This window comes from Felis catus, chromosome X, assembly GCF_018350175.1.
Source record: "Felis catus isolate Fca126 chromosome X, F.catus_Fca126_mat1.0, whole genome shotgun sequence".
In the NCBI taxonomy this organism is placed as follows: domain Eukaryota; kingdom Metazoa; phylum Chordata; class Mammalia; order Carnivora; family Felidae; genus Felis; species Felis catus.
The window spans coordinates 126,574,806-126,715,184 of record NC_058386.1 but is presented as its reverse complement, the minus strand read 5'-3'; the positions used below and the strand labels follow the sequence as shown (position 1 = coordinate 126,715,184).

Below are 140,379 nucleotides of genomic sequence, written 5' to 3'. Positions count from 1 at the left end.
AGGTGATCTATCCCTTGCTGTGAGTGGGTGTTGAAGTCTCCTACTATTACGGTATTACTATCAATGAGTTTCTTTATGTTTATGATTAATTGATTTATATTTTTGGGTGTTCCCACATTTGACACATAAATGTTTACAATTGTTAGGTCTTCTTGGTCTATAGGCCCCTTGATTAAGATATAATGTCCTTCTGCATCTCTTGATAATAGTCTTTAAAGTCTAGATTGTCTGATATAAGTATGGCTACTCTGGCTTTCTTTTGTTGACCATTAGCTTGATAGATGGTTCTCTATCCCCTTACTTTCAATCTGAAAGTGTCTTTAGGTCTAAAATGGGTCTCTTGTAAACAGCATATAGATGGATCTTGTTTTCTTATCCATTCTGTTACCATATGTCTTTTGATTGGAGAATTGAGTCCATTGACTCTTAGAGTAAGTACTGAAAGATATGAATTTATTGCCATTATGATGCTTGTAGTGTTGGAGTTTCTGGTGGTATTCTCTGGTCCTTTCTAATCATTGTTGCTTTTGGTTTTATAAGTATATACATATACATATATACATATATATGTATATGTATACATATGTATATGTATATGTATACATATGTATATATGTATATATATATGTATACATATGTATATATATGTATGTATATATATATATATATATATATATATATATATATTTAATCTTTTTTCCCCTCAGAGAGTCCCCCTTAAAATTTCTTGCAGGGCTGGTTTAGTGGTCACAAACTCCTTTAATTTTTGTTTGGGAAACTTATTTATTATGTCTCCTTCTATTTTGAATGACAGCCATGCTGGATAAAGAATTCTTGGCTGCACATTTTTCTGATTCAGCACATTGGATATATCCTACCATTCCTTTCTGGCCTGCCAAGTTTCTGTGGATAGGTCTGCTGCAAACCTGATCTGTCTTCCCTTGTAGGTTAGGGACTTTTTTTCCTTTGCTGCTTTCATGATTCTCTCCTTGCCTGAGAATTTGGTGAATTTGACTATGATATGCCTTGTTAATGGTCAGTTTTTGTTAAATCTAATGGGGGTCCTCTGTGCTTCCTGGATTTTGATGTCTGTGTCTTTCCCCAGGTTAGGAAAGTTTTCTGCTATGATTTTCTCACGTAACCCTTCTACCCCTATTTCTCTCTCTTCCTCTTATGGGACCCCTATGATTCTGATGTTGTTCCTTTTTAATGAGTCACTGATTTCACTAATTCTTGTATCCTGCTCTTTGGATTTAATCTCCCTCTTCTTTTCTGCCTCCTTATTCTCTATAAGTTTGTCCTCTATATCGCTGATTCTCTGTTCTGCCTCATCCCTCCTTGCCGCCACTGCATCCATCCATGATTGCAGCTCAGTTATAGCATTTTTAATTTCATTCTATTTTTTACTTCTTTTATCTCTGCAGGAAGGGATTCTAATCTATTTTCGACTCCAGCTAGTATTCTTATCATCCTGATTCTAAATTCTGGTTCAGACATCTTGCTTGTATCTGTGTTGGTTAAATCCCTGGCTGTCGTTTCTTCATGCTCTTTCTTTTGGGGTGAATTCCTTCCTTTTGTCATTTTGAAGGGAGAAAAGGAATTAATGAGGTAGAAAAATTTAAAAAATATTAAAATTAAAAAATTAAACACACACAAAAAATCGAATAAATGATGCTAGATCCTAGGTGTGTTTTGGTCTGGAGGTTGAAAGTGGTTTGACAGATTAGAGAAAAAATGGGTGGGGAAGGAAATCGTTTGAGAATTTGAAAAAATGAATACACTGAAGTAGACTAAAATGAGATGATGGGAATAAAATAGAATTTGAAAAAATTTACACAAAAGTAAAGAATATAGTAGAAAAAAATTAAAAATATTTTTAATAAAAATCAAAAGTAAAAATGAATTTTTTCTCTTTCTGTATTCAAGAAAAAGAAAAGAAACGAAAAAGAAAAAAAAGGAAATCGTTTGAAAATTTGAAAAACTGAATACACTGTAGTAGACTAAAATAAATGATAGAAGTAAAATAGAATTTGAAAAAGTTTACAGAAAAGCAAAAAATATAGTAAAAAAATTAAGAAAAATATTTTTAATGTAAATTGAAAGTAAAAATGAAGTTTTTCTCTTTCTGCATTCAAGAAAAGAAACGAAAAAAAAAGAAAAAAGGAAATTGAGAATTTGAAAAAATGAATACACTGAGATAGACTAAAATAAAATGATGGAAGTAAAATAGAATTTGAAAAAAATTAAATATAAGTAAAAAATATAGTAAAAAATGAAGAAAAATATTTTTAATAAAAATTGTAAATAAAAATGAATTTTTTTCTTTCTGTATTCAAAAAGAAAAGTGAAGAAAAAGGAAGAAAGAAAACTGAATAGATCGACCTGCTAACAGATTGAAATAGGACTGAAATTACTTTGTTTTGCCCTAGAAGTCAGACTATGTAGCACTTTACAGTCCATAAACTAAGTAAGCGGTGAGACTTGTGTTCTTGAAGAGCCAGGTTGGCCCAGTTGGGTGGGGCTCAGTGTAATGGCTCCCCTATCCACTAGATGGTGCTGCTAGCCTACTGGCGTGGAGTGTTGCGGCGCTGGTAGGTGCTTAAGCGCATGCGTGGGAGCGGTGAAAATGGCTTCACCCAGCTACCCGGTCTCTAGTGTCGGAGCTCTGTTCTCCTGGATCAGCAATCGTGCACCGGTCCTGTCTTCAGCTTTCGTCCACTCCCCGCTTTTTCACTCTCCGTGACCAAGCCCCAGGCAGTACCTCTCTCCCGAGTTTTGTCTCAGATGGGGCTGTTTTCCCCGGCCCCTTACTTTCAAAGGACTGCGGCTTTGACCCGTTCGGCCCCTCTGCTGGAGGGTCCCACCGAGCAATGGCCGAATGAGCAGTGGCTGAATGTCATCTGCACCCTGGAACGCCCGCTGGACCCTGCTGCTGCCAGTGCCCTGAGACTGGGGCCAGGTGTCAGCCCGCCCTAGAGAAAGTTCGTGAGATAGTGTAGCAGCAGCGTTTCAGGGATTATGGAAAATCACAACACACATCTGGCACCAGGCTTCGCCCTTAACGACCTTGCCCCAGCACCAGCGAATGTGGCCATTTTCTGGGGTCTGCTGGGACCAGGTGGCTTCAACAGTCTCCACCAAATGTCCTTCCAACAGTGGAACTGCTCTTCCCCGTGTGGCCCGAGAACCTCCCAGACCCCACTCTGTTCCTGGGGATGCGCCCTTCCCACCAGGGCACCGCCAGGTATTGAGCTGTGGAGTTGCAGCCTTTGTGCTCCCCTTGTTTGCAGTCTTAATGGAAATTAAACCCTCTCCTTTCTCCCTTTTTAATTTAGTCCCTGCAGTTATTTCCAAGTTTCCACTTTCTCTCCAGCTGCTTTTGAGGAGGGGTGCTTTTCCTGTATTCCCCCCCGCCCCGTCTCCATCCTCTCTCCGCCCGCAAAAGCACCTCCTTGCCTACCACCACTTCTCCCCAAGTTCACCTCTCTGTGCCGTATACCTGCTGAATTCTGTGGTTCAGGTTGTGCAGATTGTTGTGTTAATAATCAGATCAGTTTTCTAGGTGTGCAGGATGGTTTAGTGTTGGTCTGGCTGTATTTCATGGACGCGAGACACACAAAAAACTTCCATGCTGTTCCACCATCTTGGCTCCTCCTCCCATCAGATTCTTCTCTATAGTTAGGAGTTTGTTTCTTGGTTTGCCTCTTTCTTTTTTTCCTTTGTTCATTTGTTATGTTTCTTAAATTCCACATGTGAGGGAAATAATATGCTATTTGTCTTGTGACTGACTGACTTCGCTTAGCATAATACTCTCTAGCTCCATCCAAGTTATTACAAATGGCAAGATTTCATTCATTTTGATGGTTGAGTAATATTCCACTGTATGTGTATACCACATTTTCTTTATCCGTTCACCTATCAATGGACACTTGGGTTGCGTCCATATCTTTGCTAGTGTAAACAATGTTGCAATAAAGATAGGAGTGCATATATCTTTTTGAACTAGTGTTTCTGTATTCTTTGGGTAAATGCCCAGTAGTGGAATTACAGGATCATATGGTAGTTCTATTTTTCACTTTTTCGGGAACCTCCATACTGTTTTCCAGAGTGGTTGCACCAGTTTTCATTCCCACCAACAGTGCACGAGGGTTCCTTTTTCTCCACATCCTTGCCAACACTTGTTGTTTCTTGTGTTGTTGATTTTAGCCGTTCTAACAGGTGTGAGGTGATATCTCATTGCAGCTTTGATTTGCATTTCCCTGATGATGAGTGATGTTGAGCATCTTTTCGTGTGTCAGCCATCTGGATGTCTTCTTTAGAGAAATGTCTGTTATGTCTTCTGCCCATTTTTAAATTGGGTTATTTGTTTTTTGGGTGTTGAGTTGTATATGTTCTTTATATATTTTGGATACTAACCCTTTATTGGATATGCCATTTGCAAATACCTTCTCCTATTCCATAGGTTGCCTTTTAGTTTTGTTTCCTTTGCTGTGCAGAAGCTTTTTATTTGGATGTAGTCCCAATAGTTTATTTTTTCTTTTATTTCCCTTGCCTCAGGAGACATATCTAGAAAAATGTTGCTATGGTCAGTGTGAGAGGCATTACTGGCTGTTGATTAAGCCTAATTTATTGACTTTTTTCATTCAAGGATTGTTATCATGTCTAAGAACAATATAATTGCCTAACCTACCAGGTAATTAGGATTTTCATGTTTTCTTCTAAAAGTATTATGTTTTTAGGTTTTATATTATGGTCTATGATCCATGTTGAGGTATGAGGTATGAGATGGTGTTGACGATGATTTTTTACATACAGATATCCAAATGTTCCACTACCATTTGTTGACAGGATGATCTTTTCTTCATTGAATTGCCTTTGCACTTTTTTAAAACTTCGGTCAGGCATATTTTTGTAGTCTTTATATTCTATTCCATTGATTTACGTGCCTATCATTTTGTCTATACCACAGACTTGATTACAGAAGACTTGCAGTAACTCTTAAAATGGGAAGCATATTTTCTCCAATCTCATTCTTGCTTAAAAATCTTTTTTGTGGGGCGCCTGGGTGACTCAGTCAGTTGAGCGTGAGACTGTTGATTTCAGCTCAGGTCTTGATCCCAGGATTGTGGGATTGAGCCCCGAGGTGGGCTCTGCACTGAGCATGGAGCCTACTTAATATTCTCTCTCTCTCCCTCTGCCCCTCTCCCCTGCTTGCACTTGTGCACACACACTCTCTCTCTCTCTCAAAATAAGAAAAAAATAATAAAAAAGCCTTAAAATGTTTTGTGTTATTCTGCTCCCTTTGCCTTTCCATATAAATATTAGAATAAGCTTTTCTTTACCTAACAAAATATCCTTATGTGATTTTGATTAGAATTGTGTTAAATCTATGAATAAATTTGAGCAGAATTGACACCTATATTATACTCAGTCTTCTAATTCATGAATATGGCATATCTGCCCATTTATTCAGATTTTTAAATTTTCTTTCCTCAAAACTTTATAATTTTCACATGTAGATCTTACCATGTTTTATCAGATTTCTACCTAAGTATCTCAGTTCTTGGAGCTATTGCAAATGGCATTTTTGTAATTTCAGCTTCCAATTGTTCACTGGTGGTATACACAAATGTTGTTTTTGATGTGTTGGCCTGTGTCCTGTGACCTTGTTAAATTTACTTATCAAAAATAGGAGGTTTTAACTTTCTTTAGATTCCCTGGAGTTTTCTGTTTACATGATCATCTCATCTGTAAATACAGTGCTTTATTCCTTCCTTTCCAATCTGTAGGCTCTTTCATTGTTTTACTTGCTTGATCACTAGCCTACGATGTCAAGTACAATGTGGAATATGAGTGGTGAGATGAATCTCCTTGTCTCCATTTCAGGAGGAAATCATTCAGTCTCTCACTATTGAGTTTGATTTTAGCTGCGGGTATTTTATCGATGGTCTTTATTAGGTTAAGGAAGCTACTTTCTAAGTTTTCTAAGAGTTGTTTTTTTTTTATCATGAATGGATGCTGATATTCTCAAATGCTTTTCTACATTCATTGATGTGATCATTTAGTTTTCTTCTTTAGATTGTAAATATTGTGGACTACACTGATCTATTTTCGAATATTGAATCAGTCTGTATTCACAGAATAAATCCTATTTGCTCATGGTGTATTATTATTTTTATGTGTTGCTGGATTTGATTTGCTAACGTTTTGTTGAGGATTTTGTATCTATGTTTATGATAGATATTGATTTGCAGGTTTTTCATAGTGTCTTTGTCTTGTTTTGTTATCAAGGTAATGCTGTTTTCTGGAACAGATTGTGTAGAATTAGTGCTATTGATTCTTTAAGTTTTTTGATAAATTCATTAGTGAAACCATCTGGGTGGCTTCAATTTCTTTAATAGTTGTAGGACCATTAATATGATCTACATAATCTTGGATGAATTTTAGTTATTTGCCAGATGGTTTATATGTTTTACCTTTCACAGTTCGGTCTGCAATGAACTTGGAATTAACTTTCGTGTATGATTTGAGGTAGGAGTCAAGTTTCATTTTCCCCTGGTATGTTTCTCTAATTGATCTGGCACCATTATATTTAAAATTACTATAATTTACCACTATTCTGCAGCGCTGTCTTTGCCATAGATCAAGTATCCATATGTGTGTGGGTCTTTTCATGGACTCTCACTTCTGTTCCGTTGGTCTACATGTCTATCTTTGGAAATTACCACACTATGCTAGTTACTATAGCTTCATAAGTCTCCATATCTAGGAAAAGAAGTCCTCCTGCTTTGTTTACCTTCCTCAAGTTTTCTTTGGCTATTTTTGGCCCTTTCTATTCCCATGAAAATTTTAGAAACAACTCCTCAAATTCTACAAAAAATGAAATACCCTTCTTTGCAGGATGCGTGGTCAAAATGATTGAATCCAACATTTGAAATGGAACTACATTTCTTCTTTTCTTTTTTTTAATTTGGGAGAAGGAAGGCACAGAATACCAAAGGGTTCAGGAGTTGCCCGTGGCACCTACTTCCGGAAGTCAGGCTGAAGGGAAAGGAAAAGAAGGGGTAGTGGTCCAAAGTCCACCTAAGCAGCAGGTAAATCTCAAGATGCCCCTCCCTCACTGCATGGAGGTGGACCATTAGGACTTCCCATCTCTATAGGAAGGGTGACGTGTAGTCTCTAGAGAGAGTAAAACAAGGTTTCTCCGCACTGCGGGGACATTAGACGCATTTGACCAAGACCACTGTACTAAAAACAAGGTGATTAGCTAAATATGCATAGTGGATATGACCATCATTCCTAAACCTGTTCCCCAGCCCCTCTGTTCCACAGTATTGACAACCAGACCTTCATAGTTAAGTCCTAGATATTGGGAGACAGTTCTCTGGGCTGTTTGAGCAGCCCGAGGCAAGACCTAGGTCCTGACATAAGGGGTTCGCCAAGAAAACCATCCAGTAGGATCCCACTGCAGTGAAACCCAGTTGACAAGCACCACCCATGTACTTAAAGCTTCCAGTCAACTTCTGGGTCTTTCGCTCCTAAATATGAGCAGACCATCAGTGATTCCATCAGACATTTCAGGAAGGCTCTAGCATGAAGGCCAGAGACTAAAATGGATTGGAGGAAGCAAACTATGCCAGAAGGGGAAATGTTTTTTAAAAATCTATTATTGCCTTCTTTTTTAAAGTTTTAAATTTTAATTCCACTCAGTTAACATAGAGTGTTCTATTAGTATTGGGTGTGCAATATAGGGATTCAACACTTCCATACACCACCCACTGTTCATCACAAGTGCCCTCAATATTTTCTGAGAGATGAGCTATTACAACTGTAAATCAAAAGAATCTATTAGGTCAATCAGGAACATTAACATATGAAAGGAGAAACTGCTGTGATTAACTCATTAGATGCAGAACAGGTGTTTGGTAGAACCCAACCTCAATTCACATGCAGGAACTTGATCTGTGAACAGAAGTTGTGGTGGGAGAAAGGACAGCTCTCCAACTGGGTAAAAGCTACAGAAAAGGAGTGGGTTGTACCCCTGTTTCACCACCACATGTTAGAATCACCTCGAGCTGGATTCTTAAGTGTGAAGGGCAAAACTTTATAGTTCTAGAAGAAAATATGGGGAAACCCATTGTGACCTCAGCACAGGAAGGGTTCCTTAAAATACAAAAGAAGCCACTTGGGAAAAGAGTGATGTGTTACATTAAAAGTGGAAACTACTCGGGGCACCTGGGTGGCTCAGTCGGTTAAGTGTCCGACTTCGGCTCAGGTCATGATCTCGCAGTCTGAGGGTTTGAGCCCCTCGTTGGGCTCTGTGCTGACAGCTCAGAGCCTGGAGCCTGCTTTGGATTCTGTGTCTCCCTCTCTCTCTGCCCCTCCCCAACTCGCGCTCTGTCTCTGTCTCTCAAAAATAAATTTAAAAATGTTAAAAAAAAAAAAAGTAGGAACTACCCGTCCTTAAAAAAATTCCGTAAGAGGAAAGAAAGAACAACTATAGACTGATAGGCTATTTGTAATGCACATGACCTACAAATGATTACTCTCCAGGATCTAGGAGGAAGCATTGAGAAAAATTAGAAAAATGCAGGCACATCAATGAAAACATTAGCAAAACCAAAACAAACCTGAACAGACAATTCATGGAAGAGAAGAAAATAGATGACACTTAAACACATGAAAAAGTGTCCAGGGCACCTGGAGGGCTCAGTCGGTTTAGCATCTGACTCTTGATTTCAGCTCAGGTCATGATTTCACGGTTAATGGGTTGGAGCCCCGTGTTGGACCCTATGCTGACAGCTTGGATGGAGCCTGCTTGAGATCCTCTCTCTCCCTCTCTCTTTCTGCCTCTCCCTTAATCTCTCTCTCTATCTCTCAAAATAATCTTACAAAGTCTTAAGAAAAGAAAAGGTGGCCAATTCATTAATTATCAAGGGCATTGGAAATCAAACCATGGTAAGATACCATTTTCCCCAGATCAGGTCAGGTCAGGAATACAAAACGTCTGATATTGGGGCACCCGGCTGACTCGGTAAGGGGCATGCAACTCATGATCTCAGGGATGTGAATTCAGGCCCCACATTGGGTGTAAAGGTTACTTGGAAATCAAATCTTTTTTTTAAAGGACTCTGATATTACCAAGTATTGGCCAGGATGGAGTAGTAGTAGGTATGTGAGTTGGTATAACAAAATAGCCTGTTTGGAAAATAGTTTGGCAATAGTGAAGTTGAAGATGCCCACATCCTATAAGCCAGCAATTCTATTCCCAGGGACACATTCTAGAAACTCTTCCACAGTTACACAAGTGCTCGTGGCAGCATTGCTTGTAAGAGCCCCCAAACTGGAAGCAACTCCACTGTATGTTGGAGGCGGGGTGGTTAAATGAGTCATGCAATGATGGAATGATCTATCCAATGAGAAGGAAGGAAGGAAAGCTGGCGGGTGAGCATGCCTGGATGTGAAGTATGTAGTCTGGAGCAGACCCTGAAGTCACCAAACATACCTGCGATATGTTTCTACTGACAAAGGTTCAAAACAGGCAAAAGTACAGTGTGAGATTGAAGGATACTGACACACTCATGAAACCATATTTAAAGAGGAAGAGATGGTAAAAATTCAGTCTCGTGCCTGATGGCTCGTGGGGAGCGAAGTTGGTTCGAGAAGGGGAGCGCGTGCTTCTGATGCCCGGGAGTCCATGGGTGTGTGTCGCACACGTCACACCGTTTGCATCTGTATAAAGTGTCTTCAGATGCATCTGAAATGCCTTGACTAGACTTGAATAAGTGTGCTTGATCTTTTCTGGATTTAGTCTCTAAGGTATTGTGGGCTTGTCAGATCCTTAAAACAGACTCTTCTTGGGGGAGATTTGGGGCAACCCCTCCATGGTGAGTAAAGGTGTAGCTTCATGTGAAGGCTGAATTGGCCGTGTTGTATTTCAAATGGTAGCTCTCACTCAGACATGCAGGCGGCTCCATGCAGGTGTCCTCAGACCACCTTGTGGTCTGATGGCAAGTGCTCAAGTGGGGACAGGACTCGCCCCGCTTTCCTTGGGCAGCCCGGCTGGATACCCTTAACCTGAGTCCCATGATGTTGCTTTCCAGAATCGCAGGACGGCCAAGTCCCTAAGCAGTGGTGCTCTGACCTGGACAAAGAAATTCAGCCTGGACTATTTAGCACTGGACTTCAATTCTGCGTCACCAGCCCCTATACAGCAGGTAGGAAGGACTTGGTGTCTGAGGATTCCCAGGGGATTCCTTTTCTGTTTAGATTTTTCTGATGATTCAGCCATGCATGTTCTCTTTGGAAAGTCTTAAATGTACAGATGTGTGTGGGCATAGGAGGGGTCTGCTTAGGGTGGGAGTTAATAGCACGGTTTGGTTAGACTCTGGGGAGGGGTGACAAGAGCTGACAGTTGGAATCGGAGCCCCTCAGCATAGGCAGTTGGCACTCCTCTGGATAGTATTCTCGTCTGTAAAATGGGGATTGGAAGTACTAAACAGCTAAATATTTTTGAGCAAAGGACGGTCGTAATCTAAACCGTGCCTAACAACGTATGTTGTTTGAGGAGACAAGCAACTTGCCGAACCGCGTAGCCAGTGTGATTCCACTTTGTGTGTGTGTGCAGGGAAAAAAAGTTTGGAAGACTTCCTTTCCCTTTTGCCAAACGAACTCCCGCTTCTCCTTTACCTTGAATTTCATTCCCCAAACCTGAACTCCTATTCCAGAAAAACTGGTCAGAAGGGGGTGCCTCGGTCGGTTTTGGTAGGCCGTGCGATCAAGACAGTCAAGCCCCAGGTCTTAGTGGCCTTTCCTGCTGGTGCTCGTGGGACATCCTCCATCCGGGGCCCCACTGGGAGAAAGAGCCTCTGACTGACGCTCACTGGCCTCCTGGCAGAATCACAGGCTGCCTCTTGTCCCTTCGGGATTGGCACGCGTCACTTCCACTCGTAGGACGCTGGTCAAAGCGAGTCTGATAGCTGGGGTGAAGTAGGAGGGAGTGCAGGAAGAGCGATATTCGAGCATGTACCCAAAGTGTAAAGATTCTGCAGGGAATGACTTGGGAGGAAGGAGCAGCTGATATTTAACCCCGCAATCTACCACCAAAGGGCTGGCATTTTCCTGAATTTTTTGAATTTGATGTAATAAAAATCTGTTTGGTTCTTCCCTTTCAGAAACTCTTCCTTTCAGAAGAGCAAAGAGTGGACTATGTCCAAGTGGATGAACAGAAGACACAAGCCCTCCAGAGCACGAAGCAGGAGTGGACGGATGAGAGGCAATCGAAAGCGTGAGATACGTGCTTGGGCCATGTGTGGGGCAAGGAAGCCCGCGGCTTGCTCTGGGCGTCTTTTGCCAGGGTTGCAGTGATGGTCCATGCAGGCCAGGAATCAGAGAGAGTATGTCACTTCCGCGGACTCGGCCAGAACATCTACACCGAATGGGGAGAAGGAAGAAGTGGTCTCCTGGCCCCACCCCCACCCCACCCGTCTCGGCCGTGTCCCTCTCCTACCACATGAGCCCAGAGCCTCCCAGATGCTTAGAGTCGGCTCCCATACCCATAAGAGGCGGCCATGGACTGTCATGTAGAAAACTCCATTCAGGCATGGTAGGAACAAGAAAAGCAAGACTTGGGACAATATTTTTCCCAGAGCTTTTAAGAATCTCTCCAATGGAGCATTTGGAGTACAGATTCGAGCCAGTATTGCTACCAAACAGAATCATTTGACTCTAATGCTTGCAAATTCCGACCTTTCTTCTGTGTTTCCATTGAATCATAAATCATCCTGGCGGAGAGGCTCCTGGAGACCATCTTGTCCCAGGCCCTGCACACATGGTTGAGGAGATCAAACCCAGAGGTGGTGGCAGAGTTTGCATTCCTTACTGCAAAGGCCCCAACAGACGAATCATTTCTGTCCCTAGCGAAAGACAGGTCAAGTGAGAGGGGCAGTGAGTCCTGGGCTCTGTGGTGAGCGTGTCAGAGGACACTAGTGGCGCTAAGGGTGTCATGGCCGAACAGCTGCCTGCGGCTGGGTGTTCCATTGCTGCCAGCCTCTCAACACGTTTTCACATGCGTTGTCTCATGCCTTCTCAAAAACCTCCGAAGCGAGGCTTGGCAGAGAACGTTGCTCCCACCTGGAAGCAAATGACAGCCAGAGGAGGGAGCAGTGTGCCTGAGATCACTCGCAGAGCCAAGGCCCGGGGTGAGGTCCCCCACAGGCCCATTCCACCATCTTCCACTGCCTCTGAGGATTTTGATGAGATCTAGGAGTTTGGCCAACCTTGGGGACTTGAAAAACACATGCAGACACGAGATGAGTCATCATCCCCCCTCCCTTTCATAGGATTTTGAACAGGTGCCGTTCCTACTTGACAAGTATGCATGCCAAGCTGGCTTTTCTTTGTGTGGTGTTCCAATGGGAGGCCCTAACATAATCAGTGGTTACCCTGAGCAATACCTCCTGACCGTCACTGTGAAAGCCATTCTTGGATCATGTGGTCCCTTGCACGGTGTTTCCCGCAAACCGGCTGGGGGCGGCAGAAGAATTGTTTGCCACCTCAGGGAAGGCACAAATTGTCTTTGGCTGTCCTATGCTAGCCCTCAGCTTTTGAGTGATAGTTGTGACCAGAAAACAAACAAACGCAACAGAAAAAACTTTAAACAATGAATTCCATTCTCAAATTTCCTGGCGAATTTCTCCCTTCTTCTTTAGTGATGGCTAAGTCCTGAGAGCAAAGGGCACCACTGTGTAGTGAGGACATCATGTCACTCCCTCCTTTATGGGGCACTGGTGTTCAGGGGGGACAGGTGAAGGTCTCAGTCGGGTGTGGGGTTGTGTTTAATGGCCCTTCCCGATTCTTCCGAGAGCCTGTAGCCAGAAGACAGATGGGAACAAGCGGGAATGAAGCAGATACAGGTCCGCCATTCTGACTGGCATTGCGTCTCACGGAAGGAAGGCTTCAGGGGCAGGCCGGTCTGTGGCAGTCAGGCTCCGTCAGGGAAGTTGTAGGCTCTGCTGTGGGGTTTTAGGGCTCAAAATGCCCCAAAGGTAAGTAATGCCAGTCTGGGCGTTTCAGACCGTAGAAGTAATTCTGATGTTCAAAGCAACAGGATCTGGTGACCTCATTTTCTTCCTGGAGTAAGGTGGGGGGAAATGGTGGAATGCTTTCAATGACATAAGAATCCTCAGTGAGCCCAGATGGAGAAATGCGAGCCCTCCCCTCCCCCCCCCCCCCCGCCCCCTGCGGCCAGCTCCGTGTCACAACACACAGGCCAGAGCCTGTAAGGAGCCATCTTCTTCCCTCTGTGACTTGCAAAGAGTCACAGAGCCTCAGGCAAGAATCCAGGGTGCTGGACTGCCAGTTCTCATAGATGGTAACTTCCTTGTGTGTGGGGCCACCTGTCTTTAGATCCCGACAAAGGAGGCTGGTGCAGCAAAATTGTATGCGCAAGTGTCGAGAACCACACCAGACTTGGAACAGATCACAGATACAGTGGAAATTATGTCCGTAGTGAAATGTCATCCGATTGGCCACACACACAAAACCTCTTTCTACAAAGTATTTCCAGGGAAGTGTTGACTGCACGAAGCAACACACATGACTGGTGTGACTTGTTTGGAAGCCATTAGTGAGGCATTAACAAAAAAGACAACCTCACCCTCCTTTCCAGGATGTGTGTGATTATGTCCGGCTTCAATAAGACTGCTAATGGATGCTTGCCCCAAAGCACATGACCCGGGGACACAAAGTACAGGTAATTTTGAGCTGATAGCAGCACGTGCTCCTGAGAAAGCACCACGAATGAAAATGCTACTGGCCAAACCCTGTTCTCCTGCTGGGATAAACCGTGTGTAATGGGGCTGTGATTCTGACCAGGGTCTGAGGTTTCAGCGTTGTTTTGTTTTGTTTTGTTTTGTTTTGTTTTGTTTTGTTTTTAGTAGAAATGATTGCAGGTACCATTCCGAGTCAAGCACACATGGCATGTGCGTCCACTGTGCGGGGCACACCTTCCCAGGAGATAGCAAGACATTTGAGCCCACGTTGTTTTCTGCAGTTCCTTTTTGCCTGGTTTTTCTTCCATCTCATTTCTTTAGGAAATTCCTCCAGATCAGGGGTTGTGCAGTGCAGAAGTGGGGGAGGAGCCCCAAGGCCCAGGACACAGCTTGGCCTCAGAGGCACAGAGTCATCCTGTGCAGGCCAATGTCCTAGAGCAAGGACAGGCTGAACTGTGGCCTTTAGATCTGAGTCAAGACAGAAGGCTCCCCTCAGGCCTGGCTTTCTCCTCCCAAGGCCGTCTCCATCCCTGTCAATACCTTCCTTGTACCCACAGTCGTGTTGATCTTAAAACATTCATTATGTTTTTTACTGTTTCATTTCTGGCATTAATAAAAGTCTTATAAGGAAGAACCACACTCAAGTACTCTCTTACTTATTGAAAATGATGACATCCTATATAAATGCAGAACACATTTCGAAAGCTGCGAAGTATGTGAAGTATGTGAAGATAGCCTCCATTGCCATTTTCAACTACAACAAACTTGACCTAGCTCACAGGGAATCACCTACATCTGGGTTATTTTGTGACAAACACTTGAGCACAGGTGGTTGTAATGAGAACTCCTGCTCAGCCAAAGCACATCTTGACGTCTCTTTTCATCAGAAACCAGCTTCCAACATTAGCGGCAAAATCCGTGACCATCCTTGATAACACGCATAACATGATCTCCATCATCATTGACCTTATAAAGCAACAGCCCCTAGCACGCTGCTCCCCAGCAGAGGTCTCTTGCACCCCCACCCTCTCTTTCCCCGGGGCTGAGGCTCCCCGCCAGCCTGGGCACTGGCTCTGAGGCATCTTTAAGCCATGAAGTAAGGTGGGGACCACCAGAGCAGTGGGGCTCAGCTGCAGGGAAGCAGGCCAAGGGCAGAGAGGGGAGAAGAAGCCACATGAAATTCCTTGCCCCTGAGAAGTGTGAGGCCGACGTCATGAATGCTTCTTCCCAACACCCTCTCCAGCCTGAGCCCCTGACCCAGAGAACGGGTGGCCCACAGGGCTGACCTGGGAGGCAGGGGCCGAGAAACCGAAGGGGTGCTTTAACTCTAGGCTCCTTATGCTCTGGCCCCTGTACCAGACCCCTCCCCAAGCTTCCAGCTTTCGAATCCTCCTTTATCTTTCTTGATCTTCAGTTGCATTTGTTGTTATCATTTTCCTACTTTGATTATACCATTTGTTTTGTAAAATAATCTTTTCTTTTTTGCCACTGAGGGAGTGTGGCTTGGGTGCAGGCTGGGCCAGGGGGCCCAATGGGAGAGAGCAGAGCTGAGATGCGGGGCTCCCCCACCACATACATGGCACTTTGCTTATGCCCGAGGGATGCTACGGAGTCTCAGGATCATGAGGCCTTTCCGATCAAGGGTTCCAGGTCATTGGATGGAGACCCACGTGGGCAATAATCAACCCTGACCCCACTTTGCCATCATATACAAACCAATTCTAGGCAGACCTCAATGGGAAAGGCAGAACAGTGGATTTGAGGTGTTCCCTCTGCTGTGTCAGATCCATTATACATCTATCCATCACTGTTGCTTTGGTCTTTGTTTCATAGTCAAAACCTCTATTTTAAAGTGTTTTTTTTTTAAATGTTTTATTTCTTTTTGAGAGGTAGAGAGAGAGGGAGACAAAGGATCACAAGCAGGCTCTGCACTGGCAGCGCAGAGCCTGACACGGGGCTTGAACTCACAAACCGTGAGATCATGACCTGAGCTGATACCAAGAGTCGAATGCTCAACCGACTGAGCCACCCAGGTGATCCCCCAAGAGTTTCATTTCAACGAGAGTTTGTTTGCCTTCATGTAAAAGAACAACCTAATTATTTTACGTCTATCTTGAAATCCTAAATTATTTCAATTTTTTGTTCTTCAATCTGAGACTTAATTCATTTTCCTGTTCTATGGTGATAGAAGTCGGAATAGTGGCTACCTCTATTGGGGAGGTTATTATTGCTTGAAAAGGGGCAGAAGAGAACTTTCTGGAATGATGGAAATGTTCTGTATCTTAATTCAGGTGGTGGTTCTATGGATGTATACATAATGTAAAAACTTACCGCTCTGTGAATGTAATATCTGTACCTTTTACGGCATGTAAATTATACCTCAACAAGCCAGTTAGCATGAAGGAAAATACAGAAACTCCAAGAGAATTAAAAAGTTAATGTAAGGGGCGCCTGGGTGGCTCAGTCGGTTAAGCGGCCGACTTCGGCTCAGGTCATGATCTCGCAGTCCGTGAGTTCGGGCCCCGCGTCGGGCTCTGTGCTGACAGCTCGGAGCCTGGAGCCTGTTTCGGATTCTGTGTCTCCCTCTCTCTGACCCTCCCCCATTCATGCTCTGTCTCTCTCTGTCTCAAAAATAAATAAACGTTAAAAAAATTAAAAAAAAAAGTTAATGTAAGAAACACAATCGTAAAACATACTGGAAGCAACTACAGGAAAACCACATCTTGGGTGTGGAAGACCTTCAGAAGCAAGGCAAGACACAAGCGAAGGAAATACTTCTTTCTGTTGAAAATTCCATTTAATTCAGAACACATGTGGCCACGGGCTACAGAACAGGTGCTCTTAGATTTAATTTTTTTTAATGTTTTTATTTAGTTTTGAAGGAAGGAGAGAGACAGAGCATGAGCGGGGGAGGAGCAGAGAGGGAGACACAGAATCTGAAGCAGGCTCCAGGCTCTGAGCCGTCAGCACAGAGCCCGACGCAGGGCTGGAACACACACACTGTGAGATCATGACCTGAGCTGAAGCCGGATGCTCAATCAACGGAGCCACCCAGGCGCCCCGGAACAGGTGCTCTTGTAGGCGCTTCTGATACGTGGCAGCAAAACGGAGGTCCCGCTCCCTCAGGGGCTCACGTTCTGGCAGGATGTGGTGGGCTCTGTGGGTGCCCTGCCTCAATCCTCCAGGACCCCTTCCCTTTCTGGGGTGCCCCTCTCTGGCCACGATGCACTTCTGCTGCCAACAGCTGCCACCCGGGCCCCCGTCTCAGAGGAAACCCTGCAGGCAGTTACTGGGGCCAGTTCACGTGCAAGAGCAGAGAGCTGGCCACACCTCAGAACGGACTCTCCCCGCTCACCCCCGTGCAAAGGACAGCATTCCAAGTTGCCAGCTCCTTACCTCATGTGGGGACAAAGTCTAAGTCGAAATTACACTCCAGAGTTCCCCAGAGGGATCTGGCAGAACTTTCCCCCTCTGTGATCACCCCCTCTCTGGATTCTTCTCCTTCCCATGCCACTTTCCCAGCTACCCTGGTCTCAGGCTTTGGCGAACCCAGTTGGAGTACAATGAATTCTGAAACGTGGTCACACACTTGCAGAGACACCTCCCACCCACTTGCTCCTCCAGAACCTAGGCATTCCACATTAAGAGATGGAGTCGACGCTCCCCACCCCTAGAAGCTGGGGAGGAGTGGGCAATGGCTAACCACCTTGGCAAATAGAGCACAGCAGAGGAGGCGCCATGATGTCTGAGGCTGGGCCATACGACATGATTGAGCTTCTGCTTGGTGCTCTCTGGGGACGTGCACCCTTGGAACCCAGCCCATCGTGCTGTGAGGAGACACACCACATGGAAAACAACCAAGGCCTTTGGCCCTCAGAATGTGTGTGACTGAGGCCTCCTGGAAGCAGATTGCTGTAGCCCTAAATTTAGGAACCACCGCCGCTGTCCCACGGGGTACACATGAGCCTGACCCCCAGTGACTGCCCAGATAGGAGATGTGTGTGCAGAGTAAATTGTTGTTGGTTTGTCACTAAGTTTGCATGTGGTTGTTATGTAACAGTAGTTGCTAAACCACTAACCCAAGAGAGGTGAGACAGGAAATGATAACAATAAACTTGTATATTATAGTCTACCTTAGAAGGTAGTGAATGGTATGGAAAAGAAAAAGTGCAGTGTGAAAGCAGCTACTTGTGTGTGGGTCGGTGGGGGCCAGCTGCATGAGTAAGTAGGGTGAGAATGTGAGATTTGAGAAGACTTGGAGATGAGGGACTAAGCCGTGAGCTGCGTGTGGCAGAGTATTCAGGCAGGGAGAGCAGAGCCCTAATTCAGGAAACCTGGGATGTTGAAGACACAGCCAAGAAGCTTTTTGGCCAATGGTAAGACTTTTGGTTTATGTTCCTGGGGAGAATGGAGCCAGTGAAGGGAATTGAGCAGGTCAGGCATGCAATCGGACTTAAACTTTGAAAGCAAGGATCACTGTAGATTAACTCAGAGATGTTGATAATAGAGTATATAAGAGGGATAAGACGATAATCAGGGGGAGCAGGGGGCAGGTCATTACACTCAGAGACACAAAAAGCTAATCGCTTGGAGCAGGGTGGCATCAGTAGAAGGGGTGACATGTGATCATATTCTAAACAATTTGGATAGAAACAATCTGCTGAGGGACTCGATGGGAGCCAGAGAGGAAGAGGAGTCAAGAAGGATTCCTGGGTTTTTCACCTAAGCAACTTGAACAATGAGGTCAAGAAACCAAAACGAGGTTAGACTGGGTGGAAAAGTGTTATGAGGATCAGGAGGCAGAGACACAGACTTTCTCAGAAACACCCAGACCTCCCTTAGAAAATGAGAAACACTTTGGAGAAGCTCACGGACCTTTTTGGAGGGGGAGGCTTGGAGCTGAGGTACAATGGAATGCACATGGGGAGATCCACGTGTGTAGATTTGTGTGTCCACTTGGCAGCTGGATACAGGAGTCTGCAGTGTGGGCAATGTCTGCGATGAAGATACAAATCTGGGACCCAGGACACGGCCCAGAGAGCCCCGAGCCTGCACGAGCTCGCCATGGGCAGCCGAGAGCCGGTATAGGGGGACAAGTGGCCCACGCACTGAGCCCTGGGGTCCTGGGACACTGCGAGGTGGCAGAGCAGAGAGGGAGCCGGCAGCAGAGACTGAGGAGGGGAGGGAGGGACCCCAAGACTGCAGGGTGGCCTCCTGGAACAGGAGTCAGACGTGCGTGCCCGCACACACACCTACCCACCCACCCACACACACACCCACCCACCCACACACACACACACACACACACTGGGGGCAGGAAGGAGGTGGTCAGGAGGGAAGAGAGAATGATCCTCTCCCTGGGGTGCTGCTGATGGTCAAGAGCGATGAGGCCCTAGAATGCTCACTGTGTTTGACAGCGAGATCCTGGAGACCTGCAAAGACAGGGTCGGGTGTGGGGTGAGGGTCAGGAGGGGTCGAGGAAGTCAGGTGCAGGGTGGGAGTTGGGAGGGGGCAGGGAGATGGGATGTGAGGTGTGGTTCCGGAGGGGATGGGGAGACCAGGTGCGAGGTGGAGTCAGGAGGCGATGAGGAGATGGGGTACGGGGTGCAGGGTGGGGGTCAGGAGGAGACGGGAAGATTTGGCAAGGGGTGCGGGCTGGAGGTCTGGAGGGGATAAGGAACTCGGGTGCGGGGTGGGGGTGTGTGTCAGGAGGACACAGGAATGTCAGGTGCGGGGTGGCAGTCGGGAGGGGACCAGGAAGTTGGGTGGGGGGTAGGGGTCAGGAGGAGTCAGGGAGATCAGGTGCTCGGTAGGGTTGGGGGTCAGGAGTGGATGAGGAGGTCAGGGGAGGAGTAGGGGTCAGGACGGGACAGGGAGGTCGGGTATGGGATGAGGGTCAGGAGGGGATGGGAGGTTGGGTGCAGAGTGGGGGTCAGGTGGGAACTGGAGGTTGGGTGCAGATTCCGGATCGGGAGTGGATGGGGATTTGGGGTGTGGGGTGGGGGCCAGGTGGGGCATGGAGGTTGAGTGGGCAGTGGGGGTCAAGAGGATGGCGGAGGTTGGATGGGGGGTAGGGTGGGGGTCAGGAGGACACAGGAATATCAGGTGTGGAGTGGGAGTCACGAGTGTCCAGCAAGGTGGGTGGAGGGGTGGGTGTGAGGAGGAGTCATGGAGATCGGGTGCCAGGTAGGGGTGGGAATCAGGATTGGATGGGGAGGTGGGGTGTGGCGGGGGGGTCAGGGGGTGAGAGGGAGATCGGGTTCAGGGTAAGAGTCAGGAGGGGACGGGGAAATCAGGTGCAGGGTGGCGGTGGGGGACAAGAGAGAACGAAGTGATCGGGTGCTTGGCAGGAGTGGGGGTCAGGAGGGGACGCAGAGGTTGGGTGCAGATTCCAGGTCAGTAGCAGATGGGGAGATCAGGTGTGGGGTTGGGGTTCAGGAGGGGATGGGGCTTGGGTGCGGGGTGGGGTCAGGACGGACCGGGAAATTCGGGTGTCGGGTGGGGGTAAGGAAGGGACCAGGTGATCGGGTGCGGGGTGTCAGTGGGAGTCAGGAGGGGATGGCGAGACTGGGTGGAGGTTGGGGGTCAGGTGGGATCTGGAGGTTGGGTGCCGATTCCGGATCGGGAGTGGACGGGGATTTGGGGTGCGGGGTGGGGGTCAGCAGGGGACGTGGATGTTGGGTGCAAGGTGGGGTCAGGAGGGGCTGGGAAATTCGGGTGTCGGGTGGGGGTCAGGATGGGACAAGGTGATCGGGTGCGGGGTGCAGATGGGGGTCCGGAGGGGATGGCGACATTGGGTGTGGGGTGGGGTCAGGGGGGGACCTGGAGGTTGGGTCCAGATTCCGGATCAGGAGAGGATGGGGAATTGGGTGCGGGGTGGGGGTCAGGAGGGGACCTGGAGGTTGGGTCCAGATTCGGGATCAGGAGAGGATGGGGAATTGGGTGCGGGTTTGGGGTTCAGGAGGGGATGGGGAGATGGGGTGTGGGCCAGGAGGGGACGGGGCGTTTGGGGACAGCGGGTCCAAACCACTCCCGGGAAGGGCCGCACTGTGGCCGCCGAGCAGAGAAGGCGGTGGCTTCGGGGTGGCCAAGTCGCAGCGTGTGCAGAGGTGGGGGGCTGCAGCCCTTCCCACGTGCCGGGGACCCGCAGAGAGTGGGGTGCGTGGACGCAGGAGGGACAAAAGAGCTCAGGCAGGGGAGGACGGCTTGGCAAGGGAGGGAGCGGCCCCTCCTCGCCAGCCCGGCTCCGGGGGGGCCCTCCTCCCCCAGGTCCTCACCGCTCTGGACCGAGACGCCTCCTGTCGGAAGCCTAAGTTGGGGCAAAACCTGGAACAGACCATCAGCCTCTTGTCCGGCAACAGCTAAGGGTGGCGGAACCGGTGAGGAGGGGGCGTCCCAGGCCTGAGGTGACCTCGGGGCCGAGCCCTGGATCGGGTGGCACGGGGGCGGGGATGGGGTGGTCACCGGACTCTCGTGCCCTGCGCACACCCGGGCCCCCTTCATTAGTGCCTTTCTTTGGGCCCTGCGTGGGGGCGATGGTGACGGGACCAAGGGTCCTGACCTGGCAGCAGCAATATCCCCGCCCTCCCACCCTCGTGCCCCCGGGTCGTGCCAGCCCCTGCCCCCTCTTCCTGTTTATACCCCCAACCACCTATTTATTTAATTTATCTGCACCTCACCGTGTCCGTCTGTCACCACGTGCCCCTTCTCTGGGATGTGGACAACCTCACGCCCCTTCTGTCCTTGGGTCGTCCTGGCTCCCTGGTGGCACGGTCAGCCTCGGCCTCGCCTCTGGCACCTGCCCCTGGCCGTGGCCGGCCCCGCCGGGTCCGAGCAGGGGCCCCCGACACCAGCAGCACTTGATGGCGAGGAGGGGGGCGCCCAGGGTGATGCGGCGAAGCCGTCCCCAGACTGTGGCTGCGCCCAGGGGTCTCCCCGCGGCTGGGTCCCGGCATCCCCTCCGGACTTCTCGGGGGTCGGACCGTACCTTTCTCGGGCGCCCTGTCCCCAGCACCTGGGGAGCTATGAGCGGGTTCGTGCCAGGGCCCCACGTGGGCCTGGGGGCTCTGGAAGTCTCCTTCTCCAGGCCCGAGCGCCCAGCTTCCTCGGCGTGGTGCCCGCTCAGCCCGGACCCCTCACCCCCGCTGCCCTGTCCTGCGCCCGCCCCGAGTGGCCGAGGCGGCAGTGCCTTACCCCTCTGTTCCCTCTTCCCCCTCCGAGGAATCTGGCCCCGGCGCGTGGTCCCGGAAACCCAGCTGTCCCCTCTGTTTTGGCATGAGCTTCTTTGTCGTTGTTCCTGGAACCTTGTTTCTGAATTAAACGTCGGGAAAACGGTGGCAGTGTGTGGCAGGTGGGTGGTCGGCGAGCAGGGAGGCAGGTGGGGAGGCTGTTGGACTCTGGAGGAGCTGGGCTCCCTTTGTGGGAGGAAGGGTGACCCGTTGCACGGGTCCCGCGCATCTGAGGAGGTCCAGGGCCACGTCCGATCCGTGCCAGCAAACCCCGGTGGCTCTCCCGTCAAGATCCGGTCGGAACCCGTTCCCTTCTCCCCACCTCCACTGGCCGCAGCCTGGGGGTCTCTCGCCTGCGTGCCAGTCTCCCCACTTCTGTCCTGCCTGCCCTCGTCCCCTTCCCAGCGCAGCAGGCACCGGGAACCTGATAAGACGTAAGCTGCATCCCGTCCCGCTCCGTTCAAGACTCCCTAGGGTCATCGACAGCACCCAAGCTCCTTCGTGTCCCACGACGCTTTACTGCCGCACGTGCACCTCCATGCTGACGGGCCCACCTGCTTCTTACCCCCCGACACCTGTGAAAGTAATGCAGGTGGGGAGAGCGTGGGACGCAACCTTAAGGAGAGCGGCCAGGAATGCTATTTGAGTGGGCCAGATGGAACCCCGGGGGACGAGAGGTCCAGGCAGGGAAGAGGCAGTGCAAGGGTCCTGAGGCAGGCCTGGGCCTGGTGTGTTTCAGAGAAGGGAGGAGGCCAGTGTGGCTGGATCCGAGAGTGAGCAAGGTGGAGAGGGGAGGGAAGGAGGCCGTGGAAGATGCGGGCCGGATCACATCTGACGCGGCGGGCCGCGGGGCAGGGCTCTGGCTCGTCTCTGGGAGGGGAGCCCGGGGACGCGTTGGAATCGACTTGTTTTGTGACCTGACTGACGTGTTAAGGCCGCCCGGCGCCTTCAGCAGTCCGTCTGTGGGGCCAGGGCGGTGGCCTAACTCTGGGCTTTGCTGGGAGAGGGAGGGAGGCTCACACTAAGTTCCGGTCTCTTGACGATCTGGCCCCACAATTCCGGGCCAGTCTTGGGAGCCCTATCCGGAAAGGGTGGGTCCCAGTGCCCCTTCTCTTTGTCCCTTTCCTCCAGCTGCCCCTTGCAGTCCCTCCCCTCCCTCTCTGGACTCTTACCCACAGAAGACTCTACCACCATACGGCTTGAAGGCCTACCAGCTAGGAGCCAATGCCTTTGTAAACTTAAAGAGCCCAGTTTCTCCGTTAAAAGAAGGGAGAGCCACGTTCTCAGGTGAAGTGACAAGAAAACCTACGGTTCCTCGAGTCAATAAAGGACAAGACTTTTCTATTACAAGTGAAGACAGACAAAAAGAAAAGCAAAAAAAAGTATTCACGACGGGGGTGCCTGGGTGGCTCAGTCGGTTGAGGGTCTGACTTCGGCTCAGGTCACGATCTCACAGTTCGTGGGTTTGAGCCCTGCGTCGAGCTCTGTGCCGACAGCTCAGAGCCTGCAGTCTGCCTCAGATTCTGTGTCTCCCTCTCTGTCTCTCTGCCCCTTCCCCGCTCACGCTGTCTCTGTCTTGCTCTCAAACACTAAATAAAAGCATTCAAACAAAAGAGAAAGGGAAAGAAAGAAAGAAAGAAAGAAAGAAAGAAAGAAAGAAAGAAGAAAAAAAGGATTCATGTTGGCTTAACCAAAGGGAGAGTTTCTGGATGTGTGTAACTGAACGATCGTGGCGGGGGCGGGGGGCGGATAGTTCTGTCTTCAGGCGTGGCTGGATCCAGGATTTGGTTCTCTGCCATGTGCCTTCCTGCTCTTGCTTCCCATCTGTCCAGTGTCAGCCTGTTCCCTCCCCCCGCCCCCGTAGCCCCGGCAAGGCCGGAAAGGAAGGAACCAAAACCGTGTTTGCTTGCAGAGATCACGACCATGCATGTAGAAACTCCGAGGGAACCCTCGTGAGGCTAGCACTCCTGTTTAGCGAGGTTCCAAGACACAAGCTACTCAGAGGGAGCTAACCACCCCCCACCCCGCCCCCAAACCCGTAGCCACTTGTGGCACCACCCCCTTGCTCATCGGAAACAAGGCCAGTAAGCCCCAAAATTCCTATTCTAGTGTTTCCGTGCTTATTTCCCTGGTACAAAAGGAGTCTTCTACTTCGGTAGGAAGCCACCCTACTGGTTGGTGATGCGGGGAGACCAGACTTCTGGCGGCGGGGCGCCTTTTCTGGAGAGCACTTGTGTGCCGAGAAGCTATAGAACGCGGGAATTCTACCTCTTGGAAAGGATCTGAAGGAAGTAACTGTTCGCGCAAAGACTTCTGTTCAAGAATCCCATTGACTCACACGACCCATAATAGGGGCAAAGCTGAGAACGACCCGACTGCTCAACATTATGTAATAATACATTTGTGTGTCTCCTGGATAACAGTTTTTGAAGGGTTTTTAGGGAGTGGGAAAGCTAGTACGTTCAACGGGGAAAAACAAAAACAAAACAAAACGAAACAAAAAGGATCCGGAGAAAAGTTAACGCTAAACTGGAAAATGGATACATTATCCGTTGCTATCCATTCAACGGGTAAATACAACTAGGAACGTATTCCAAAACGTCAGCAGTATTTACCGCTGAATATAGGACCTGATTTTCCTCTCCCTGAGTCGTCTTCGATAAGCTTGGGCTGCTGGACTACGATTCCCAGAACCTCCCTTCCAACACCAGAACAAAGGTAAGAAAATGTGGAGGCGCAGGAACTGAGAAGAAACTCGGACACAAAAGAGTAGCTCAGTTTCATGTTGTGCAGTGACAAACACGTAAGCGCCCGTCCCTCCGGGCGCAGGGAAGGAACTGAAGTGGGCCAAGAGCCACCGAGGCCCGGACCTGCAGAACGTTAGACCCCCGATAGTAAAGTGGCGAGGACGCCAAGTGTCAACGCCCCGTGCCTTGCCCAGTGAGGGCTACCAGGTTAGGCCTCGGCCCCCTTTCCCGGACCTAGGCGCCGCGGAGGCCGGGACCCCAAGGCGCGAATGTTTCGTATCACCAGGGGAAGCCGGTCCAAGAAGGAGTTGACGGAAACTCGGAAGCAGATGGGGTCTTCAGTAGTCCATCTCCTAGAAGTGAGGGAAGAGGGAAATCCGGTTAAAGGGGAGACCTGCTGTGGAGGTGCAGGGCACCAGCCCCTTCCCCCACACAACCCCCCCCCCCCCCCCCCCCCCCCCCCCGCCTTCCACCTAACAGCGTGCGTCGGGGCCTCCACGACGGCACTGGAAGGCAGAGATGCGACCACGGCACCCGCCGCCACCGCCCACCCGTCCCGCGCATACTCTTGTTGGAGGACTCACACGGCCAGGGCGCTGCCCCTCACGCAAAGCTCCTTCTGAGCCAACCCTCGGTGGCGTTGGACGTGTGTAGTCAGGGCCCTGCGGGCCATCTCTGCCTCCAGGGGCGACCGGAAAGACACAGTGAGCCTGCTGGGAGGCACCCGGTTAAGGCACAACGGGCTCCTGGAGTTCCCATGGCCTGAAGCCTCCTGACCACTCAGAGGCCCGCCTCTACCCCCGGGACACTCGCGCTCCCTCCCGCCACCTCTGCCCACCCTGAGCCGCTTCCCCCACCCTGGGGGCCCGCCAGGCTGCCCACCCCCGCCCCCGTCCGTCCCTTCCCCGGGCTGCCGCCCTGCTCCCCAGCCACCCCGCCACGGCCCCTGCCCAGACAGGCTCCACGGAAAGGATACAACTCCAGCAGTCCTGAGGAGGTCACCGCCGCCGCCGCCGGCGCTGCGTCTCCACCGGGGGCCAGGGCCCTCGGGGCCCGTTCGGCCAGGGGAGGGGCGCAGGCCCCCTCGACCACTGCTCCCTTGCTGCCAGGGCCACCCTCGCCATCGTGGCGGCTGCAGTTGCCCTGGCAACCGGGACCTCGGGGGCTAAGCTGGGGGTCGTGGCCGTCCGTGCCTCCGTCGGAGGCCTGTGGGCCTGCCCCCGCGTCCTCCGCGCCACCCTCGGGAGCCCGCGTGACCGCCGCGCCGTCCGCGCCGTCATCGTCAGGGGCCTGCGTGACAGCCACTTCCTCCGCGCCGTCGTCCGGGGCCGGAGAGGCCGCTTCGTCGTCCGGGGCCCTCGTGGCCGCCGCACCGGCCTCCTCAGAGCCCACCGCTACGCTGCGCCCACTGTCGGCCGACCGCTGAGACCCCTGGCAGGCCTCGCGAAGCCCGGCCCCTCGGCGCGCAAGGCTGTCGGGGATGGCCAGGGCACCTGCGCAGACAGACCCCGCGGAGCTGGTTCCCACCGAGCCGGCAGAGCCTGGATCCGGTCGACGCTGACCCCGAGGAGATGGAGGCTGGTTCCGGACGCTGCGCCCCCCGACGCGTGACGTCACTGTCGGGCTCCTACGTCCCCGAGAGCATTCTGGTGAGGCCACTGGCACGTGACTGTTTCCGGCCCGGCCCGCCCCTCCCCCCAAGCCTGTGTCTGCGCAGGCGCCAGCCGGGCGCACTTGCCAGCAGCCAGCTGACCGCCGCCCGCCCGGTCCCGGGCATCGAGGCGTGGGCCGCGCTCAGGCGCTTCTGGGCAGCACCGTGCCTGTCCCTGTCTGTGGGCTCCCCGTATGGCTCGGGTCTGCGTGTCCCGGGGGCCCTGCGACCCGGGGGCCGGGGGGGGGGCCTACGCGGGAAGCGGAGCAGGGGCCACTCCCAGGCCCTGCCTGTCCTCAGGGAGCACACCCCGCACGGCCCCTAGGGGAGCTGGAAGGGATGGGCCTGGCTCCCTCACCATTTGTCGGTCCCGGGCGCCGTCAGTCCCCTAGTGCCTGCCAGCCTGGGGGAGGGTACACCGCCGAGGGCGCGACCGGCCTCCGGCCGGGGGCTCCCGGGCTCCTGCCTCCCACTGCAATGGCTGTGGGCTTGGGCCGGGGGCCCAGGGGGGCCCACCTGGACTTGAGGGCAGCGGCACGGGGGAGCACCGCCCCGGCGACAGCTCCCCGGTCGCTTTGCCCTCTGCTGCGGCAGCCCTGATGGGCTGTCCCCCCCTCCCCCCAGGAACAAAGTCTTTCGGCTCTCGGGGTGGGGGGGCTGGACGTGCCAGGGTCCCTCAACTGGGAGGTGACCCTGTGTCTGCAGGCCTGCTGGGTGCTGGCCTACTTCTGTGTCTGCAAGGGGGTCAAGTCAACAGGAAAGGTACAGCTGGAGGCCGGCGGGTCGGGGTGGGTGATGATGGCAGGGGTGGGGGCAGCATGGCCGGTGGGGAGAAGGGGTGTCTCTGCCGGGGGGGGGGCAGGGGCACCCTGCCATGCGAGGTGACCGGGCCAGGGCCTGAGGCGGGGGCAGGTCCTTGAACCCAGCCCGGTGGATTTCCCACGCGTGCCTGGGTAGTCCTCCGCAACCTCCACACTCCAGCCCAGCCGACTTCCGTCCTGAGGGGACAGGCCCAGGCGACCGCCAGCTGAACTTGCCTGTGTCGGGCATCCCCGCCACAGTTTCCCTCTCTTCCTCACTCACTACTTCCTCACTCTCTGCTTTGCGGCCAGCCTGGGGGGACCCGGCCCGTGGCCCTCCCTTGCCTACCTGTCCTGCTCTGCTGAGGGTGGGACGGAGGCAGAGGTCTTCGCGGTCACCTCGCTGTCGCCTCTGTCTCCGGCCGGCCCAGTCCACTCCGTCCTGCCCAGGACCCTGCCTCTGTGCAGAGAACCACAGGAGGCATGGGACCTGCCTCCAGGCCGATGTCCTGCTCCCCACCCGGGGAAGGTCCTGCCTCCGCCCTCCCTCTCTACAGCTGACCTGTCCTTGCGGGGGCGGCCGGTGGCCAGCTGAGCACCCCGCTTCCTTCGGGAGGAGCCCAGGCTCTGAGGAGTAGAAGGGGGGGCTGCAGGCTGGCCTCCCGCTTGACCTCGGAGCGGACCGTACCACAGTGGGGGGAGTGTGGCCCGCCTGCCCCCCTGCTGAGGCTGGGGACCCCTAAGTGGGGAGGCGGGGCCGCAGGGCCCCTTCTGAGCAGGTTACCCCCCCCGTCCCTCCCCCGCCCCATTCGTGTACTTCACGGCTACCTTCCCCTGCGTGGTCCTCGTCGTGCTGTTGGTGCGGGGAGTGCTGCTGCCCGGCGCCCTGGATGGCATCATCTGCTCTCTCAAGCCTGACTTGTGGAAGCACTCACTGGGTCGTGAGTGCCGCACCACGTGGGGCGTAGAGATCACGCACACAAGGATGTCAAAGAATTGAAAACACCAAAGGTCATGTAAAGTCATTGTGAACCTTTTGGGGGAGAAATGCACACAAAAGAAGTGGGGACCACCCTCAATCCCACCACACAGACATACGAGGTGTTTACACTTCAGGCTACCGTGGCAGGATTTCCGTGCACATATACAGTAGCTTCCTAAGTTGGGATTTTAGTGATTTCCCTTTTGCACTGTGGTTTTTCCCTATGCGACCGCATCCCTGTTCTCCGTGGCCACTAACTACTTTAGCTCCAGTCGCCATCCCTTCCCTCCTTGCCTGCTACTGGCAGGCTTGCCCCCCGACGGGAGCCCCTTCGTGACCTTCCCAGACCGCCGATCTGATCCGCACCTGTGCTCAGTCGCCCCCTCCAAAGGCCGCTTTGGTGTGTCCACCGGTACCGGGGAAGGGGACGGGGTGCGGGGCCGTGTCCGTCTTGGCTGTGGCCCATCTCCCTCCACGAACCGCTGCGAGGTCGTGGAGCCCCACGTGCTGGGGACACTGAGCCCAAGGAAGAGGCAGGGCCCTCTGGACAACAGGCCGTGGTGCCTGGCGGCCTCCCACGAGGTCTGGGGAGGGGCTAGGGGTGTGGGGAGGGGGTGGAGCTGAGGTGGGACTGGTTTGCGTGGGTGCAGTGGGGTCACGCGTCACAGCGCGTGGCGACGATTGGTGAGGGAGCAGCCGCTGGAGAGGCAGCAGCTGCTGGAGAGGCGGCCGAGGGCGGGGTTTATAGACGTGCACGTGTTGAAAGATCCTTGTTTTCCGGCTGCAGGTTCCTCCTGCCCGTGCCCGGAGATGAGAGCTGCCTGCCCCGTAGACAGTGACAAAGAACAGGGCAGACAGAGACAGTCCGAGGCTCAGGCTGAGGCGCTCTTTGGTGACACTGCTCATTGAAATGCTTCCACCAGCCACAGGCCGCTCTAGACACTGGCCACCTTCTTGCTGTGACACCTGCCTCCAGGACAAGGCAGCTGTGCCTTTACTTTCCTCACTTGTCCTGAGGACCTATTTGGAGACGCTCAGGTACAGATTCGTAACTATAGAGTCACGGCGTTCTCCACTGCTCAGTCTCTCTCTGCTGACACTGCTAATTCTCCCTCAGGCAAGGCTCTGTTCCTCCTCTCTCCGATTTAGAGACTCACCTCGTGCACCGGGGCGTCGCCCATTCCCCTCCTCAGCCACTCGGGTGCCTTGTACGTGGCCCCACTGTTGTGCTAAATAAGAGAGTCTTGGAGGGGAAGGCAAAGGGTAATGTACTTCATGTCCCCTCCCCACCTCAGGGAGACCTCTTCCCCTTTTTGTTTTCCTCCAGGACCCTTGTCAGGACTTCAGGGAAGCAAGCAGCAGCGTAATAAACTGGAAAAACACTTTGGGGAAGGATGATACAAGTGAGAGCCAACCACAAGGAGCTCTGAGAATTGTGGGTTCGGAACCTCAGGGAATGAGGCCTCTGATGACACGGGAGTATAGAATGGGCAGTGGGGCCGACCTAGCCAGCTGTCCCAGCGCTCTTCTGCACAGATCTGAATCAAGGCCGAGAAGCCACAAAGTCCTACTCTGCAGGTATTATACATGACTATGTACATGCTAGTATAAAACTAAAACAAAAGTTCTAACATGTTGACAGTAGTTAATGTCCTGAATAACAGGACATAATTTTTTTCTCCCGTCGCCTAACTTGTCTTCTTCAATTGCCTTCTAGTACTTGAGTATCTGAATGTCAGAATCTCTCCCCCTACCTGAGAACAAAGGCGAGAATAGGAGAAGGCGTAGATGCTTTAAAAATAAACCCAGACACAGAATAGTAGCAGTTACCATTTGATCACCAAAAAAAAAAAAAAAAAAAAAAAAAAAATGTGGATCTGAAGCACCCAAGGGCCAGTATAGGCAAAAGATGCGGCCTCAGTAAGAAAACGGCAGCTGCTGCAGGAATCACTGTCATGTGGGGGGGACACAGAGTTGGGTCCAGCCACCTTTTCACTGCTGCGGCTTTGTGAAAAAGGGGGGCATGATGATCTGCATGGCCCGTATCACTAGGGAAAGCTGGCCAAGACAGGAGGTGATGGACATTTGGAGCTGGCCAGGGTCATCGGCAGTCAAGCGGCTACGAGGTAGGAAAAAATAAGTCAAGTTAGAGGGCCGGTGGGGCACATTCCCCGCTCCGCCCCTTCACACAGCAACGATCCTAGAGCACCACACTCCTTCCTTCGACTCACTCCTTTCCTGTTTCCCTTGTCTCCGTTACAGCTCCTCCGGAATTGACCTTGTCCCTGGTCACCTGCCACCACCCTCTCCCTGGACCGTTCTAGAACTAACACAGTCAGGATGCTGCCGTTCACATGGAGCTCCTCCCGAACTGGCTCCTGGAGCTCCTCGTTTGGAGTCAGGAACCTGTGGGCAATCTCCGCATCCATGGCCGAGGGGAAAGGTATAGTGAGGGTGCTGGTGGAGACTGGGTTAAGGCACCATCCACAGTACTAATTTTGCCTGTGCCTCAGGCCTCCTCTTCAGTGAGGCCTGCCTTCCCCACCCCAGGCTGACCCTCAGGCTGTCCACAACCTCCCACCCTATACAGCCAGGCCACCCCGGATAGCATTGTCCCTACCGCTTCAGTCCCATCAGGCGGTCCACCCCACTCCCCATCCTCTGTCAGCACGGGCCAAACCCTAGCCGATACCCTCCAGGTGCCCGGAGCTCCCTCCTGCTCCCCTTTCAACTCCACTTCCCCAAGTCTCCCCCCCACACCCCACCCCGCCGCGCGCCAGACCACCTCCAGCCCATCCCCCTGCCGTCCAGCCCGCTGGGACTCCTTGAATAGGATACAACTGAAGCAGTCGGTTACCAGGACCTCTAGCGCCAGGCGCGGCATCTCCACCAGGACCTGGTGTGTAGGGTGCCCGCTCCATTTGGAGAGCGCCACCAGAGGCGGCACCTACCTCTCCCACAATGCTGGTTCTTTCCGGATCGCTCAGGCCTCCGGGGTTGCTGGGATGGCCAGGGTCACAGGCACCACCCGAACCACCAGGGACTCTGGGGCCACTGACACCACGAGGTCCACCTGGCACACACTGGCCACCACCTGCTGCGCCCACCACCACGCCCACGGCACCCGTGCCTTCGTCTGCTGCCCTCACGGGGCCTCCACCAGCCACCTGAGACCCAACTTTGAATCCGCCCACCCTCTCAAGGCATCACTGAAGGACAAAGCGCTCTCTCACAATGCTTCACCCCTTTACTCCACAATGCAATTCCGGATGCCCAGAGCAACTGTCCACACGGACCACTGGTAATGCCTCCTGACCTGTGATTGGTTCCCACCAAGCAGTCCCTTCTGTAGCCAATCAGTTCTCACCTATGAAGCTCCACCCCTTAGAGTGCCACGACACCCTAGGGCGTCTGCCCAAATGGGCACCCGCGTCGATGCGTCTGCCTGAACCAGCCGTGCCACGAGCCTTCGACGGCCCGCCAGCTGCGATATCCAGGAAGCCTCTGCCTGACACTACTCCCCACACGGTGGTGCGGCTCATGATCCCCACTGTCCATGCCCAAACAGACTGCCATGGCCCAACTCCTAAAGCCTCTGAGCACGTGACTGAGCTGTGTAGAACTCCGTGACTCTATAGTCACGAATCTGTACCTGAGCGTCTCCGAATAGGTCCTCAGGACAAGTGAGGAAAGTAAAGGCACAGCTGCCTTGTCCTGGAGGCAGGTGTCACAGCAAGAAGGTGGCCAGTGTCTAGAGCGGCCTGTGGCTGGTGGAAGCATTTCAATGAGCAGTGTCACCAAAGAGCGCCTCAGCCTGAGCCTCGGACTGTCTCTGTCTGCCCTGTTCTTTGTCACTGTCTACGGGGCAGGCAGCTCTCATCTCCGGGCACGGGCAGGAGGAACCTGCAGCCGGAAAACAAGGATCTTTCAACACATGCGTGTCTATAAACGAAGCACCGCATCGTTAGAATGAAAGATAAAAACCATATGATCATCTCCCTAGGTGCAGAAAACGCATTTGACAAAATAGAACATATTTCCATGATAAAAACCCTCCACGAATGGGGGCAGAGAAAAGTTGTATAGCTCAATACCACAAAGCCCACATACGACAAAACCCACAGCTGACATCATACGCAACAGTGAGAGGTTGAAAGCTTTCCCTCTAGAATCAAGAACAAGGCAAGGCTGGTCAGAGACGTACCGGGTTAAATTTCAATCCTTGACGTTGAAATGTGTTGAGAATTGGTCCGTGGCTCAGAAAATGCTTTATCTTGGCGAACATACTTGTACTTGAAAACAATGTGTAGTGGACACACATGTGAAATTCAGATCTCCTGTTTAGTGTTCTAAAGACATCGGTCAAGGTAGGTGATACCACTGATCGTATGTTCTATGTCGGGGGACAACAAACTTTTCACATAAAAGAGGCCCCGGGCTGGATTTGGCCAGGAGGCGGTAGTTTGCCAATCCCTGCTCTATTTCTTTTAACAGAGTGTGTTGTCTCTCTCTCTCGCTTGCTGAGAGAGGATGTTAAAAACTCCAACCGTGATTTTGGACTTGTCCCTTTCACCTGTTAATCTCAAAAATTCTTGCATCGCGCGTGTGTCTGCGTGCGTGCGTGCGTGTGTGTGTGCGTGTGTGTTAAGTTTATTTATTTTGAGAGAGGGGGAGAGAGAGAGCCAGTGGGGGAGGGGCAGAGACAGAGGGGGACAGAGGATCCAAAGCAGGCTCGGTGCCGACGGGCAGAGAGCCCGACGCTGGGCTGGAACTCACCAACGGTGACATCATGACCTGAGCCGAAGTCAGACGCTTACCGACTGAGTCACCCAGGCGCCCCGTGCATTTTGAAGGTGTGTCATTAGGCTCAGACATATTTATGATCATTTTCTCTTCCAGATGGATTCATTGCTGCTGTTACTAGTATGAAACGCATCCCTTCATCTTTGGTAACACAGTTTTCCTCGAAGTCTGATTTCTCTAATATCGATATAACCACATCAGGCTTCTTTGCTCACTATTTATTCGTAAGTCCTTTTCCATCCTCTTACTTCTAACCTATTGGTGTCTTTGTATCTTGAATGTGGCTCACGTAGACAGCGTGTAGTTTGGTCACTTAAAGAAAGCACCCTTCTAACGATGTCTGCTTTTAAATTGGACTGTTTGGCAAACTCACATTTAATACGATTACCGATATGGTCGGATGTAAGTCTGCCATTTTGCTATTCAGTTTTTGTTTGTCCCTTCTCTTTTTTTGTTTTTGCTCAGCTTATTTGAGGCAAAATGCACGTATGGGAAGTTGCACACATTTAAGCGTACGGTTTCATGAGTTACGACAAAGGTGTCCACAGCCAAAGCCGAGATACAGAACATTCCCATCGCTCTCACAGTCACCCTTGTGCCTCCGTGCAGACAATGTCCTCCTCTACAGTGTGCCCCCACACAGCAAATTCAGCTTAGATTTTGCCTTTTCTGGAATTTCCAGGAATCACACAGTATGTCCATCCTTCTTTGTTGCTGACCGGTATTCCATTGCGTGGATGTACCGTAACTTAGGCTTAACCACTCACCTGCTATTGGACGTTTGGCTTGTTTCCAAACTGCGGTTATTGTTAATCAAGTTGATACGAAGATTCACGTACAAGTCTTTGCACACACATATATTTTTAATTCCCTTGTGTAACTAGCAGAAGTGGGATTTCTGGGTCACATGGTAAGCGTAAGTGTGACTGTATAAGAAACGGAAGCACTGTTTTCCGATGTGATCATACCAATTTACAGTCCCACCAGTGACATGTGAACTTTCCATTGTGTCTGTATCCTCTTTTAGTCATCCTATGTCTCCCGACTTTATTCCTCTTTTGCAAGTTCGAGCTGCCTATTCCAGGTTCTTTGCATTTGGATATACACTTTGGAATCAGCTTGTCCATTTCTGCGTCATCACGATTTTTACTGGGTTTGCAATGAATTTCTAGAATGGTGTGGTGGGAGTGTACATCTTAAGAATACAGGGCCTTGGGGCACCTGGGTGGCTCAGTCGATTAAGCGTCTGACTCTTGATTACGGCTCAGGTCATGATCTCACGGTTTGTGAGACCGGGCCCAGAGTCGGGGTGTGCACTGACAGCTCCGAGCCTGCTTGGGATATTCTCTCTCTCTCTCTCTCTCTCTCTCTCTCCCTCCCTCCCTCTCTCGCTCCCTTTCTCTCTCTCTGCCCCTCCCCTGCTCATGCTCTCTCTGTCTCTTCCAAAATAAATAAATAAACGCTAAAAGAAAAAAGAATACAGGATCTTCCGCTCCACGCATAGGATGCGTTTCTCCATTTTTGTAAGCTTTCTTTCACTTATCAATAGGTTTTAGTGTTCACCGTAAAGGTTTTGCACATATGTTATTACATGTGTCCCCAAATACTTCATGTTTGGGGATGCTATTATAAATGGTAGTGATTTTTTAAAATGTCACTCTTCTTTTTTTTGTACATCACTTAGGGGTTTCTACGTAAACAAGCATGTCATCTCTGAATAAAGATAATCCCTTTTCTTTTTTTGCAATCTGTGTCACTACTTTTATTTCTCTTTCTTGCCTAGTGCACTGCCTAGGATTTCCAGGACAGTGTTGAATGGAAGTGGTGAACATCCATACCTTGTTTCTCAAACTTTGCGGGCGAGGGAGCGGGGGCGGTGATTCTATCTTTCACCATTAAGTATCATGTTAGCTGTAGGATTTTTGTAGGTTCCCTTTATCAGATTAAGAACGTTTCCCTCTAGTCTTAGTTTTCCGAGAGTTTTTGTCACGAGTGGTTGTTGGATATTGTCTGATGCTTTTTTTCTGTGTCTGTTGAAATGATCACATGTTTTTTCTCCTTCATTTTCTTATTATGACAGATGACACTGATTGACTTTTTTGTTTTTAATGAAAACCAATTCTTGGGATAAACCCCACTTGGCCATGATGGTATCATCCTCTTTGTATGTTGCTGGGTTGAATTTGCTAATATCGAATCAAGTTCTTTTGTGTGTGTGACTTCCTGAAGGATATTGCCCTGTGGTTTACTTTTCTTGCAATGTCTTCATCTGGTTTTGGGGTTGTGTAATGCTGGCCTCATAAGATGATTTGGGAAATGTTTCTCCTCCTTTGCTTCCTGAAAGCATTTGCGTAGGAGTGGTGATAGTTCTCCTTTAAGTATTTGGAGGTAGCCACTAGTAAACCCACGGGGGCCTGGAGTTTTTGGCTCCATTGCTTTCATAGATGTAGGGATATTCGGGTCTTCTATTTCTTCTTGAGTCAGTTTTGGTAAGTTGTGTCATTCAAGGAATTTGTCCATTTCATCTAAATTGGGAAACTTACCCACAAATATTGTTCCTAATATTCCCTGGTTACACTTTATTTTTCAAAATCAGCTTTATTGATATTTTTAGAAAAACATTTTTTTAACATGTATTTATTTTTGCGACAGAGACAGAGCATGAATGAACAGGGGAGGGTCAGAGAGAGGGAGACACAGAATCTGAAACAGGATCCAGGCTCTGAGCTGTCAGCACAGAGCCCGACGCGGGGCTCGAACTCACGGACCGCGAGATCATGACCTGAGCCGAAGTCGGTCGCTCAACCGACTGAGCCACCCAGGCGCCCCTGGTATGTTTTTTGTTTGTTTGTTTGTTTGTTTGTTTTAAAGAAGCTTTCAGGGACACCTGGGTGGCTCAGTCCGTTGAGCGTCCGACTTTGGCTCAGGTCACGATCTGGCAGTTGGTGAGTTCAGGCCCCACATGGGGCTCGCTGCTGTCAGCGCAGTTCACTTCAGATCCTCTGTCCCCCTCTCCCTGCCCCTCCCCCACATGCACTCTCTCAAAAATGAATAAAACCTTTAAAAAGTGGGGGAGAGGGCGCCTGAGTGGCTCAGTCGGTTAAAGGTCTGACTTCGGCTCAGGTCATGATCTCACGGTCCGTCCGTCGGTTCGAGCCCCGCATCGGACTCTGTGCTGCCGGCTCAGAGCCTGGAGCCTGGAGCCTGTTGCGGATTCTGTGTCCCCCCTCTCTCTTTGCTCCTCCCCCACTCGCTCCCTGTCTCTCTCTGTGTCAAAAATAAACATTAAAACAGAAAAGAAAGAAAGGAAAAAAAGGCTTTCCGCTTCATGGATTTTCCTCTATTGTTTGTCCATTTAACGTTTTATTCATATCTCCTCTTAGCTTCATTATTTCTTTCCTACTGTGTATTTAGGTTTTGATTTTATGTCTTCTTCACAAAGTGACCCCTCTATCGTTAGCAAACGTCCTCCACCCCATCGTATTCCTTGTCCTGAAGTCTGTTCTGCCTGCTCTTAATATAGCTACTCAAACTTTCTTATTAGAAGACTTGCATGGTGTATCTTTGCCCATCTTTTTACTTTTACCGTATCTGTGTCTTCATAGAGCACATTTCTTACGCGTAGCATATAGTTTTGCTTTGCCTTTTTATCCAGTCTGGCAATCTCCGTGTTTTAGTTGCCACGTTTAGACCATTTAGAATAAATGTAACGAGGGGTATCGTTGAGTTTCCATCTACCATCCTGCTATTTATTTTCTGTTTGCCCCATGTGTTCTGCGTTCCCCTCTCTGTCTTTTCGCGACTCCTTTCAGATTGAGTAATTTCTAGAAATTCACTTTATCTCCGCCAGAGAAGTGTACATATTAACCCTAGGGTTCTAGGGATCCTAATATGTGTTTTACCTCATTATAGACCACCTTCAAGTAATTTCAAATCACTTCGCACGTAACGTAAGAACATTACAGCAGTACCCTTCCAACCACCCACTGGTGTCCTTTGTGCTGTTGTTGTCATACCTTTTATTTCTATAGCAGTTACACACCCCACGCCGTGTTGTCAATAATTTTGCTTTAGATGGTTTGCGACGATTGAGAGACATTTTGAAGGGAGAAAAAAATGTTTACATTTACCCACATACTTTCCAGTTCTGGAACCCGCTTCATTACTTCATGTAGGTCCAAGTTCCCACGTGCTATCATCCTTGCTTGTGGAGAACAGCCTTTAACATTTGTTGTAGTGCAGGTTTTCCGCTGACAACGAGTTAATCTCAGCTTTTATATGTCTGAAAAAGTCTTTATTTTGCTTCCTTTTTTCATGGAGGTAAAATCGAGATAACATAAAATAAACCATCTGAGAGTGAACAGTCGAGTGGCATTTAGCACATTCCCATGTAAAAGGGTTGCCGAGCAGGGCTGGCACAATGAAGAGAGCAGCTGGGGAAATCGGACAAGCTAGCCTTGGATAGGAGGGCAGGGCTCTCTTCCACCGAGGCAGGGGATAGGCAAGGGCGTTTGCTGCTGTGGGCCAGTCCGAAGATGTGATATGGGGCACGGAGCTGACAGACTTCTTGCCCGATGGTCAGAGAGGAGAGGAGAGGAGAGGAGAGGAGAGGAGAGGAGAGGAGGGAGAGCGTATCACAGAGGGCCTGGTAGGTCGCCGGGGGGACTTTGGCTTTGACGCTGAGTGAGATGGGAGGCACTGAAAGGTTCAGAGCGGGAGGAGGAGGGACCTGACTAGTGTCCTATCACTGCTCCTGAGTTGGGGCTCTGCTGGGTTGGTGAGGGTGAAATAAGGGGACCACTGCAGGTAATTACGAGGTCTAGGGTCCTTATTCAGGTAGAAGCTTCTGAGGGACCGACTTTGATATCCTTGCAGGAGGTGCATGCACCGTGGCTTCAAGGTCTGTGCACCTTGTCTTGGTGTGGGGTTACCGATTCCATTCTACTGGCCTCTACCTTACCGCTGGCCTCCTGAACCTAGCCTCACTCCCCCAATTCTGAGTCTTATTTTCTTAAGCTTGAAACCTGTCTCTTTTTCTTGTTGTTGTTGTTGTCTCTGGACCTTCCCTCACCCCTGCTGCCTTGTGCAAATTGGAACTCCACACTTGGATCCTCATCTGACTCTGAGTTGGACTCTACAGGTGCAGGTTTCTGCGCATGGTTCCGGGCAGCTGGGGAATGAGACCCGAGTGTCGCTGTTCCTTCTGGAAGGGCTGGCCGACGCAGAGGAGTTGAGGCCCTTGCTCTTTGTGATCTTTCTGCTGGTCCACAGCGTGGCTGGGCATTGCCAGCCTTACTGTGATGGACTCCCGACTCCACACTCCCATGTACGACTTCTTAGTCAACCTCTCACTGCTGGACACTGCCTACATCTCCAGCACGGGGCCTCAGGTGCTGGAACACCTGCTGGCAGCAGTGCGGACCGTGCCCTATCGTGCTTGTCTTCCCCAGATCTTCTTTCTCCACTTCCTGGCTCCCTGGGAGTGCTTCCTGCTCACAGCCATGGCCTGTGACCGCTATGCAGCCATCGGCCGGCCACCGCACCACCTAGTCCTCTTGGGCCGTCGGACGGACCCGGGCAGGAATGGCTTCCACCTCCCGCCTGCTTGCCTTGGCCGATGCGTTCGCCCACACCGTCCTTGCAGCTCCACTGAGGTTCTGCGGGCCTCGCCTCATCACCCACTTCTCCTGTGGCCTCCCTCCACTGACCAGACTCTCTTGCTCAAGCACGTGGGCCAGCGAGCTTGCCATGTTCGTCTTCAGTTTCGTGGTGGCTCTTGCACCCCGTGCCCCGGTTGCGATCTCCTGTGTACGTGTTGTGGCTGCGATTCTCAGGATTCACTCCGCTGACGGCCGAAGAAAAGCCTTTTCCACCTGTGGTGCTCACACCACCGTGGTCTGCATTTTCTACATCGCTCCAGTCCTCTGCTACATCCTCCCCAGCTCTGCGTGCTCTGGCTTGCGGGACCGGGCGCTCCCTGTGCTGTACGTGGTCCTCACCCCCATGCTCAACCCCGTCATCTACAGCATGCGAAACAAGGAGGTGAAGAGGGCTTTGTTCAAGGCCCTCGGGAAAGAAAGTGCCTCCTAGGCACTGGTCACATCAAATCAACGAGGAGTGTCCCCGGCTCAGGAGTTTCTCACATCCGAATGTGCTCCCAGTGCTAGGTGCCTGTCAGTCTCCACCTGCTCCACACCCCACCCTCGTCGCACACTGGATGCCATATGGATCCCTCCCTGTACAATGTATTACACGAAGGCACCAATTTTGCTGTGGACCAGAGCCAGGCTGTGACGTTTGCATTGGACATGGCAAGGGGCATGGCCCTCGTACACACTCTAGAGCCCCTCATCCCACGACACGCGCTCAGCAGCCGTAGTGTAATGATTGATGAGGACATGACTGCCCGAACCAGCACGGCCGACGTCAGGTTCTCCTTCCAATGCCCTGGGCGCAGGTATGCACCTGCCTGGGTGGCCCCTGAAGCTCTGCAGAAGAAGCCTGAAGACACAAACAGACGCTGAGCAGACACGGGGAGTTTTGCAGTGCTTCTGTGGGAACTGGTGACACGGGAGGTACCCTTTGCTGACCTCTCCAACACGGAGATTGGAATGAAGGTGGCACTGGAAGGCCTTCGGCCTACCATCCCACCAGGCATTTCCCCCCATGTGTGTAAGCTCATGAAGATCTTCTCCAGGGTGGGGCTGGCACATGCCAGTGCTTTGGGGGTGAATCCAATCACACAGGAGTTTGAAATGTCATGCACGTGATCCATTTGGTGAATCCTATTTTGGGTGCCAGGTTTCCCCCCATTTTCAGCAACGATCAAATATTTCTGTTGCTCTTTTTTCCCCCCCCTCTTTCTAAAACACTGCTTTCTATTTATGGAAGTAAAACATGGTCATTGCATAGGTTGTGCAGTTACAGAAACTTACAAAGTGACCAAAAAAGAAAAAAATGCCCTCTATAACCTCACCACCGCGAGAGAACCTCACTGTAAACATTTTGATGGTTTATTTCAGGTTTCTTCTTGCACTACAAATGTATGTGCACGGGCGCCTGGGTGGCTCAGCCGGTTGAGCGTCCGACTTCGGCTCAGGTCCTGATCTTGCGGTTCGTGAGTTCGGGTCCCACGTCGGGCTCTGGTGCTGACAGCTCAGAGCCTGGAGCCTTGCTTTGGATTCTGTGTCCCCCTCTCTCTCCGCCCCACCCCTGCTGTGCTCTGTCTCTCTGTCTCTCTGTCTCTCTGTCTCTCTCTGTCTTTCAAAAAAAATGAATATACTTAAAAAATTTTTAAAAAACCAAATGTACGTGCATACACATATAAAGTAGGCAAGCAAAACTGGAATCATAGTGCACTTACAGCTCCGAACGCTTAGATATTTAAATTTTTTTCCACTATAATGTATGCGTGTTATAAAATCATTCATGCCTTACACAAAGGTGTGTTGTTAGAAAGTAAACATTTCCCATAAACTCAGTGTCTGCAGTAACCATTATGACCAGTTTTACGTGCGTCCTCCCAGACTTTTTCCTAGGATATATTCATCTGCGTTTATAACGGTTTTTCTTTTGCTTGTTTGCATACATAGGATCATACCGATCAAGTAGGCAGTTGGTTAGACATGAGCCAGAGGCAAAGGCGGTGTTAAATAGGTGACACGTTAGAAGCCTGAGGGCACAATGTCCTGACTTTGTGGCTGTTAACATCCTGGTCCTATGGCTTCCAACACCCCCAGGTTGACAGACCAAGGGCCACAGGTGCAGAACAGGGGTTCTCCTCTTCAACCTTGGTTGGCCTCAGGGTAACCTACAGCTTCATTATACTAGATTTACCTCGTTTTGTTTTCAACTCTCCCCGCCCAAGGGAAGATGGCCATGGACTCTTCTGGCCAGAACCTTGTGGGCGGGGCCAGAAAAACTCCCCCTCCCAACCGGTAGGAGGAGTTGCCCACATGATGGGAAGCACCCTCAGTGGGAGACCCCCCTAGCTGTGACCCATCCGGAACCTATGCAAACATACAGAGAAAAGACACCCCAAACCCCAGACACCTCTGGGCCTGTCCGCTCTGCCACCTGGAGAGTGCACTGTCCTTAATAAACTGCTTTGTGCTTGCTGCTTTCCTTCTGGCTGTCCTTATTTGAGCGCAGATCCTCATGGGAACGTTCCGTGGGGGATCCAAGAGTGGAGGCTTCCATTCACGCTATGTAGACGCTCCCACTGGTAAACAATACCCTGTACCAAATTGGCTGTTTATAATCCTTATTCCAGGAATCCCATGGTCCTGTCATTTGTACAATCTTCTGGGCTGTTTGTGTCTTTTATGGATTTATTTGCTAAGGGTCACTTGTGTTTTGAAGATACTCACTTTAGTTTGCCCTTTGGGTTACTAATGTCTTCCTAACTTGTCTTTCCATTTTGTTTATGATGTTTTCTTCCCTAACAGAGCTTAACACCTTTGTGTAATTAGACACTGGTGTTGGTTTATTTGTGGTTGTGGCTGTTTGCTTCTGGATTTCGCACCCTGCTTTGTTTACTGTTTGACTTAAGAATAAGGTCAAGACCGGCTTTCTTTTTCTTCTGACTCGAGTAACCCAAATAATTTCACCATTGCTCTTTACGTACTCTTTCAAGTTGGGTTTGACTCTGGCTTCTGGCTCTTCATTTTACATCTCTTTCTCCAGGCACAGCTCTGGCTTGGTCCCTTAGAACACTGCTTGTGTCCTGGCTGAGAAACCTTACCCTCCCATGAGGACATGGGACTTGTGCTCGACTTTGGACATCAACTTTGCAGCCACCCATCTGGGCCTTTCTCCCCATATCCTTCACTCTCCTACATAGTAGAATAATGCTCCCTCAGCCGCTAACCAGGTAATATGCCGTAATTACAGAAACCTGGATCAGTAGGTCATGGGGGAATGTACAGTTCCTACAAGATCGTGAACTCAATAACCTGAAAACTCCATCACCACTGAAACTAGGGTTGTGTGTATTTAAACATATATAGAAATATATTTCAATTTCTTTTATTTCTTTTGAGAGAGCGCGCACACATGCACGTGAGCGGGGGTTGGGGAAGCAGAAAGAGAGAGAGAGAGAGAGAGAGAGAGCGAGAGAGAGAGAGAATCTCAAGATGGCTCCATGCTCAGCACAGGGCCCTATGCAGGGCTCGATGCCAAGAACTGTGAGATCATGACCTGAGCCAAAATCAAGAGTCAGACGCTTCACCAACTGAGCCACCCAGGTGCCCCTGTACAATCTTTTTAAACAAAATATTCATGGTAGTATTATTTATAATAGGTTTTTCTTAACGAAAGAAGAAAACCCCAAATGCTCCGGTATCCCCAGTGCAACAGTCCTCTAATGCACTGATGCCCTAGCCTCTCTCTCTTTCATCTCGTTCTTGTCCTCATGTTTCTCCCTGCGCCCTTCGAAGGGCAATCCAAGCTGAGCCAATCAAATCTCTCTGTCGGTCGGTCTGTCTGTCCTCCTCTGTCTCTGTCTGTCCCTTCTCCCACACCAATCCCAACTTTCTCTACTGTAACCTTCGGGCCGTTTCCTCAGAGAGGCCATCCCAGATCACCTAGCCCAAATTTGCTGGAGAAACAAATGTGCAAGAAGAAATGAAGATGCAGGTTTAGACCCTGGTGAAGGCGACATTTCAATTCAGCGGAGACATATGGATTAGTCAATAAATGACATTGAGACACCTGAGGAACCTTGGGGGGAAGGGGACAAAATTAGACCAATGTCATCTTTCACACCACAATAAATTCCTTGTGTGTTAACATTTCAAAGTACTAGAAGATGGCACGAGGGACAAATTTTATAATTTTACAGTGGGGATGGCTTTCCCTTGGACATAAACTACAAAGATCATAATGACAAAAATGTACCACTTGCATACATTAAAAAAAAAAAAGAGGTTAGAGAGGGAGGGAGCCAAAACATAAGAGATTCTTAAAAACTGAGAACAAACTGAGGGTTGATGGGGGGGAGGGTGGGTGATGGGTATTGAGGAGGGCCCCTGTCGGGATGAGCACTGGGTGTTGTATGGAAACCAATTTGACAATAAACTTCATATTTAAATACAAGAAAAAGTTAAAAACCCTCCAGTACAGAATAGAACTATAAACAAGAATTCAGTGAAGCAATGAGGAAGGAAAGTATTTTCAATTACTTTGGCCAAGATTTGGTATCTTTGTATATAAAGAGCATTCACCAATCAATAAGTAAAATATGACTATTCCAATTGAAAAATTAATCAACGAGGGCCGCCTGGGTGGCTCAGTCAGGTAAGCACCTGAGTCGGTTTCGGCTCAGGTCATGATCTCACGGTTGGTGGGTTCAAGCACTGCGTCGGGCTCTGCACTCACAGCGCAGGAACTGCTTGGGTTCTCTCTCTCTCTCTGCCTTCTCCCCTTGCTCTGACACTGTAGCTGAAAATACACTCAGATGCGGAAAAATAGTTTTATTTTCTGCTGTAAGAACGCCCCTCCTCCAGCAATGGGGAAAAACAAGGCCCAAAGTCCAATACGAACAATTAGACCCCCGTAATAAAGCGGCAACCAGCATCGGAATGGACGCCCTAGGGAAGGAAGGGACGCTAGGTTACAATTAGCCCCTTTTGCCTGGCTCCGGCAATGTGAAAAACGGGGGCACGAAGCGCTGCATGGTCCAAACCAACAGGGAAAGCTGGTCAAGACAGGAGGCGATGGAAACCTGGAGTTGGCCAGGGTCTTCGGCAGTCAGTCGTCTAAAAGTGAGGGAAAAAGAAAATCCAAATGAAATGTCATCACTCTTGCCCCTATCTCTCTGCCCCCCCTCAGGTGGCCGCAGGCTCAGGGTGCCACACCTACCTCTTTGGACCTAACCTTTGGTGTCTCCAATTCACTATTAGAACGGCCCTCAGGAGATAGGCCCTAGCGACCTGACACCACCCCCCACGAGGGACCCGTTTGGAACTAACATAATTAGGACGTTGCCGAGTACCGTGAACTCCTTCCGAACTGCCCCGACCTGGGGCTGGCCCTGTGTTGCCAGACACTGGTGGGCCACCTGTGCCTCCGTGGGTGACGGGAAAGGCATGGTGACGTAGCTGGTAGCCATTCGGTTAAGGCATCATCGAAAACCGATCGCGTCGGTGCCTCAGGCGTCCTGACCACTCCGAGGCCTGCTTTCCCCACGGCCACTCTCCCCCCTCTCCATCCTCTCCGGTCCGCTCCCCTCCTTGCTGGTCCATCAGGCCGCCTCTCCCCGCCACCCCTCCCGGCCACCCCTGGCCCATCCGCCCCCCGGGCCGGTCCCTCCGGTGCCCCGGTCCCCCCCTCCCCTCCTTGCCCTGGACCCCCAGGCTGAACCCCCTCCCCTCCGCTCCCCGCCCCGTCGCCTCCTCTAGGCCCATCGCCCCGGCCACCCGCCACTCGGCCAAGAGGATACAACTGCAGCGGCTGGCTCCCCGGCCCTCCGGCTGTGGGCCCGCTGTGCCCACGGGGTCCCGGCAAAGGGTGTCCGCCAAGCCCTGGCACGGCAGCTGCGCCCGGGACGGGAGCACATGGCGCCTGCGCGACCCGCGGGGCCGCACCGGCCGCGGCACACTCCTCTCCCTCACCACCTCCACCGCCGGGGCCCTCGTGGCCTCCGGGGCCATCTGGGACACCGGGGTCTCCCGGGCCACGCTGACCCTCGGGACCGCCGGCCCCACCGCCTGCGCCTCGATCTGTGGCCTCCATGGTTCCCCGGCCTGGACTTCGGCTGAACCGCCGAGGGAACGAACGAACGAACGAACGAACGCACGAACTAACGAGGCTCCCTCGGGAAGCGGGTGACGTCACCTGCGCTCCCCGCGCACCTGCGCAAACCGGCCGGAGGCTAATGCCCAGAATCCCCTCCTGTAGGCCACTGGCACGTGACTGTTTCCGGCCCGGCCGGCCCCTCCCCCCAAACGTGTGTCTGCGCAGGCGCCAGCCGGGCGCACGTGCCAGCAGCCAGCTGCCGGTCCCGGGCATCGAGGCTCTGATTCTAGTGTTTCTGGGTTGTTTGCTCTTCTCGTGCAAACTAATTTTTACATTATTTTTTAAGGATTTTTTTAAATGGTTTTTTTTTTTTTAATTTTGAAAGAAAGATTGTGAGTGGGGAAGGAGCAGAGAGAGGGAGACATGGGGCTCGATCTTGATCTCACAAACCGTGAGGTCATGACCTGAGCCCAAATCGAGTTGGATGCTTAACTAAGCCGCCCAGGTGCCCCAAATTGTTATTTTTAAATGTTTATTTTCTTGAGAGGGCGCGAGTGTGCACATGAACAGGGGCGGGCAGAGAGAGAATCCCAAGCAGGCTCCCCACTGTCATCTCACAAACTGAGATCATGACCTGAGCTGAAATCAAGAGTAGGACAGTCAACCAAGTGAGCCAGAGGCACCCCCAAATGAATTTTGTTTTCAAATTTTGCCAGAGCCAGCAGTGATAAGGTGTAGCAAAACCAGCATTCTGGCAGAGTGGTAGGTACGTTTTCTGGAGACTAATTTTGCAGTCTTGACAGAGCTTTAAAAAATATACTAAATATTTACCCACTAATTGTACCTCTTTTAACCTAGTGGAAGGAAGCAATCATTCGTGCAAGGTCATATGCAAGAGTTCCACTGAGTCATTACCTAAAATAGGGCAAAAAGGTGAAAGCAATTTAAACGTTCAGTAGTTACATTAGAATATTATAATGCATCTTTTCTTTTTATAAAAAAAACTTAAGTTTATTAATTTTTGAGAGACAGAAACTGAGCAGGGGAGGGGCAGAGGAAAGAGGGAGACATAGAATCCAAAGCAGGCTCCAGACCCTCAGCTGTCAGTACAGAGCCTGACACGGGGCTGGAACTCACCAACTCCGAGATCACGACCTGAGCCAAAGTCAGACGCTCAACCGACTGAGCCTGCCAGGTGCCCTTAATGCATCTTTCCTGCACTCATTCAATATTTTTGAAGAGTTTGGATAAAAAGTTCACATTAGATGAAAGACATCAGGAGTAATGCGAAACGTGCAAACGATGGGCATATTCCCACATGTTGAGAGTCCTTGATACCGAAGGACAGGACGCACGTGGGTTCTGCCAGTTCCCAAACTGCCTTCTACCACCTTCCGCGACTTGCACGTCGACATCCCAGGAGCCGCCCCGCCCCCCCTCCTCCCCCCCTACCCCCCCCCCCCCGCCTGAGGACAAAGGGAAGACTATCCGGGGGTGCCACAACTGAGAAGGAACAGGGAATAGCAAAACTCAGTTTTATTTTCTGCAGTAGCAAACATTTAAATGGCAAACAAAACAAGGGGACCATGAGTGCCCAAGGGCTCGGGCCCTCATTGCCCTCAGAAGACCAGGCAGGCGCCCAACCTCAGGTGGCAGCTAGCGCAGGAATCACTGCCCTAGGAAGGACGGACCGCCCAGACGGGGGACACGAGGCTAGACCTTAGCCCCCTTTCGCCAGCGCAGGCTTAGCGGGAACCGGGAACCGGAAGCGCTGCATGGTCCGAATCACCACGCAAAGCTGGTCAAGAAAGTTGATGATGGAAATTCGGAGGAGGAAAGGGTTTTCAGCTCTCCAGCGGCTGAGAGAGGAGAAAAGGCAATCAAGTTGGAGGTGGTGGATCCTCCCCTTCCTCGCTCAGCTCCCCTCCCCGCCCAGGTACCCATCCCTTGCACCCTTCCCCGCCCCCAGGAGCGACCCCCCCCCTACCCGCAGGTGCAGGTATTAGAGCCTGCGGGCCCTGGCCCGCACCTAGCCCTCGACGATCCAGCAGAGAGCGCCTCCCCCCCGCCCCCCATGGAGACTGGACCCGCCACCTGCAGCCACCCCGACCCCGGCCCTTCCAGAACTAACATGGCCAGGACGCTGCCGAACACAGTGAGCTGCTGCCCCACAAGGCATCCATACGGGTCCCGATATGGGGCGAAAGACGCACAGGCGATCTCCGCCTCCAACTGGGACGGGAAAGGCACGCCGAGGGCGCTGGGTGCAGATTCGGTTAAGGTACCACCACTACTCACTTAGGGCCTGAGTCCCCTTCTCAGGCCACCCTGACGAGGCCACCCACTCCCGACCCTAATGGCTCGCGGCCACCCCGTTACCAGGCCCATGTCCGCCCACCGCCCCCGGGAACCCGTTTCCCCCCTGATCTCCTTCCTTCCTCCTCCCCCACCTCTCTCCAGCCACCCCGTGATCACCCTGCTCTCAGATCTTTGCCCCGCGCACCTCAGGTTACCACAGCTCCTCTCCCTTTCCGCCCCCTGCCCATGCCCGCTGTCCCCTCGGCTAGGATACAATATGTGTACTCGGGTTTCCGGCCTTCCGGCCGTGGAGAGGGCATCTCCGCCTGGCCCGGGGGCGTGAGGTGGTCGCGGGACACGCGGAGCCTCGCCGGCGACCGCGGCCTCCGCGTCCGCGCCTCCGAGGCCATGACCGTGCCCGCGGCGGCCGAGGCCGCCTCCCTGGCCCTCCTGGCCCTCCTGGCCCCCCTGGCCGTCCCGGGCGTTGTGGGCGCCGCCCGCCTCGCCGCCTGCGGCTGCGTCTGCCGCCTCCATGGTCGTCAGGCTCCGCCTCAGGTCCAGTCCCCTGAACACAGGTCCGGCCGCTCGCCCAGTCGGCTGGCGGCTGAGGCGCTGCGGCTCCTTCCCGAAGCTCCGCCCCGCGCGCCGACCCCGCCCTCCCCGCGCACGCGCAAACGGCCGGGCCGTCGGGAGGCTGCCGGGCGCGTGGCCGGTTCCCGCCAAAGCGACGCTGTCCCAGGCTCTCTCGGACCCTGGCTGCGGAAGCCCCGCCTATCACAGCTCGACGCCACCCCCAGGCGCCTGCGCCAATGGGCTCCTAGGGTTCCTAGTGAGGCCGCCAGGCCTGCGGCCGGTGCCCGCCCAGCCGGCCTTTCCGCCCTTGGGCCCTGGGAGACGCCCTGGCTTAGCTAGACTATGAGCGCTTCCTCAGAAAGCCCACGCAAGTCACCCCGGCCTCCCGGGAGCGCCGAAGCCAACATTTCCCCACCCCCACCTCCCGGCCATTCCCTTGGGCGCCTGACTGGTTCCCGGCCAGCCAGCTCTGCCAGGAGCCCCTAGAGACTACCCCCCCCCCCAACCCTTGTCCTCCTAGCCAACGAGGGCTCCCTCCTAAGGCTCCGCACCCAAGCATCCAAAGCAAGGGGGCTCCCAGGAGCGCCTGAGCAAACAGACCCCCCTGTGTTCCTCCCGGGCCTGGACCTGCTTCCCGCGCCCCTGCCCCGAAGCCAGCTCTGCCCTGGGCTCCCGGAGACCCCGCCCTCGGCCGCCTCTCCAGCAGCTGCTCCCTCACCAATCGTCGCCACGCGCTGTGACGTGTGACCCCACTGCACCCACGCTAACCAGTCCTACCTCAGCTCCACCCCCTCCCCACACCCCTAGCCCCTCCCCAGACCTCGTGGGAGGCCGCCAGGCACCACGGCCTGTTGTCCAGAGGGCCCTGCCTCTTCCTTGGGCTCAGTGTCCCCAGCACGTGGGGCTCCACGACCTCGCAGCGGTTCGTGGAGGGAGATGGGCCACAGCCCAGACGGACACGGCCCCGCACCCCGTCCCCTTCCCCGGTACAGGTGGACACACCAAAGCGGCCTTTGGAGGGGGCGACTGAGCACAGGTGCGGATCAGATCGGCGGTCTGGGAAGGTCACGAAGGGGCTCCCGTCGGGGGGCAAGCCTGCCAGTAGCAGGCAAGGAGGGAAGGGATGGCGACTGGAGCTAAAGTAGTTAGTGGCCACGGAGAACAGGGATGCGGTCGCATAGGAAAAACCACAGTGCAAAAGGGAAATCACTAAAATCCCAACTTAGGAAGCTACTGTATATGTGCACGGAAATCCTGCCACGGTAGCCTGAAGTGTAAACACCTCGTATGTCTGTGTGGTGGGATTGAGGGTGGTCCCCACTTCTTTTGTGTGCATTTCTCCCCCAAAAGGTTCACAATGACTTTACATGACCTTTGGTGTTTTCAATTCTTTGACATCCTTGTGTGCGTGATCTCTACGCCCCACGTGGTGCGGCACTCACGACCCAGTGAGTGCTTCCACAAGTCAGGCTTGAGAGAGCAGATGATGCCATCCAGGGCGCCGGGCAGCAGCACTCCCCGCACCAACAGCACGACGAGGACCACGCAGGGGAAGGTAGCCGTGAATTACACGATCTGGGGCGGGGGAGGGACGGGGGGGGGTAACCTGCTCAGAAGGGGCCCTGCGGCCCCGCCTCCCCACTTAGGGGTCCCCAGCCTCAGCAGGGGGGCAGGCGGGCCACACTCCCCCCACTGTGGTACGGTCCGCTCCGAGGTCAAGCGGGAGGCCAGCCTGCAGCCCCCCCTTCTACTCCTCAGAGCCTGGGCTCCTCCCGAAGGAAGTGGGGTGCTCAGCTGGCCATCGGCCGCCCCCGCAAGGACAGGTCAGCTGTAGAGAGGGAGGGCGGAGGCAGGACCTTCCCCGGGTGGGGAGCAGGACATCGGCCTGGAGGCAGGTCCCATGCCTCCTGTGGTTCTCTGCACAGAGGCAGGGTCCTGGGCAGGACCGAGTGGACTGGGCTGGCCGGAGACAGAGGCGACAGCGAGGTGACCGCGAAGACCTCTGCCTCCGTCCCACCCTCAGCAGAGCAGGACAGGTAGGCAAGGGAGGGCCACGGGCCGGGTTCCCCCAGGCTGGCCGCAAAGCAGAGAGTGAGGAAGTAGTGAGTGAGGAAGAGAGGGAAACTGGGGCGGGGTTGCCCGACACAGGCAAGTTCAGCTGGCGGTCGCCTGGGCCTGTCCCCTCAGGACGGAAGTCGGCTGGGCTGGAGTGTGGAGGTTGCGGAGGACTACCCAGGCATGCGTGGGAAATCCACCGGGCTGGGTTCAAGGACCTGCCCCCGCCTCAGGCCCTGGCCCGGTCACCTCGCATGGCAGGGTGCCCCTGCCCCCCCCCCGGCAGAGACACCCCTTCTCCCCACCGGCCATGCTGCCCCCACCCCTGCCATCATCACCCACCCCGACCCGCCGGCCTCCAGCTGTACCTTTCCTGTTGACTTGACCCCCTTGCAGACACAGAAGTAGGCCAGCACCCAGCAGGCCTGCAGACACAGGGTCACCTCCCAGTTGAGGGCCCCTGGCACGTCCAGCCCCCCCACCCCGAGAGCCGAAAGACTTTGTTCCTGGGGGGAGGGGGGACAGCCCGTCAGGGCTGCCGCAGCAGAGGGCAAAGCGACCGGGGAGCTGTCGCCGGGGCGGTGCTCCCCCGTGCCGCTGCCCTCAAGTCCAGGTGGGCCCCCCTGGGCCCCCGGCCCAAGCCCACAGCCATTGCAGTGGGAGGCAGGAGCCCGGGAGCCCCCGGTCGGAGGCCGGTCGCGCCCTCGGCGGTGTACCCTCCCCCAGGCTGGCAGGCACTAGGGGACTGACGGCGCCCGAGACCGACAAATGGTGAGGGAGCCAGGCCCATCCTTTCCAGCTCCCCTAGGGGCCGTGCGGGGTGTGCTCCCTGAGGACAGGCAGGGCCTGGGAGTGGCCCCTGCTCGGCATCCCGCGTAGGCCCCCCCCCCGGCCCCCGGGTCGCAGGGCCCCCGGGACACGCAGACCCGAGCCGTACGGGGAGCCCACAGACAGGGACAGGCACGGTGCTGCCCAGAAGCGCCTGAGCGCGGCCCACGCCTCGATGCCCGGGACCGGGCGGGCGGCGGTCAGCTGGCTGCTGGCAAGTGCGCCCGGCTGGCGCCTGCGCAGACACAGGCTTGGGGGGAGGGCCGGGCCGGAAACAGTCACGTGCCAGTGGCCTCACCAGAATGCTCTCGGGGACATAGGAGCCCGACAGTGACGTCACGCGTCGGGGGGCGCAGCGTCCGGAACCAGCCTCCATCTCCTCGGGGTCAGCGTCGACCGGATCCAGGCTCTGCCGGCTCGGTGGGAACCAGCTCCGCGGGGTCTGTCTGCGCAGGCGCCCTGGCCATCCCCGACAGCCTTGCGCGCCGAGGGGCCGGGCTTCGCGAGGCCTGCCAGGGGTCTCAGCGGTCGGCCGACAGTGGGCGCAGCGTAGCGGTGGGCTCTGAGGAGGCCGGTGCGGCGGCCACGAGGGCCCCGGACGACGAAGCGGCCTCTCCGGCCCCGGACGACGGCGCGGAGGAAGTGGCGGTCACGCAGGCCCCTGACGATGACGGCGCGGACGGCGCGGCGGTCACGCGGGCTCCCGAGGGTGGCGCGGAGGACGCGGGGGCAGGCCCACAGGCCTCCGACGGAGGCACGGACGGCCACGACCCCCAGCTTAGCCCCCGAGGTCCCGGTTGCCAGGGCAACTGCAGCCGCCACGATGGCGAGGGTGGCCCTGGCAGCAAGGGAGCAGTGGTCGAGGGGGCCTGCGCCCCTCCCCTGGCCGAACGGGCCCCGAGGGCCCTGGCCCCCGGTGGAGACGCAGCGCCGGCGGCGGCGGCGGTGACCTCCTCAGGACTGCTGGAGTTGTATCCTTTCCGTGGAGCCTGTCTGGGCAGGGGCCGTGGCGGGGTGGCTGGGGAGCAGGGCGGCAGCCCGGGGACGGGACGGACGGGGGCGGGGGTGGGCAGCCTGGCGGGCCCCCAGGGTGGGGGAAGCGGCTCAGGGTGGGCAGAGGTGGCGGGAGGGAGCGCGAGTGTCCCGGGGGTAGAGGCGGGCCTCTGAGTGGTCAGGAGGCTTCAGGCCATGGGAACTCCAGGAGCCCGTTGTGCCTTAACCGGGTGCCTCCCAGCAGGCTCACTGTGTCTTTCCGGTCGCCCCTGGAGGCAGAGATGGCCCGCAGGGCCCTGACTACACACGTCCAACGCCACCGAGGGTTGGCTCAGAAGGAGCTTTGCGTGAGGGGCAGCGCCCTGGCCGTGTGAGTCCTCCAACAAGAGTATGCGCGGGACGGGTGGGCGGTGGCGGCGGGTGCCGTGGTCGCATCTCTGCCTTCCAGTGCCGTCGTGGAGGCCCCGACGCACGCTGTTAGGTGGAAGGCGGGGGGGTGGGGGGTTGTGTGGGGGAAGGGGCTGGTGCCCTGCACCTCCACAGCAGGTCTCCCCTTTAACCGGATTTCCCTCTTCCCTCACTTCTAGGAGATGGACTACTGAAGACCCCATCTGCTTCCGAGTTTCCGTCAACTCCTTCCTGGACCGGCTTCCCCTGGTGATACGAAACATTCGCGCCTTGGGGTCCCGGCCTCCGCGGCGCCTAGGTCCGGGAAAGGGGGCCGAGGCCTAACCTGGTAGCCCTCACTGGGCAAGGCACGGGGCGTTGACACTTGGCGTCCTCGCCACTTTACTATCGGGGGTCTAACGTTCTGCAGGTCCGGGCCTCGGTGGCTCTTGGCCCACTTCAGTTCCTTCCCTGCGCCCGGAGGGACGGGCGCTTACGTGTTTGTCACTGCACAACATGAAACTGAGCTACTCTTTTGTGTCCGAGTTTCTTCTCAGTTCCTGCGCCTCCACATTTTCTTACCTTTGTTCTGGTGTTGGAAGGGAGGTTCTGGGAATCGTAGTCCAGCAGCCCAAGCTTATCGAAGACGACTCAGGGAGAGGAAAATCAGGTCCTATATTCAGCGGTAAATACTGCTGACGTTTTGGAATACGTTCCTAGTTGTATTTACCCGTTGAATGGATAGCAACGGATAATGTATCCATTTTCCAGTTTAGCGTTAACTTTTCTCCGGATCCTTTTTGTTTCGTTTCGTTTTGTTTTTGTTTTTCCCCGTTGAACGTACTAGCTTTCCCACTCCCTAAAACCCTTCAAAAACTGTTATCCAGGAGACACACAAATGTATTATTACATAATGTTGAGCAGTCGGGTCGTTCTCAGCTTTGCCCCTATTATGGGTCGTGTGAGTCAATGGGATTCTTGAACAGAAGTCTTTGCGCGAACAGTTACTTCCTTCAGATCCTTTCCAAGAGGTAGAATTCCCGCGTTCTATAGCTTCTCGGCACACAAGTGCTCTCCAGAAAAGGCGCCCCGCCGCCAGAAGTCTGGTCTCCCCGCATCACCAACCAGTAGGGTGGCTTCCTACCGAAGTAGAAGACTCCTTTTGTACCAGGGAAATAAGCACGGAAACACTAGAATAGGAATTTTGGGGCTTACTGGCCTTGTTTCCGATGAGCAAGGGGGTGGTGCCACAAGTGGCTACGGGTTTGGGGGCGGGGTGGGGGGTGGTTAGCTCCCTCTGAGTAGCTTGTGTCTTGGAACCTCGCTAAACAGGAGTGCTAGCCTCACGAGGGTTCCCTCGGAGTTTCTACATGCATGGTCGTGATCTCTGCAAGCAAACACGGTTTTGGTTCCTTCCTTTCCGGCCTTGCCGGGGCTACGGGGGCGGGGGGAGGGAACAGGCTGACACTGGACAGATGGGAAGCAAGAGCAGGAAGGCACATGGCAGAGAACCAAATCCTGGATCCAGCCACGCCTGAAGACAGAACTATCCGCCCCCCGCCCCCGCCACGATCGTTCAGTTACACACATCCAGAAACTCTCCCTTTGGTTAAGCCAACATGAATCCTTTTTTTCTTCTTTCTTTCTTTCTTTCTTTCTTTCCCTTTCTCTTTTGTTTGAATGCTTTTATTTAGTGTTTGAGAGCAAGACAGAGACAGCGTGAGCGGGGAAGGGGCAGAGAGACAGAGAGGGAGACACAGAATCTGAGGCAGACTGCAGGCTCTGAGCTGTCGGCACAGAGCTCGACGCAGGGCTCAAACCCACGAACTGTGAGATCGTGACCTGAGCCGAAGTCAGACCCTCAACCGACTGAGCCACCCAGGCACCCCCGTCGTGAATACTTTTTTTTGCTTTTCTTTTTGTCTGTCTTCACTTGTAATAGAAAAGTCTTGTCCTTTATTGACTCGAGGAACCGTAGGTTTTCTTGTCACTTCACCTGAGAACGTGGCTCTCCCTTCTTTTAACGGAGAAACTGGGCTCTTTAAGTTTACAAAGGCATTGGCTCCTAGCTGGTAGGCCTTCAAGCCGTATGGTGGTAGAGTCTTCTGTGGGTAAGAGTCCAGAGAGGGAGGGGAGGGACTGCAAGGGGCAGCTGGAGGAAAGGGACAAAGAGAAGGGGCACTGGGACCCACCCTTTCCGGATAGGGCTCCCAAGACTGGCCCGGAATTGTGGGGCCAGATCGTCAAGAGACCGGAACTTAGTGTGAGCCTCCCTCCCTCTCCCAGCAAAGCCCAGAGTTAGGCCACCGCCCTGGCCCCACAGACGGACTGCTGAAGGCGCCGGGCGGCCTTAACACGTCAGTCAGGTCACAAAACAAGTCGATTCCAACGCGTCCCCGGGCTCCCCTCCCAGAGACGAGCCAGAGCCCTGCCCCGCGGCCCGCCGCGTCAGATGTGATCCGGCCCGCATCTTCCACGGCCTCCTTCCCTCCCCTCTCCACCTTGCTCACTCTCGGATCCAGCCACACTGGCCTCCTCCCTTCTCTGAAACACACCAGGCCCAGGCCTGCCTCAGGACCCTTGCACTGCCTCTTCCCTGCCTGGACCTCTCGTCCCCCGGGGTTCCATCTGGCCCACTCAAATAGCATTCCTGGCCGCTCTCCTTAAGGTTGCGTCCCACGCTCTCCCCACCTGCATTACTTTCACAGGTGTCGGGGGGTAAGAAGCAGGTGGGCCCGTCAGCATGGAGGTGCACGTGCGGCAGTAAAGCGTCGTGGGACACGAAGGAGCTTGGGTGCTGTCGATGACCCTAGGGAGTCTTGAACGGAGCGGGACGGGATGCAGCTTACGTCTTATCAGGTTCCCGGTGCCTGCTGCGCTGGGAAGGGGACGAGGGCAGGCAGGACAGAAGTGGGGAGACTGGCACGCAGGCGAGAGACCCCCAGGCTGCGGCCAGTGGAGGTGGGGAGAAGGGAACGGGTTCCGACCGGATCTTGACGGGAGAGCCACCGGGGTTTGCTGGCACGGATCGGACGTGGCCCTGGACCTCCTCAGATGCGCGGGACCCGTGCAACGGGTCACCCTTCCTCCCACAAAGGGAGCCCAGCTCCTCCAGAGTCCAACAGCCTCCCCACCTGCCTCCCTGCTCGCCGACCACCCACCTGCCACACACTGCCACCGTTTTCCCGACGTTTAATTCAGAAACAAGGTTCCAGGAACAACGACAAAGAAGCTCATGCCAAAACAGAGGGGACAGCTGGGTTTCCGGGACCACGCGCCGGGGCCAGATTCCTCGGAGGGGGAAGAGGGAACAGAGGGGTAAGGCACTGCCGCCTCGGCCACTCGGGGCGGGCGCAGGACAGGGCAGCGGGGGTGAGGGGTCCGGGCTGAGCGGGCACCACGCCGAGGAAGCTGGGCGCTCGGGCCTGGAGAAGGAGACTTCCAGAGCCCCCAGGCCCACGTGGGGCCCTGGCACGAACCCGCTCATAGCTCCCCAGGTGCTGGGGACAGGGCGCCCGAGAAAGGTACGGTCCGACCCCCGAGAAGTCCGGAGGGGATGCCGGGACCCAGCCGCGGGGAGACCCCTGGGCGCAGCCACAGTCTGGGGACGGCTTCGCCGCATCACCCTGGGCGCCCCCCTCCTCGCCATCAAGTGCTGCTGGTGTCGGGGGCCCCTGCTCGGACCCGGCGGGGCCGGCCACGGCCAGGGGCAGGTGCCAGAGGCGAGGCCGAGGCTGACCGTGCCACCAGGGAGCCAGGACGACCCAAGGACAGAAGGGGCGTGAGGTTGTCCACATCCCAGAGAAGGGGCACGTGGTGACAGACGGACACGGTGAGGTGCAGATAAATTAAATAAATAGGTGGTTGGGGGTATAAACAGGAAGAGGGGGCAGGGGCTGGCACGACCCGGGGGCACGAGGGTGGGAGGGCGGGGATATTGCTGCTGCCAGGTCAGGACCCTTGGTCCCGTCACCATCGCCCCCACGCAGGGCCCAAAGAAAGGCACTAATGAAGGGGGCCCGGGTGTGCGCAGGGCACGAGAGTCCGGTGACCACCCCATCCCCGCCCCCGTGCCACCCGATCCAGGGCTCGGCCCCGAGGTCACCTCAGGCCTGGGACGCCCCCTCCTCACCGGTTCCGCCACCCTTAGCTGTTGCCGGACAAGAGGCTGATGGTCTGTTCCAGGTTTTGCCCCAACTTAGGCTTCCGACAGGAGGCGTCTCGGTCCAGAGCGGTGAGGACCTGGGGGAGGAGGGCCCCCCCGGAGCCGGGCTGGCGAGGAGGGGCCGCTCCCTCCCTTGCCAAGCCGTCCTCCCCTGCCTGAGCTCTTTTGTCCCTCCTGCGTCCACGCACCCCGCTCTCTGCGGGTCCCCGGCACGTGGGAAGGGCTGCAGCCCCCCACCTCTGCACACGCTGCGACTTGGCCACCCCGAAGCCACCGCCTTCTCTGCTCGGCGGCCACAGTGCGGCCCTTCCCGGGAGTGGTTTGGACCCGCTGTCCCCAAACGCCCCGTCCCCTCCTGGCCCACACCCCATCTCCCCATCCCCTCCTGAACCCCAAACCCGCACATGATCTCCCCGTCCCCTACTGACCCGGAATCTGGACCCAACCTCCAGGTCCCCCCCTGACCCCACCCCACACCCAATGTCGCTATCCCCTCCGGACCCCATCTGCACCCCGCACCCGATCACCTTGTCCCATCCTGACCCCCACCCGACACCCAAATTTCCCAGCCCCTCCTGACCCCACCTTGCACCCAACATCCACGTCCCCTGCTGACCCCCACCCCGCACCCCAAATCCCCATCCACTCCCGATCCGGAATCGGCACCCAACCTCCAGATCCCACCTGACCCCCACCCTCCACCCAATCTCGCCATCCCCTCCTGACTCCCACTGACACCCCGCACCCGATCACCTGGTCCCTTCCTTAACCCCACCCGACACCCGAATTTCCCGGTCCGTCCTGACCCCACCCCGCACCCAAGCCCCATCCCCTCCTGAACCCCAACCCCACACCTGATCTCCCCATCTGCTACTGACCTGGAATCTGCACCCAACCTCTGCGTCCCCTCCTGACCCCCACTCCTGCCAAGCACCCGATCACTTCGTTCTCTCTTGTCCCCCACCGCCACCCTGCACCTGATTTCCCCGTCCCCTCCTGACTCTTACCCTGAACCCGATCTCCCTCTCACCCCCTGACCCCCCCGCCACACCCCACCTCCCCATCCAATCCTGATCCCCACCCCTACCTGGTACCCGATCTCCATGACTCCTCCTCACACCCACCCCTCCACTCACCTTGCTGGACACTCGTGATTCCCACTCCACACCTGATATTCCTGTGTCCTCCTGACCCCCGCCCTACCCCCCATCCAACCTCCGCCATCCTCTTGACCCCCACTGCCCACTCAACCTCCACGCCCCACCTGGCCCCCACCCCACACCCCAAATCCCCATCCACTCCCGATCCGGAATCTGCACCCAACCTCCAGTTCCCACCTGACCCCCACTCTGCACCCAACCTCCCATCCCCTCCTGACCCTCATCCCATACCCGACCTCCCTGTCCCGTCCTGACCCCTACTCCTCCCCTGACCTCCTCATCCACTCCTGACCCCCAACCCTACCGAGCACCCGATCTCCCTGACTCCTCCTGACCCCCACCCCACACCCAACTTCCCGGTCCCTTCCCGACTGCCACCCGCACCTGACATTCCTGTGTCCTCCTGACACACACCCCCACCCCGCACCCGAGTTCCTTATCCCCTCCAGACCTCCAGCCCGCACCCCTTGCCAAATCTTCCCGTCTCCTCCTGACCCCCACCCTGCACCCCGTACCCCATCTCCTCATCGCCTCCTGACTCCACCTCGCACCTGGTCTCCCCGTCCCCTCCGGAACCACACCTCACATCCCATCTCCCTGCCCCCTCCCAACTCCCACCCTGCACCTGACTTCCTCGACCCCTCCTGACCCTCACCCCACACCCGACCCTGTCTTTGCAGGTCTCCAGGATCTCGCTGTCAAACACAGTGAGCATTCTAGGGCCTCATCGCTCTTGACCATCAGCAGCACCCCAGGGAGAGGATCATTCTCTCTTCCCTCCTGACCACCTCCTTCCTGCCCCCAGCGTGTGTGTGTGTGTGTGTGTGTGTGTGGGTGGGTGGGTGTGTGTGTGGGTGGGTAGGTGTGTGTGCGGGCGCACACGTCTGACTCCTGTTCCAGGAGGCCACCCTGCAGTCTTGGGGTCCCTCCCTCCCCTCCTCAGTCTCTGCCGCCGGCTCCCTCTCTGCTCTGCCACCTCGCAGTGTCCCAGGACCCCAGGGCTCGGTGCGTGGGCCACTTGTCCCCCTATACCGGCTCTCGGCTGCCCGTGGTGAGCTCGTGCAGGCTCGGGGCTCTGGGCCGTGTCCTGGGTCCCAGATTTGTATCTTCATCGCAGACATTGCCCACACTGCAGACTCCTGTATCCAGCTGCCAAGTAGACATCTCTATTCACATTTGAGTAAGATAACTCAAATTTAACACGCAAAAAATGATGTCCACTCTTGCACTCTTGTTATGTTTAACCATAACAATAATAGCACTGAGTGAAATAGCCTAAGAGAAGCTACAGAAACCTGTAAAGAAGACTTAAATATGCATTGGTCCACTGTTGTTAATAAATACTTGTTTTTTTTTAAACTTGTTTAGAATATCAAAGTTTTGTTATAATTGGAAAATACCTTTCCTTGCCATTTCTTCATTTTATCTGTGCTCCTGGTCTTTCGGTATAGAGTGGCTTAAAATTTTTTTGTTTATGTGATCCATTGTTTCAGTATAATTTGCGGTTTGCATTTCCTATGAAAGGCCCTCCTCAGTATAAAATTACAAAAATATTCACTGAGAACATCTTCTAGTACTTTAAAACTTTAACATCCTGGGAGGTAATTTTCGTGAGAAAGAACATTGGTATGTAAGTTTGTTTTCTTTCCAAAAAGTTTTAGTCAAGGTGTCCCAAACCACTTAGCGAATAATCTGTATTTCTCCCTTGAGGTGAAATGTCATCTTCAGCAAATTCTAAACCCCCCTTCAGTTTAATCTTGCACTTTTGTTGTTCCAGCTAATTTAGGTTGGGTGGTACAGGATGGCCTGTCTAGGGCAATGATCTGAAGGACATGGTCTGGAACATTGGGAGTGAAGGGAGGAAAGAGAGAGGAGGGGAGAGGAAAAGGAGGAGGAGGAGGAGGAGGAGGAGGGGGAGAGTGAGTAGAAGAGAAGGGAGGGAGGAAGAGAGGAAAAAGGACAGAGGAGACATAGAGAAACTCTCCCAAGCAGAGGAAATTGGTTTCTTCTGGAATGCCAGGAGGCAAGCTCACAGAAGTGTCAGTCAGCCGGGTGACATTTCAGAGGGATTTGTGGTTCTCCAAGTCTGCCCAACAATGTCAGATATCCTCGCGACAACTGCGAGGAAGCCACTCTTTGGTGCTCTTGCATTAAGGACAGAGACGCGGGGAGGTTGGAGACCCAGCTACCATTGCAATGGCAATGTAACAACAACTCTCAGGACCTTTTCTGAGGTGGGTTTTCTTGACGTCTCCACACTTTGGCTGCCTGCGCTAAGGGACCCCACCAGCAAGGTCAGAGAGAGGCCGGAAGGTTCCTTCTGGGTCTGGACGCAATCATGTCAAGATTGGAGTAGTGGTTCCCAGGCTCTGGGTTACCCGAGACCATCAGACGTGACCGTGTACCACGTGGTCACCTTTAAAAATGGTTTCCCGGCAGCGTGTGCCCAAACTCTACCTAGAGTTTGCCTTCGGAGAACACATGGTCCAGCTTGCGCACTGGTGACAGTTGGGTTCTCTGCTTCCCTGTCCTGCGATGTGAATGGGAGTCTGTTGGCCTCCCCCAGCTTCACCCAGTAAGTCATTGCGGATCACCCAAATCACCCCGCATTTCCTGAGTCTGTTGCTTGAAACCCACTGACCGTTCTCATCTGTATGAGTTGGAGTACTTTGGTTCTAAGAGACAAAACGCAGCTCTAAGTGGGAAGGGAAGTGCTGATTGGTGAGATGCCCACGTATACACAGAGGGTCCTGCTGGAGTGTGCAGCACACCACTGATCAGCACAAGTGTGTGAGCAAACCATGTGAAGCCAGAGAAAGAGCCATCTTAAAGGAGGAAAGGTAATTGTGCCGACCCCTCAAGCAGGACAGAGACTGGTGGCTATCCCCACCGGCAGGGAGGACAGACCGCGTAATTCTGGAGGCCTTGGGCAGGGCACTCAGAAGGGTCTTGCCTCAGTAGTGTAGCGGGAAAAACGAATCCTCCACTGAGCTGTTCTGGTCCCATGCAGCAAATCTTCAAACCAAGACTCAAAAGGATCAATCTTTTCCCACTCACTTACCAGCATCCCTGAGCAAAGCTCATGACTATGTTTAGGAATACAAAGACATCCAAGGACACCTGGGTGGCTCAGTTGGTTGAGCGTCTGACTCTCGATTTTGGCTCAGGTCATGGCTCCAGGGTCATGGGTTCGAGCCCGGAGTCGGGTTCTGTGCTGAGCGTGGAGCCTGCTCAAGATTCTCTCTCTCACCCTCTGCCCCTCTCCCCCGCTCTCTCTGTCTCCAAAATAAAAAGAGAAAATTCTAACCTTTAAAACAGGAATACAAAGCCATCCAGAACCCAAGGAAAAATCACACTGTCTGGCATCCAGCCCAACATTACCAGGTATGCAGAGAAGCAGGAGGATCCAACCCGTGATGAGAAGACAAATCAAGCAATAACAGGCATCCAGATTGGCAAGAAAGAAGAAAACCCCCCCTCATTCTCAGACATGATTACGTATATAGAAAATCTAGTGGCGTCTACAAAAGAGCTGTCAGACTAATCAGGGACCTTAGCAAGTTTTCAGGATTCAGCATATTTTAGAGAGAGCTGCTTTAAGAACATGTACACATTAAAAATAAGAGGCTTAGGGGCACCTGGCTGGCTCAGTCCATAGAACATGTGACTTTTGATCTCGGGGTCATGAGTTAGAGCCCCACATTGGCCATACAGCTTATTAAAAAAGAATAAAGTAAAAGGCTTCATTCTCCCTGTTGAAAATATGGGAAGAGATGGTCCCCTCCCCTTCCTTAAAGCATTTACTTTACACGACTTGTAAGTTCTTTCTTTGTTTCTTTGAAAACAGGTAGTATTTTTAAAGGGTAGAGGCCCCTGGGTGGCTCAGTGCTTGAGTATCCGACTTGAGCTCAGGTCATGATCTCATGGCTCATGACTTTGAGCCCTGCATCGGGCTCCGTGCTGTCAGCAGAAAGCACTCTTCAGATCCTATGTCTCCCTTTCTCTCTGCCCCCCCACTCCTTCTCTGAATAAATAAATAAATAAATAAATGAATAAAGAAAGAAAGAAAGAAAGAAAGAAAGAAAGAAAGAAAGAAAGAAAGAAAGATTTAAGGAACAAAAGGCTAAAAGAGCCCCTTGCCATCTTTATAGCCCAGGAATGTGTTCTTCAAGGACCTGGGAAACATCTCTTTGGAATGTAAACATCAAGCAAGATTGTGTCCCGATCTTCAGTTTCTGTGGGAGGGTAGAAGCCTAACTTCAGTAGGCACCTTGCTCCAAGTTGCAAAACTAGCTCCTGTCATAAAGATATGAAAAAGCTTATTTTTTCCTTGGATAAAGCCGATTAATTGTATTAGTCTGCTCAAGCTGCTATAGCAAAGTACCTCACACTGGGTGGCTTACACAGCAGAAATTTATTTTCTCACAGTTCTGGATGCTAGAAGTCCATGATCAAGGTGCCAGCAAATTCAGCTTCTGGTGAGAATTTGCTTCCTTGCTTGTAGAGGTCCACCTTCTCCTCTGTCCTCACATGGCCTCTCCTCAGTGCAGGTGAGGAGAGAGCGGGGGAGTAGGGGCGGGGAGGGAGGGAGAGGAAGAGGGGGGGTGTTCTCTGGTGTCTCTCTTATAAGGACACCACTCTTATTGGACCAGAGCCCCATTCTTATGACCTCATTTAAACTTACTTCCTCAAAGGTCCCATCTCCGAATACAGCCACACTGGGGTTTAGGGCTTCAGCATATTAATGTGGGGGAGGGAACACAAACGCACCGTCTGAAACAGCCACGACCTAATACACACGGCCACCCCAGTTCCCAGGGAAATTCAGGATGGACTATGTGCGGGGCCTGGTGGCGTCACGTCCTCTTACTTGAGGTCTACTTATGGTGGATGTTGAGAACACGTGATGAGCTCTACCCGCTTACCTATACAAAAGGGTGAAAGCTCCCTGTCTTTGGAATCTCTTAGCAGATTGCCTGTGGTGCGCATCACATTCTGGTGCAATGCCTACTCAATGAGAAAACTGTTTTGCTTCCACAATTGTGGAGACTTTTTCTGGGTTGGCAGATGATTTGGCTCTATTTTTTTCTCAGCTAGGAAAAATGCCTGAGAAGAGCCCTCTTCATAGTCGAGGGAAGAGGGCAGGGGGAAGAGGGAAACAGGTACCCCCATTGTGCCCTCCATTTCAAAGAGGGCCAAATGAAGATTTCAAGGTACAAAAGGACCTGGGAGCATAGAGAAGCCACTGCAAAGCCAGGATTGGGATTCTTATCAACCTTATGTTCTCCTCAATTCTTTCTAATTTTTTTTAAATGTTTATTTATTTTTGAGAGAGAGAGACAGAGAGACAGAGAGACAGAGCGTGAGCAGGGGAGGGGCAGAGAGGCAGAGGGAGACATAGAATCTGAAGCAGGCTCCAGCCTCTGAGCTGTCAGCACAGAGCCCGACAAGGCGCTGGAACTCACTAACTGTGAGATCGTGACCTGAGCCAAAGTCAGCCGCTTAACAGACTGAGTCACCCAGGCGCCCCATGTTCTCCTCAATTCTTACCTACTTTGCCTGCATTTGCCCATTTCTGCATTTTTCATTAGTCACATGGATGTTCCCTGGAGCCGTAAGAAGGAAAAACACTCTCCCAGTCTCCTGGTGGCTCCACTCAACCGTGCTGAGGTTGGAGGGATAGTGTGGCTAAGACAGTAGGTGCTTGAATCAAACAGACCCGGCCTCTGTCAGCCTCCATTCTTCACCTAGAACCGGTGTAGAGACGACAGTACCCAGCTCACCAGGCTGTCCTGAGAATTACACATGGCGATGTGGGTCGGGAGCATAGCATAGCGCCTGCACACAGAAGATTTTGATTTCATTCTATTTTCCCAGCGTGGTCACCACAATCACAGCAGGCACCAGTGGCAGAATTCTGGCTACCAGAGTGGTTCGCCTAATTGGCAAGTGAGGAATTTCCACCTCAGTGTTGGAGCACGTGGAAGCGTCATGAAGAGTGAAAACTACGCTCTCTCGAGTTATGTCGAATGGCGTGACTATCCCCTGCCTGCTGTGGCCCACATCGACAACGTCCGCCAGCCAGAAGGCCTTGAAAGAGAAGAGGCCTTCCTGCAGCATCCTCTCCACTGATGAAAAAGCTGAATCGTGCCACATTCAGCTCAACGAGAGCTTGGCTGAAACGAACAGGAGCACAAACAAGCAGAAGATGGTTGTAGGCACCACCATGTTCTCCATCAGCCACTGCTCTCGTTCTGATCTGGGAGAAGCACTGCGTGTACGGCCCCATCCCGCAACCTCTGAAGAGGAGTGGGTGGCCAAGCAGACCGAGAGGAGGCTCGACTTGGAAGGCCAGCCCAATCCACAGCTTCTCAGTCAAGCGGGACTACGACAAAAACGAGTGGAAGAAACAGTAGCCCGCCACCCGGCCATCTGAGCCTCGCCTTGTCCTGCAACCTCCACGCAGCTCGGTGTACTTGCTGGGAACTGTTGTGTCGCAGCACCGATGCTAACAGGTGAGCAGTTTACGTGACAAAAAATATTTCCCCCAAACTATGCTACACTGCCTCTCTCTCTGCCTCACTCACCCCGACCGACCAATTGTCCCAGCACTTGTCTTCTCTGATTTGAAACAGGCCAGGAAAGCACAACATTCTTATTCTAGTGTTTCTAAGTTCTTTGCTCATGCAAATTGAGGTTTTTTTTTAATACATGAAATTTATTGTCAAATTGGTTTCCGTGCAACACCCAGTGCTCATCTCAAAAGATGCCCTCTTCGATACCCATCACCTACCCTCCCCTCCCTCCCACCCCCATCAACCCTCAGTTTGTTCTCAGTTTTGAAGAGTCTCTTATGCTTTGGCTCTCTCCCACCCTAACCTCTTTTTTTTTTTCCTTCCCCTCCCCCATGGGTTTCTGTTAAGTTTCTCAGGATCCACCTAAGAGTGAAAACATACGGTATCTGTCTTCCTCTGTATGCCTTATTTCACTTAGCATCACACTCTCCAGTTCCATCCACGTTGCTACAAAGGGCCATATTTCGTTCTTTCTCATTGCCACGTAGTACTCCATTGTGTATACAAACCACAATTTCTTTATCCATTCATCAGTTGATGGACATCTAGGCTCTTTCCATAATTTGGCTATCGTTGAGAGTGCTGCCATAAACATTGGGGTACAAGGGCCCCTATGCATCAGTACTCCTGTATCCCTTGGGTAAATTCCTAGCAGTGTTATTGCTGGGTCATAGGGTAGGTCTATTTTTAATTTTCTGAGGAACCTCCACACTGTTTTCCAGAGTGGCTGCACCCAAACTGAGTTTCTTCTTGTGGCAGAAAACAGATCCAGCCACGACAGGGATGCGGGGAAACCACCATTCTGCTGGTGCCAGAATTCTGGCACATTTTCTGGAGAGCCACTCTGTATGCTAGATCTGCCTCTTGGAATCCATCTTAAGAAAACAGCCATTCACGCAGAGACTTATACACAAGAATCCCACCGAAACATTATGTGTAATAGGAAAAAAGTTGCAAAGAACTGAAGTGCTGAACAAATGCATCATAATACATCTTGTACGTATCCATGCAATAAGATATTTTTGAAGAAGTTTTAGACAGAGGGAAAGCCCAAAAATGTTTCAGGAATTAAAACCTGATGCTAAACTTGAAAAAGCTTACTCCTTGCTATGATTGTTATACATTTAACGTATTCCTACAACCCTAAAGCTACGAGAGTATTCTGAAATCCTGACAGTAGTCAATGTTGAATGACAGGACCCAAGCAATCTTAATTTCCTTTCACTTCGTCAATTGTATCCGATCGCCTTGTACTAGAGTACTAGAACCAGAACCTCCCCTCCAACCTGAGGACACACGGAAGAAAATCTGGGTGCTGAAAAGAAACTCAGATACGGAACATTAACTCAGTTTTATTATCTGTATTCTTTAAGCAGCAACCAAAACAAGTGGGCACAGAGCACCCAAGGGCCAGTACAGGCAAATAACCAAGCCCCAGAAATAAAGTGGCAACTACTGCAAAGGTCATGCCCCTGGGGAAGGGCACATGGCCTTCCACTGGATACTGTCATGGACTCAGCCCCCTTTTCCAGGCCGAGGCCTAGAAAAAATCGCGGGCACCAAGTGCTGCATGGTCTGCACCACCATGAAAAGCTGGTTGAGCAAGGAGGCGGTGGAAATCTGCAGGAGGACAGGGTCTTCAGCAGTTAGTCGGCTAAAAGTAAGGGGAAAAGGAAATCACTTTAGATTTGAGAACTCCTGGCCCTCCTCACTCCAATCTCCCCCCTCAAGGTTACTCCTCCGTGTCTCCCTTAGAGCAACCCCTGAGGCTGCCACAGACCCGGGGCCCCATGTGCCTCCTTAGACCAAGCCCTTGGTGTCTGCACATCTCCAACCGAAGTGTCCGTCGGGCAGAGGTTACCTCAGCTCCCACTGCCTCCCGCCAGCCCCTTCTAGAACTTACATAAACAAGTCACTGCCAATCACTGTGAGCTCCGTGTGAACCGCTTCGTGGTAGCATTCGGCACTCGAGGTCAGGTACTGGTAGGTCAGCTCCGCATCCACGTAACACAGGAAAGGCACCGTGAGGGCACTGGTGGACATTCGGTTAAGGCACATCTGGGTGGACCTCATGGAGGAGGCTTCCTTGCCCATCGGAGGCCCGCCTTCCCCCAGACCGCCCTTAGGGCCACCCAAGACCACCTCGGCCGCCCCTTCAGGAAACGTGCATCACGGCACCCCCAGCTGCTTCCTCCAGCCTCCCTCAGCCCCCCCCCACCACTTCCCTTCTGTGCCCCCGCAAGTCCCCGAAACCTCTCCCGCCCATCCAACGGGGCCCCCACCTGCCTCCCCTCCCAGCTATTCCCCACTGCCCCCCCGACCTCGGGAGCTCCTTGGAAAGGATACAATTCCAACACTTGCTTTTCTGAGGCTTCCCCGGAGGCCGAGGCCGAGGCCGAAGCCTCTCCCCCCTGCCTTGGGGCGGGCGATGCCCCCTCGACCTGGGGAGCTTCCCCAGCCACGGTGCCCGACGTCGCGGTGCCGTCCCGGCCTCCGGGATTTCCGGGGCCACTGGACGAGCCAGCACTACCCGTCGCACCACCGGCGCCGTCGTCCAGGATCTGCGCGCCGTCCGCGCCGTCCGCGCCGTCCGCACCGTCGCCCGGGGCCTGCATGGCCCCCACACCCGCCCGCTCAGAGGCCGCCGCCAAAACGCGCGCCCCACCGACCGCTGAGGCGCTGGGACTGCTTCACGAAGCTCCGCCCCTCCGTGCGCAAGGCTGCTGGGGATGCCCAGGGCGCCTGCGCAGACAGACCTCTGGTGAGGTTTCTGGCATGTGATTGGTTCCCGCCAAGCTGGCCCGGCTGCCCACGGGCCGCCAGGGAGACCCCGTCGGCAGCGCTGGAGAGCCAGGGCTCCCTGACGAAGCCCCGCCCCCAGTACGCGACGCAACTCAGTCTCCCTCGCGCGCCTGTGCAAACAGGCCCCTCTTATTCTGGACGGAGGGTTAGAGTAGGAGCGTGGGGTTGGCGGAAGGTGGAGTGACGCCAGACGAAGGGGGACAGACAAAGGGGCAAATGTGGCGCGGGTAATGCGGTCAAGACGTGGCTGCCTTAGCTTTGTGGGGACGCTGGCCACCATGGTTAGGACTTGGAGAAGTGTGCACTGAGGGAAAGAATCTGCCGGTATCCCTGTGGTCCCTCGGTGCGTCTCAATTGCCCCATCGATACATGGCGGGTGGAGGGTGGCAAGCTGAGGGAAGTTGGATCGTTTTACAAAGTGTCTGCCACTCTCAAACTTTCCCGTTTCTAAGAATAACGGCATTCCTCGCTTGCAAGAGCTATTGATATGTTCTGGATAGAAGTCCCTTATCAAACACATGATTTTAAAATACATTCGCCCATTTTATGGGTTGTCTTCTCACTTTCTTGATTGGTACTGTTTGCAGAACAAAACTTTTAAATTTTGACATAGTCGGTTATCGATGGTTTCTTTGTCACTTACGTTTTTGGCCCCCATTCTATAGGGAGAAAGGCAGATACTCTGTGCAATACACAGTCCCACTGGGCAGTCACCTGTGTCAAAGAGTGGTGACTATGTGCATGCTGAGGTCACGCTCCTAAAAGCGGCTCATTCACTGGGTTCGATGGCTAATTCTATGTATCAGCTTGCCTGGGCATAGGGTACCCTGACAGAACGTTATTTCTGGGTGTGTCTGCAAGGGTACTTCCGGATGGGATGAGCGTTTGAATCTGTGGACTCAGTAAAGTAGACCCCCAATGTTGAGCAGGCATCGTCCAATCCATTGAGAGCCCGAATGAAACAAAAAGTGGAGGAATGAAGGAGGAATTTGGTCTCTCCCCCAGGCCTTTCCTCTGCCTCACTGTTGAGCTGTGACATCACATCTCACCTTGTCCTGCCCCCTGGGACTGGCATTTACACTGCTACCAGCTCCCTTGGTTCTCAGACCTTCAGACTCAGGCTGAATTACACCATCAGCTTTGCCGGGTCTCCCGCTCAGCTTGCAGGCAGCAGGTCATGGGACCACTCAGCTTCCATTCTCATCTATCCTATCTATCTATCTATCTATCTATCTATCTATCATCTATCTATCTATCATCTAATCTGAATGAATGAATTATCTGTTGGTTTGGCTTCTCTGGAAAACCCTGACTAATACAGATTTGGTACCAGGAGTGGTTCTAGAGGAACAGAATTTTAAGGATGGGTTCTCGGAATTGGTTCTGAGGTTTCTGGAATTGGCTCCAATCTGATTAGATTTAAAGATGCTCATGACTGTTTCTGGTAGCAAAGAGAACACTGGTAGCCTATGACATAAGCTGATAGAGATATGCAAAATATATGCACTGGCTACTCCTAATCAACTACTTATAAGAAACAAGGAGCTGGGTGACTCTTCTATGATACTTTTGAACCTCTTTGGAAAACTAACAAATATAATGACATTGGTTGGTAGCTCCTAATGTGGTTTGGGAACGTGGTTAAATGGAAGGATGAGCTCAGAGATTTGAATTCCCAGCTCAAACACCACATCACCGGCCTAGGGGCTTTTATGTGTGCCCTTTAAGAAATCCTAACGTTCTTTAGCCACAGAGCCAAAACTGCTGAAAATTCAAATGCAGAACCTAAGTGCAACTAACTGAACTATAATGCAAGTTGAACTCCCAGACTTGAAGTGTGCCCGCTGTGAAACTGAGGCCATGGATTGGGAAACAATGGGATCCTCTAAGTTGAGATGGAGACTACATGTGGGAAGACACTGCTGAGGCTGGGGGCATTGAGCCCCTAAATTCTTTTTTTAAAATGTTTATTTCGGGGCGCCTGGGTGGCGCAGTCGGTTAAGCGTCCGACGTCAGCCAGGTCACGATCTCGCGGTCCGTGAGTTCGAGCCCCGCGTCAGGCTCTGGGCTGATGGCTCAGAGCCTGGAGCCTGTTTCCGATTCTGTGTCTCCCTCTCTCTCTGCCCCTCCCCCGTTCATGCTCTGTCTTTCTCTGTCCCAAAAATAAAATAAATGTTGAAAAAAATAAAAAATAAAAAAATAAAATGTTTGTTTGTTTATTTATTTATTTATTTATTTATTTATTTATTTTTGGGAGAGAATGACAGAGTGTGAGAGGGGGAGGGGCAGAGAGAGAGGGAGACAGAATCCAAAGCAGGCTCCAGGCCCTGAGCTGTCAGCACGGAGCCTGATGAGGGGCTCAAACCCACGGACTGCGAGATCATGACCTGAGCTGAAGTCGGATGCTTAACCAACTGAGCCACCCAGGTGCCCCATTGAGCCCCTAAATTCTGATGAGTCTTCTTTACCAGTGGAAATGGCCTCCCCACCCCCAGAAGAAGTGGCCTATTTACCCCCAGTGGCAGCAGCCTCCTAGCTCACAGTGGTATGGGCCTCTGCACCCGCCTCTGAGGGGATTAACCACACATTGCCCAAGGAAACCATAATGGCCTCCCCGAGGCAGTTGCCATGCAAGATAATGCTGATTCTCTTCAGGACCTACCCCCACCACCCCTTTTTGCTTCTAGACCTATAAGTAGACTCAAGTCCCAGCAGGCCCCTACAGGCAAGTTACAAAGTGTGACACATGAGGAGGTATGTTCCACTCCAAAAGAATGACTTGACTTTTCTAATTTATACAGACAGAAATCTGGGGAGCATGTGTGGGAATAGATACTGAGGGTGTGGGACGACGGTGGAAGGGACATAAAGTTGGATCGGGCCAAATTTATTGACGTGGGCTCGCTAAGCAGACATCCTTCATTTAATATTGCATCTCCAGGAATTAGAAAGGTCTCTAAAGGTTTGTTTGTTTGGCTGCAACATGGACCTAAAGGCGGCTCACCATGAACAGATTAGAAATGCTGGACCTGCCTCGTTTTAGTATAGAGGAAGGGATCAAAAGGCTCGGGTGGGTTGAAATGTTAGAGTGGATTTGCTCACTCCCCCTGGTAGGGTCTTTCCCCAATACTGTGAGGAGGACTATGGGGCACCTGGGTGGCTCAATTGGTGAAGTGCCCGACTTCACTCAGGTCAAGATCTCACAGTCTGTGAGTTTGAGTCCCGGGTCGGGCTCTGTGCTGACAGCTCGGAGCCTGGAGCCTGCTTCGGATTCTGTGTCTCACTCTCTCTCTCTGCCCCTCACCCACTCACACTGTTTCTCTCTCTCAAAAATAAATAAACATTAAAAAAAGTTTAAAAAAATACTGTGAAGCCTGCATTTGTGAAGGATGCATTAGCATCCTTGCAGAGCTCCTTGATTGCTCTCCTCTGTTGGTCAGACCTCATAGAGGGAGTTGCAGTCACTGAATTGGGAAACCCAAATGCAGTGGGAGTAATCAGGCCCCTCTGTGGCAGGGATCAATGGGTGGCACTTAATCACCAAAGGCAGGGGGTGACTACATTTTCTCTAATGGATGGCAGATGCAAACCAGCAATCAGAATAGCCCGACTCCTGCAGACCCTAGCGTAAGGGCTAATTGAGCATGATGTGACTAGAAGTGGAATAGGAAGCCTACTAAATTAATCTGTATAAGGAAAAACATCTAGGTCAAGTGAACACCAGTCTAGCCTGAATCATTAAAAGCAGAAAGTCATGGCGCCTCACTTAATTTCTATACTTGAACCAGTTTACAGACCCGGAACTGCTTGAAAGAAGGGGAGGCCAGTTTCCCTTGAGGAGGGTCCCTGGCACCCTGCTGAAAATTTATAACTCCTAGTCTTTTTTTCTCCCAGCCTTCCCCAAAGGACCTATGGCCTTTTACTAAGGTAAGAGTACATTGAGAAGTAGTTAATCTTTTCAGGGACTACTGGACACTGGCTCTGAACTGATGCTAATTCCAGGAGACCCAAAACATCACTCTGGCCGACCGGTCAGAGTAGGAGGTGATGGAGGTCAGGTGATCCATGGAGTTTTAACTTAGGTATGATTCACAGTGGGCCCAGTGGGCTCTCAAGCCCATCCTGCGGCTATGTCCCCAGTTCCAGAATGCATAATTGAAATCGACATTCTTTGCCACTACACATGGCTCCTGTGACCTTGGGATGAGGGTCAAGTCGAAGCCACTAAAACTGCTTCTACCTAGGAGAATAGTAAACTGAAAGCAATACCACATTCATGGAGGGATTGCAGAATTTAGTGCTACCATCAAGGACTTGAAAGATGCGGGGGTGTTGATTCCCACCACATCCCCATTCAACTTTCCTATCTGGCCTGTGCAGAAGACAGGTGAATCTTAGAGAATGACAGTACATTATCGTAAACTCAACCAGGTGGTGACTTCAACTCCAGCTGCTGTACCAGATGTGGTTTCATTGCTTGAGCAAATAAGTTATTGCATCTGGCCCCTCTTTTTTTAAAAAAAAAAATTATGTTAATTTATTTTTGAGAGACAGAGAGAGAGAGAGAGAGAGCATGAGCAGGGGAGGGGCAGAGAGAGAGGGAGACACATAATCCGAAGCAGTCATCTGGCCCCTCTCATACCAGAAAAAGAGCCACAACACCTGCTGGGCCTCTTTGGATTTTGGAGGCAACGTAGTCACCATTGGGTATATTACTCCGACGACTCATTTACTGAGTGACCTGAAAAGCTGCTAGTTTTGAGGGCGGCCCAGAACAAAAGAAGGCTCTGCAACCAGCCCAGGTGGCTGTGCAATCTACTCTGCCACGTGATCCAGCTGATCTGATGGTGCTTGAGGTATCGGTGGCAGCTGAGGATGCCGTTTGAAGCCCTTGGCAGGTACCTCTAGGTGAATCACAGCACAGACCTTTAGGATTTTGGAGCAAGGCCGTGCACCATCTGTTTTCCTTTGGAGAAACAGCTCTTGGCCTGCTACTGGGCCTTACTAGAGACTGAACACCTGACAACAAGCCACCAAGTTACCATGCAATTAGAGCTGCCCATCATAAGTTGGCTGTTATCTGGTCCGCCAAGCCATAAAATTGGGCATGGACACCATCAAATGGAAATGGTGTACATGTAACCAGGCTTGAGCAGGTCCTGAAGGCATGAGGAAGTAAAAACATGGCCCAGGGGCACCTGGCTGGCTGAGTCGGAAGAGCATGTGCCTCTTGATCTCAGGGTCGTGAGACTGAGCCTTACACTGGGTGTAGAGATTACTTAAATAAAATAAATAAATAAACTTGAAATTTTTTTTTAAAAAGTGAAAACGTGGCCCAAATGCCCACAGTCTCCACACCTGCTACATGATTTTCTCCCTCCCAGCCTGCACCTATGACCTCATGAGGAGCTCTGTATGATCAGTGGACAGAGGAAGAGAAGACTTGAGCCTGGTTTACAGGTGGTTCTGCATGACCCACAGGTGGACAGGTGTGGCACAACAGCTCCAGTCTAGGACACCCTCTGGGACAGTGGTGAAGGGGAACCCTCCCAATAGGCAGAGATCCCGGCAGTATACCTGGTTGTTCACTGTTCTTGGAAGGAGAAACAGCCAGACATTCGATTATATACCAGCCAGTGGGCCCTGGCCAATGGTTTGGCTGAATGGTGAGGGATTTGGAAGGAGCATCATTGAAGAGCTGGTGACAAAGAAGCTTGGGGAAAAGACATTTCTGAATGGGCAAAAAGCACGAAGGCATCTTTGTCCCATGTGAATGCTCACAAAAGAGCGACTTTAGCAGAGAATTTTTATAATCAAACGGATAGGGTGACCCATCCTATGGATTCCAGTCAGCCTCTTTCCCGAGCCAGTCTTATGTTTGCACAATGGCCTCATGAACAAAGTGGCCATGGTAGCAGGGATGGAGGTGATGCGTGGACTCAGCGACAGGGACTTCAACTCACCGGGCTGCCCTGGCTGTAGCCACTGAGTGTCCAATCTGCCAGCAACAGAGACCGACAGTGAATCCTTGAAATGGCACCGATATTCAGAGTAATCAACCAGCTGCTGGTGGCATGTTGATGACATTGGACCCCTTCCATTGTGGAGAGGGCTGTATTTTGTCCTTATTGGAATACAATTTACTCAGGATATGGGTTTGCCTTCCCTGCACACAATGTTTCTGTCAAAACCACCATCTGTGGACTTGCAGAGTGACTTATCCACCCTCATGGCATTCCACACAACGTTGCTTCTGATAAAGGAACTCACTTCACAGCAAAAGAAGTGAGTCAAAGAAGAAGAAGAAGAAGGAGGAGGAGGAGGAGGAGGAGGACAAGGAGGACGAGGAGGAGGAGAAGAAGGAGGAGGAGGAGGAGAAGGAGGAGGAGGAGGAGGAGGACAAGGAGGACGAGGAGGAGGAGAAGAAGAAGAAGGAGGAGGAGGAGGAGAAGGAGGAGGAGGAGGAGAAGGAGGAGGAGGAGGAGAAGAAGGAGGAGGAGGAGGTGGAGGAGGAGGAGGAGGAGGAGGAGGAGGAGGAGGAGAAGTGTGTCGATGGGCCCATGCCCATAGAATTCACTGGTCTTACCATGTTCCCTACCCTCCTGAAGCAACTGGCTTGATAGAAGAGTGGAATGGCCTTTGGAAGACTCAGTTACAGTGCTAGCTAGGTGGCAATACCTTGCAGGGCTAGAGCAAAGTTTTCCAGAAAGCTGTATATACTCTGAATCAACATCCAGTAAATGGTGCTCTTTCTCCCATAGCCAGGATTCATGGGTCCAGGAATCAAGGGGTGGAAATGGAAGTGGCACCACTCCTTATTACCCCTAGTGATCCACTAGCAATTTTTTTTGGCTTCCTCTTCCCACAACTTTATGCTCTGCTGGCCTAGCAGTCTTAGTTTCAGAGGGAGGGATGCCTCTACCAGGAGACACAATAATGATTCCACTGAACTGAAAGTTAAGACTGTCACTCAGCCACTTTGGGCTCCTCATGCCTGTGAATCAACAGGCAAAGAAGAGGGTTCCTGTCTTGGCTGGGGTGATTGATTCTGACTGCCAAGGGAAATTGGACTGCTACTCCACAAGGAGTGGAGGCAAGGAAGACTGAAGTGCAAGAGATATAAGGGTGTCTCTTGTTATTAAGTCTCTTAGTATTATGTTCTGTGGTTAAGGTCAATGGAAAACTACAACAACCCAATCCAGGCAGGACTACTAATGGCCCAGAGGCTTAAATGAAGGTTGGAATTACCCCACCAGGTAAAAAACAACTGAGATGGTTGCTAAAGGCAAAGAGAATACAAACTGGGCAGTGAAAGAAGGTAGCAACTATAACCATGCTACCAGTTACAGAAACAAGGACTGTAATCATCATGAGTATTTCCTCCTTATGAATACCTGTGTGTGTGTTTGTGTGTGTGTGTGTGTGTGTGTGTGTGTTTCCTTTCCTCTCTTACTCTCTTATCATGTGACATGATATGTATTGATTTTATACCATAGTATTTAAGTTTTGTTACTTTTAAGTTATAGTACTTAAGTTATGGGGTATCAAGGGGACGAGCAAATATCATCACTCAAAGACTTTAACGCCGCTTCTGGGGAAGGGGTAAGCACATTTTGGCTCTATCCAGGATAGTTGTATCATGTTAGTGGGAATTATGACCTTGTTATTGTCTTATTTGAGATTAAGTATGGTTTAAGGATATGTGTATGGGTGTCAAGTTGACACCAACTTGTGATGACCCTTGTGATGTATGATGTGTGACCCATCTTGTGATGGTTAATTTTGTATCACCTTGACTGGCAATGGGGTGCCCAGATTAAATGTTATTTCTGGGCAAATGTTATTTCTGCGGGGGTATTTTCAGATGAGATTAGCATTTGTTTCTTTTTTTAGTATGTAATTTAATGTCAAGTTAGCTGACATATAGAGGATACAGTGTGCTCTTGGCTTCGGGAGTAGATCCCCATGATTGATCCCTTACATACAACACACCCAGTGCCTCATCCCAACAAGTGCCCTCCTCAATGCCCATCACCCATTTCCACTCCCCCCATCAGCCCTCAGTTTGTTCTCTGTCAGATTAGCATTTGAATCGCTGGACTCCATAAAGTAGATTGTCCTCCCCAGTGTGGGTGGGTCTTATCCAATCTGTTGAGAGTCTGAATAGAACAAAAGGCAGAAGGAAGAGTAACTTACCTCTTTTTTTCTGTCTCACTAGAGCTGAGACCTCTCATCACATATTCTCCTGCCCTTAGACTCGGATTTATATCATCAGCTCCCTTGGTTCTCAGGCCTTCAGACTTGAACTGAATCACCCCACTGGCTTTCCTGGGCCTCCAGGATGCAAACAGCAGGTCATAGGACTTCCTCGGCCTCCACAATCATGTGAGACAATTCCTCATACATTGTTTCTATTTCTCTGGAGAACTCTGATTAATACACTAGGACATTTATAAAATGCTGCTGCTGCTGCTGCTGTTGTCTCTGTGACCAAAAAAGATCCTAATCCTCATTTGTAGGGCACCCTTGTGGCACAGCCAAAGGCTTAATTCAACCATGGCCATGGGAGAGGCCTCTGATGATACTAATCTGAGGCTTCTTGGAAACAGAAACATAAATGTGTGCAGGGTGTAAAGGCCTCCACAAAGTATATTCAGTAACCACATGCACACACACACACACACACACACACACACACACGGAAAGTTGCCTGATGGCTGCCACATAGTGAATGGTCTTAAGGCCATTGTTGGCGGAAAGTGGGATGATAATAGGACCTCATTCACTTGGAAGGATTTTAGTTAAAACATACAAAAACCAGGTAGTGATGGACAGTTGGGGAGAACAGAAGAAACCACCGAATACGGTGGGCATGGGGAGGGGCTTGGAAGAAACACCTTCTCTCTGCCATGTGATCCACCACAAATGAACCAAAGAAGATGAGGAAGGATGCAAGTTCACTTTGGGAAGGCTCTCTAAGGGGAGTTGAAGTAACTCCTCCTTATTCTAACAAGATAATTTGGACCTCCCTCACATTTTACTCCTCTCTCCCTGTCCCCGGATGTGGTGGGGTCATGCATTGAGATGTCTGAGTCACCCCAGGACTACCGTTGGGTGGGAGGAGTTTCTTGCTGACTAAACAACGCTGAAGAGTATGGCTCTTCATTGTGCTGGGGAGAGTATGGAGCCCTGTTGGTCAAGCCACTGTTGACTTAGACATGGCAGAGGTGAATGGGAAACCACAAGAACGCAGCACAGATTCAGAACCACCAATTATAAGCATTAACCAGTCAACCAGAAGCAAGAGAGAGAGGATGAATCAGAAGAAACCCTGTCAACCCAACACCAAAGACATTGAAGAGGTCAGATCACACAACCCATGATCCTCCTCTGCTTCCTCATCTACCATGCCCCAAGACTCCTACCTGTCCTTGACTGGCAGCAACCCCTCTTCAGCCAATATGCCTTTTATAAATCTACCCTTCCCATGCACACGCCCCCCCTCATCCACTGCCGTCAAACTAATGTCCTCTCTCATCTTACCAGTTGAACCAAATCATCAAGAGGGTAAAATTAGCCCTTAAACAGAGTTCAAGAAACACAAAGAAAACAAAAAGGGTGAAAATATTAGTCTGTTGCCACAGGGCACATAACAGGAAGAATGCAAATAAGGTAGCCCAAGAACAAGAGAACCTGGACAACTCTGCCTCTGCAAGTAATGTCCCATGCATAGTAGAGTCCAGAAAGCCACAATTGTTCTCTGCATCCCCAGGGGAAGCTCTGCAAAAACAGCCAACCCATAAAGACTAAACATTACACCAAAAGGTACACCAATGGTGACAATTAATAAAAGCAACAAATTTTGAAAATGATGTGTGTATGTATCTTTATGAGTTCTCTGATGGCAGGGAGGTTGGAAGAAAGGGAAAAGGCAGGTTGTAAGGGGATAGGAATGTAAAGCCCAGCGGGCCTAGGGGTCAGTCTGGCAGGTTGACAGTTACATAGTCACTAGGTACAAAGATTGGGTCATGACTGAGCACTGAAGACAGAGTTCCCCCCTTGCTACTTTAACCCACAGGCAAGGATGAAAAAACCTTGGTGTTCCTGTGTGTGTGTTGGGGGGAAAGGGTAAGGAGTGGGGCAGGATGGGAAGGGGGGGGTGACATCAGGGTTTAGATTGCCAGAACCCAGATGGGGAAACTCTGTGTTGTTGTTTGTTTGTTGTTTGTTTGTTTGTTTTTTTGATGTTGGACTACTGACAGTTTTCAAGTCCCACTCCTCCCCCTTCTTCTGCCCCACACCTGGGCAAGCTGATAAGGAATTATGAAACTTGAGCCACACAAGCCCTAGCCCATGTACAGGAACCATCACCCCAACCCCAGCCCCTAACCACCATAAAATCTCAAGCCAGTCTCCTTTCCTGGCTCTCTCAAGCCAGCCTTGGTCCTGCTGGGGAACCAGCCCATCTCTCCCCAGAAAGCCTCATTATGTGAATAATAAACCATTCCTTCCCTATTGGTGCTCATACAGCAGCATCAGATGCAATGTCCAAACCAAATCTGGGATGTGTGGGGGAATCCATATTACTTCTGTGGGGCAACTACAACAAACTCACATACTTCACAGAAGCTTAATTAATGGAATAGATATGGCACTTTACCAAAGATACCATTATTTCAGGAAATAAATATGTCTTCAGTACCTAGTGTGGGTCACATATAGTTGTAGGCCCTGAGCTTATAGTGAAGAATAAGAAGTGAAAAGTTCCTGCCATAGGGAGTTTACATTTTCATGGGTCAGCAGGTGGTTGAAACTGGGGAGAAGGGGGAGTTGCGGGGGGGACAGCTGCTATAGCTGTGGGCTGTGGAGAAATCTCTGAGGAGTTGACATTTGAGTTGAAACCTGAATAGTGAGATGAAGTGGGTAGTGTGGAGATTTCGAGAAAGAGTATTTTAGGAAGAAGGAACAGTAAGTGGCAATATCATGAGGTAAGAACAGGGCAGTGTGTCGAACAACAAAACGGCCACTGTGACTAGAGCACAGTGAGAGGGGCAGAATGGAGACAAATGACTGAAACTTGAGTGGTCATCAAAGATGAGGTTGCATAGGGTTTTGCTAATAAACGTACACTTTATTATGAAGGAGAAAGTTTAAAATAGAGTTACAAAACAAAAAGGAACATTGGTCTGGATTCCGACCCAGCTCTGAAACTTCCAACCTACCTATTGTCTAAAGAAAGTCACTCAATTTATGTGAGCCTGTGTTTCCACATTTGCGAAAAGCAGATAATTTCACCACAGAACTTTTAGGAGAATTAATTTCATTTCTTTTCTTCTTGTTTTTAATGTCTATTTAGTTTTGAGAGGGAGACAGAGAGAGACAGAGAGAGACAGAGTGCGAGCGGGGAAGGGGCAGAGAGAGAGGGAGACACAGAATCCGAAGCAGGCTCCAGGCTCTGAGCTGTCAGCACAGAGCCCGATGCGGGGCTCGAACTCATGAGTGGTGAGATCATGACCTGAGCCGAAGTCGGACGCTTAACTGACTGAGCCACCCAGGTGGTGCCCCTAGGAGAATTAATTTAGATACAGTGACCAGCATATAGTCAGAAGTCAACAAACGATAGCTATGATGGTTATGAATTACCGAGCTCTGAAAAGCTTTTGCCCTGAACACACTTGGGAATGCCCATAGCCAAATCCCATAGCAAATGCCCATAGCACCCCAAATCCCCATCCACTCCCGATCCGGAATCTGCACCCAACCTCCATATCCCACCTGACCCCCACTCTTCACCCAATCTCGCCATCCCCTCCTGACTCCCACTGACACCCCACACCCAATCACCTGGTCCCCTCCTGACCCCCACCCGACACCCGAATTTCCCGGCCAGTCCTGATCCCACCCCGTACCCAAGCCCCATCCCCTCCTGAACCCCAACCCTACACCGGATCTCCCCATCCCCTACTGACCTGGAATCTGCACCCAACCTCTGCGTCCCCTCCTGACCCCCACTCCTGCCAAGCACCCGATCACTTTGTTCCCTCTTGTCCCCCACCGCCACCCTGCACCTGACTTCCCCGTCCCTTCCTGACTACTACCCTGACCCCGATCTCCCTCTCACCTCCTCACCTCCCCATCAAATCCTGACCCCCACCCTTACCTGGCACCTGATCTCCACCTGACTCCTCCTCACACCCACCCCTCCACCCACCTTGCTGGACCCTTGTGATTTCACCCCACACCTGATATTCCTGTGTCTTCCTGACCCCCACCCCCACCCCCCAGCCAACCTCCCCGATTCTCCTGACCCCCACTGCCCACTCAAACTCCCTGCCCCACCTGGCCCCCACCCCACACCCAATCTCACATCCCCGCCTGACCCCCACCACCACCCCACACCTGATCACCTCGTCCCCTCCTGACCCCCAACCCCATACTGCACCCGATTTCCCCGTCCCCTCCTGACACCCACCCCGCACCAGATCCTTGTCTTCTCTGACCCCCACCTGACAACTGAATTTCCTGGAGCCTCCTGATCCCACCCTGCACCCAGCCTCCCATGCCCTCCTGACCCTCACCTCGTACCCAACCTCCCTGTCCCTTCCTGACCCCCACTCCTCACCTGACCTCCCCGTCCACTCCTGACCCCCATCCCTATTGAGCACCCGACCTCCCTGACTCCTCCTGACCCCCACCCTCAACCCAATTTAAAGAGAGAGATTAAATAATCCAGGATTATGAGGGAAAATTAGAGAACTAAGTGATGCAATCAAATGGAACAATATCTGTATCATGGGAATTCCAGAAGAAGAAGAGAGAGAAAGGGGTTGAAGGTGTACTTGAACAAATCATAGCTGAGAACGTCCCTGATCCGGGGACAGAAACAGGCATTGAATTCTAAGAGGCACAGAGAACTCCCTTCAGACATTACTTGAATCGATCTTCTGCATGACATATCACAGTGAAACTGGTAAAATACAAGGATAAAGAGAGAATTATGAAAGCAGCTAGGGGTAAACGGACCCTAACATACAAAGGTAGACACGTAAGGGTAGTAGAAGACCTAGCTACTGAAACTTGGCAGGCCAGAAAGGAATGGCAAGAAATCTTCAATATGATGAACAGGAAAAATATACATCCAAGAATCCTTTATTCAGCAAGCCCGTCATTCAGAATAGAAGGAGAGATCAAGGTTTTTCCAAACAAACAAAAACTGAAGGAATTCATCACTAGTAAACCAGCCCTACAAGAGATCCTAAGGGGGATTCTGTGAGTAAAATGTTACAAGGACCACAAAGTACCAGAGACATCAATACAAGCATGAAACCTACAGATATCACAATGACTCTAAACCCATATCTTTCAATAATAACACTGAATGTAATGTAATGTAATTGGACTAAATCTTCCAATCAAAAGACATAGGGTATCAGAATGGATAAAAAACCAAGACCCATCTATTTTTTGTCTACAAGAGACTCATTTTAGACCTGAGGACACCTTCAGATTGAAAGTGAGGGAATGGAGAACTATTTATCATGCCACTGGAAGTCAAAATAAAGCTGGAGTAGCCATACTTATATCAGACAAACTAGACTTTAAATTAAAGGCTGTAACAAGAGATAAAGAAGGGCATTATATAATAATTATAGGGTCTATCCATCAGGAAGAGCTAACAATTACAATGTCTATGCACCAAATTCGGTAGCACACAAATATATAAAACAATTAATCACAAACATAAGCAACCTTATTGATAAGAATGTGGTAATTGCAGAGGACTTTAATACTCCACTTACAACAAAGGATAGATCATCTAGACAGAGAATCAGTAAAGAAACAATGGCCCTGAGTGATACATTGGACCAGATGGACTTGACAGTTATATTTAGAACCCTACATCCCAAAGAAGCAGATTATACTTTCTTCTAGAGTGCATATGGAACATTCTCCAAGATAGATCACATACTGGGTCACAAAACAGCCTTCAATAAATACAAAAGAATTGAGATCATACCATGCACACTTTCAGACCACAATGCTATGAAACTTGAAATCAACCACAGGAAAAAGTCTGGAAAACCTCCAAAAGCATGGAGGTTAAAGAACATCCTGCTAAAGAATGAATGGTACAACCAAGCAATTAGAGAAGAAATTAAAAAATATAAGGAAACAAATGAAAATGAAAATACAGCAATCAAAACGCTTTGGGATGCAGCAAAGTCGGTCATGAGAGTAAAATACATTGCAATCCAAGCCTATCTCAAGAAACAAGAAAAATCCCAAATACAAAATCTAACAGCACACCCAACGGAACTAGAGGCAGAACAGCAAAGTCACCCAAAACCCAGCAGAAGAAGTGAAATAGTAAAGATCAGAGCAGAAATAAACAATATAGAATAAAAAAAAAAAACACAACCAGTAGAGCAGATCAATGAAACCAAGAATTGGTTTTTTGAAAAAATAAACAAAATTGATAAACCTCTAGCCAGGCTTCTCAAAAAGAGAGAGAGGACCCAAATAGATAAAATCATGAATGAAAATGGAATTATTACAACCAATCCCTCAGAAATACAAGCAATTATCAGGGAATACTATGAAAAATTATATGCCAACAAACTGGACAACCTGGAAGAAATGGACAAATTCCTAAACTCCCACACTCTTCCAAAACTCAAACAGGAAGAAATAGAAACTTTTAACAGACCCATAACCAGTGAAGAAATTGAATCAGTTATCAAAAATCTCCCAACAAATAAGAGTCCAGGACCAGATGGCTTCCCTGGGGAATTCTACCAGACATTTAAAGCAGAGACAATACCTATCCTTCTCAAGTTGTTCCAAAAAATAGAAAGGGAAGGAAAACTTCCAGGCTCATTCTATGAAGCCAAAATTACTTTGATTCCTAAATCAGACAGAGACCCAGCAAAAAAAGGGAACTAGAGGTCAATATGTCTGATGAATATGGATGCAAAAATTCTCAACAAGATACTAGCAAATTGAATTCAACAGCATATAAAAAAGAATTATTCACCATGATCAAGTGGGATTAATTCCGGGCTGGTTCAATATTCACAAATCAATCAATGTGATACATCACATTAATAAAAGAAAAGATAAGAACCATATGATTCTGTCAATCGATGCAGAAAAAGCATTTGAGAAAATTCAGCATCCTTTCTTAAGAAAAACCCTCGAGAAAGTCGGTATAGAAGCAACATACTTAAACATCATAAAAGCCATTTATGAAAAGCCCACAGCTAATATCATCCTCAATGGGGAAAACCTGACAGCTTTCCCCCTGATATCAGGAACACAACAGGGATTTCCACTCTCACCGCTGTTGTTTAACATAGTGTTGGAAGTCCTAGCATCAGCAATCAGACAACAAAATGAAATCAAAGGCATCAAAATTGGCAAAGATGAAGTCAAACTTTCACTTTTTGCAGATGACATGATACTCTACATAGAAAACCTGACAGACTCCAGCAACAGTCTGCTAGAACTGATACATGAATTCAGCAAAGTCGCAGGGTACAAAATGAATGTACAGAAATCGGTTGCATTTTTATACACCAATAATGAAGCAACAGAAAGAGAAATAAAGAAACTGATCCCATTCACAATTGCACCAAGAATCATAAAATACCTAGGAATAAACCTAACCAAAGATGTAAAATACTGTATGCTGAAAACTATAGAAAGCTTATGAAGGAAATGGAAGAAGAAACAAAGAAATGGAAAAACATTCAATGCTCATGATTGAAAGAATAAATATTGTTAAAATGTCAACACTGCCCAAAGAAATCTACATATTCAATGCAATCCCAATCAAAATTGCACCAGCATTCTTCTCGAAGCTAGAAGAAACAATGCTAAAATTTGCCTGGAATCACAAAAGACCCCGAATAGCCAAAGTAATCTTGAAGGAGAAGACCAAAGTGGGAGGCATCACAATCCCAGACTTTAGTCTCTACTACAAAGCTGTAATCATCAAGACAGTATGGTATTGGCACGAAAACAGACACATAGACCAATGGAATGGAATAGAGACCCCAGAATTGGACCCAAAAATGTATGGCCAACTAACCTTTGACAAAGCAGGAAAGAGTATCCAATGGAAAAAAGACAGTCTCTTGAACAAATGGTGCTGGGAGAACTGGACAGCAACATGCAGGGGTGGGAGGTGGTTAGCTCCCTCTGAATAGCTTGTGTCTTGGAACCTCGCTAAACAGGAGTGCTAGCCTCACGAGGGTTCCCTCGGAGTTTCTACATGCATGGTCGTGATCTCTGCAAGCAAACACGGTTTTGGTTCCTTCCTTTCCGGCCTTGCCGGGGCTACGGGGGCGGGGGGAGGGAACAGGCTGACACTGGACAGATGGGAAGCAAGAGCAGGAAGGCACATGGCAGAGAACCAAATCCTGGATCCAGCCACGCCTGAAGACAGAACTACCCGCCCCCCGCCCCCGCCACGATCGTTCAGTTACACACATCCAGAAACTCTCCCTTTGGTTAAGCCAACATGAATCCTTTTTTTCTTTCTTTCTTTCTTTCTTTCTTTCTTTTGAATGCTTTTATTTATTTTTGAGAGTAAGACAGAGACAGCGTGAGCGGGGAAGGGGCAGAGAGACAGAGAGGGAGACACAGAATCTGAGGCAGACTGCAGGCTCTGAGCTGTCAGCACAGAACTCGATGCAGGGCTCAAACCCACGAACTGTGAGAGCGTGACCTGAGCTGAAGTCAGACCCTCAACTGACTGAGCCACCCAGGTGCCCCTGATGTGAATACTTTTTATTGCTGGAAGCTGAGGTCAAAGAGATTTTTTTTCCTGCTTTATCCTCTACAGTTTTAATGGTTTCCTGTCTCACATTCAGGTCCTTTATCCATTTTGAGTTTATTTTTGTGTATGGTGTAAGAAGGTGGTCTAGTTTCATTCTTTTTTCCAAGTAGCCCATGAAACACAGTTCCAGCTGGGGTATAAAACCTCAGGTGTATAGGCACATAAACCATTTTCATTACACATGTATTTGTCATTGAGTTGGTATTCCCATTCCTAATCTAAGCTTCCTCATGGTATCTCAAGAGTCCTTTAGCCCTGTATGACAAGTGCCTCCTTTTTCATATGACAGATGCCTCTGGGCCAATACCTATAACCACACATATGTCAAACAGCATTGACATTGGTTGTTTTGGGTTAGTAATTTGTGTCCAGCTGACCAAGGCTCCCCACTCTTGGTAGGATTGGACTTCTAACCAATCTTCACTGGGGGAGTATTGTGGGTCAAAGCAAGTGTATTGACTCTCCCTTTGGCAGATAGAATAGGTAGTCTTGTTGTATCTGCAGGGCCCGAGGATCTTTCCCTGGCATGAGTAGTGGGTATGGTATAGTAAGGTCCACGTGACTCCCTGGCCTGCCTTGGTTATGTGAATATATGGGTCACATGATGAGGATCTAGGTCTACAGAACAGGTCCAGATTAGAAGCAACCAATACCAACAAAGCATCCTATCCGCAAAGGGAAGGTGAGTGCTAAAAGAGACCTCTCACTACACTCTCAGCTGGCCAGGGTGGCCTCAGTCAATCCTATGGTGAAGAGTAGAGCAAGAATCACAATGACAATGAGACACAAGGGGTGACACTACATCACAATAAGGAAACAGATATAAAAAAATAAGGCCAGTCTTTTGTTTCACCGAACCGTCGACTCTTCAAGCTTCTGCCTTGCATAGATTAGTCAGCTTCCAGAGTGACTAAAGCAGGGGTTCAGTCCCCTGGAGCCTCTGGAGTTGCAGATTGCTTCTTCCATATGGTCAGGTTGTATGGCAGTGATGGATTGGGAATGCACTCCCAGTTTCGAGATGCCGGCTTCACTCTGCTGTGGTGAATCCAGGGACACACTTCGGCAACCTTTACTGTAGTAGGGGTGAACAAAGTGACAGTGAACGGTCCCTTCCAGATGGGTTCTATGGGTTGGACATTCAACTCCTTCACCCATACAGCATCTCCTGGTTTAAAGGTGTGAGTGTCTGTGGTCAGACTCACGGGTAATCGCTCCCTAACCCAGTGGTGTAAGGTGGTTAGGGTAAAGCCAAGGGCTCGCATTTGTTGCCTTAGGGTTAGATTGCCTTGATAATGGTGGGGAGGGCACCCATAAAGGATTTCATAAGGGGAGAATCCCGTGTGCTGAGTGGGGCTACACCTGATTCTTAACAAGGCAATCGGCAACACCTGGTCCCAGTGTAGGTGGGTTTCCTGACATAGTTTACTTAATTGCAGCTTCAGAGTTCGGTTCATTCTGTTCCACCTTCTTGGAGCTCTGGGGTCGGTATGCTGTCTGTAACTTCCAGATGATCTTTAACCTATTTGCCACCAGCCGCACCACCTCAGGCATGAATGCCGGCCCATTATCTGATCCCATAGTGATAGGGATCCCAAATCGAGAAATGATTTTTTTTAGAAGAAGTTGGGCCCCTTCATGTGCCTTTCCTGTGCAAGTAGGGAAGGCTTCCACCCAGTCTGAGAAAGTGCGCACAAAGATCAACAGATATTTACAGCCTCAGACCCGGGGAAGCTCAGTGAAGTCCACCATATTTTCAAATGGGGCTCCCCCGACACTCTGCACCCCTGGGTGGCATTGGGTCCCTAATGTGGGTTATTCCAGGCACAAATTTCACATTGCTCGCATACTGCTTGGGCTATCCTGGAGAGCCGAGGGATGTAGAAATGTCAGCTTAATGTAGTCTCGAGAGCTGCCCAGCCAATACAAGTTTCCTGATGGAACTGCTTGACAAAAGCTGGAGCCAGGGCCTCAGGAATTGTTACTCAGCCATCTTCAAATTTGCACCATCTCCCTGGGAGGTAGCTTCCATTTTCAGTCTTAAACCAGCTACGCTCATGTTATGAGTAATTAGGGTCTCATTGTGCCAGTGGGTTAGGGAACAGTGTGGCAGCAAAAGCCGCTGATTCCACTGTTCCTTTGGAGGCTGCAAGCTTTGCCTCTTGATCTGCCTTATGGTTTCCCTGTGCAGCCGTGGTGTCTCCCCTTTGATGTCCCCAACAATGCATGACTGCCACTCATTTAGGGGCCCACACAGCGTGTAAGAGTTCAAGGATTTCCTTACCATATTTTATGTCCTTCCCTCCTGAGTTTATTAGACCCTTCTCTTTGTATAAAGCCCTATGTACATGGAGGGTGGTGAAGGCATACTTAGAGTCTGTGTATATATTAACACGTATCCTTGTCGCCAGTGGGAGGGCTCGGGTTAGCGTGATGAGCTCTGCCTTCTGTGCTGAAGTCCCCTTTGGCAGGTGTTTGGGCTCAATGACAGAATTCAGGGTCACCATGAAGTAACCTGCAAGACACTCTCCCTCTTTCACAAAACTGCTACCGTCAGTGAAATACTCAGAGTTGGGGTCCTTGAGTGGCTAGTCCCTTAAGTCTGGTTGGCTAGAGAACACCTCATCCATGACTTCAATGCAGTCATGGTCTGGCTGGCCTGGCCTGACAGGCAGTAAGGTTACAGGTTTTAGGGTCCACACTACTTCTAGGTGAATGCACAGGTTCTCACATGGCATTCCCTGATATCTGACCATATGGGCATTGGTTAGCCAGTATTGTCCCTTGTGCTCCATTAATGTCAATACTTAATGTGGCACTCAGACTGTCAATACTTGTCCCACAGTTAACTCGTCAGCCTCTGACACTAAGAGGACTGTGGCTGCAAGTGCCTGTAGGCAGGGCGGCCAGCCTTGGGCAACAGAGTCAAGCTGCTTGGAGAGATATGTCACTGGGTAATGCCATGAACCCAACATCTGGGTTAGGACGCCCACTGTGATTCCAGTATGTTCATGAATGTACAAGAAGAAGGACCTGGACATGTCTGGGAGCCCCAGACCAGGTGCATTGGCGAGGGCCCATTTGATCTCTTCAAAGGGCCTTTGCTGTACTTGCTCCCATAACAGATGCTCCCACTCTCCCCATTTGTGGCCTCATAAAGGGGTTTTGCCAAGACAGAGAAGTTAGGTATCCAGATTCTACAGAAACTTGAGGCCCTGAGAAAGTCCCAAACCTGACGTCAAGTCAGTGGGACCCAGGTAGAACAAACGGCCTGTTTTCTCTCCAGGCCAAGTTGGCACTGTCCCTGGAAGAGGTGAAAGCCAAGGTACTTGACTTTCTTTTGACAGATTTGGGCCTTTTTCCTTGAGACCTTATAGCCAGTTTCCCATAGGAGGGTAAGGAGCTGCTGGGTTCCTTCCATGCAGTCCTCCCAAGACCTTCCAGCTGCAGTAAGTCATCTATGTGCTGAAGCAGGACACAGCCATGTTGATCCGCTGGGAAGGCTCTTAGTTCTGAGGCTAATGCAATGCCAAAAATGTTGGGGAGTTTTTGAAACCCTGAGGCAATCTGGTCCAAGTCAACTGGCCTTCATCACCATTTTCAGGATTCTCCCACTGGAAGGCAAAGATTCGTTGACTCTGGGGGCCAGGTGGATGCAGAAGAAAGCATCCTTGAGGTCCGGGCATGGGAAGAAGGTAGCTTCTATGGGGATAAGACCCAAGAGAGGGTATAGGCTCAGGACAACCCAGGTGCAGGGTGACAGCAGCCTGGTTTACTGTGCACAGGTCTTGGACTGGCCGATAGTCATCAGAGCCTGGCTTCTGGACTGGTAGGATAGGCATGTTCCAAGATGACCGATAGGGTAAGAGGATCCCATATTTTAGAAGTCTCTCCAGGTGATTCTGTATCCCCATATTTGCCTTGTGAGGGATGAAATACTGTCTTTGGCAGATGGGATCTGCCCCTGGCTTTTGTTCTACAATTACTGGAAGTATGTTCCAGGCCACTCCTGGTGGGTTGTCCTCAGCCCACACCCCCGGTACTCTGAAGGGCAGCTCAGGTCCCTGTTGTGGCTCCTCCATGATACTGTAGAGGCACCATTATTCCCCCTGGGGAATGATCTTTGCTTTGGGTCTCCGTAGGGTCAGGGCAGCTTGTCTCTGAGAGTTGAAAGTTATCTGGGCCAGCAGCTTTCCTGATGGGTCACAGCCCATTAAAGCCATGGGGCAGTCAGGGAGGTACAGGAATTCATGGATGACTTCATGGCCACCTAAATTGCATCACCAAGGCAGCATGTCCAATTGCCTGTGGCCCCCACAATAGTGGCTTATCTCTGTGAGGGGGGCCCACAGTTCCAGTCGCCTCCGAGTGTTCTGTCCCAGTATCTACCATGAAGTCAATGGATCATCCTCCCACATTCATTTGGACCACAGGCTCTTGGGGACCTAACAAAGTAGATCCCTGTCTGTCCTAGTCCTCCTCATAGTCCTCCATGGCAGCCAGCCCCACAAAATCGTCTTCAGGGGCCCCATGAGGCTGAGATACTGGTTGGTACCGGCCCTGGACCACATGGCCTCTTTCCTTCTGCTTAGGGCCCTGCTGAGAATTACCCAGCTGCAGGGGACACTCATGTTTCCAGTGGCCCTCCTGACGACAATGAGCACACTAGTTCCATCCTAACTTTGGTCCTAGGTGAGATGATCCTCCCCACTGTTCCCCTTTTTGGCCCCAGCCCCATCCCTGCAGGGCCCATTTCCAGGAGCATTCTGACCACTCCATCAAGGCAGCAGCTAACAAGTCTGCCTTTTTCTGCATCTTCCGACATTCCTCCCTCTGTGCTGCCTGGTCACAGTTGACAAACATCTGAGTTGCTACTTGCAGCAGCTGACTGGAATTTGTGCTGGCGAAACCCTGTAGCTTTTGCAGCTTGTGCCAGATGTCCCCTTGGGCCTGACGTATGAAAGCCGCATTGACCATTGCTGGTTAATGGATGCCTCTGAATCAAAAGGAGTGTAGAGACGAAATGCCTCGCATAGTCTCTCATAGAACTGGCCCAGGCCCTCCTTGGGTCCCTGGAACACTTCTGATGTTTTACTCATATTTATGGCCTTTCCCCTTCTTCTTCATGCCATTTAGAAGAGCTTCTTGATACCACTCAGTCCTTGCGAGTCCCTCCTCTACACTTGAGTCATTTGGGTCCCATTTGGGGGTCCTTTTCAGGGAAGTGAGCCCGAGCATAAGCCTGGGTGTCCAGCTTCCCAGCCAGGGCATTCTCCTCTAACTATTTTAGGGATGTTTGGGTAATCTGGCGACACTCCTCCATTTCAAAGAGGGTCAAGAGGATTTGGCAGCAGTCTCCCTGTAGGTTTATGGGTTTGGATTATGGACTTCATTGGTTCAATCATAGCCTGGGGCTTCTCCATATAGGAGGGAGTATGGTGCTTCCAATTTAGGAGGTCTGTAGTGGTAAAGGGTTGGTACACAAAAACACACTGGCCTCCTTGGATCTGGCCTTCCTGATCATAATAGATGGGTCCCCTCGTTTCCCTCAGTGGCATCTGTAGGGCTCCCTGGTGTTGCTACAGGGAGGGACTGCCTCTGCTGACTTGACCTTCTAGTCAGCCGCCTTCTGGAAGGGGTGTATGGGGTTAAGACCAGTTGTTGGGTGAGCCGGTCACATCTGGAGAGGCTGGTGGTGCTAGAGGTGGTGAGGCCTTGGAACTAGGGGCAGGCTCCGGTGTGGTTTTAGCAGCCAGGGTGTCTGGAGGCACAGATGGCAGTGAGGGGTACAATGGGGTATATGATAATAGGGTCCCTTCAGACTCTCCTGACAGTATGGGTTGTTTTTTTATTCTTCAATTTTTGGCCAGCATTTGGAGGAAGCCATGACACAAACCATTATAACTTTACAGTTCTCTTCAATACAGACTTTTAGCCAAGGAGACCGGGATAGGACCAGGTCTTGCCAACAGTCAATGTAAGGAAATTGGTCGGGTGGCCTGGATCTCCTACAACAACCCTGAACACTCATCCAACTAGTTCCTTAACAAGTGATCCCTCAGAGGGCCAGTCCACCCCAAACAATGTCCAATCAATTTCACAGAATGTCTGGAACTTTCTGGGAGTTAATTTCACACCATAATCTCCTGAATATTCCTTTTTGAAATTCCTCAACATACATTCTGGGGAAGTTGGTTTACTTTGCTTCCCACCTATTTCCTCTCCCTAATGGACAACTTTCATGCACATGAGGGGAAAAAAGAGGAAGGAGGAGGACTAGTTTGGAGAGGACACACACTAGCTTTATCCATTTCCAGCCGCTCTTGGGTGATATTTCAGGTGCCCCTCAGCTTTGGCAGGTTTAGTATCAAGCCCTGACCCAGATCAGACTCCTGAGGAAGTCTGATGTTGCCCTAAGGTATATGAGGTTGCCACAGAACCTCGGATCAGGACTCAACACTTTATTTGGCCCACTGGTTAGCTATGAAACTTTTTGCTGTCTGTCTCATTCACACACAGTCACACAGTGACTCCAACCCTCTGCCCAGTGCCCAGCACCTTGGAGTTGCAGTTTCATTCCTTATGGAACTACTTGGGCAACTCTTGGAGGTGATCAAGATACCCTTCTGCCTCTTAGGGGCAAGTCTACCAAAACAAACCCAGGTTCTTATCAGTCTGATGGGCAGCACTCCCTGAACTGGCTCCTGGGCCTCGCCAGGTTCCTTTGTGCATTGGAGGCCCTCTCCCCAGCACACCGGGAAGAGCTAGTCTCATATGGATCAAGTGGTGAGGTTGCCTCTCCCAGTGCCCCAAGGTTCGTACCCCAGTGACAAAGGTGGTGAAGCACCATCTCCACCTCCTAGGGAAGCCCCAACAAAATGTAACGGTGAGTCATACACAGAGAGTCAGGACTCTGAACCTTTTCTTTTTGGGAAGCAGCTTTATTTGTACCAGCATGGGCTCAGTGGGCTAAGGCCCAAAAGACTGATCCCTGAGCACAGCAGGCGGTTGTCTTTTGTACAATTTTTGCTCCTTTGTCTCCCATATGTGGTAACATACTGTCTGAATGGGCAGTCTACGTTACAGTCGTGAGGAATGTCACACAAGCACACATAGCCAGGTTGCCTTCCCTTGTCTTGAGGTATCTGTATCATTTACCCAAGGAATACAACCTAAGGTTTACCATTATTTGTTTGGCAGGGCTTTCCAAGTAACATACCAAATAAAAAGGCCCAGTTGATCAAAAAGATTTTGTTTACAATTTAAATCCTGGGAGGTTTGTTAAAACCTTAGAAAGTTATAAAGCACATACTTAGGATTATAGATCATTACAAATCTTAATTTTTTATTTAACCAAGGTGGCAATAAAATATTCTAAAAGAAAATATGTGGGGTTATATAGTTGTTAGCAAAACTTAGCTCTTTTAACATTGAGAAGTTTTAGTTTTCTTAAGTAACCAAAGACTCGATAAAGACAAAACATAAAAACCTTGATTTTCTGGGCAGACAAAAGAAAAACAACTTTGTTTATATTTTCTTATCATAAGCAAACTAACAATCTGAGAAAACTTTGTCTTTTAACAGAGAGAAAAGCAGGCTTTTAGTCTTATACCAGTGTACTTTTTTTTCAATATATGATATTTATTGTCAAATTGGTTTCCATACAACACCCAGTGCTCTTCCCAAAAGGTGCCCTCCTCAATACCCATCCCCCACCCTCCCCTCTCTCCCACCCCCCATCAACCCTCAGTTTGTTCTCACTTTTTAAAAAAAAATTTTTTTTTCAATGTTTATTTATTTTTGGGACAGAGAGAGACAGAGCATGAACGGGGGAGGGGCAGAGAGAGAGGGAGACACAGAATCGGAAACAGGCTCCAGGCTCTGAGCCGTCAGCCCAGAGCCTGACGCGGGGCTCGAACTCACGGACCGCGAGATCGTGACCTGGCTGAAGTCGGACGCTTAACCGACTGCGCCACCCAGGCGCCCCTGTTCTCACTTTTTAAGAGTCTCTTATGTTTTGGCTATCTCCCACTCTAACCTCTTTTTTTTTCCTTCCCCTCCCCCATGGGTTTCTGTTAAGTTTCTCAGGATCCATATAAGAGTGAAGCCATATGGTATCTGTCTTTCTCTGTATAGCTTATTTCACTTAACATCACACTCTCCAGTTCCATCCACGTTGCTACAAAGGGCCATATTTCGTTCTTTCTCATTGCCATGTAGTACTCCATTGTGTATACAAATCACAATTTCTTTATCCATTCATCAGTTGATGGACATTTAGGCTCTTTCCATAATTTGGCTATTGTTGAGAGTGCTGCTATGAACATTGGGGTACAAGTGCCCCTATGCATCAGTACTTCTGTATCCCTTGGGTAAATTCCTAGCAGTGCTATTGCTGGGTCATAGTGTAGGTCTATTTTTAATTTTCTGAGGAACCTCCACACTGTTTTCCAGAATGGCTGCACCAGTTTGCATTCCCACCAACAGTGCAAGAGGGTTCCCGTTTCTCCACATCCTCGCCAGCATCTATAGTCTCCTGATTTGTTCATTTTGGCCACTCTGACTGGCGTGAGGTGATATCTGAGTGTGGTTTTGATTTGTATTTCCCTGATAAGGAGCGACGTTGAGCATCTTTTCATGTGCCTGTTGGCCATCCGGATGTCTTCTTTAGAGAAGTGTCTATTCATGTCTTCTGCCCATTTCTTCACTGGGTTATTTGTTTTTCAGGTGTGGAGTTTGGTGAGCTCTTTATAGATTTTGGATACTAGCCCTTTGTCTGATATGTCATTTGCAAATATCTTTTCCCATTCCGTTGGTTGCCTTTTAGTTTTGTTGGTTGTTTCCTTTGCTGTGCAGAAGCTTTTTATCTTCATAAGGTCCCAGTAATTCATTTTTGCTTTTAATTCCCTTGCCTTTGGGGATGTGTCGAGTAAGAGATTGCTACGGCTGAGGTCAGAGAGGTCTTTTTCTGCTTTCTGCTCTAGGGTTTTGATGGTTTCCTGTCTCACATTCAGGTCCTTTATCCATTTTGAGTTTATTTTTTGTGAATGGTGTGAGAAAGTGGTCTAGTTTCAACCTTCTGCATGTTGCTGTCCAGTTCTCCCAGCACCATTTGTTAAAGAGACTGTCTTTTTTCCATTGGATGTTCTTTCCTGCTTTGTCAAAGATGAGTTGGCCATACGTTTGTGGGTCTAGTTCTGGGGTTTCTATTCTATTCCACTGGTCTATGTGTCTGTTTTTGTGCCAATATCATGCTGTCTTGATGATTACAGCTTTGTAGTAGAGGCTAAAGTCTGGGATTGTGATGCCTCCTGCTTTGGTCTTCTTCTTCAAAATTACTTTGGCTATTCAGGGCCTTTTGTGGTTCCATATGAATTTTAGAATTGCTTGTTCTAGTTTCGAGAAGAATGCTGGTGCAATTTTGATCAGGGTTGCATTGAATGTGTAGATAGCTTTGGGTAGTATTGACATTTTGACAATATTTATTCTTCCAATCCATGAGCAGGGAATGTCTCCATTTCTTTATATCTTCTTCAATTACCTTCATAAGCTTTCTATAGTTTTCAGCATACAGATCTTTTCCATCTTTGGTTAGATTTATTCCTAGGTATTTTATGCTTCTTGGTGCAATTGTGAATGGGATCAGTTTCTTTATTTGTCTTTCTGTTGCTTCATTGTTAGTGTATAACAATGCAACTGATTTCTGTACATTGATTTTGTATCCTGCAACTTTGCTGAATTCCTGTATCAGTTCTAGCAGACTTTTGGTGGAGTCTATCAGATTTTCCATGTATAATATCATGTCATCTGCAAAAAGCAAAAGCTTGACTTCATCTTTGCCAATTTTGATGCCTTTGATTCCCTTTTGTTGTCTGATTGCTGATGCTAGAACTTCCAACACTATGTTAAACAACAGCGGTGAGAGTGGGCATCCCTGTCGTGTTCCTGATCTCAGGGATAAAACTCTCAGTTTTTCCCCATTGAGGATGATGTTAACTGTGGGCTTTTCATAAATGGCTTTTATGATCTTTAAGTATGTTCCTTCTATCCCGACTTTCTCAAGGGTTTTTATTAAGAAAGGGTGCTGGATTTTGTCAAAGGCCTTTTCTGCATCGATTGACAGGATCATATGGTTCTTATCTTTTCTTTTATTAATGTGATGTATCACGTTGATTGATTTGTGAATGTTGAACCAGCCCTGCATCCCAGGAATGAATCCCACTTGATCATGGTGAATAATTCTTTTTATATGCTGTTGAATTCAATTTGCTAGTATCTTATTGAGAATTTTTGCATCCATATTCATCAGGGATATTGGCCTGTAGTTCTCTTGTTTTAGTGGGTCTCTGTCTGGTTTAGGAATCAAAGTAATACTGGCTTCATAGAATGAGTCTGGAAGTTTTCCTTCCCTTTCTATTTCTTGGAATAGCTTGAGAAGGATAGGTGTTATCTCTGCTTTAAACGTCTGGTAGAACTCCCCTGGGAAGCCATCTGGTCCTGGACTCTTATTTGTTGGGAGATTTTTGATAACCGATTCAATTTCTTCACTGGTTATGGGTCTGTTCAAGCTTTCTATTTCCTCCTGACTGAGTTTTGGAAGAGTGTGGGTGTTTAGGAATTTGTCCATTTCTTCCAGGTTGTTCAATTTATTGGCATATAATTTTTCATAGTATTCCCTGATAATTGTTTGTATCTCTGAGGGATTGGTTGTAATAATTCCATTTTCATTCATGATTTTATCTATTTGGGTCATCTCCCTTTTCTTTTTGAGAAGCCTGGCTAGAGGTTTGTCAATTTTGTTTATTTTTTCAAAAAACCATCTCTTGGTTTCGTTGATCTGCTCTACAGTTTTTTTAGATTCTATATTATTTCTGCTCTGATCTTTATTACTTCTCTTCTGCTGGGTTTAGGCTGCCTTTGCTGTTCTGCTTCTAGTTCCTTTAGGTGTGCTGTTAGATTTTGTATTTGGGACTTTTCTTGTTTCTTGAGATAGGCCTGGATTGCAATGTATTTTCCTCTCAGGACTGCCTTCGCTGTGTCCTAAAGCGTTTGGATTGTTGTATTTTCATTTTCGTTTGTTTCCATATATTTTTTAATTTCTTATCTAATTGCCTGGTTGACCCACTCATTCTTTAGTAGGGTGTTCTTTAACCTCCATGCTTTTGGAGGTTTTCCAGACTTTTTCCTGTGGTTGATTTCAAGCTTCATAGCACTGTGGTCTGAAAGTATGCATGGTATAATTTCAATTCTTGTATAGTTATGAAGGGCTGTTTTGTGACCCAGTATATGATCTATCTTGGAGAATGTTCCATGTGCACTCGAGAAGAAAGTATATTCTGTTGCTTTGGGATGCAGAGTTCTAAATATATCTGTCAAGTCCATCTGATCCAATGTGTCATTCAGGGCCCTTGTTTCTTTATTGACCATGTGTCTAGATGATCTATCCATTTCTGTAAGTGGAGTGTTAAATTCCCCTGCAATTACCACATTCTTATCAATAAGGTTGCTTATGTTTATGAGTAATTGTTTTATATATTTGGGGGCTCCGGTATTCGGCACATAGACATTTATAATTGTTAGCTCCTCCTGATGGATAGACCCTGTAATTATTATATAATGCAATGTAATCTCTTGTTACAGCCTTTAATTTAAAGTCTAGTTTGTCTGATATAAGTATGGCTACTCCAGCTCTCTTTTGACTTCCAGTAGCGTGATAAATAGTTCTCCATCCCCTCACTTTCAATCTGAAGGTGTCCTCAGGTCTAAAATGAGTCTCTTGTAGACAGCAAATAGATGGGTCTTGTTTTTTTATCCATTCTGATACCCTATGTCTTTTGGTTGGCGCATTTAATCCATTTACATTCAGTGTTATTATAGAAAGATACGGGTTTAGAGTCATTGTGATGTCTGTATGTTTTATGCTTGTAGCGATGTCTCTGGTACTTTGTCTCACAGGATCCCCCTTAGGATCTCTTGTAAGGCTGGTTTAGTGGTGACGAATTCCTTCAGTTTTTGTTTATTTGGGAAGACCTTTATCCCTCCTTCTATTCTAAATGACAGACTTGCTGGATAAAGGATTCTCGGCTGCATATTTTTTCTGTTCAGCACATTGTAGATCTCGTGCCAATCCTTTCTGGCCCTCTTCCGTGGGCCTCTCATCTGCGCTTGGCTCTGGAAACTCCATTCTGCTAGTTTTCTGGTGGTTTTCTGGGTTAGTTAGGCAGGTGTAGGTGGAATCTAAGTGATCAGCAGGACGCGCGGTTAGCCCAGTGTCCTCCTACGCTGCCATCTTCCCTTGGAGGCCACCAGTGTACTTTTAAAATCCATTCACTTCAACCTAGTTTTGACCATATATAAAGTTCCTTCCCAAAGATTTCCCTTTAGAAACCTTCTACAACTTTTTTGCGTTCAGATTTTGACCTAAGTCATTTTTCTCCAAACAACCAGTCTCATTTAGGACAAAATTACTTCCTGTTACCTTCAAAAAATGTATTCCCATTTCTTAGATCTTTCCTACATGTCTCCCACTTTTCTATGTACAGAGTTGCTTTCCTTATTTCCATCAGTCTTAATTATATTTAGCAGAATTTTAACTCTTAGAAACCTTAGTCTCCAGTTTATTAATTGTAAACTGTCTGTTGTATCAGAATTCTTTAGACTTGAAATTTATAAATACATGTTGTAATTTTTTCAAAACATTCCTTTTCATAGTATAATCTTTTAATAAAGTACAAGACATATTTACCAACAAAGCCAAGTATCCTCAGCTGCTCTTCAGTAAGAAGCCAAAAACACAAACCTATGTTCAGTAATCAATGTTTCAGCATTCTTTCCTATTGGAAAAGGCCTAGATATCCAATGAATTCAATCCAATTTATTATCCAAGCAAAACTTTAAAATTTCAGGTTACCAAAGACTTTGAAAGATATCTTAACAATTACCCATGAAAACTTTGAGACAGACAAAATTAACCATCATCTTAAGTCATCTTTTTGTTGACAAATTGCAAAAGAGATAATAGGAGCTTATTTAAACCTTCAGTAAATCTAGGTAGAAAAAGTTTCATATTTAATGCTGTTAACTCTAAAGACATGTCAATCTTAATTAAACCAACAAACTTAAATTACTTTAAATACCAAATATATTCCACCTGTGTACACTTAAACATCAAACAATTTGTTCACCATTGTCAATTTTTCCTGGGACATTGGTGGGGAAATCTGAAGTAGGCAGTGTAAGCCCAAGGGGATACTCTTCACTCCTTGACAGCAAGGAGGGGAGGAGCTGATGGTGCCAGAGGCAGGGCAGATGCAGACTGCACCCAAGATGGTGCAAAAATAGGATGATGAGGAGAGGAAAGCAGAAGAGGTATGATACAGCCAGGAAGGTTGGAAGTGGATAAAAGTCCAGAGGACAGAAAAAGAGGTCTCCCAGTCCTAAAGCCTGTCAGCTCAGACAGATGAGCAGATGTAGATTTTTTCTTCCACCAACAAGTAGAAATGGGCATTCCGGGTTGGGCCAGAGAAGACAGGGAACTTCCCTGAAACAAAAGGAGTTTTGGCAGCTGCTTGGGAATGTTCCTTAACGTCTCCATCCAGAGGTAGACTAACCAGAGATAATTGGCTCCAATTATCATAGTTATTAATCCAGGAAATGAATGAGGGAGAAGCTCCCACATATAGTTAGAGTAAATTGAGTCTATTAGGAAGAAGGAACAGTGAGAGACAGAATCAGAGTCCCCTTCATCAAGGATGGCCTTTGTTTTCTCAAGCAACCTGGGTTTATTCAGAGGAGGCCTGTTTAGACAATCATCCAATATATCAGGAGGGAGTTTATCAGCCTGGCTAGGGGCTAAACACATTCTACAAGAGACCCTTAGTTCCAGATTCTGATTTAGGGCCATGAAAGCCTGGACATAGGCTACCTCAGTCCATCTGCCCTGGTTTTTGCAGAAAAGATGTAACCGATTGTATTAAAATTTAATGTTCCATTAATGGGCCATTTTTCCTCATCTCTTAAGGAGTATTGAGGCCAGGCAGTATTACAAAAGAAGATCAGGGGCACCTGGGTGGCTCAGTTGGTTAAGTGTCTGACTCTTGGTTTTGGCTCAGGTCATAATCTCCCAGTTCTGTGGATTTGAGCCCTATGTCAGGCTCCGTGCTCACAGTGCTAAGCCTGCTTGGGATTCTCTCTCTACTTCTATCTCTGCCCCTCCCCCACTCACACTGTCTCTCTCTCTCTCTCAAAATAAATAAATAAATAAATAAATAAATAAATAAATAAATATCTTTTTTAAAAGATCAGTTTTTTTTTCTTTCTTAGATCTTACAATCTGAATTGATTCCAGTGGGTTAAAAGTCATCTCAAGGGAGAGTCCTTGGAGACTAAGTAAGATCCCATGTTGCCAGAAAAGTAGAGAAGGTCCACTACCAAAAAAATTCCCTCTGACTCCCAGATGGCATGCCACTCAGGATATGTCAGAGGTTCCTGGTGTCAAAGTGAACAGATGTGTCCCTCAAACAAAAATCACTATGATCACCGGCCAGCTGCTAAGGGCCCTGGAAAAGGGATGCTAGCATCCCTTCACTTCCAATTGCATCCTAGACTACAAATGGATGCCTGGCATATGGACCAAAATACCGTGCCTGTGCCATACCTTGAAAGCTGTGCCATAAAAGGCTGTGCTGTAAAAGGACGTGCCTTAGTTTACCTTGTCTTGAAGAGCATGCTGTGAAGGTCATACCTTAGTTTCCCTGAAAACTGTGCCATTTTTAACCCATGGAAAACACTAGAAAAGTTTTATAAGGGGGAATTACCCAATTATTTAATTTAAGTAGTTAGTAGAGGGCATTGACAGAAAACAGTAAAGATATAAATCCATTATGATCTAAGTGACATTCCTACACATAGAGTCTTTACAGCCAACTTCCCTAGGAAATGGTCTGGGGTTGGGTTTTAATTCGGTTGGGTACTGATTTTGGCCAGCTCCCAGTGGAAGTTTCCTGGCCAGAAGCGGCTAGACCAGAGACGTGGAGGGGATCACATTAGACCAATGAAGGGGAAACCTCACACAGGAGTCTTAAGATTGGCTGCCATGCTAATCACTTAAGTGGCTGTCCCGTGCCCAAGACAGACATCTATAAGGACAGGAATAAAGAGAAGGCATCAAGTTTCTGGGTCTTATTACCATTCTGGACAGGGTACTACCTTACAGGCAACAGGCAGGCTTTCTCCTCCCCATAGAGTAGCCCCAGTGGCCAGAGGATTACAGCCTGACCAATCGATGTGAAAGTGTTCCAATAAGACCATACTCCTCGAAAAGCCCCTCAAATGAAAGTAAAGGAAGAAAAGAGAAAGTACTCACCAAGTTTGCACCAAGTCTCAGAGTCCAGATGAAAAGACTCAAAACCCCACGTTGGGCACCATAGGATAAAATTTGAAGTGGGGTTCATGAGCAAACAGCTAAAAAGAATTCTTGAGATGTCGTTTGGTGCAAAAAGGTGATTTTATTAAAGCACAGGGACAGGACTTGTGGGCAGAAAGAGATGTACTGGGGTTGTGAGGAGTGACTGATTATATATTTTTATGTTGGGAGGGTAGAGATAATGTTAGTTTTTACAAAATTTCTGGATACTGTAAGCAGGGTCTCACAGGACCCTAAATATTTAGCTATTGTCAAGATAAGGTTGCTTTTAGTTTCTTAAGGGAGTGTAAACATTAGGGCATTAAGGCTGCCATAAACGTCTTGGGGACTGCACACGCTGCAGGTGTCTGACATCTATAATGGGCTCCAGGCTGTAAGGTAATTTAAACTACATCTTTCTTGCCTTTGTTTCCCTCATCACATCTGTGTAGGTACAAGTGGAGGATTTAACAAAAATTCTGGTTGGTTTGGTGGTCTGGGCCGGTGGGAGGTCTTGTCAGGGCAGTCTCCATCACCTGAAGGGTGTTTTTGGGTTTCATTTGCCTGAGTTAAGAGGTAAGCCAGAAAGAAGAGCTTAAATAAAATGTGAGACACAGGTTAGTAAGTACAAGCAGGTGGGCAGTAAAGGTCAGGTCTTGGGGTCTAGCTGATGGCTTATCCTTTTACAAAAACCAGTAATCTCATAAGTAAAATGTTTCTCTAAGTCCTATGAGCCACTCTAGCAAATCAATCAATCCTGAGGAAGGGAACTTGAGAACTTCTGATTTACAGTCATTTGTTCAGAACAGGTAACAATCTGGACCTTTATGACTGGCATCTAAAGTGCAAGGAGGAAGTCATGGGAACTTGCAATCTGTAGCATACAGGTAAGAACCTGGGCTTGCAACTGTAGTCTAAACTGGGAGTGAGGGGCAGTCTTATAGGACCACACCTTTAACCTGTGAAATCTGATGCTCTCTCTGGTTACATAGTGTCAGGAGTGAATTGAATTGTGGGACACCCAGCTGATTGTCCCAAGAGTTGTTTGTTGGTGATGGTTGGGAAAATCCCTTCACACACACATACATTTGAATTGGTATTAACCTATTTAAGACCACAGAGACAATCTTAATATATTCCAAAAAGTAAAAATTAATTTTATATATTTATTATTTATTTTGAGAGAGAGAGAGAGAGAGCACATATGAGTGGAGGATGGGCAGAGAGAGAGGGAGAGAGGGAGAATCCCAAGCAGGCTCCACATGGTCAGTGCACAGAGCCTGACATGGGGCTTGATCTCATGAAGCCATGAGATCATGACCTGAGCCAAAATCAAGAGTCAGACGCTTAACTAACTGAGCCATCCAGGGGCCCCAGTGAAAATTAATTTTAAAAGTAATTTGGGGCGCCTGGGTGGCTCAGTTTGTTGAGCGACCGACTTCGGCTCAGGTCATGATCTTGCAGTTTGTGAGTTTGAGCCCCGCGTGAGGCTCTGTGCTGACAGCTCAGAGTCTGAAGCCTGCTTCCGATTCTGTGTCTCCCTCTCTGCCCCTCCCCCAATCATGCTCTGTCTCTCTCTGTCTCAGAAATAAATAAACATAAATTAAAAAAAAAAGTAATAACCACTCTTGTCATCTGGAAAACTTTATATGCTGCCTTAAATAACTCTTGATTCAAAGAATATAGTTAAACTAAAATTGAAGGTTATCTGTAAAATAACAGCAAGGGGCACCTGGGTGGCTCAGTTGGTTGAGCGTCTGACTCTTGATTCAGTTCAGGTCATGATCCCAGGGTTGTGGGATCGAGCCCCAAGTCAGATTCTGCAATGAGTGTGGAGCCTACTTAAGATTCTCTCTCTCCCTCTTCCCTTCTCCTCTACTTGAATGTTCTCTCTCTTTCTAGAAAAATATATATATAACGATGGTGAAAGCACTAGGTATTCAAACTCCTGTAAGTAGGGTTTAAGCAGTGCTGAGAGAAAATACTTGTGTTAATAAACATGAAAATAAAGGAATAAAGTATCCAACTCAAAAGGTTAGAAAACAAACCAAAAATAAACCTAGGAAAATCAGGGGGAAAAAAGGAAAAAGTAAAGATAAAAGCAGAAATCAGTTAACTAGAAAATAATAGAATAAGTCCAGGAGTAGGCTATTCAAAAGAATAAAACAGATATGTTAGCTGTCATAATCAATAAAAAGGAGAAGAAATCACAAATACACAAAACAAGAAAAGAAAATGGGTACGGGGCATTTGAGTGGTTCAGTCAGTTAAACATCCAACTCTAGATTTTGGCTTAGGTCATGATCTCACAGTTTGTGGGATCAAGTGCCGTGCTGGGCTCTATGCTGACAGCAGGGAGCCTGCTTGGGATTCTCTCTCTCCCTCTCAAAATAAATAAATAAACTTTTAAAAAAGAAAATGGGTAGACAACCACAGACTGACAGCAAATAATAGGAAATATAAGACAATATTTTTCAACTCTATGCAAATAAATTTAGGGACCTAAAGGAAATATTTCATTCTCTAGGATTATGTGAATAACTAAAACTCACCCTAGATAAGAGAAACTCTATAAAATTTTAAAAGACTATTCCTAGAAAAGAAATAGGAAATGTTGTTCAAAAGTGACCCCCATTGAGCTCAAATAAATTAATTTCTTTTTTTAAATGTTTATTTTTTTGAGAGAGAGAAGTGGAGCATGAGCAGGGGAGGGGCAGAGAGAGAGCGGGAGAGAGAGAGAATCTCAAGCAGGCTCCACACTCATCACAGAGCCCAATGTGGGGCTCGATCTCACAAACCCTGAGATCATGACCTAAGCCAAAATCAAGAGTTGGATTCTTAAATGACTGAGCCACCCGGGCACCCCAAATAAATTAATTTATTTTTTGTTAAGTTTATTTATTTATTTTGAGATAGAGAGAGAACAAGTGAGAGAGGGGCAGAGAAAGAGAATCCCAAGCAGGCTCTGCACTGGCAGCATGGAGCCTGATGTGGGACTTGAACCCACGAACCACAAGATCACGACCTGAGCTGAAATCAAGAGTTGTATGCTGAACTGACTGAGCCACCCAGGCATCCCTAATAAATTAATTTCTTAAAAAGTTTTTTTTTAATAAAGCAACGTCTAGGGATGCCTAGCTGGCTCAGTCAGTAAAGCATGCAACTCTTGGTCTTGGGGTTGTGAATTTGAACTCCATGCTGGGTGTAAAGATTACTTAAAATCTTAAAAAAGCAACTCTTACAAAAAGCAGCAGATCAACTAAATTCAGAGGGGAATTCAACCAAACCTTTAAGTTGCAGGTGATTCCTATGCTATGTAAACTATTTCAAGGCATAAAAAAGTAAAATTTTCAGTTTTTCGTTATGAAATATTGATACCAACAAAGCACAAAAAATATGCAATTGCAGATGAATCTCACTTAGGAAAACCATTAAAAAATACTAAATAAAATATAGCAAAACATAATCTAGTAACTCATTTAAAAATCAAAGCATAACCAAGTAAGATTTATTTTTAGGAATGTAAAGATGGTTCCATATTAGAAAATCTATGAATGTATTTCGCATTTTCATAGACCAACAGTAAAAAATCACATGATCATCCCTAAAGACTTTGAAGAGGCATTTAGTAAAATTTAATATCCATTCTTTTTAATTATTATTGGTTACAGGAGTAGAATTTAGTGATTCATCACTTACATATAACACCCAGTGCTCACTCATCACAAGTGCCCTCCTTAATGCCCATCACTCATTTAGCCCATCACCTCACCCTTCCATTTTTTAAAATATCCATTATTGCTTTGCAAATATCTCTCAATAAAGTCAGATTAGAGGGATACTTCCTTAATATGACATTTCTTTTTTTATATACATAATTTATAATTTATTGTCAAGTTAGCTGACATACAGTGTATACAGTGTGCTCTTGGCTTCAGGAGTAGTTTCCCATGATTCATCACTTACATACAACACCCAGTGCTCATCCCAACAAGTGCCCTTTTCATTGTCCATCACCCATTTTCCCCGCCCCCAATCCCCCACCCCCGTCAACCCTCAGTTTGTTCTCTATATTTGTCTCTTATGGTTTGCCTCCCTCTCTGTAACTATTTTTTCTCTTTCCCTTTCCCCAAGGTCTTCTGTTAAGTTTCTCAACTTCCACATATGAGTGAAAACATATGCTATCTGTCTTTCTCTGACTGACTTATTTCACTTAGGATAATACCCTTCAGTTCCATCCACGTTGTTGCAAATGGCAAGATTTCTTTGTTTTTCATTGCCAAGTAGAATTCAATTGAGTGTGTGTGTGTGATTATATATATATATATATATATACCACATCTTCTTTATCCATTCACCAGTTGATGGACATTTGTGCTCTTTCCATACTTTTGTCATTGTTGATAACACTGCTATAAACATTGGGGTACATGTACCCCTATGAATCAGCACTCCTCTCAACATCACTCATTATCAGGGAAATACAAACCAAAACCACATTGAGATATCACCTCACACTGGTCACACCCATACCGGTCAGAGTGGCTAAAATTAACTACTCAGGAAACAACAGATGTTGGCGAGGATATGGAGAAAGGGGAACCCTCTTGCATTGTTGGTGGGAATGCAAACTGTTGCAGCCACTCTGAAAACAGTGTGGATGTTCCTCAAAAAATTAAAAATAGAATTACCCTATGACCCAGCAAGAGCACTACTAGGAATTTATTTATTTTTTTTTTTAAATTAGGCCTCATGCCCAGTGTGGAGCCCAATGCAGAATTTGAACTCAAGATCCTGAGATCAAGACCTGAGATCAAGAGTAGGACACTTAACCTACTGAGCCACTCAGGTGCTCCAACATGATATTTCTATGTCAACCAAAACTCCAACACCATGTTTAGTGAAAAAAATACTAGAAGTGACCCCATTAAGACATGAAAAACCTAAGATATCCTCTTGCACCACTGTAATTTAACATTGTGAAGATAGACAATAAAATCAGACAAGAAAAAAAAATTAAATGAGAAGGTAAATTTATCATTATTTGAGAATGATACCTGGAAAATGTAACAGAATCCAAGTGAAAAACCATTACAAATAAGATCATTTAGTAAGGTGGCCCAGTACACAACTGATATACAAAAACCAGGGGTCTTCATTAACAAAAGCAATAACTAATAAATAAAACACCATTTACAATACCAATAAAAACTGTGAAATACCCAGGAATAAGTTTAACATGAAAATGAGCAAAAAAAAAAATTTCAGGAACTTCAGAAAGACAAAAATAAGACTTGAACAAGATAGTTTTGATAATGTATGTTATAGAACCCCACAATGTCCAAAACATTATCATTTCAACATGTAATCAATATAAGAATATTAATGAGATATTTTGCATTTTTTATTCATACTAATGCTTTGAGTTTCATTGTATATTTTACATGACTTACACTTTATATACTCAGGAGCTGCAAGTGGTTTGTAGCTACCATATTGGACAGTGCAGATGAGAGAGTGAGGGGAGAAATAATCATGATCACAAAATGCTGATGGGCAGGTAAATGGGTAGATATCTCTTTTTGTATAACTATATGTAGAGAAATTTGACATGATCTATCAAAATTTACACATATATGTCATTTGCCCCCACATACCACTTCTAGGAATTTATCCCACAGAGTATGTCATGGGACATTCAGTATTTTTAAGTTTCTTTGTTCATTTAGGCTATTGCATGCAGAAAGGTTGTAGATTGTACTTTATTACCCTGCAGTATAAGAATATCCACTTTATCACATTGCTGGTTTTGGTCAATGAAAATGGTAACTTGACTGTTTCAAAATCACATTTCTTTTATTATTAATGAGGCTGATTTTTCCCATATTTTTGTCATTCATTTTGTTTCTTCTGATATGAATTGTCTTTTCATGTTCTCCATTCATTTTATTTTTATGTCTTAATGGATTGTATTTTTTAAATTATTTATATAAGATTTTTAATTAGAAGAATGGCATGTTTTCCAACACCAACAACCAATTCTCTGATTCTCCAGTCACCAACTGAGCGTCCAACAATTTGACTCAACTCTGACACTAACTACCTTGTTAGCACAGTCACCCACAATTTAAGGTCTAAGTCCCACAAGACTGTCCCCTACTTAAGTGCCATTTGCAAGTCAGTCCCAGCTGACTTCAACCAACTGTCTATAATTCAGAGGTTCCCACAACCCCTTCTTCAGGCTTGATGTTTTCTAGAATGGCTCATAGAACTCAGGAATGCACTTTACTTATGTTTCCTGGTTTATTATGAAGTATATTATAAAGGATACAAATGAAAAGCTAAGTGGAGAGGTACATAGGGCAAAGTCTGGAAGGGTCCCAAGCACAGGAGCTTCTGTCCCATGGATTTTGGGTGCTCCACCCTTCCAGCATGTTGATGTGCTCATCAACCTGGAAGCCCTCTGAACCCATTGTTTAGGGGTTCTTATGGAGGTTTCATCATGTAGGCATGATCAATTAACTCAGTCTCCAGCCTCTCCCATCTCAGGAGGTTAGGGGAGGAGGAAGGGGTGAAAGTTCTAGGTTCCTAATAAAGACTTGGTCTTCTGGTGACCAGCCCCATCCTGAAGCTATGTAGAGGCTCAACAAGAGTCACCATATTAGAACAAAAATGCTTTTATCAACCAGGAAATTCCAAAGTTTTTAGGAGCTCTGTGTCAGGAACTGGGGACAAAGACCAAATAAATGTTTGTGTTTGTCACATAAATGGTGACTATTTTCCTCACTTGATTTGGTTTTCTTGTGGGTAAATCTACCCATTATCCTTTGTGATCTCTTCCATTGCTTTTGTGCTCCAGGAGTAGCATGAGAATAGGTGTATATTCACAAGATCTGTATGTTGATTCATCTTCCAATAGCACTCTGTTTAAATTATTTTACCTCTTAACATCCGGCAGAAAAAAAGTCCTTACTGATCACAGTTGTTGTTGTTGTTGTTGTTGTTTTTCTTTACTTTTTTCTTTTTTTTGCTCTTCTCTGCCATTTATTCTCCCAATTTAGCAGTAAAAGCCTTTCCTCAAATTAAAAAAAAAGATTGTGTTCAGGTTCTAAATGTCTGAAACCTAGAAATTAACCCAAGTCTTCCAATCCAAGAAGGTGTTATGTCTTTTCCTTTGACCAGATTCTCTCAAGAGAATCTCTGCAGTCTCCTCATATAGGCTCCTTTCATTTCTTATTAAGACAATATTTTATCCTCGTTGCTATTGTGTTTGGGATATTTTTCTAGTGCCACTTTTAAGTAGTTTTTCCTCCCTGGATTGGAAGAGTTTTATTGATTTTTGCATTACTTATTTTGCAATCTGTAAATTTGTTCCTCTTAGTTCTAGTAGTTTTTCAGCTTGATTATCTTGGATTTTCCAGAAAGATACTCCTATTTTCATATGATCATAGTTTTTTCCCCTTCATTTCTAATATTAATACCTAATACATCTGTTTTCTGATTTACTGCTAGACTAGAATTTTGACGAAAATATTAAATGATAGTCATGGTAGAGGGAATCCCTGTTGTTGCCCTGATCTTAATATGAATAGTGTTTCAACACTATGTACCTAAGTTGGCCATGTTGAGAAATGTGGTGAATCTACTCTTTTCATTTCATCTGGGAATGTTCTCTGTGAGGTCAGCAAGCCAGTCTATGGCTTGGGAAGTGTATTGACATACCGTGATCCATGTAAGAGATCAAAGGGGTACCCATCTCTTTCTCCACTTGGCTCAGAAACTTTGTGAATGTGTCTTTAAGTCACAACCTGTGCATCTACTGCCATCTCGTGACAAGGGCCTCCAGTTGCAGATTTTGTTCTTGAGAAGTGAAAGGAGCCTCTTTATTTCCATCTAACAAATTATTCCTACACAAGCAGAAGGTGAGAATTCCATTGCTTCTCTGATGACGTCCCTCACCTAGAAAATGTAGATAACAGCATCTCCATCACAACATTGGTGATTAAGTGAGTAAATACGTGTACTTGCTCAAAACAGTGCCCAGCACAAAACAAGATGCTCCATTGCTTATTATGATTCACGCCACTAACAGGGGATCATGGTAAAAATTCATGAGGCAGACATGGTTTGAGGAGGAGCCATGAAGGACATATAGAATGAATGGAAAATTAAATCCTCAAACAAACAAGCTGTCCATATGGGGCCTGACACGAGAGTCATCCAGGGAGGTTTGGTTGAAGGAGTGATTGAATATGATTGCAGCAGAAATTTGGGCAGAGCTGGACATCTGTTAAATCTTATATGGATAGTCCCCTCCTACATCAATAATGAGGCAAGCACAAGATGACATCATCACTCAAGAGCAGGAGATGCTGTCACCAAGGCCAGATCTTTCTCCAGCTGAGGAGGCTCTTTAGGGCCCCTTTCATGTCCTTATTCCTAAGACTATAAATGAAGGGGTTGAGCATGGGAGCCACCACTGCATACAGCACAGTGGCCACTGAATCCTCAGATGTGTAGGAAGAAGAAGGACGCAGATACACCCCAAATAAAGTTCCATAGAACAATGACACCACAACAAGGTGGGAACTACAAGTGGAAAAGGCTTTAAGTTTGCTCTGGGAGGAACGAAGTCTTAGGATGGCTGAGAAAATGTGCATGTAGGAGATAGAAATAAAGAGGAAAGGAGCAACAAAAATAAAGCTCCCCAGGATGTAAACAACCAACTCATTGTCATGGATACTTGAACAAGAAAGCTTTAGCAATGCATAGAGTTCACAGAAAATATGGTGAATTCTGACACTTGCACAAAATGACAGTGTATCCATCAAAAGGGTGTGGATCAAAGGATAGATGTTTGTGATAATCAGAGCCAGAGACAATAATGTGATACAGAATTTGGGGCTCATGGTTATGGTATAGTGAAGAGGGTGGCATATGGCTACAAATCTGTCATATGCCATCACTGCCAAGAGGACATTGTCCAGTTCTAGAAACAAGATTAGAAAATACATCTGAGTAAGGCATCCAGTGTAAGATATGGACTGGCTCAAGGTTTGGATATTGAGCAGCATCTTTGGTATAGTGACAGAAGTGAAGCAGATGTCAACCCAGGACAGGTTGGCTATGAAGAAGTACATGGGGGTGTGGAGATGGGAGGTAGAGCCAATGGCCAGGATGATGAGCAGGTTCCCCACCACAGCAACCAGGTACATGGACAGGAACAGACTGAAGAGGAGGGGCTGATTCTCAGGCACATCTGACAGTCCCAGGAGGAGGAATTCTGAGACAACAGTTCGATTGCTTCCCGCCATGGCTTTTGGTTTCTGTAAATATGCATTGGAAGTACATCTGTCAACACGAGCAGAGGCAATCTGGGAAAACATGCACAGCAACCTTCATCCTTAGCTGAAATAATACTTGGTGACACTTGGGAAGGAAATCCAACCTGGGGTAGTGAGGGCAAGAAAGTGTGTGGCTCCCTGGTCATGAGAGAATGCAGGACAGGTGAGCTAAGGCCTTTATTGTGACTTAACTCAGTCAGGAGCTCCTCTTCCTTCTCAAGAAGAAAAGAAGGACCAGGCAGAGAAGAAGATGGAACTGAAAGTAAGGCCTGGTTTGGGGAGAGTGGGGAAGCAGCAAAAGCAATTGAGTTGTCACAATGGGTGCATTATTTTATCCATATAGGGGTCAGGGTGATGACCATAAAGCAAAATTCTGTGTGTGCATGTGTGTGCATACTTAGACACAGATGTATATACTTCACAAACATACAGAGACATATATATTCAAATGTATGTATTCATTGAAAAATACATGAAAGCATATTCACCAAAATGCTAATAGTGGTTATCTCTGGCATGTGAGATTTTAACTTAAATCTTTTTTTAATGCCTATTTATTTTTGAGAGAGAGAGAGAGAGACAGAGCACGAGCAGGGGAGGGGCAGAGAGAGAGAGGGAGACACAGAATCTGAATCAGGCTGCAGGCTCTGAGCTGTCAGCACAGAGCCCGATGCGGGGCTCAAACTCACAAACTGTGAGATTGTGACCTGAGTCAAAGTCGGACGCTTAACCGACTGAGACACCCAGGCGCCCCAAATCTTTTTTTTTTAACAATAAACATATATCAACTTGCTAAACTATGTTCCAAGGATGTTAATATTTCTTTCAAAAGGTTTCTGTGATGGACTAAGTTTGAATCATAAGCACAATTAGGGGCTCAAGACTCATGCTCATAGGGCATCTCTAAGAAATTATGTCTTTGTATCTTTGTCTCTCTTTTCAAGTTCATGTTGTGGATTCCACAAAGGCTAAATGCTCATGTGGTTTCATTCCACTATATAGAAAGATTTACATTAATAAATCTGAAATTCAGGTAAAATGTAAACTTATAAAATCTGATCTTAAAATATTGACTCAAAAATAGGCAGATGATGAATAATCAAATATCCATGGGAAAAAATGAAAATTTTTCATGGATATTCACTTAAAAGTAAAATACATGTTTTAATCCATGTGCTTTTAAGAAAAAAATATTTTGGTTCATCAGATTTTCAGCCCACTAATCCCCTCTTCAAATATTAAAAGTTTACAGGGTAAAGAATGACATCTTTCTGGTTCACCACTGAATCATCATGGCTTCAAGCCAGCATAACACTGAAATCAAAACCTGGCAACAATAAGCATATGCATAAAAGAATAATGAGGCAAAAATCTCAATACATGCAAATCCAGTCTAGCAAGCAATATATTGGAGGGATAAGGCATCAAATAAGAATATAAAAATGATTGGTATTATGACATCTACTAATGCAAATAATCATATGAATTGATGGTAGGAAAAACTACATTATAAATCTAATCGATGCTAACATGGCACTTGTAAAACTTCACATTATTTCTTGATTTTTACAACCTGTAAGCAGGATTGGAATATAAGCCTGATTCAAAGCACCAGAGTCTTGATGTTCTTTCCTTCAAGCCAACTGCCTCACCCAAAGCTTTCCCTTCAGACCCCAACTTTCACTGGGCCTTCTGCAACTCATAATCTGTAATCAATGTCTTCTCAAAGCATTCCCTCTACCTTCTGCCTTGAAGGAGGCTTGGCTCTATACCCTGAGGGCACTACTTTCTTACAGCCCTCTTCAAGGGTAAGGAGATAGGGTCAGTGACCTTTCCTCCTCCCAGTGCTACTTTTCAGCCCAGTAGTTCTTCTCCATTAAAAAAAAAATCCCAAGAGTGACATCAGCAAAAATAACAGAAGTAGGAGCTCCGAGAGCCTGTCCCTCCACAGAAACAGTGGGGAAAAAATAGCAAAAATAGAATCAATGTTGTCAGAACTCACAAAAATAGTCAATTATTTCCAAAAATCAATCACATGTTGAATCAAGAAAAGGGCAACTTAAACACAGTAGAACATTCTGGTGTCTTAACTTTAGCCTTGCCCCCATACCCCTTCCCAGCACAGCAGCGTTTTGAAGATGGCAGCCTACATTCCCATTGTAATCCTTGGCTCAGAAAGGAGGAGAACAGGTTTTGTTCCCAAGGAACTGTGTTTGTCTGTTTGGACCTATCTGGAAATTCCCTGAAGGTCTGACACAAGGCACTGGCCCTCCTTTCACCTAACTCAGAACTCCCTCAGGACAGAAAAGTAGGTAAGAGGATATTCCTTAAGAACAATGAACAAGTCACTGCCTCTTAGGGCAAAAGATTACAGTTGAGACAAATAATAGACATGCCAAATGTCTTAGAGGAAAAATTGGGGAAATTTACTTTTGGGGAATATTGATTTTGAAAAGCTTCTGTTTATAATGGGAAAATATAGAAAGTCATATGCATGCCCAGGACTGGATGCATGCTCAGAAAAAACCTGATAAGCTTTCACCTCCAACTGATATTTAGGATCAGATAAACACAGGCAATGGAGGCTAAGATATAGTTATAAACAGACTGGCTAAGCTTTGAAAAAGTACACAACATACAGCCAAACTTCGAAGACCAGGAGACTAATTTATTCTTTTTATTTATTTTTTTAAAAACTTGTTTGTCTGTTTGTTTTGGGGGAGAGAGAGTGTGAGCAAGGGAGGGGCAGAGAGAGAGGAAGAAAGAGAATCCCAAGCACATGGAGCCTGGCATGTGGCTTGATCTCACAAAACATGAGATCATGACCTGAGCCAAAATCAAGATTCAGACTCTTAACCAACTGAACCACCGAGGTGTCCCTCTTTTTATTTATTTCTTTTTATCCCCTCCAGTTTAAGAAGATCTCTGGAAAACTATTATCTGACCAAAAGCTAATACAACAGAGACTTCGGAGACCACACATGATAAAACATAGGTTTTGGAAAATAGTTTAGAAGTCACCAAACCAACAAGCAACTACAAACCACAGAAAGCAACAAAAACAAACCCTGAATAGAAGAAAGAATAGAAGAAACTCTAATTTCCAGGGTTACCTCATTATAATATTCAACATGTCCAGTTTTCAATGAAAAATTATGAGGCATGCAGAGAAACAAGTAAATATGGCTCATTCACAGGATGAAAACAAATTAGAAAAACTGTTTATAAAAAGGCACAAACATTGGACTTACTACAAAAAGACTTTAATTTTTTAAATATGTTCAAAAAGCTAAAGGAAGCCGTAACAATATACCAACAAATAGAGAATATCAACAAAGTGATAAAAATTATAAAAAGGAGCCAAATAGAAAATGTGGAACTGAAAAGTACAAAAATTGAAAGGAATAATTCTGATAAAGTATCAATAGTATATTTGAGCAGATAGAAAAAAGAATATGTGAACTTGAAGATAGATAGACTGAAATTAGTCTGAGGAACATAAAGAAAAATTTTTTTAAATGAACAGAGTCTAAGAGACCTATGGAACATTATCAAGTAGACCAACATATGCATTGTGGGAGTCCCTGAATGAGAAAAGGAGAGAGGAAAAAAGGCCAAAAGGAATATTTAAAGAAATCATGGCTGAAAATTGCCCAAATTTGATGAAAGCATGAATCCATACATTCAAAAAGTACAATGAATTCTAAGTAAGATAAAAACAAGCAGACCCACACCAAGACATACTATTATCAAATTGCCAAAAGCCAAAGACTAAAAGAGAATCTTGAAAGCAGCAAAAGAACAACTTGTCATTTACAAGTGATCCTCAATAAGACTAACAATTTCTCATCAAAATCCATGGAGACCAGAAGGCACCAGGGTGACATATTTAATGTGATCAAAGGGGGGGAAATGTCAACCAAGAATTCTATATCTAGCAAACTTATCTTTTAAAAATTAAGAAGAAATTAAGACATTCCCTGATAAACTAAATCTGAGAGAATTCATTACTAGTAGATCTATCCTACAAGTAGTGCTAAAGGGAGCATTTCAGGCTGAAAGGAAAGGACACTAGACAGTCGCTATTGTGACTATCACTTCAAGGACACTAACTTGAAGTCATACAAAGAAATAAAGAACATCAGTAGAAATAAATACATAGGTAAATATAAAAGTCAATATTAATGTAATTTTGGGTTTTAACTCCTTTGTTCATATATCATTTTAAATGTATAAAACAATCATTATAAAATAATGTTAATGAGCATACAATATGTAAAGATGTAAATTGTGTCAATAACAACATAAAAGGGGAAAGGTGCAGCTGTATAAAAGCAGCCTTTTTGCATACTACTCAAGTAAAGTTGGCATTAATTCAAACTAGATTGTTACAAGTAAAAGATGTTAATTATAATCCCCAGGGTAACCACTAAGAAAATATATAGTGAAACAAATTATAAGGGAATCAAGATGGTAAATAGAAAATACATATCTAACATAAAAGTAGACAGTAATGGAGGTATTGAGGAACAAAAATGATGTAAGACATATGGGGGAAGAAAGCAAAATAGTAAAAGGAAGATCTTATCAGTAACTACTTTAAATGTATGTGGATTACATGGTCCAATTAAAAACAGAGAGTGGAAAAATGGATTTTTAAAACATAACCCAACTATATGCTCTATACAAGATACTTTAGATCAAAAACACAAATAGATTGAAAGTTAAGAAATAAAAAAGATCCCATGCAAATAATAACCTAAAGAGTGCTGGGGTAGCTAATACTAAAATCAGATAAAATATACTTTAGGTCAAAAATATGAGACAAAGAAGAATATTAATGATAAAAGGGTCAACTCATTAAGAAGATATCACTATTGTAAACATATACACAGCTAGCAACAAATCACAAAATATATGAAGCAAACACTGACCGAATTGAAAGGAGATATAGCCAGTTCCACAATAATGGCCAGAGACTTCGATACTCTACCTTCAATAATGAAAAGAACAACCATATAGAAGATCACTAAGGCAACAGAGGATGTGAACAACATATAAAGCAACTAGATCTAACATACTTATGCAGAATACACCACCCAATGGTAGCAGAATACACATTTTTCTCGAGTGTACATTAAACATTCCCCAGGATAGACCATGTATTAAGCCACAAAATAAATCTCAGTAAAATTTAAAATATTTAAATCATATATACTATAGTCTGCAACTGTAATGGAATGAAACTAGAAATAAATAACAAAAGGAAAACTGGAAAATATGCAAATATGTAGAAATTAAATAATACATTTTTAAACAATCAAAAAAGAAATCACGAGGGAAATTAGAAAATACATAGAGATGAATGAAAATGAAAAACAACATACCAAAACTAATGGGATGCAGTGAAAGCAGTGTTCAGAGGGAAATATCTAGTTTTAAACACCTACCTTAAAAAGATCAGGAATAAGATAAGGATGGTCACTTTTATGAATGCTATTCAACATTGTACTAGAATTCTAGCCAGAGCAATTAAACAAGAAAAAGAAAGAAAAATCACTTAAATTGGAATGTAAGAAGCACAATTATCTCTATTCACAGATGATTGTATCGTACATAAAAATCCTAAAGAACCCATCAAAAAAATCTCCTAGACTTAATCATCAAATTCAGCCAAGTTTCACCATATGAGATCAACACACAAAAATCAGTTGTAATACTCTACACTAGCAATGAACTGTGGGAAATCAAATAGCTATGTCCTGGGTTAGGAGATTATAGGGAATGCATTGAAAAGCAGAAAACTGCTCTCTGGCTTTGCTAAAAACAGCGGCCATGCTTTGCTTATCTACTTAATGTATATCTAGGGGTTAGGCCCTGCCTATACTCATAAATTCCATAAGCCATGTTATTGCATGGAATATTTTACCCTGTCTTAACTTGTTTTTCTGCACGTTTTCTATATGTTCTTACTGGCATGTAGCCCACCAACGTATTGCTCATTTCTTCCCTAAATGTATGCTCAATAAATATGGGAGCTTGACAGTAGCCACTCGGGGAGACTTTCCTTAGCCTCCCTTTCACCTCTCTTGACTTGCATGGAGTCTTTTTTTCTTTATTTTTTAAATGTTTATTTATTTTTGAGAAAGCAAGGCAGAGAACGAGTAGGGGAGGGGCAGAGAGACAGGGAGATACAGAATCCAAAGCAGGCTCCAGGCTCTGAGCTGTCAGCACAGAGCCTGACACAGGGCTCGAGCCCACAAACCATGAGATCATGACCTGAGCCAAAGTTAGATGCTTAACCAACTGAACCACCCAGGCACCCCTGCATGGAGTTTTGAGTAATCCTTTGAGCCATCCTTGGCTTTGTTTGGACGAAGCTGAAAGCCAAACCCACAATGAACAATGAAATTGAAATTAGGAAAATAATAGCATCTATAATAATAACAAAAAGATGAAAACACTTAGGAATAAATGTAACCAAGGGGATACAAGACTTATACATTGAAAACTATAAAACATTGCTCAAAGAAATTAAAGAAGGTCTAAATAAATGGAAAGACTTACCATGTACATGGATTGGAAGACTTAATATTATTAAGATGGCTATACTCACAAAGTGGTCTACATACTCAATACAGTACTTTTTAAATATTTATTTATTTTGAGAGAGAGAGAGAGAGAGAGAGAGAATGAGCAGGTGAAGGGCAGAGAGAGAGAGAGGGAGAGAGAGAATCCCAAGCAAGCTCCATGCCTGACACAGGGCAGCACAGAGCCCGACACAGGGCTCAATCTCACAAACTGCAAGATCATGACCTGACCCAAAATCAAGAGTCTGACACTTGACTGACTGAGCCACCCAGGCGCCCCATCAATGCAGTCCTTATCAAAATCTCAATGGCCTTTTTTGCAGAAATGGAAGAGATAATCCAAAAATTCATAGGGAATTCAAGGGACCCCAAATAACCGAACGATCTCAAAAGAAACAACAATTGTATACCTTATTTTACTAGACACTTATGGTTAAGATTGTAGCAAAGTTTTGGCGTTAAATGTAATGCTGCTTCTTGAATAAGTTAAATAGAACATTATTATATGTTCTATTCCCAAGAATAGAATTCTGAAGAATTCCACTCCTAGGCATATACCTAAAAGAATTAACAGGTGTTCAAATAAAAACTTGCACTTAAATAGTGCTTGCAATAGCAGCACTATTCATAATAGCCAAAAGGTGAAAATAACTCACATGTACATCAACTGGTGAATGGATAAACAAAATGTGGTATAGCTGTATAATGGAGTATTAATCAAGCATGTAAATTAATGAATTACTACGTCCTGAAATATGGATGAAAATATTGAAAACATTGTGCGAAGTGAAAGAAGACAGACACAAAAGGCCATATATTATATGATTCCATACATATGGAACATCCAGAAGACACCAATCTAAAGAAACAGAAAGCAGACTGATAGTTGCCAGAAGCATGGGGGAGGGTGAACGCAAAGTGACTGCTTAATGGGTACAAGGTCTCCTTTGGGACTAATGAAAATGTTTGGAACTATATATAGGCAATGGTTGTACAACATTGTCAATGTACTAAATGCCACTTAATTTTATATTTTATATTTTAAAATGGTTAATTTATGTTATGTGAATTTTACCACAATAAAAAAAAGTCATAGAAAAAATTAAAAAGAATACTTTGCCCTTTGAGGCCCCTGCTGTCCAGCCCTTTTGCCCACTGCTGTCTCTCAAAGGAACCATTCTCTCTCATGCATTTGTGAGGACTTTGCTGCAGGCTCACAGTCCCTTCCACATCTCATTCCTGCCTCATTCTGTACAAGTGGCAGACCTTTGTTTAAGTTTATTTATTTTTGAGAAAGAGATAGAGCAGGGCGGGGCAGAAGGAGAAGGAGACACAGAATCCAAAGCAGGCTCCAGGCTCCAAGCAGTCAGCACAGAGCCTGACATGGGGCTCGAACCCATGAACTGTGAGATCATGACCTGAGCCAAAGTTGGATGTTTAACCAACTGAGCCACCCAGGCACCCACAAGTGACAGACGCTTGTAATCCATTGACCCCAACCTCCTCTCTGCCATCCTCTCCCTGCACCCTTGGGAAAGGTAACCCAAATGACACCAATCTCTCTCTCTCTCTCTCTCTCTCTCAGAATTTGAAAGTGGAGTAGAGGCACACAGAAATGGAAGTGGTTGGAGCTGAGTCACTGAGCGCAAATCCTTGGAGACAACCAGTCTGAGTTCCCACCAGTCTGAGATTCCCCAGAGGTGCTCTGGTTCCCATCCTTCCCAGTATCTCGATATTCAGCTCCTAACTTCAATTCTGTGAGATCCTCCACGTGTCCCCAGCGAGCCTCCTCATTTAGTCAGAGATGCATTTTGTCTCTTAGAACCAAAGTACTCCAACTCATACAGATGAGAACGGTCAGTGGGTTTCAAGCAACAGACTCAGGAAATGCGGGGTGATTTGGGTGATCCGCAATGACTTACTGGGTGAAGCTGGGGGAGGCCAACAGACTCCCATTCACATCGCAGGACAGGGAAGCAGAGAACCCAACTGTCACCAGTGCGCAAGCTGGACCATGTGTTCTCCGAAGGCAAACTCTAGGTAGAGTTTGGGCACACGCTGCCGGGAAACCATTTTTAAAGGTGACCACGTGGTACACGGTCACGTCTGATGGTCTCGGGTAACCCAGAGCCTGGGAACCACTACTCCAATCTTGACATGATTGCGTCCAGACCCAGAAGGAACCTTCCGGCCTCTCTCTGACCTTGCTGGTGGGGTCCCTTAGCGCAGGCAGCCAAAGTGTGGAGACGTCAAGAAAACCCACCTCAGAAAAGGTCCTGAGAGTTGTTGTTACATTGCCATTGCAATGGTAGCTGGGTCTCCAACCTCCCCGCTTCTCTGTCCTTAATGCAAGAGCACCAAAGAGTGGCTTCCTCGCAGTTGTCGCGAGGATATCTGACATTGTTGGGCAGACTTGGAGAACCACAAATCCCTCTGAAATGTCACCCGGCTGACTGACACTTCTGTGAGCTTGCCTCCTGGCATTCCAGAAGAAACCAATTTCCTCTGCTTGGGAGAGTTTCTCTATGTCTCCTCTGTCCTTTTTCCTCTCTTCCTCCCTCCCTTCTCTTCTACTCACTCTCCCCCTCCTCCTCCTCCTCCTCCTTTTCCTCTCCCCTCCTCTCTCTTTCCTCCCTTCACTCCCAATGTTCCAGACCATGTCCTTCAGATCATTGCCCTAGACAGGCCATCCTGTACCACCCAACCTAAATTAGCTGGAACAACAAAAGTGCAAGATTAAACTGAAGGGGGGTTTAGAATTTGGTAAAGATGACATTTCAACTCAAAGGTGAGATATGGATTATTCAATAAATTATATTGGGACACCTGGCTACTCTTTGAAGTTAGATCCCAATGTCATTCTTCACTCCAAAATAAATTTCCAGTACATTAAAATTTTAATGTACTAGAGGATATGGTGAGTGAACATGTCTATGTTATCGTGGGTGGAGCCTTTCATAGGGCACACAATCCAGAAATTATGATGAAAAAAAATGATCACTTAAGTGCATTTAAATGTTTAAATTTTTTTAATTTTATTTTTTATTTTTAAAAATTTACATCCAAATTAGTTAGCATATAGTGCAACAATGATTTCAGGAGTAGATTTTTAAAAAGTGGAGGGTGGGACACCTAGTTGGCTTAGTCGGTTAAGTGTCCAACTTCAGCTCAGATCACAATCTCACAGTTCGTGGGTTTGAGTGTTGGGCTCTGTGCTGACAGCTGGAGCCTGGAGCCTGCTTCGGATTCTGCATCTCCCTCTCTCTCTGCCCTTCCCCTGCTAACACTCTGTCTCTGTCTCTGTCTGTCTCTCTCTGTCTCAAAAATAAATAACCATTAAAAAGTTTATCATTTTTATTAGCTTATGCATAGAAAAGGACCGTGAGCCTAGCTAAAATGAAGCCATGGGGAGGAAAAGTATTTCCAATCATGATAAAGATTTGATACCCTGAACACTTAAAGGACACTTACCAGTCAGCGTGAAAAGTGACTGTCCTGAATAGAAAACAGGCAAGGATACGCACGGACAGTTCTCAGAAGAGATGCCACTGGCCAAATGTCTAATCGCATCACATTCAAAAGGAAACTGGAAGACACCAATATGGTTTTGGTCGCTATGCATTTGGTTTTACGAAGGTGTAAAAGACTGAACATATCCTGTCTGGGGTGGGATGCAGGGAAATGGACACTTTTATCTACAACCGGTGCGAGCTTCTGGGGGTGCACTTTGGCAACATGCACCAAACACTTTAAAGAGGGCTTACCCTCTGACCTGACAAGTCCCCTTCTCAAAATCTATGGAACAGAAGCAAATGTACCGGGATATTCGTTTCAGCACCACTTACAGGACTGAAAGAGGAGAAATAGCGACAAGGTCTACCCGCATGGATGGGTTGGAGTAGCTGAAGAATACACGTTTGTGGATCGTGGCGTAGCTCCCACTGCCCACACCTTGCCCCCGCGTGTTCGCGTAGAGAAGCTTTACAAGCACAAACAGGTGTTGGGGGGGGCTACGAGAATAAAGCCCCTCTGAAGAAGGAGAAGAGGCAGCGGGGGCAGCAGTGGAGGCAGAAGCGGCAGCCAGCGGGCCTGTTCCCTCTGGGGAGGGAGAGGAGGGGGAGATCCCTGGGGGATGAATGTCAGCTGAACCGATGGGACCCTTGAAGCCCGGGGTCTGGCGTGCACTGTACGTCCCCTGTATGACAGACTCAAACAGATACAAGAGCTCTAAACTAAGAGGACAGGTTTGCCAGAAATGGCCCTTTTCCTCCCCCCTTGATGTCCACCTGGAGGTGTCCACCCTGGTACTGACCCGCTGAGTCCCCAGTGCCGAGTCTGTCCAACCACACATCTCCTGTCATCTGGGCTTGATGTGGTAGGGTTAGCGAGTGTGGTCACAGCAGTCAGTTGCTCAGAGCCTGCCTATCCCTGTCTGGGTACTGTGGACACAGCTGGGCCTGGGACCTGGCGTAGGGAGGGTCCCAGGTGACCTTACCAGGTGCCCCCTTCCTAGATGCCTTATTGAACTTCCTCGTGGACTCATGGCCTGCTTTGCCCCAGCCTACCTCCCTTCTATCCTGTGCTTTTCATATGGCTTCTGTCAGGGCCTTACCACTAACATGAAGACCTAGAAGCTAGGCCTTGGCATACCCTGGCCAGGGGTCCTCATCCAGGGTCATCTGGAAGACCCAGCTTGGCCTTCTGTGCAGGGAACACAAGACCACTTCTGCTCATGACCCTGGCACCCTGGGTCAGACCCCAAACCCTGCCATGTGCCACTAATGACCAGAGCCAGCTCAGCAGTCTGGTGCATGCACACGGACTTCTGTCCTCAGTGCCAATCTCACCCAGTTGCTCTGCCAGGAAAGCAGTTTTTCTCAGTCCCCAGTCCCTGAAGAAACACCTGCTGGTGTTCCCAGTGCAAATGAAAAGCCACCACCCAGAATCCTTTCTTCACCTCCTTCCTGAGCTCCTCATATCCGTGCCCAAATTCTCCTGTACTTGGAGCCCCCACACCACCCATAAGTCTCCCTCTGGCAGTATCCCAGGAAGGGCTGTTGTCCTACTCGAAGATACTCCAAACTCTTTTCCATTCTCATCTACTGCTGGGATGGAGAGCAGTCCACCTTCCCTCAGAGAGATCGTTCATCTACTATTCACACACAAAGGTCTCTGTACACTTGTAAACTTAATTGGAAGCTTCTGGCATGCAACAAAGGTCAGTGTCCTGCATAGAACAGGGTTAATGAGAGCATGATCTTCTCTGTGTGCATGTGCTGATATCTAGATACACATAATTACATGTTTGCCACACACACACATGCACACACTATGCATGCCAGTGAAACTAGAAGTGCACACCATTGACAGCATCCAGCTTTGCCTGCATCATACCAGATGCCTCCAGATTTCTGTCATTCCCTGACCCAGGTCACCTCCTACCTGCAGACATCAACTCTATTCGATTCCTGTGGATACTCCTGAAAGTGCCCATGAATTCTCTGGCACCCCAGCTCCTAACCAACTCTTGGCTTGGATTAGGCAAGCATTACCCATAGACAGCATGGGTGAATGGAATGGATAGAATGGCAGCTGTCTCTGCTGTGCTCTGTCTGGGACCGTGCCTGGCTTGGACAGCACCTTTGGACTCCAGACCAGTTCTCCTAGGTCACCTGCAGCAGGAATCACACAGCTGCCCTATGCCTCCTGTCTCTCTCTTCTTCATGCTTGGTCAACAGTAGCTCCCCATCATGCTTCTTTTACCTAGTGCCCAATGAACCTTGGCATCCCTCTCCAAGCTCAGGGGCCTCAAACCCTCAAGTTTCCATAACACACATGAGGCACAGGTCTGTAGACCAAGGGAAATGGGGATGGCCTATTTCATTAGTAAGAAAAGGGAGACAGAATGTCCCCTGATTCCAGCAAAAGCAAACTGCCAAGACTTAAGTCCTCATAGCTAAGTATATACACCCAGCCTTTCCACATGACCCCATTGCCACCTGTGGGAACCAGCTGTCCTTTTCACCCACCTCTCAGCACGAAGATCCTGATAAGGAATCCAGGGAACTCCCTGGAGCCTTGATTCACAAAAGCAAGAGAGTGGAAGCTGTGTGCATAAGATGGGGTGAAATCAGTAAGAAAAGGCCAGGAGCACTGTTGGAAGAATGAAAACTTCAGGGACTCCCAGGATCTTGGGGATTCTGAAAGCCCAGAATTCCCAGAAGTACTTGTTAGAGACAAATGGTGTAATTGCCCTTGGGAAGAAGAAATATGTTTATATTTTCCAGTGTACTCTTTTCATCCCATTGGGCAAGCAGGGCTTTAAAATAAACTATATTTAGAAAAGGTGTTTCTCATTATAGGCACTGGTTTGAAAAGATGCTGAGAAATCCCCTGGAGCAGGCTCATCCTTCACCATCCAACAATGACAGGAAACACCCCTCTTTTTCATACTAACCCATTGGCTTGGTAGCCAGAACTTAGTAAAGAAGAAGGAGGCCAATTTGTGTTTGTATCATAGTAGAGGACAGTTCATTTCTCTCTATTCTCCATTCATTTACCTCACCTCCATCCAGTGGTTTTCAAAGTGATTCACAGTCCAGCACCATCAGCATCATCAGCTGAATCTCAGTAAGAACAGTGATCTTTGTGGCATTTTAGCTTGTCTCATTTGTATCTCCTCCCCCCCAGCTCTGTAGTAGCCTTGAAAACCAAAAATCTACTTTCGTGATGAAAATCAGAAACCTAGAATCCACTGGATGGGATAGAATGGGATTGGAGATTCTTCAAAGTCCCATTCTGAGACAATCATAAGTATTTGCCTTACCTGGTGGTTCCCTGAAAGACACCACTCAAAAGCTGTCTTTATTTGATCTGAGTTGGAGCTCACTGTATTCGAATAGCCTTTCAGGGAGGAGGTGTGTCAGAAACAATCAGAAGCAATTGTTTAACATTGTGGCCATCTGAAGCAGTAGACAACAGTTGAGAAAAACAATTGGCTAATGAAAAAGCTTAAAAGGTAAAGCTGGGGAATGAGATATCCAAGGTCACTTTTAAAAGTTCTGACATATTCCTGAGAATCCAAAAGGCCACAAACGTGCACAGAGCTATGTGCATGCTCAGAGCTGAACACAAAGTCAGGAAAGACCTGAGAAGGCCCTAAACTCTCCACTCTGGTTAAAGAAGAGGCCCTCTGCCAGATCCTGATCTCTGGCTAAGCAACTCTAACAAAGAAACCATAAAATATGCTAAGAAGATGGAAGTTAATTTCGCAAACAGGTAAGGAGGAAGGCGGTCCCTGGCAGATGGGAAGCTCTACTCATCTGAGATCATCCAGGGAACCTGACTGGTGAATTGACTGCACATACCTAACATGTGACTTCCATCTCTAGTTTCCAAAACAGTTCAGCTATTCCAGCTGTTTGAACAGCTCCAGCTGTTGCTATTTCCCCACCAGTGAGAAGGAGCAGGGCGGAGGTAGGTGCAGCAGACAGGAAACAGAAGTTTAAGAAACATTATCCTTTTTAAAGCATATGACCCAATAATTGCTCATGTCCATTTGGCAGAACTTAATCACATCCAGGGCAGGCTACATACTTGCAGGGCCCAGTGCAAAGTGAAATTGTGGGACCCCTTATTCAAACAGAAAAAAGTACAGTTAAAGGTACTAAAATATAAACTGTTTTATTTTAGTTATCTTATCATCTGTAAAGCATTGGAGTAATAATGAATCATAGACTTATGAATTGGAAAAAATTGTTATAATTTTATATAACATAATAAAAAATAATGGCTTTGCTTGAGAAGATGTGCTTGATTCCTTAGGCTAAGGCTTTGATGCTTTCTCAAATGGTTATTTTTTGGTAGGTAAGACAGCAGGCTGTTGTCTGAGTAAGTTTTAGCAGATACTTTCCAACTGGAGTTTCTGGAAGCTGAGACATCTAGGCAAGTTCTAACTAGGAGGAAATGTCTAACAAAGGAGCACTGTCCTGGGAGGCATGGAGCTACTGGTGACCAAGGTGGGAAAGGAGAGAAGGGTGTTGAGAAGAGAATCAGGAGGGCACAGACACAACCCTTAGTGGCTGACTTTGCCAGCCTTGCTTCCTGCCTCTGCGAGCTCTCTCTGTTCCATATTCAGACTAGCTCCCGCATAATGCTGCTGTTGTAAACATGTACCCCACAGGCTATGGTTTGGTGCTGACCTTTGTAGTTGGAGGAGGGGGTGGGTAGAAAGTGGAAGATACTGAGGCTTAGTTGAAAGAAATATATCTTGGACCCCAGGGGAAAGGAGCAGGTTAGACCCACCCCAAATTCAGTGTCTCCTTTTTCCTGTTTCCTCAAGACTTCTCTCCAACCAAAGAGAAAGTGGCAGGTAGCCAAGGAGAGCCCCAGGCCCCATCTTGCTGGTTCTGCTAGCAGCCTGGCTCCTGGGCAAATGCTAAGCTGGTGTGTGCTCCTCCTTGACCCCCCCCCCCCCCGCCACCTCCACTGCAGGCAAAATGACTTGGCCAGTTGACATTAGTCAGGTTTCATCATCTGCTACATCACACTGGCATTATTTGTCATTGGCAAAATGCATATTAAACCCAGAAGGAGTAACCACTACATATTTATTAGAATGGTTAAAATGAAACAGATGGACCATACCAAGTGTTGACGAGGATGTCGAAGAACTGGAACTCTCATGTGTTCCTGGTCAGGGTGCAAAATGTTACAGCCTGTTTATTTATTAAAAGGTTAAACATACACTCACCAAAAAAAAAAACAAAAAACAAAACAAAACAAAAAAAAAACCTGGCATTCCACTCCTAATATTTATCCAAGATAAATGAAAGCAGTATGTCCACACAAAACCTTTTGGGGGTGACGAATGTGTTCTGTATGTTATTCTGGTGGTAGTCCCGTGGGCATGCACAATTTTCAGGAATCATCAGGTCTACATTTTAAATAGATGCAGTTTGTTGTAGGTGAAGTATTCATTGGTAAATCTGGTAATATAAAGCAGCTGCCTCCCACAGAACCTGGAAAGGCAGATGGCATGCTGTCCAAGGCTGAAGTGTGGGAGGCAATGATTGAAAGAATTAAACTGTTCGGGATGTGTCAGTGGCCTCTTGCCACGTTTGGAGAAGCCCTACAAAGGAAATATGTGCTCAGACTGGAGCTGGAGGGCTACAAGCAGAGTTGGGCAGGAACACAGTTCTAAGAATGGTGCTCTCTGCCTGAGATATGAAATCTTTGTTGACTAAGAGCCCAATAACATAGAACCTTGCGGGTGGAGAAAGTGAACCACTTCTGAGGCTCTAATGCCAGCAATTTGTAAAGGTAGCTTAGAATCAGCCTCCTGAGGAGGAGATAAGACTGCGAGCCATCTGAACAGTTAAGACCAACTTAAGAGTGTTTTATTCCCATGTGAGCACACTGTTTTGGATGGCTTCAAGACAGCCGCCAGTCATTGTCAGAAAAGGGCACAGGCCAGCACATAGACCAGTAAATAACAGACTTCATTCAGACTTAAGAACCAAGTCTAGACTAGCAATTTGTGTGTTGAACTGGCTGGAAGCCAGCCAACCTTTGGAGGGAATTTTATTCCAAAGAAACTACAGGCTGGGCCTCCCAGAGCCAGTGATTGTTCAAACACTAAAGCAACCATATGGGGATACCCAAATCTGCACCAGTAGTAGCAGGCTCCCAACACCATGTAATTTCCAAGAAGGTCACACTCTCCAGTGCTTACTTCAGAAGTGGCCCTTGGGGACATATGGACAAAGAAAGACCCCCCAGATAGCAAAGCCAGTGACTACAAGGACAATGTGAGGAGAGATCCTTCCAGAGGAGAGATCCAGGGGCTGCCTGATGGGCCAACCATGGAGTCAGCTCCACTGCTGAGGGAGAGTGCTTGTATTATTTCTGCCCAGAAGGCTTCATCCCATTGCTGTTGACCCCATTCTCCCCTTCTGGGTGGCTACAAATTATCCTCCAGTATCTAGTTTCCCCTCTTCCTTTGGGAAATAAAACTCTTTTGAGTTTTACCTGTATACATTACGATCCAGCTAGATGGTATAAGCTAGACACTTATACCCAGTATCCCTTGTTGCTAGATGTCATTAGGTGTGACCAAGGCTGGCTTCCTGGGTGTGTGACCTTTGCAAGGGGCTCTGCTGTAAAAAGTGCCCCCTCCTCCATGCTTAGTGCAAAGCTCTACTGTTGCTGTCTGAAATTCTTAATCATTTTATGTTTGAGCTTATGTTATACAAGTGAAGTCTAATGGGACAATGGGGCATGTGTGTGAGCAAAGATACACTGGTGCTGTAAGCATGCAGATGTGTGGCCTGGGCCCACAGGCCCAGGTACAGGGGCAGTGGGCAGCATAGCTGCCATTCCTGGGGCAGTCTAGGGTGACGTGGCCCCTGATTGGGTGGCAGGGTGAGCCCTGGATCCCAGACTGGCTGTGGCAGTGGTGACTGGGACATAAAGGGTATGAAACCCTTGACCTCTTAACCATCCATTTCTCAGTGCTTGTGGGCAATTCCCCAAGTTGGCCTGCAGTCAGTGGAACACTCACATCCCCCTGTTTGTTCTGCATTTCATTATGCCATAACTTCTGCCTCCACCCGTATACTGAATCTAAGGAGACAGAAGTGACAAGTGAAGGCAAAAGAGGAAATGAGGACATGTGGAGGTTCTGGCTGAGTTGCCCATGCATGTAGTGGTACCACAGGGAGATATCGAATCCAAAAAGAGGACTGGGCCCGGGGTAGGGGAAAGACAAGTCAACTGTGTTGTGTGGCAGCTGCTGAAATGGCCACAGAGGAGATGCCACCCAGCACGTGGCAGAAAAGAAGGGGAGAAGCTTGGAAAAAAATGGTTGGTTCCTGCTGAGGAGGAGGTGAATGTGGTGATGACATCCCAGAAAGAGGGGGTTAGGAAGAAGGGCATATTGCATGTAAGGGCAGAGCCAGACACTCCCCAGCCCCAGGCCACTATGGCCCACCCAGGGTCCCCCACAGAGAAAAGGTAGACCATAGACTCTGAGAATTAACTTAGTTTCAAACTGCAGTGAAGAGGGGACACAAGTTGTGTTAAACCTTAGGAAAGAGGGAAGCCCTCACAGGGCAGCCACAGCAGTGGGCAAGGAGCCCAGGGGAAACCAGTGTGGCTGTAGCTCCAAGATTAAAAAGGTACCAGCTGTTTCTGTGTAAGGGGATGCTGTGTTCAACCTGCAAAAGAGAGCACAGTCAGGAAGGAGCCTCCAGCTAGGGCCATCCCCCAGCCCTCACGCACAGAGCCATAGGAAGGGGTATGGCGCAAATTACCGCTCACTTTAAAGGATCTGGAACTTGTCAATGAGGCACCCTATGGCCACTGAAACAGAGAAAGGCATAACCAGGCACTTCAGGCACAGGACTACAAAAACTGCCCCCTCATCCCCATAAGATGGTCCAAACCCTGTAGCCTGAACGCCCCCATCCAAACCTAGAATGGCCAACCCACCATCAGTTTGAGGTAAAGGTAGACATGTTTTGTTTTGGTTTTGTACTGCAATATAATTTGTTTTATAGTTTATTGTCAATTTAGCTAACATACAGTGTATACAGTGTAGTCTTGGCTTCAGGAATAGATTCCAGTGATTAATCGCTTACATACAACACCCAGTGCTCATCCCAACAAGTGCCTTCCACAATGCTCATCACCCATTTTCCCCACCCTCCCACCAACCCTAAATTTGTTCTTTGTCTTTCAGACTCTCTTATGGTTTGCTTCCCTCTCTGTAACTTATTTTTCCTTCCCTTCCCCTACAGTCTTCTGTTAAGTTTCTCAAATTCCACATATGAGTGAAAAATATATGATGTCTGTCTTTTTCTGAATGACTTATTTCACTTAGCATAATACCCTCCAGTTCCATCCACATTATTGCAAATGGCAAGATTTCATTTTTTTTCATTGCTGAGTAGTATTCTATTGTGTGTGTGTATTAGGCTCTTTCCATAATTTGGCTATTGTGGATAGCACTGCTATAAACATTGGGGTGCATGTGCCCCTAAGAATCAGCACTCCTGTATCCTTTGGATAAATTCCTAGTAGTGCTATTGCTGGGTCATAGGGTAATTCTATTTTTAATTTTTTGATTAACCTCCACACTGTTTTCCAGAGTGGCTGCACCAGTTTGCATTACCACCAACAGTGCAAGAGGGTTCCCGTTTCTCCACATCCTCGCAACATCTGTTGTTTCCTGAGTTGCTAATTTTAGCCACTCTGACCTGTACGAGGTGGTATCTCATGGTGGTTTTGATTTGTATTTCCCTGAAGATGAGGGATGTTGAGCATGTTTCCATGTGTCTGTTAGCCATCTGGATGTCTTCTTTGGAGAAGTGTCTATTCATGTCTTCTGCCCATTTCTTCACTGGATTATTTGTTTTTTGGGTATTGAGTTTATTAAGTTCTTTATAAATTTTTGGTACCAACCTTTCATTGGATACGTCATTTGTAAATATCTTCTCCCATTCCATTGGCTGCCTTTTAGTTTTGTCGATTGCTTCCTTTGCTGTGCAGAAGCTTTTTATCTTGATGAGATCCCACTAGTTCATTTTTGCTTTTATTTCCCTTGCCTTTGGAGACATGTCAACTAGAAGTTGCTGTAGCCAAGGTCAGAGAGGTTGTTGCCTGTTTTTTCCTCTAGGATTTTGATGGTTTTCTATCTCACATTTAGGTCTTATGGTTTTCTGTCTCACTTTTACGCCTTTCATCCATTTTGAACTTATTTTTGTGTATAGTGGAAGAAAGTGGTCCAATTTCATTCTTCTGCATGTTGCTGTCCAGTTCTCCCAGCACAATTTGCTAAAGAGACTATCTTTTTACCATTGCATACTCTTTCCTTCTTTGTCGAAGATTAGTTGGCCATACATTTGTGGGTCCAATTCTAGGGTCTCTATTCTATTCCATTGGTCTATGTGTCTGTTTTTGTGCCAATGCCATACTGTCTTGATGATTACAGCTTTGTAGTAGAGGCTAAAGTCTGGGATTGTGATGCCTCCCACTTTTGTTTTCTTTTTCTTTGTTTACTTTGGCTATTCAGGGTCTTTTGTGATTCCATACAAATTTTAGGATTGTTTGTTCTAGTTCTGTGAAGAATGCTGGTGCTCTTTTGATTGAGATTCCATTGAATTGTAGATTGCTTTGGGTAGTATTGACATTTCAACAATATTCATTCTTCCAACCCATGAGCATGGAATGTTTTACCATTTCTTTGTATCTTCTTCAATTCCTTTTATAAGCTTTTTATAGTTTTCAGCATACAGATTTTTACCTCTTTGGTTTGATTTTTTTCCTAGGTATTTTATGGTTGTTGGTGCAATTGTAAATGGGATCGATCCCTTGATATCTCTTTCTGTTGCTTCATTATTGGTGTATAGAAATGTAACTGATTTCTGTACATTGATTTTATATCCTATGACTGCTGAATTCATGTATCAGTTCTATCAGTTTTTTGGTGGAGTCTTTCAGGTTTTCCGTGTAGAGTATCATGTAATCTTTGAAAAGTGAAAGTTTGACTTGTTCTTTGTGAATTTTGATGCCTTTTATTTCATTTTGTTGTCTGATTGCTGAGCCTAGGACTTCCAACACTATGTTAAACAACAGTGGTGAGAGTAGACATCCCTGTCGTGTTCCTGATCTCAGGGGTAAAGCTCTCAGTTTTTCCCACTGAGGATGATACTAGCTATGGGCCTTTACTTTTTGGCTTTCATGATGCTAAGGTATATTCTTTCTTTTTTTAAGTTTATTTATTTTGAGAGAGAGAGAGAGAGAGAGAGAGAGAACAAGATGGGGAGGGGGCAGAGAGAAGGAGAGACAGAATCTCAAGCAGGCACTGTGCTGTCAGCACAGAGCCCAATATGAGGCTTGAACTCACAACTGTGAGATCATGACCTGAGCCAAGATCAAGAGTCAGACGCTTAACCAACTGTGCCACCCAAGTGCCGCTAAGGTATATTCTTTGTCTCCTGACTTTCTTGAGGGTTTTTGTTAAGAAAAGATGCTGTACTTTGTCAAACGCTTTTTCTGCATCTATTGACAGGATCATACCATCCTTATCCTTTCTTCCCTTAATGTGATGTATCACATTGATTGATTTGTGAATATTGAACCAGCCCTGCAGCCCAGGAATGAATCCCACTTGATCATGGTGAATAACTCTTTTAACATACTGTTGAATTTGATTTGCTAGTATCTTGTTGAGAATTTTTGCATCCATGTTAATCAGGGATATTGGCCTATAATTCTCCTTTTTAGTGGAGTCTGTCTGGTTTGGTAATCAAGGTACTGCTAGCTTCATAGAACGAGTCCAGAAGCTTTCTTTCCATTTCTATTTTTTGGAACAGCTTGTGAAAAATAGGTATTAATTCTGCTTTAAATGTCTGGTAGAATTCCCCTGGGAAGCCATCTGGCCCAGGACTCTTATTTGTTAGGAAATTATTGATAACTGATTCAATTTCTTCACTGGTTATGAGTCTGTTCAAATTTTCTATGTCTTAGCCTTTGAGTTTCAGTAGTGTGTGGGTGTGTAGGAATTTGTCCATGTCTTACAGATTGTCCAGTTTTTTGGCATATAATTTTTCATAATATTCCCTGATAATTGCTTGTATTTCTGTGGTGTTGGTTGTGATCTCTCCTCTTTATTTTGTGATTTTATCTCTTTAGGCACTCTCCCTTTTCTTTTCTTTTGAGAAGTCTGGCAAGAAGCTTATCAATTTTGTTTATTCTTTCAAAAAACCAGCTCTTAGATTCATTGATCTGTTCTGTTTTTTTGAATTCTATATTGTTTATTTCTACTCTAATCTTTGTTATTTCTCTTCTTCTGCTGGCTTTGGGGTTTCTTGGCTGCAGTGCTTCTATTCTAGTTCCTTTAGGTGTGAGATTAGTTCCTGTATTTGGGATCTTCCTCGCTTCTTGAGATAGGCCTGGGTTGCAATGTATTTTCCTCTTAAGACTGTCTTTGCTGCATCCCAAAGGGTTTGGATTATTGTATTTTCATTTTCATTTGTTTCCATATATTTTTTTAATTTCTTATGTAATTTCCTGGTTGACCCATTCATTCTTTAGTAGGATGTTCTTTAACCTCCATGTAGTTGGAGGCTTTCCAATTTTTTTCTTGTGGTTGATTTCAAGTTTCATAGCATTGTGATATGAAAATATGCATGGTATGATCTCAATCCTTTTATACTTGTTGAGGGATGTTTTGTGACCAAGTATGTGATCTATTTTGGAGAATGTTCCATGTGCACTTGAGAAAAATGTGTATACTGCTGCTTTAGGATGAAATGTTCTGAATACATCTGTTAAGTCCATCTGGTCCAGTGTGTCATCAAGAACCATTGTTTCCTTATTGATTTTATGCCTGGATGATCTGTCCATTGTTGTAAGTGGAGTATTAAAGCCCCCTACAGTCACGATATTGTTATCTATACATTTATTTATGTTTGTGATTAATTGATTTATATACTTGGGTGTTTTAAGTTAGGAGCATAGACATTTACAATTGTTAGCTCTTCTTAATTGATAGACCCATTAATTATGATGTAATGCCCTTCTTCATTTCTTGTTACAGTCTTTGGTTTAAAATTTACTTTGTATGATATAAGTATGGCTACTCCAGCTTTCTTTTGACATCCAGTAGCATGATAGATGGTTCTCCAACCCCTCGCTTTCAATCTGCAGGAGTCCTCAGGTCTAAAATGGGTCTCTTATAGATGGACTTGTTTATAGATGGATCTTGGTTTTTTTTACCCATACTGATACCCTGTGTCTTTTGATTGGGGCGTATTTAATCCATTTACATGGAGAGTGATTATTGAAAGATGTAGATTTAATGCCATTATGTTATCTGTAGGTTTTGTGCTTGTAGCGATGTCTCTGGTCCTTTGTAGTCTTTACTGCTTTCCATTCACAGAGCCCCCCCTTAGGATTTCCTGTAGGGCTACTTTAGTGGTGATGAATTCCTTCAGTTTTTGTTTGTTTGGGAACACTTTTATGTCTCCTTCTATTCTGAATGACAGACTTGCTGGATAAAGATTCTCGGCTGCATATTTTTCCTATTCAGCACATTGAATATTTCCTGTCACTCCCTTCTGGCCTGCTAAGTTTCAGTGGACAGGTCTGCTACTACCTTTATGTGTCCACCCTTGTAGGTTGAGGCCTGTTTGTCCCTAGCTGCTTTCAGAATTCTCTCTTTATCTTTGTATTTTCCCAGTTTCACTATGATATGTTGTGGTGTTGACCTGTTTTTGTTGATTTTGAAGGCAGTTCTCTGTGCCTCCTGGAATTGGATGTCTGTTTCCTTTCCCAGATTAGGGAAGTTCTCAGCTATAATTTGTTCAAATAAACTTCCTGCCCCTTTCTCTCTCTGTTCTTCTTCTGGAACTCCTATGATATGTGTATTATTATGTTTCATTGAATCACTTAGGTCTCTAATTCTCCCCTAGTGGTCTAGTAATTTCCTATCCTTCTTTTTCTCAGCTTCATTGTTTTCCATAATTTTATCTTCTGTTTCACCTATTCTCCCTTCTTCTTTCATCCTTGCTGTCATTGCATCTAGTTTGTTTTACATCTCATCTACAGCATTTCTTAATTCGTTGTGACTTAAGGTCCTTGATCTTAGGTCCTTGATCTCTGCAGCAATAGATCCTCTGATGTCTTTTATGCTGTTTTCAAACCCAGCTATTAGTCTTATAACTATTATTCTAAATCATGTTCAGATATATTTGTATCTGTTTTGAGCAATTCTTTTGCTGTCATTTATTCTTAGAATTTCTTTTGAGGAGAATTCTTCCATTTTGTCATTTTGGCTAGTTTTCTGTCCCTTATGTGTTTTAATAGCTGGTTATGTGTCCTGCACCTACAAATACTACTATATTTAAAAGGGGTCATACACTATGCAATGCCTGGCCCTTCAGGAAGTGTTCTTGGAGTGTGTTGCATTCACTCTGTTGTTGCATCTGTGATTGCTTTACCTCACTGCTCATAGTGGTGGTTTGGACCTTCTACCAGGTGTGCTTTGATTCGTTCATTGAAATAACCCTGGAAAAAGGGAAAAGGAGGGAGGTGGAAGAAGCTTTATCCCATACAAAGAGAGAGATAACAGGGGTGGAAGATAAAGACCAGAGAATCAAAGAAACTATAAGGCAGAGAGACAGAGGGGAAAATAAAGAAGGAGACACAGAAAATGTGTAAAAAGAGTAGAGAAAAAATGCCCAATTTAACAAACAACCGTAACAGAGAAAGAGAAGAAAGAAAGAAAGAAAGAAAGAAAGAAGAAAGAAAAAAGAAGAAGAAGAAGAAGAAGAAGAAGAAGAAGAAGAAGAAGAAATTATATATATATATATATATATATATATATATATATATATGATAAGAATTGACCAAAACCCAAATCAGAAAATACAAAACCACAGGACAGTTGTCTGTTGGTTCCTGGGACCAGTGGCTCTGCTGGTCTGGAGGAGAGGCCATCTGGCTTGGTCAGTGTCAATCCTGCTCCAGTAGATAAGCAGTTGCCAGGCACGGAGGGGCAGGTTTGGGGTAAGCAGGTCCCACCTCCACTGGGGACCATTGTCCTGTTCCCTGAAGCCCCACTGTGCTGGTGATGGGGAGAAAAATGGTGACACCCCAATCTCTCCTCTACGGATCAAGTGTCCCAAGCCACACGGCTCTCACAGAGCAGCGTGGGTGGGTGGCTTGTCTTGCTCCACAGTCTCCCGTGCCTCCTAGGCACTCAGCTGTGATTAAAAACCTGATGTCTTACAGGATCCCACACTGCATAGACCCAGTTCTGGGGTAACACCAATTGACAAAGGGCCTCTGGCTGGCGCCTTCAGGGTCTTTTGTTTTGGGGGGCAATAAACCCTCTTCCCACAGTACTTGAGGGAGAGGACTGCTCTCTCCCAGTGCACCCCTGAGATCACTACCACACCCCAGGTCGTCTCCCTCCCCACCAGACACATGAACACCACTGGCTCTGGTTGGAGAAAGTCACACAACCCTGTAAACTCCGATCTTAGTTTGCAATGTAGAAACTGGCACTCTCTGTATTTTTCATTCCCCTGTCTGTGGTCCAGAAAGGTTTTTTCTCTTGTCCAAATACAATCCCACACTTCCACAGCCTCTCTTTCTCTTTCTTTTCTCTCTCCACCAAAGGGGTTCTCTCCCCTCCGAGCCTACGCCACCTGTTTTATCTCTCCTAATTTGCAAACACACACCTCTGCCCCACCAAGCTGTCTCCGTTTACCTGTGGAGATGTATCTGTCACTCTGTGGCCTGGATTCCTGGAATTCCAAGTGTTCTGACCTCAATACTGCTGTGTTTGAAGGATGAGGGAAATTCCAGTTTCCCTACTTCTCTGCCATCTTGACTCTCCCCCCAGTAGACATTTTTTCTAAAGAGGAACACAATGTATGAGTTCTCAAACTTTGCTGTGTATCAGAACCATTCAGAACCAATGAAAACAAGTACACTCACTCCAAAGCAATAAAGAGAAAATAAATGTAGTATCTCCAAATGAACTAAAATAAAATCTCTAGGACTTGTTGGCAAAGTGGACATGTGCTTCAAACAGTATATTTCTACATGGAGATAGATTGATGAGAGAGAGAGATGTAAATGCACAGAAGATCCCAGGGCTAGGCCTGCCAGAGTCTCCTTCCCACAGGAATGTTGATCCCTTGGTGGCTGCCTACACCACAGCCCCATACCAACCCCACATTGTGCACTAAGATCCTCTGGTCCTCTCTGACCCAGCCAGAGGTTGGTCATACCAAGATGATGTTTAAGGTTATCAAGTTCCCTCTTAAGTACAGGACACTAGCCCAGGAGACAGGGGAGACAGAAGTTGTTAGTATATTCTCACCTCATTTCTCTCCTTATGCCACCCCCACCTCCCTGGCACCTACACCATGTGTCAAAGGCCAGTGGCTAGACTGGAATGGGACCTTCAATGGGAGAGAGGTACCCTCCATGGAGGTGGGAAGGGAGATTTAAGTCCATTTAAGCTGGGCACAGACCCTGCTGCCTAAACTAGAGAGCATTACTTGAGGGCAGCAACATGCTCCAGGTGGTGGCTGCTTCCTTTCCTATTGCAGTGGATAGAGAATTGGCCCTTGATCACCTGAAATAGAACACAAAATCCAGCTCCCAAGCTCAGGAGAGATATGGGAAGATGCTAGTGGGGTCTACCATGAGGCAGCACCACCCTCTGTGGGCAAGTTGCCCTGCTCTGTCCAGCAGTTCCACCCTTCCCTCCAGCCTGCCTTCCCAGGAACAATGGCTTCTGGCAACCCTGTCTATGCTGTCTCCTATGTGAGACCTGTCTGGGTGGGCAGCAAGGTTGGGACCAGGCTGAGGTCTTGGAAGTGACAAAGCCAGAAGTTTTCCCTATGCATCCCCCTCCCCATAAACCAAACCTCTAGACTCACCTGAGGGTGGGGGTACTCTGGGCAGGATGCTTCCCTATGCCATAGCCAAAAGCCATGAGTTTACTAGAACTTGAGAGGTCTTGGTCTTGGGATCCTCATTGTTGTATCTTCCATGATGCATGGAGTGGTGAGATTCCCTGGCCTGCTTGCTAGAAGCTAAAACACAGATTTGTGGCTGATTAAGTGTGTGTATTTTGTGTGTGTGTGTGTGTGTGTGTGTGTGTGTGTGTGTGTGTCTGTCTCTGTCTCTGTCTCTGTCTGTAGAGGCTAGAGTGAGGCAAGAAATAGATGAGAAGTAAAAACCTAATCTCTTTATTAGGTCAAGCTAGTCAAGACCTAGCCTGATCTTAGGTCACCCAGGGAGACCAGGGGTCTCTGAGAAAGCCCAAGCCCATTTTGAGGAAGCAGCAGAAATCAGGAGCAGCCAAACCTTGAAGGAGTTAGTGTAAAGTTGCTCCAGTCCCCCTCCTTCTTAGCCCCTATTTCTTCCCAACCCCACTCTGGGGAATCAGCCAAACATAGTACCTGGCACATATTAAGCATTTGGTCCTATTACAATGACCCCCATTTGACATTCAAATGACAACTTCAAAGGACAGAAGGAGCATATTAAAACCTGTGTGTTGGTGGTATGGATGGGGAAGGGAAAGAGGAAGGTGGCCTGTTTACTTGGAGCTTTGGGGCTGGCTATTTATTTGGGTTGCTATCTTCTCGGGCCACCAATTCAAACTCCCTTGTCCTGCTCATCACAAGTTTCTTCCCTCTGTTGTGCTTGGGCTTTTTGGGTCCTGAAGACACCAAGGAATACTTCTCAGCTCTCCCAAGCATCAGAAGGCAGATAATGGAGGGAAGGTGGCTGAGGCCAGAGACGTGTCAAAAAATAGGCCTGGGATTTTCTCCAAAGGACAACTTTTGAGACATTGCCACCTACATAGTTCTTCTCCTGAGGTGCTCTCTTCCCAGGTGTGGTTCAAGGCAAGTGGCTGGGCCTGCCCCCCTGTCTTCCCACTGACCATGATTAGCATATTTTAGCTGATGACTTGTTGGGAGAGGAGACGTGGTACTCTCTAGCAAACTGCCTTTGCATGGTTGCAGCTAACGCACGAAGAGCAGGAAAGCACCTGGCCCACCAAGGATACCCTGTCTGGCGTGTCTCCAGAATCATCCAGCCACCATGCTTGACTAGGCATTGGGGATAGTGCCCACCCTCATAAGCTGTGTCTAAGGGAACTCGTCCGATGATAGGTCAGAGGGGTCGTGGTCTGAGGGCGGCTGGTAGGACAAAGTTGGCCCCTGGAGACCCACAGGTTTATTAAATCTACTTTTACTCACTCTTTTTTAGACTTTTTCCCCAACCCCTCACCCAGGCCTCCTCCACCCTACACTCCTGGGGGGATTCCCCCACCCAGGCTGTCCTTCCTTCACCACCTTGGAGTCCATTAATCCAAGCCACCCTCCACCCAGGATGCCACTGTCCCTGCCACATGATGGGGAGCACTGGGCCAGACCACCGTCACCCCATCACTCAGGCAGTCTTTCCCTCCCACTCCTTGGAGACCCCCACCCATGCCATCCCCAACCCCACACTGCCTTCCCTGTGCTTTGGACCAAGACGCTTCATCATCTCCAGGGGAGTTCATGTCACCAGAGACCCTCCCTGCCTCATGTTCTAGATGCCTTTTGAGGTGGGTGGGGCTCCATAAACCTAACAGCAGTGCCCACCAATTAACATGTACTTATGTGGCCAGCCTTTTGAAGCCTCCTGCTAATGAGGGCTGAGGGTGCCAGATTGCCTGGAGATCAGCTGTTGAAAAGGGGGAGTGAGAACTGGACTCCAGGTCGTGAGGTTCTGACCCCACCTCTTTTGGTGCCTCCGCTTTGGACCCTCAGTTTCCCATCTCTAAAACGCGGAAGTAGCAGCCCCCCCATCCTGGGCTTGTGAACACTAAACGTAGTGATGAATGTGAAGCATTCTAGGACAGAAAATCGTTGCAAGCCTATGTTCCCCAGAGAGACTAATAACCCGCTACGAGAATAGGCAGAGGGTGCAAACAGGCAATAAGCAGGGTTGGAAAACCTATCTGTGAAGGGTTAAACAGGAAATTGTTTTGGCTTTTCAGGCTACATGATCAGTCATTCACCCCCACAGTTGTGGCAGGAAAGCCTCCCTAACCAGGGTGTATACTAATCTGCTCCAATTCAACTTCACTGGCCTGCTGCGTTAGGGCCACAGGCCATAGTTTACTGATGCCTGAGTTAACTGAAAAGGAAGGGCATTATAATGCTCACCATCAATAATCAGGAGATACAAACTAAAACCACAAATCATTTTGCATTCATCAGATTTGGAAAAACTTCCAAGGTTATGAAGAAACCAGGGTTTTGCACACTGCTGGTGGGCATGTAAATTAGGACAACCACTTGGCGGGGTAATCTGGCAGAATCTATGAATAGCAAGTTATACAACACTCAGACTCCCGGAACTCTTCTAAGTTCTGTAGATAAATATTAACTGAACCCCAAAACTATCCTACGATCGAAGTATGTACTATTATCTCCATCTATAGGTGAAGAAACAGGTGCAGACAGAGTCTGCAGCTTGCCCAGGGTCATTCAGTTTGTGAGCCATAGCAGCAGCATGATTGAATCAAGGCAGTCTGGCTCCAGAAACTTGCCTTGAGCTGAAAATATTACAACTTTAAAATGCCCACTCTCTCCAAGACCCAGCAGATCCACTGCTAGGTATAGCTCTCCTAGTGAAACATCAGTACACGATGTGTACAACAGCATATGCCCAAGGATGTTGGTGACAGTAAAACTAGGACGAATGTAAATGGTCATCAGTAAGGAAATGGAGCATACCCATCCAGTAGATTAAAACGCAGCAGTGAAAAGTAACGAATGAGACTGTGTTAGCTAGATTTCAGAAGTATTCTGATGACTGAAAATATTATGTAGACATTAAAAAGAATGAACCAGAACTGACAGCTGATCTGGAGATATATATGTTAGTTCTGAGTGAGGAAAAAAGATGCCCAAAATGTGTATAGCGTGAGCCCAATTTTGTGAAACACAAATAACAAAAATACCTATATTTTTGTGTAAGTGTATGTAGAAAGATGTGTATATTTGGTTACATTGAAGGATGTGAACTAGGTTGTTAACATAGGTTACCTGGGAGTGGGTTTGGAGGGGTGATATGGAAGTGTAGAGGTGGTCAGGGTAGTGGGGTAGGGAGAAAGGGAAACTGAAATATCTGCACTATACTCCTGAGATGCTTAATATGACCATTTTTCTTTTCGCGTGCAAAAGAAAACTCGCAGTCACAAGAAAAAAATGCAAATCATAGTGTATTTAACCCACCTCTACCAGAAACAGAAAGATCACGCATGAAATATTGGGAAGGACACAGAAGATCTAAACAACAACCTGAAAGACATGTAACCCCTGATCCCACTACAGAGAATATGGGGGGGGGGGGCCAAATACACAGGTGGCAAGTATAAAAACTGACCACATACTAGGCCACAAAAGAAGTTTGAATAAATTTCAAAAATCAACATCATATGGACTACATTCTCTGACCACTTTACAATTAAATTGGAAACCATTTTAAAACAATGAAGTCAAACACATATATTTGGAACCTTAAAATGCACTCCTGAATAACTCATCAGTAAAAGCCAATAATTGTAGACATTGCAAAATATTTAAAACTGAACGGCAGTAAAAGTACTACACATCAAACTTATAGGAGGCAGTGGTTTTCAGAGAGAAAGTCATAGCCTTAAATACATGTAATTAAGATCATGGAAGACTAGACTAGATGAAATAGGAAATCACCAACAGAACACCAGAGTAACAATGGCTGCCAGCAAGATCCACCAGTGACACTAAAATTAGTGAGTGAAACTTTAAAGAGAAACCAGATAATTGCATATCCTCAGATACCTCCCCTAAAATGTCTATTAATTACTATAATGGTTTTAACATATGTCCACAAATTCTTTGATACTCCTCCCTCCAGGAGGTCGAGCTTAGTTGTCCTCCCTTTGAGGGTGGCCTGGACTTAATTTCTCCCTTCTAAGGATTTGTTGAAAGGGAAAATAGTAACTTGACCAGTGGGGAAACCTAGAAGACACCACCTAAACCAAATGATCAAAATGAACTTCATTGGGGACGCCTGGGCGGCTCAGTCAGTTGAGCGACTGACTTCGGCTCAGGTCATGATCTCACGGTCCGTGAGTTCGAGCCCCACATTGGGCTCTGTGCTGTCAGGTCAGAGCCTGGAGCCTGCTTCGGATTCTGTGTCTCCCTCTTTCTTAAAGGTCTAAAACATCATGAAAGACTGAAAGTAAATTGCGTTCAGCTCAAGAAGTTAGTAAAACATCTACATAATAAACCTAAAACAAATTTAAGAAAGGAAGTATATAGGGGTACCTGGGTGCCTCAGTTGGTTGAGCATCTGACTTTGGCTCAGGTCATGATCTCATGGTTCATGAGTTTGAGCCACGTGTCGGGCTCTGTGCTGACAGCTCAGAGCCTGGAACCTGCTTTGGATTTTGTCTCCTGCCCCTCCTCCGCTCATGCTCTGTCTCTCTCAAAAGCACATAATTTGAGAAATTATTGAAAATTAAATATTTCAAAAAATTAATTAATAAAAGAAGGAAATATATAAAGATAAGAGCAGACATTAATGAAGTAGAAAGCAAAGAAACAAAAGAGAGGGTTTTAAAAATATGATCTTTCACAAACGAGTGACTTAAAAACCTTTAGCAAGATTGTGACAGAGACTACTAGCTGTTATTCAATCTCTATCATCTCCTTGTTCCATATCTGGCTCATGGTAACCCAGAAAAAGACAATATTTCCTGGTATCTCTTGCCACTAGGAGTAGTCATGTGATTAAGTTCTAGTCAATGGGCAGTTAGCAGGGGAACTTTTGGAAAATACAAATTCTTTATATTCTAGAATATAGCTACTGATGCGTGGTCAATTTGATGCATAGCAACTGTCTTCTTTTAGTTTGTGGCTTACCTTTTAATTTGTAGTGACTTTTTTTTTGGTATATTGGCTGTTCATTTTCAACTAAAATCAGAAAATTCTAAAGTAAAATATTGTAAAATTTGAAGATTATTAAAGTTGTATAGTGGAGACCGATTGTTACACTATTCTTTAAAACTGTTGGGACGCCTGGGTGGCTCAGTCGGTTGAGCGTCCGACTTGGGCTCAGGTCATGATCTCATGGTCTGTGAGTTCGAGCCCCATGTCGGGCTCTGTGCTGACAGCTCAGAGCCTGGAGCTGGCTTCCGATTCTGTGTGTCCCTCTCTCTCTGCCCCTCCCTGGCTCATGCTCTGTCTCTCCCTGTCAAAAATAAATAAACATTAAAAAATTTAAAAAATATGTAAATATAAAACTTTTCTGTATGTTTGAAATATCATATACACACCAACTAAGAAGGAAGGGAGTGGGGAGGATGGGAGGGAGGGAGGATGGAAATGAGAAAGCCAAATGAAGGTCTGGGGCCAGAAGTTTCCAAATGGAAAAAACAGCAATTACAATGATCCTAAAGTGAAAATGAGCATGGCACGTCTATGAGACACAAAGTCCGAGTAGTTCACAATAAGAAGGGTGGAGAAAGATGGCAGCAGAAAGGCTTATCTGCATGTATGGATGTGTATACAAAACCTGTGGGAAGATAAGTATCAATAGATTCTCAGTGTATTCTGACAATGGGAATGTGTATGCTGATATTCAAAGCTCTTTCCAGTGCCTTCACAGATTTCTTTGTAGGTAGGTTTCCAGATGTGGTTTAGATTCTTCTAATCAAATTCACTCAAACAAGACCTTTATCTAAGAGTGAGTTAACTGGGAGAGAGTCAGGGTGTGAGTGAGTATCGTAATACACCCATCGGTTGTGGACCTAGCAGCTGCCTAGTTGCAGCACCACCAGCGTCTCATCTTGACAGCCTCACTGTGGTTGATAATTTGTTTCTGGAAGATTAGCCTGGAGTTCATTTCTTCAGCTCTCCCAACAATCACATAAGCTTATTTAATGCCTCTGTAATATACCTCTTTCTCCCTAAACTCGCCAAAATGATTTTTTTCCTCTGCAACTAAATTTAATCCTTGTAGAAATTTTGTGTTTCTTTTTTCCTATTTGTCTTTGGTTATTTTTCTACCATCTTC

The 140,379-nt window shown here is 47.9% G+C and overlaps 9 protein-coding genes and 2 pseudogenes across 13 annotated transcripts in view; 5 read left to right on the top strand and 6 right to left on the bottom strand.

Annotated features, from left to right (window-relative positions):
- GAB3 (GRB2 associated binding protein 3) overlaps positions 1–14,411 on the top strand; it is a 78,243-nt gene extending 63,832 nt beyond the window's left edge. For both annotated transcript variants that reach the window (XM_023248945.2, XM_045050710.1), the window contains exons 9-10: positions 10,104–10,217; positions 11,175–14,411. In XM_023248945.2, the coding sequence (XP_023104713.2) occupies positions 10,104–10,217; positions 11,175–11,291 (231 nt within the window). In that variant the 3' untranslated portion in view covers positions 11,292–14,411. The remainder of the gene's footprint in view (positions 1–10,103; positions 10,218–11,174) is intronic.
- Positions 14,412–24,767: 10,356 nt separating this feature from the next.
- On the bottom strand, positions 24,768–26,759 carry LOC123383294 (collagen alpha-1(I) chain-like). The gene is made up of 4 exons (XM_045050408.1): positions 26,708–26,759; positions 25,724–26,495; positions 25,332–25,457; positions 24,768–25,100 (listed from the first exon to the last, which is right to left on the bottom strand). The coding sequence occupies exons 1-4, from the start codon at positions 26,757–26,759 to the stop codon at positions 24,956–24,958; spliced, it is 1,095 nt and encodes a 364-aa protein (XP_044906343.1). The 3' UTR covers positions 24,768–24,955.
- Positions 26,760–30,021: 3,262 nt separating this feature from the next.
- On the bottom strand, positions 30,022–31,155 carry LOC123383390 (EKC/KEOPS complex subunit LAGE3-like). Its single transcript, XM_045050908.1, has 3 exons — positions 31,019–31,155; positions 30,512–30,637; positions 30,022–30,299 (listed from the first exon to the last, which is right to left on the bottom strand). The coding sequence occupies exons 1-3, from the start codon at positions 31,099–31,101 to the stop codon at positions 30,173–30,175; spliced, it is 336 nt and encodes a 111-aa protein (XP_044906843.1). The 5' UTR covers positions 31,102–31,155; the 3' UTR covers positions 30,022–30,172.
- Positions 31,156–31,653: 498 nt separating this feature from the next.
- On the top strand, positions 31,654–39,892 carry LOC123383389 (olfactory receptor 3A3-like). Its single transcript, XM_045050907.1, is given in 4 exon segments — positions 31,654–32,547; positions 33,080–33,207; positions 38,124–38,550; positions 38,552–39,892. Coding segments are annotated over 2 exon segments (789 nt in total). The 5' UTR covers positions 31,654–32,547; positions 33,080–33,207; positions 38,124–38,283; the 3' UTR covers positions 39,074–39,892.
- Positions 39,087–39,892, top strand: LOC123383293 (annotated as a pseudogene).
- Positions 39,893–43,440: 3,548 nt separating this feature from the next.
- Positions 43,441–44,906, bottom strand: LOC123383388 (cancer/testis antigen 1-like). 4 transcript variants are annotated; one of them, XM_045050905.1, is made up of 3 exons: positions 44,424–44,906; positions 43,977–44,089; positions 43,441–43,740 (listed from the first exon to the last, which is right to left on the bottom strand). In XM_045050905.1, exons 1-3 carry the CDS (start codon positions 44,714–44,716, stop codon positions 43,733–43,735), a joined length of 414 nt encoding a protein of 137 aa, XP_044906840.1. In that variant the 5' UTR covers positions 44,717–44,906; the 3' UTR covers positions 43,441–43,732. The 4 variants fall into 4 exon arrangements, with proteins under 4 accessions (XP_044906840.1, XP_044906839.1, XP_044906841.1 ...); XM_045050904.1 differs by having other exon boundaries at positions 43,977–44,082; positions 44,424–44,872; XM_045050906.1 differs by having other exon boundaries at positions 43,954–44,089; positions 44,424–44,865.
- Positions 44,907–46,240: 1,334 nt separating this feature from the next.
- On the bottom strand, positions 46,241–47,663 carry LOC123378937 (EKC/KEOPS complex subunit LAGE3-like). Its single transcript, XM_045051103.1, has 3 exons — positions 47,292–47,663; positions 46,851–46,979; positions 46,241–46,578 (listed from the first exon to the last, which is right to left on the bottom strand). Exons 1-3 carry the CDS (start codon positions 47,549–47,551, stop codon positions 46,440–46,442), a joined length of 528 nt encoding a protein of 175 aa, XP_044907038.1. The 5' UTR covers positions 47,552–47,663; the 3' UTR covers positions 46,241–46,439.
- Positions 47,664–49,955: 2,292 nt separating this feature from the next.
- Positions 49,956–52,386, top strand: LOC123383292 (spidroin-2-like). Its single transcript, XM_045050407.1, has 4 exons — positions 49,956–50,009; positions 50,552–51,444; positions 51,711–51,836; positions 52,054–52,386. The coding sequence occupies exons 1-4, from the start codon at positions 49,956–49,958 to the stop codon at positions 52,196–52,198; spliced, it is 1,218 nt and encodes a 405-aa protein (XP_044906342.1). The 3' UTR covers positions 52,199–52,386.
- A 10,489-nt stretch (positions 52,387–62,875) lies between these two features.
- LOC123383517 lies at positions 62,876–63,687 on the top strand (annotated as a pseudogene).
- A 1,402-nt stretch (positions 63,688–65,089) lies between these two features.
- On the bottom strand, positions 65,090–74,900 carry LOC123383456 (cancer/testis antigen 1-like). The gene is made up of 4 exons (XM_045051058.1): positions 74,752–74,900; positions 66,100–66,495; positions 65,657–65,785; positions 65,090–65,407 (listed from the first exon to the last, which is right to left on the bottom strand). The coding sequence occupies exons 2-4, from the start codon at positions 66,366–66,368 to the stop codon at positions 65,269–65,271; spliced, it is 537 nt and encodes a 178-aa protein (XP_044906993.1). The 5' UTR covers positions 66,369–66,495; positions 74,752–74,900; the 3' UTR covers positions 65,090–65,268.
- Positions 74,901–107,170: 32,270 nt separating this feature from the next.
- On the bottom strand, positions 107,171–108,109 carry LOC105259687 (olfactory receptor 1D2-like). The gene has a single exon (XM_011279579.1). The coding sequence runs from the start codon at positions 108,107–108,109 to the stop codon at positions 107,171–107,173; it is 939 nt and encodes a 312-aa protein (XP_011277881.1).
- Between the last annotated feature and the right edge of the window lie 32,270 nt (positions 108,110–140,379).

Bases quoted from the DNA above. Each gene is read 5' to 3' on its own strand.
- LOC123383292 (XM_045050407.1), top strand. From the start codon at position 49,956: ATGCTGCCCCCACCCCTGCCATCATCACCCACCCCGACCCGCCGGCCT. The intron at 50,010-50,551 runs GTACCTTTCCTG...CCCGGGTCGCAG, and splicing joins CGACCCGCCGGCCTCCAGCT to GGCCCCCGGGACACGCAGAC. The intron at 51,445-51,710 runs GTATCCTTTCCG...GCCTCCCAGCAG, and splicing joins TCCTCAGGACTGCTGGAGTT to GCTCACTGTGTCTTTCCGGT.
- LOC123383456 (XM_045051058.1), bottom strand. From the start codon at position 66,368: ATGCAGGCCCCGGGCGACGGTGCGGACGGCGCGGACGGCGCGGACGGC. The intron at 65,786-66,099 runs GTATCCTTTCCA...AATGTCCACCAG, and splicing joins GAAAAGCAAGTGTTGGAATT to TGCCCTCACGGTGCCTTTCC. The intron at 65,408-65,656 runs GTAAGTTCTAGA...CCTTACTTTTAG, and splicing joins ATTGGCAGTGACTTGTTTAT to CCGACTAACTGCTGAAGACC.
- LOC123383390 (XM_045050908.1), bottom strand. From the start codon at position 31,101: ATGGAGCGGGCACCCTACACACCAGGTCCTGGTGGAGATGCCGCGCCT. The intron at 30,638-31,018 runs GTATCCTATTCA...AGTCTCCACCAG, and splicing joins GGTAACCGACTGCTTCAGTT to CACCCTCACTATACCTTTCC. The intron at 30,300-30,511 runs GTTAGTTCTAGA...CCTACCTCGTAG, and splicing joins AACGGCAGCATCCTGACTGT to CCGCTTGACTGCCGATGACC.
- LOC105259687 (XM_011279579.1), bottom strand. From the start codon at position 108,109: ATGGCGGGAAGCAATCGAACTGTTGTCTCAGAATTCCTCCTCCTGGGA.
- LOC123383388 (XM_045050903.1), bottom strand. From the start codon at position 44,716: ATGGAGGCCACAGATCGAGGCGCAGGCGGTGGGGCCGGCGGTCCCGAG. The intron at 44,083-44,423 runs GTATCCTCTTGG...AATGGCTACCAG, and splicing joins GGGAGCCAGCCGCTGCAGTT to CTACGTCACCATGCCTTTCC. The intron at 43,741-43,953 runs GTTAGTTCCAAA...CCTCACTTTTAG, and splicing joins CTCGGCAACGTCCTAATTAT to ACGACTGACTGCCGAAGACC.
- LOC123383294 (XM_045050408.1), bottom strand. From the start codon at position 26,759: ATGGTGAGGGAGCCAGGCCCATCCCTTCCAGCTCCCCTAGGGGCCGTG. The intron at 25,458-25,723 runs GTATCCTTTCCG...GCCTCCCAGCAG, and splicing joins TCCTCAGGACTGCTGGAGTT to GCTCACTGTGTCTTTCCGGT. The intron at 25,101-25,331 runs GTGAGTCCTCCA...CCTCACTTCTAG, and splicing joins AGGGGCAGCGCCCTGGCCGT to GAGATGGACTACTGAAGACC.
- LOC123378937 (XM_045051103.1), bottom strand. From the start codon at position 47,551: ATGGAGGCGGCAGACGCAGCCGCAGGCGGCGAGGCGGGCGGCGCCCAC. The intron at 46,980-47,291 runs GTATCCTAGCCG...ATCTGCACCCAG, and splicing joins GAAACCCGAGTACACATATT to CGCCCTCGGCGTGCCTTTCC. The intron at 46,579-46,850 runs GTTAGTTCTGGA...CTCCTCTCTCAG, and splicing joins TTCGGCAGCGTCCTGGCCAT to CCGCTGGAGAGCTGAAAACC.